Consider the following 108,966-nt stretch of genomic DNA (forward strand, 5'->3'; position numbering starts at 1 on the left):
GCTTCCCCCGCGTGGCCTCAGAGGATGCTTCGCAATTAACCCTGCTGAGATGGGCACGCGCTTATGGCAGAGTCAAGATTCGAACCCATGCCTCGGGCTTCCCGCCCTTGTGCGTGCCGCTACGCCCCTTGGCGTAACCGCTTTCATAGGTTTGGTCTTTTATGTTTTGAACGGCCCTCTGCTTAGTAGCTACCCTTCTGCAGAGCAGTGACGCCAGAAAGTGGTCCTAGACCCGCCGCATAAACATCACTTGGGAACTTGCTAGAAACTCAAATTCTAGGGCCTCGCCCCAGCGCTACTGGGTGGAAAACTCTGGGGTGGGGCCCAGAGACAGGTATTTTAACAAGCCTTCCGGGGGACTCTGATGCACGATCAGGCTTGGGAACCACTGTGCTGGATCATTCCAGGGATTTCTTTAGCCAGCCTGTCCTGGGTTTCAATTTCAGCTTTGTCCTTGTCCCTTGACAGATGGCCTTGGACACACCAGTCCTGAGACTCGGTTCCCTAGTCCACAAAGTGGACATAATAATGGAACCCACCTCATGGGGTTATGTGGGTTAAGTGTGCAAAGGCATAGGAAGACAAGGGATGCTTAGCACATGCCTGCCGCTTAACAAAGGCTCAAAACATAGTTCTTACTGTGATAGGGCTCTGACATCTGCCTAATTTTTACACTTCTGTGTATATCATTTATCATGTTCATTGCTCAGATAAGGACATTAAGACCCGGAGAAGCTCTAAGAGCCGCCCACAGCCACAGTAAGGGACCCAGGCAGGATTTGAACTTACTGCTCTAAAAGGTTCTAGGTTTGGGGCGCCTGGGTGGCTCAGTGAAGGGTCCGACTTCCAGTCAGGTCAGGATCTCACCGCTCTGTGCTGACAACTTCAGAGCCTGGAGCCTGCTCCGGATTCTGTATCTCCCTCTCTCTCTCTGCCCCTTCCCCACTCACACTCTGTTTCTCCGTCTCTTAAAAATAAGTAAACATTAAAAAAAAAAAAGTTCTAGGTTTACTGGCTGTTTTCCACATTGCGTATCTCCTTCCAGGAACCCCCGCTTGGTCTTCAGGAAATCTAAATCCCGTTCAACAAACCTATAGCACTTGGCCAATGTGCCCAGTGCAAAGACATTGCAGGACCCCTAAAGACCCCAGGGGAGGTCCCAGCTACCCACCCCTCCCCCAGCAGAGCTAGCCATCCTGCCCGAGAAGTGAGACTCACGTGGACCATCTAGAAAACAGGCAAGATGGGGTGTGGTCACACCACTGCCCAGAGTATTGTCATCGCCAGGTCTAGGACTTTCCCCCGGATCAACAGACCACAAACAAAATGGAAGACCGTTTTTGTTTTGTGTTTTTTGTTTTTTTAAGTATTCTCAAGCCACCTGTTTCGTAATCTGCTGTCAAAATCTCAGCCTATCATTTCCAATATCCATTTGGATAAGAAGTCAAGGCACTTTGCCTGCTCCTAGATTTTCAACACTTCTCCTTTTCCCTGGGCCTTCTTCAAGATGAGCAATAATGAGCCCGTGATCCAATTTCCGAGTCTCTTTCGTCGTAGAGATATCCTTTCAAGGAGAGCATTGTGAGAAAGGACGGGGGTGGGGGGGAGGGGGATAGGCAAAGGAAGTAATCCTGAGAAGCTACTGGGGGCTCCCTGTGAGGAGACCACGTCTAACTCCGGTGGATTCAGGGCAAGCCATAAACTGAGTAAGGAGGGGCCAGACCCCACCCCGTCCAGCAGTCACCAAAACCACCCTGAACCTGCCTGGCTGTCCTCTGCCCCAGTTCTCTAACACGGCACATTTCTTTATCGTGGGTGGCCCAAACCAGCTCTCCTGGGGGTTCATTTGGTCCTTTGCCCTCTTTTTGTCCATCTCGTGAGTGCCTCTGTGGTGAGCAGAAACCCTCATTTTCCCAGGGAGGGTTAGAAACCCACGCTTGCCTTCTTCAACCTGCAAGCTCGGGTCACTCTTAACCCCCTCCTTTGGGATTCACCACTGGTTGGATAGCTAGGTCCCGCATCCTTCCTGTCCCCCCGTCGATGTACCCCGGACTCTCACCTTAATCCTGTGGGGAGACCCAGGACGCAGCAGAGCACAGCCCAGGATGGCACATGTCATTCTTGCGTTGTCTTGCCAGGAATTCCAGTCTTCCAAGTGACATTTACAAAGCTAACGTGGGCCCCAAGAGCCCGTGAGCAGATAGGAACACCAGATGGAACCCCGAAGAGAAGGGTCAGTGTTCTCTCTCCTGCCTCTCTTGAAAATGGCCTGAGCCTCTTCTGATGGAGTGGTGGTTGCCTTGGCAACGGGAGGAGGCGCCCTGGTACATCTCAGGAGATCCACTTGAGAATAAACTTTGCTCCTTAAACCTGGACCAGGGAGCCCACCTGTTCCCACGAGGACGTGTGCGAGCAGCATAGTCTTCTGCTCAGGACACCGCCAGGGCCCAAGATTCCCAGGGGAATTCTGACGTTGGTAATGCGGCCAGGAGAGGGGACTAGGGTTTCTCTTTATCCCTAAACGAGGGTGGCCCTGGAGGCCGGGGTTCCATTTGCACCTGGGTGCCCTGGGTACAACAGAGCGCTCATGCACCCGACCGTGCCTTTTTTCTTTTTTTTTTTGAGATGAACTTCACATAATATAAAACTAACCACTTTATTTTTTTTCTTGTAAATATTTTTTCCATCTTATTTTTTTTCATCGTGGTAAGTGTACGCTTTAATCCCCTCCCCCCACCCACCCTCTGGGAACTATCAGTTTGTCCTCTATAGTTAAGGGTCTGCTTCTTTTTTAATTTATTTTTTGTTGATTTTAGTTTTGAGAGAGAGCGAGAGAGAGAGAGTGCACCAGAGTGGGGGAGGGGCAAGAGAGAGGGGGGACAGAGGATCCAAAGCGGGCTCTGTGCTGACAGCAGAGAGCCTGATGCGGGGCCCAAACCCACGAACGGCGAGATCATGACCTGATCCAAAGTCAGACTCTTAACCGACTGAGCCACACAGGCGCCCGAGAGTCTGTTTCTTGGTTTGTCTCTATCCCTTTTCCTTCATCTTTTTGATTTGCTGGTTTTACGTCTTAAATTCCACATGAGCGGGATCGTATGGTATTTGTCTTTCTCTGACGGGCTTGTTTCGCTTCGCACTATACTCTCTAGCTCCATCCACGTGGTTGCAAATGGCAAGATTTCATTCTTTGTTGTGGCTCAGCAACATTCCATTGTATATACCACTACTTTATCCGCCCCTCCTTTGGCTATTGTAGATAGTGCTGCAATAAACCTAGGGGTGCCTGCCTCCCTTTGAATTGGAGTTTTTGTGTTTGGGGGGTAAATATCCCACAGTGCGATTGCTGGACAGCAGGGTAGTTCTTGTTTGGGGAACGTCCATACTGTTTTCCACAGAGGCTGTGGCCATTTGCATTCCCACCAGCAGTGCGAGACTATTCTTTTTTCTCTGCAGCCTCACCAACACACCTGTTGTTTCTTGTGTGTCTGCTTTTTAGCCTTTCTGACAGGTGTGAGGCGGTATCTCATCGTGGTTCTGATTTGTATTTCCCTGACGATGAGGGATGTTGAGCACCGTTTCGTGTGACTGTTGGCCAGCTGGATGTCTTCTTTCGAGAGATGTCTGTTCATGTCTTCTGCCCATGTTTAATCAGATTATTTGGGCTTGGGGGCATTGAGTTGTATCAGTTCTTTGTATACTCTGGTTACTCACCCTTTATCAGATAACGTCATTTGCAAATATCCTCTCCCACTCAGTAAGTTGCCTTTTAGTTTTGTTGACAGTTTCCTTTGCTGTGCAGAAGCTTAGAACACTCACAATGTGCAACCACCACCTCGATCCAGTTCCAAAACATTTCTTCACCCTAAAATACCCCACCCCCACTGAGTAGTTTACTATGCATCCTCCCTCCTCCCCACCCACTGGCAACCACAAATCTGCTTTCTGTCTCTATGGGTTTACCTATTCTGGTTATTTTTTTTAAGTGTATGTATGTATGTATGTATGTATTTTTGAGAGAGAGAGAGAAAGAGAACATGAGCAGGGGAGGGGCAAAGAGAGAGGGAGAGAATCCCAAGGACGCTCGGAGCTGTCAGCGCAGACCTGACCCCGGGGCTCAATCTCACCAACCATGACATCCTGTCCTGAGCCAAAACCAAGAGCCAGACGCTTAACCAGTGAGCCACCCAGGCGCCCCCTATTCTGGTTATTTGATATAAATGGAATCCTACAACATGTGATCTTTGAGGTCCAGCTTATCCCGCTCAGCATAATGCTTTTGGGGTCTATCCGTGCTGTAGTACGCACCAGTATTTCATCCCTTTTCATGGCTGAATACTATTCCGTCGTGTGAACGTAGCACAGTTCGCTGCCCACTCATCCAGTTTGCACGGCTTCCGTCTTTCACAAGTGTGAACAGTGCCGCTGCGAACATGCACGTGCAAGGGTTGTTGGAGTCTCGCATCCCAATTTCGGGGGGAATACACCCCTCTGTGCCTCATTCCTTTTCACACTGTCCCCATGCACGTAGTCAGGGGCGTCCAAAGTTCATCACAAGGTGGGCTTCTTTACCTTGTTAAGCTAGTCACACAAACCCTCCACCTCCACCGCCAGCACCAGCGCCCCCTTCCTGCCTGGCCACACCTGCCGTACCTCCTGAGGAACGGCTTTGGGGAAAGATTCAGTCTGCCCTCGAGCCATGTTGTTAACCAAGACTGCGGGCATCCATCATGGCGTCAGGGGAGCTCCTCTCTGACAGCCGCTCCCTGAGCAAGCAACTCCCTGTCCCACCCAGATAGAAAATTCCGTTTTGACTCGTCAAGGCAGCCATTCTCAGCTGGGGTGAGGGGGGTGCTCCGTGAATTCAGGGGGAGGCTTTTTGTGGCAGAGGAGAGCTGCGTTTGGGTATGTGGCTTTCACGTTCAAAAAGAACGTGCCTTTCACAAAGTCCCCACAGCCACAACATTCTCCTGCCTGCCCCCCTTGGAATCACCTTCAGATGCAATGAACTTGACCCTTTGCCTACTTTCTCGACACTGGTCCAGGTGCTTTATCCACATGGCCCCCTAATACCCTCTGAGGGAGTGTTGATATCGTGTCCATCTGATGAGGAAAGGGAGGCTCAGAGCAGGGAAGTGACTTACCCAAGGTCAGCCGGCTAGAAAGGGGGGAGGCTGAGATCCAAACCCACCACTGTCTGACTCCAAAAACAGCACTCAGAATCTCTAAAATCCCATGTGCATTCACACGCATCCCATCCTTCCCCGGGAGGGATCGTGCCCTCCCCACAGCCAGCTGAACAATGGCCCTGCCACCTTGCTGGGGTAGCCCTGGGGTCCCTTCACCTGCCCTGGCATGCACAGCAGCGGTTAATCTGTCCCTCGGTCCCAGAGAGACATCACTGGTTCAGGGTCGTTGCCATAGAAGACTAGAGTTTCGTGTTCTTCAGGGTCTTAACCTCTGTCCTGCCCCCCGAGGCTACCTTAATGTGTCCCCACTGGATGAGGCATGGACGGGTGTACTAGCCTGGGCTATCCAAGACCCTGAGACAGGGATTCAAGTGCAAGTAATTTATTTGGGAGCTTATCCAAGGAAGCATCAGTTAGGGACAGCGAAAGGAAGAAAGTCGGAACAGGTGCATCGATGAGCGTCTTAGTGTTGCGGCTGCGATGACGAAGTACCAGAGACGAAGTGGCTTACAAACAAGATTTCCTCTTCTCACCGTCTGGAGGCTGGAAGTGCAAGATCAAGGTGCTGTCAGGATTGCTTTCTCCTGAGGCCTCTCTCGGTGGCTGTCTTCCTGCTGAAGCCTCACGTGGTCTTTTCTCTGTGCACGGGAACCCCGTCTCTTCCTCTTCTTTTTTTTTTTAAATATAATTTATTGTCAAATTGGTTTCCACACCACATCCAGTGCTCCTCCCAGCAGGTGCCCTCCTCAATGCCCATCACCCCCCCTCCCCTCCCTCCCATCCCCCATCAACCCTCAGTTTGTTCTCAGTATTTAAGAGTCTCTTATGGTTTGTCTCCCTCCCTCTCTAACCTCTTTTGTTTTCTTCCCCTCCCCCATGGTCTTCTGTTAAGTTTCTCAGGATCCACCTAAGAATAAAAACATATGGTATCTGTCTTTCTCTGGATAACTTATTTCACTTAGCATCACACTCTCCAGTTCCATCCATGTTGCTACAAAAGGTCATATTTCATCCTTTCTCATTGCCAAGTAGTATTCCATTGTGTATCTAAACCACAATTTCTTTATCCACTCATCAGTTGATGGACATTTAGGCTCTTTCCATAATTTGGCTATTGTTGAGAGTGCTGCTATAAACATTGGGGTACAAGTGCCCCTATGCATCAGCCCTCCTGTATCCCTTGGGTAAATTCCTAGCAGTGCTGTTGCTGGGTCATAGGGTAGATCGATTTTTCATTTTTTGAGGAACCTCCACGCTGTTTTCCAGAGCGGCTGCACCAGTTTGCATTCCCACCAACAGTGCAAGAGGGTTCCTGTTTCTCCACATCCTCGCCAGCATCCATAGTCTCCTGACTGGTTCATTTTAGCCACTCTGACCAGCGTGAGGTCCTTCCTCTTCTTATAAGGACCTCAGTCCTATTGATTACGGCCCCACTCTTCTGATCACATTTAATCTTAATGACCTCCGTAAAGGCCTCATCTCCAAGTACAGTCACGTTGAGGATTCGGGCTTCAACATACGAATTTGGGAGGGGATGAAATTCAGCCCATAACAATGAGCTGGCTGTTATGGGCAACTGGGACTCCATCCTGCTGAGGTTCTCTGGGAGCCAGAGTAGGATACACCTGAAGCATCCCGCTTGAGGTCAAGGACACCTGGGTAACCAACCACCAACTCTTTCCTGTCATGGTTGAAGGGCGCTCCTTGCGCATCAACCCCTCGCCACCTCCAGGCGGCCATGGCAGCAGACCAAACGTGTGCCCTTGGCCAGAGAAAGTCATCAGCAGGGAGTCACTGGGGGCCGCAGTACAAAGCCACCGACCGCTATGCCTGGGCCTGGCAGGTATCCAGGGGACATCCACCACAGGGGACAGTGGGCCATTCATTCTCCCGTTACCCACTCACCGCACAACCCCACCCAGCAGAGCCCACACTGAGCCCCACAAACCTCCCCAGTGTGAGAAGCTTCTACCCACTATGTGCCAGCCTGGCCTAGTCTGGGGCAGAGACAAGCCACTTTGCAAAGAGACGTCATGATGACCAATGCCATAATGAAGGAAGGTCAAGGGGCTAATGGGAGTATGTATAAGTGACCCAACTAGCCTTTGAGATCGAGAAAAGGCCGATCAAGTGTCAGACACTGTCCCCGGTAATGAGAAGTGAAAATCCCAATAAGAAATTTACAAGAAGGGGCGCCTGGATGGCTCAGTCAATTGAGCGTCCGACTTCGGCTCAGGTCATGATCTCATGGTTCATGAGTTTAAGCGCCTTGTCAGGCCCTGTGCTGACAGCTCGGAGCCTGGAGCCTGCTTCGGATTCTGTGTCTCCCTCTGTCTCCGCCCCTCCCCTCTCATGCTCTGTCTCTGTCTCTCAAAAATAAATAAATGTTAAAAAAAATTTTTTTTTTAAAGAAAATCACAAGAATAACTAACAATCACTATTATCTTCAGGATCTTTTCAGTTTCAAGTAGCAGAAACAAAGCTATGCCAGACTGGTTTCAGGCACGGCTGTATCCGGGTGTCCAAACACTACCACCAGGCATCTGTCTTTCTCCAGCTGTCTGCAGAGGTAAGGAAGAGGCCACCAGGGACTTCCAGACCCTCTGCCAACTGACTGTCTTGCTGCCTTTCTCTGCCTTCCCCTCAGCCAAGACATGGACGTTCAGGTAGACCTGAGTTCGAATTTCATCTCCGCTCTTACTTGCCACATGACTTTGGGCAAGGAACTTCACCCCTCTGGGCCTCAGTTTTCACTTCTGTAAAATGGGGATAAAATCACCTCTTCCACGGGGCTGTGGGGAGAATTCAGTGACCTCAGCCTGGAAAACGCATAGCCTAGTCATGGGCTCAGTAAATTCTGGCTCTCTCTTTCTCTCTCTCTGTTGGAAGGGCCATTAGAGACTCTCCAAGGCCTGGAGTGTCTTATTCCTGCGAAGTCATTAGAAGGGGGTCTCAGGAACTCAACAGACACCAATGCTATCTGCAGAGCATGGAAATAACAAGTCCAGTCGACAGATGCCCTTGGCTTTTTTCATGTGTGCAAACATGCCATTGAATTGACTAAATCCAGGCGAGTATCAACCCCACAGCACATTCAGACGCGATCAGGCGCGTTCCGAGTGGTATGACCGTAGGCTCCCCCACACCACATTCAGAGCTACTTTCTTTCTCATCCTCGGGACCTGAAAGCGTACCCTTGACTTTGTGCAGCCCACGGTCTATTTTCCTTTAAGAAAGAGTCCGATGGGGCTGGCAAAGTTTGGGGCCCACTCGTATCCCCCAACCTCTTCCTACACGGTCCCCAGAGCAAGACTTGGAACCAAGGAGGCTTTGGCCAAGGTCAAGGGAGACTTCCCTGCTTCTGCACCCCGAGCTCTGAGTTCTGCCTGTGCCTGCTCAGCCTCTGCCTCTGCCCGGGGGCCTCTCCTTTGTCTCCAGCATGTGTGTGCCCCGTGGGCACGCCTGTGTGCGCAGTGTCCTGCCTCCCCAAAGCTTCTTTGTCTTGGCTTCTTTGTCTTGTCTTGTCCAGACAACAGAGAAGGGGGGCAGAGGGTGTGTTGCTTCCATCCACCCCTTCTCATTATCCATCTGCAAACAGACCCCCTCCAGACACCCCGCACCTGCTCCCCAGCCCTCCCGGCCGGCCGCCCCAGCAGGTGCTGCAGCCGGCCAGCCCACGGCTGCTGCCAGAGAAAGGCACAGACCTCAGCCAGCCGCCTCCCCGCCCTCCTCTCCCTCCCCTCCCTTCCCTCCCGCCCATCTCTTTCCCTTTAAGGGCAGATGCCGGCAGAGCCAGACAAGCCCCGTGGAAGACTTACAAAGGACCCCCCCATACACCTAAGGGGAGCCATGTCCCCTCACCCCCAGATCCAGTGCACCCCCAGCCCCATCAGTATATCCTCCTGAACATTCCACTACGTCATGCTCACTCCACCCAACGCCACGGTGGTCTCAGCCCCCATCATCCCCTCCTGGGACATCCAGCTTCCATGGCAGGCTCCTCCAACCTGTCCCCCCTCGCCCCAGCCAGAAGACTCTTGAAATGCAAAGCTGCCCTCACCACGCCCCTGCCCCACCGGTCCCAGGATGGGAAGCAAGATCTCCAGCTTTACCCGCAAGGCTGGCCCCTGCTGCTGCCCGCATTCCGCCCTCCCCAAGCTCCTCCTCCAGCCGCCCACCTCCCGACCCAGCCCTGCCCAGCCTCAGTGGTGACAGGAAGCCTTCCCTGACCTCCGGGCGAAAGTCAAGTCCATTAGCTACACACACTCCCTGACTGACCCCAGTTTGGGATTCTATACCTTCATTTGCTTGTCTGTTGTACACACACACACACACACACACACACACACACACTGCCCAACCAGCCTGTGAGATTGGCGTCACCAGGGCTTGGCATAGGGTCTGACACACAGGACGCCCCCCATGCATGCCTGTCCAAAGAGGAACTAAACCTTAAAGCTTAAAACACTGTGGTTCTGGCCACTCATTTCATAGACATCGAGGCAAGGAAAATGACTCACCCGGGGCTCTGTTCCCAGTGTGGCCAAGCTGAGGGTGTAACCGCAGTGTCTCCACAGCCCCCCTCCGCCCCCTTCTTCTGCCTTCCAAAGGTCACCTTCTCTTTCAGAAGCCAATGAAGCATTTCAAGTGCCCACCCTGACATGGCCGCAGAAACGCAGTCCCCTTTTGGGGTCTCGTCCCCCTCTCATGAGCGGTGATTGTGTCTTCACCTCTCGCACCTGTCACTTGGGGCACCTCTACCTGTTTCCTCCCCTTTCCCGTGGGCTGTGGCCCTCTCCCCAGACACAGATGCAGTCCTCACCCCACTCTGCTTGCTCCCCATAGCGGAAGCCACACAGAGGTCTTGGGGAAGACGCTAAGGAAGCTTGGAGCAAATAATAACACTTACTAAGCATCACAGGCTTCCAGGTTCTGGCCTGATGCTAGCCAGGGATTGATGCCATTGCCAGGTTACAGACAAGGAAACTGAGGCTAAAGAAACACAGCTAGAGGGCGTCTGAACCAAGATGCAGTCCCAACAGTCTACATCCAGATCCCAGCCTCCTAAAGCCCCCTCCCCACCCCGGTCCCATTACACCTTCCCAGGCTCTCGCCGTCCCCTTCCTGACCGGCAGCCCCTGTCCGATCCTCCCTGCCTCCTGTGGCTCCTGTCTGTTCCAGACTTTCCCACCCCCGCGTGGCCATGCCGCAGCCAGTCTGCAGAACAGTACATTCTTTATTTATGAGATGCATCTTGGCTCTCTGCAAATCAGCTGGGAATGCCACGGGTGCCTGCAGACAGGAGGTGGGGAGTTCTGGAGGCCAGGAAGTCCTCCAGGAGGCAGGCAGGGGCTGGATCCCAGGCACCAGGCTCTGAAAGGGCCACCCAGTTGGCCTGCAGAGCACAGAGGGGGACTGGTGACCAAGTGACCTGTACTTTGGATCCCTGATGCATCCTGGCCTGCTATAGGCAAGCAGGGAAGAGCCCTCGGGTTGGGATGGGGGTGGAAAGGTGGGAAATAGGGTAGGCACTAATATTAACTGAGTGAGTGGTTCCTCAAACCCACATGAAACCCTACAAGGCAGAAATTCTTGTGTTCACTTTACAGGGGAGGAAACAGAAGCTTGCCCGAGGTAAGCAAGCTCTTCCTGAATGTGTAACTTTGTTTTGTCCCCCTCCCCCATCCTCCCCCCAAAAGAGGGAGCTAAGGTGGCTTAGAAAGCTCAGCATAGCCAGAAAAGTATATGTAAAATAAGATCGAAAAATGAGTCCCAGAGAAAAGAATATGGAATCAGGGATTAAGTTCCTCTTCCAAATACCTGACACACGATTCTATCCAGTGGCTAATCATCCAAGGGACTCTACGTGGGTTCTGAGCACCCTGGCAGGCTATGCAAAAAAAAAAGAATGCAATTCGTTTTGTGAGTGTCCACGTTCTGCAGACCTGGTCGTGCCTGGTATCGAAAACAGAAACGGAACGTCAGGATCCCTGATCTAATATCAGATCCTCAATTTCCCAGAAACTGTCCCTTGCGCCCCGTCTCCATTCCCTGCTCCAGGGCCGAAAGCCGCGGTCTTTGGACAGCGACTTGGAGGGTGTGTTTCCCGCACGCTGCCACCAGGTGGCAGTGCGGCGCAGACCTTAGGAGGAGGGTTCTCGAAATGCGAGAACAGGTTCGCTCCCCCAGCAGCTTGGAGGACGGGAGGGGCCTGAGAAGGCAGCCTGGTGGGGGCAGGGCTTTTTGGTTGAACCTCAAGGAAGAAATCAGGCTGCACTGCTTCTCCATGGGGGGGGGGGGGGGGGGGGGCGGGGAGAGAAGGAAAAGCCCCGGACCTTGAGGCTGGAGTCCTGGGTTGGAATCCCAGCTCTGCTCAAACCTGAGCACTGCACCTCTCTTTGCCTCAGTCTTCTCATCTGAGCAAGGGGGTGAAAAATGCGTGCTGGGGGGGGGGGGGGAGGGTGGCGGGGAAGGGGAGAGGAGCCTGAAACGGGGATCAAGAAAGATGGGTGTCACTAAAGCCTGGAATAGCCAGAGGGACCAAGAGCTTCTGAGCTACAGGGGGTGGGGGGGAAAAGGACCCACTTTTCCAGAAAGCCCACCAAGGCCCCCCAGCTGGGGATGAACGGGGGGGGGGGGGGAGGCGGGGAGGTCCTCGGGGGAGGGGGGTTTGGAGAAGTCAAAACGTTCAGGATTTTTTCGAGTGTCGATGACAGAAACCCATCCTCGAATGTCTTAAACCAAAAAAAAAGAACAAAAACAAGAAAAGGCAGGGGGAGAGTGTGTTTTAGTCCGTGTGGTAAAAGGCACATGGGATGCCTGCATAATAGGACAGACGGTTGGACTCATTCTCTCCATTTCTGACCCCCGCTGTCCCCCACACTGGCTTTGTTGTCAGTGTGGCTTTGCTGGCAAGTCCCAAGTTTACCTCCCAGAACTTACCAAGCCCGGCACAAAGGGAGCTTCCCTTTCCAGATGCTTCCAACAAAGTTCCAGAGCTGGCTCTTCCTGGCTCCAACTGGCTCAGGTGCCCACCCCTGGCCCAGTCCTGGTGACCACTGCTGACCGGACCTGGGTCACGTTCTGGCCTCTGCGATCCGAGTGGCCCGAGCCCATTCGATGCGTAAAGGAGAAGCAGTAATTCTCTAAACTGAACCCGGGGCTCCTCCCAGAAGCTTCTGAAGGCTCCTGAAGCGTGAAAGGCCGGTTGCCATCCCTGGGGGGAAGCTGTCCCCACACACGGGCCTGCCTCCCCTAGCTCTGTTGCCCGAAGATTCACGGGCGCGCAACCCGGAGAGGAAGGGCCTTCCCACCTCAGGATATCTCGCCTCCGTTAATCTTGTAATTATGGTCCCTGTAAACAGAGGCCCAGGAAGCAGGGCTGGCCACGTGCGCCACCCCGCAGGCAGGTATAGGGCTCCGCCCCCCCCCCCCCCCCCCCCCCCCCCGGGGACCAGGTGGGGGGTCAGCCCACCCCTGGCGCCGGAAGCTCCGCCCCGATGGATGCGTGAGGGCCTGGCTCTGCGCCCAGATGCTTTTCTTTCTCCTTTCCACAAAGGGCTGCGGCGCGGGCTGGGTCACTGTCACGGGCACTGCTTTGGTCCCTGTTAGTGACGAACAGGTGTTCCCTTCTCACAGGTGCGCAGGAACAAGCCTCTGTCTCCCCCCCTCCTCTCCCTTCTCCGCTCCTTTGTTCCCTCCGGGAAACGTGTGTGTGTGTGTGTGTGTGTGTGTGTGTGTGTGTGATCTTCAGCTTCTCACCCTAACCCCCCTCTAGGCCATCTCTTTCCTCTCTGGCTGACAGCTTCCACCCGAAGGGTTGTCGCAGCGTCTCTACTCCCCGGGACGTGACTCCGTGAAAGGAGCGTGCAGACCAGAGAAAGCGCTGGACGGATGGAGCAGAGGGGGCAGAGAGGGCACGAGTGATGGGTGCAAAGGACCTTGTGCCAGGTGCCCCCCCCCCCAACCCTAGCGACGGCTCTCCCCTCTCCGCGGAGAGGCAAAGAGGCCTCCCGGAAGGTCACCTTGGCTGACAAACTCCAGGATGCGGACCCGGGCGTGTGCGACTCCACGCGTATTGTCACCCTCTGCCCCACGCTCGCTTCCGGGTGACGAAGCAAGAGGGAGCAGCGACGTGGGTGGTGTTTGCTGTGTGGCTCTGGACCAGCCCCCTCCCCTCCTCTCTGCGCCCAGAGGGCGCCCGTTTGTATTCCGCTGTTCCGGACTCTGCGGTCGGTCCTGCTGGCTGACTGCGCTGCTCTGGACCATGGGTATTCTGCACCTACCACCACCTCTGGCCAAATCGTGTCAATAATTCAAGTTCCCTTTGCCTCTATAACCTAAGAAAATTGGTCTCCTGGCAAGAGATGAAAAATAATTTCATGCTCTCTTTCCTCCCCTCCCAAGCTCACCCCTGACAAATTGTCTCATTAGTGCCTGTCACTCCAGCCGTCATCTCACATCTGGGGTACCATTTTTTTGGGTTACCAGCCCCACTCTGGGCTTGGACTCCAGCTGGTTCTTCACAGGCCTGCCATCGAATTCTAATGAGCCTCCCCTATCCATTCATTCTTTCATTCATTCAGCAAATATGGTCTGCTTTGTCCCCCGGGAACCTAAGACGTTCCTATGATAGATTAGAAAGCTCCCAGTTATTCATACTAAAGTGTTAGGGGCTATACTTTCTCAACTCTATTAAGAGAGGACAGGAGCATTGCGACTTACTACTTACAAATGCCATCAGCTCTTAATCTTTCCCCCAAACCTTACACAGTCCACGGTAAGCTCAATGCTGGTACAGGCTGGTTGGCTTTGGGGAAGTTGCTTGACCTCTCTGAGCCTATGGCCCTCAAGATTCTGATGGGTTTTAAAGGAATAATAACGATGTCAAGGAGTTGCTGTGAGATTTCAATTTTATGACACGTGAATTGAACCAACATAGTATGTATCATCGATATTATCTTTATCATCATTATGAGGAAGGCGTGCCCAAGGCAGGGGACGAGGGTGGTGATGGGAGGTGTCAAAGGAAAAGGACAGAGAGGTAGAATAATGCCAATAGTTTCCAACTGTCACAGTGTCACCTACCATACCTCGTACATGTTCTGGGGATAGGCACGTGTCATACATCATTTCACTTCTCACAAGCAAAGAGGTGGGTCTTGTGTGTTCCCAGTTAACAGAGGAGGAAACTGAGGCCACAACCTGGTAAGCCCAAGATGCAAACCCAGGGCTGTGACGGCCGCTTCCCCAGAGGCTGGTAGTCAACCCACACCTGTCAGGGTCAGACAGCTGCCCCTCTATGGCGGACACTGCTGTAGGGGTACAGAACCCTGCATCCAGTGCCTCGCAGGGTCTCGGGGGCTCTGGGCGAGGACATATCTGGTTGGAAGATGGCGGCCAGGCCCAGCCCCCATCCCAGGCCTTAGCAAAGCCTCAGAATCTGAGACTGACTTCATTACCCTCTCTAAAATTTCCCCCTTCCTATGTCTTCCTAATGCCTATTCCCTAGGACTGACCATGAGGCCACTTCCCGGACAGCACCCCTGCATCAACAGCAGCACCCAGTTCTTCCGCAGTCCATTTCCTAAAGCCCTGCTGAATGGCAGGACCCAAACCTGCCAACTAACTTATACTAGGTTGTGATTGACTATCGTGGCTAAGTTGAGCATTTCCCACCTGTGTTACTCAAGTCGCTCATCATGCAAGATGCTCTGCCAAAATAATAATAATAATAATAATAATAATAATAATAGCTGTGTGGTGGGGTGCCTGGGTGGTTCAGTCAGTTAAGCGTTCAACCCTTGATTTCTGCTTCAGTCATGATCTCACTGTTCGTGAGTTCGAGCCCTGTGCTGGGCTTGGCGCTGACAGCATGGAGCCTGCTTGGGACGCTCTCTCTCACCTCTCCCTCTGTCCCTCCCCACCTGCTCTCTCTGTCTCTCAAAAATAAATAAATAAACATTTAAAATAATAATAATAATAATAATAATAATAATAATAATTGTTGTGTGGTCAAATTAGTTTGGGAAAGTCTGACTACTCCATTCTCCCTTCCAGAGAGTCACAACACACGATAAACTATCGCAGGCTTGGCGAAGGGCTGCAAAACAGACACCAGTGAAGCCCATGCCTTTTGGACGTCATTGTTTTCTTTTTTCAAGGAACAATGTAACAGCGTCTGCCAAATGGTCTTTGACGACTCTTAACTGGAGGACTGTGGAGGTATGGGGAGAACATCTGTGTCCCCCCCAACTCAAATTGATATCCCTTAAAAGAAGGGAATTTTGTCTGTTTCCTTCCCTGTTTGATCCTTAGAACCTATAGTAGAGTTTGGTACATTGTAGATATTTGATACATGTTTGTTGAATGAATGAATGAATGAATGAGTGATATTGGCAGTTGGACAATATCAGCAAGTCTGTGTTCTAATCCCGGCTTTGCCTCTCACGCACTGTATGTCTTTGAGCAAGTCCCTATCCCTCCCGAAGTTTCCATTTCCCTGCAGGTAAAGAAAGGATGAGACGATGTGAGAAAGTGGTCCGGGTTCATTCTTCTGCGTGACCCTGTCCAGTTTTCCCAGCACCATTTGCTGAAGAGACTGTCCTTTTTCCATCGGATACTCTTTCCTGCTGTGTCAAAGATTAGCTGACCATACATCAGTGGGTCCATTTCTGGGTTCTCTATTCTGTTCATTGATCTATGTGTCTGTTTTTGTGCCCATACCATACTGTCTTGATGATTACAGCTTTGTAGTATAGCTTAAAGCCCGGAATTGTGATGTCTCCAGCTTTGGTCTTTTTCCTTTCTTTTTTTTTTTAAATTTTTTAAATGTCTATTTTTTTTTTGAGAAAGAGACAGAGTGTGAGCAGGGAGGGGCAGAGAGAAAGGGAGACACAGAATCCAAAGCAGGCTCCAGGTTCTGAGCCGTCAGCACAGAGCCCGATGCGGGGCTTGAACCCACAGACTGAGAAATCATGACCTGAGCCGAAGTCGGACGCATAACTGACTGAATCACCCAGGCGCCCCTTCGGTTTTCTTTTTCAAAATTATTTTGGCTATTTGGGGTCTTTTCTGGTCCTATACAAATTTTAGGATTGTTTGTTTTAGGTCTGTGAGAAATGCTGGTGAGGGATTATACATTCTCACGGGGGCAGTGACACCCCCAGGAAGGAGGTGAAAATGGTTCTTTGGGAGCAAACAAACAAAAACAACCTTAATTCTTTTTATATATAAAGCACAGATATGCATATAGGACATACACAGATACACATTATATTAAAATTCTGATATAGCTTTGTATTAAACTGTAATATAACTTGTGCTACAAATTTGTATTAAGTTGTAATATAAAATTGGATTAAAATTTCACGGTGGGGTGACAATCAGGAAAAGAATGTCTAAGAAAGACTTTTGGAGTGGGGGTAGGACAATAATGAAGAAAATGTTGTGAAACACTAGATTTGATATAGAAGGTTCCTTCCAGGTCTGACAGTTTATGAACCTTTGACTCTAGGTGAAGGGGGGGGGGGGTTGGCGGGAAATATCTAAGGGAACAGGAAACAACAAGAACCCAAAGAACCTCAACTTGTGGGGAATAAACCTGGTATTGTGGACTGAAATGCTTCTCCCCAGAATTCATACGTTCGAGTCCCAACCCCAGGACCTCAGAAGTAACCAAATTCGGAGAAAAGGTCTTTAAAGAGGTGATTAAGTTGGGCCATTGAGGTGGAGCCCTAACCCAATAGGACTGGGTCCTTCCAAAAAAAGGAAGGGACACCGGGGCGCACGCACAGAGGAAAGGTGGGGACAGACAGGAGGCAGCCACCTGCGAGCCAAGGAAAGGGGCCTCACCAGAAACCACCTCTGATTGCACCTTGATCTTGGACATCAACCTCCAGTACAGCGAGAAATACTTATCCGTTGCTGAAGCTGCCAATTTGCAGGGCTCTGTTCTGGCAAACAGCAAGCAAGATGCCCTTGGCATGTTCGAGGAAGACTCACTGGAGGGACAGGCGGTGAGACGGGCCATGGGAGAGGCAGGTGACGGCCAGCCGGTTAACTAGAAAGATGCTGTTGTGCTGTGTTGTGTTGTGTTGTGTTTTGTGTTGTTTTGTGGGGAGGAGGAGAGGAGGGTTTTGAGCAAAGGAGTGACAAGGTCCATTTTCCTTCCATTTTCTTTTTTAATTTTTTTATCTTTATTTTTTAGAGAGAGAGAGACAGAGAGAATGCAAGTTGGAAAGGGGCAGAGAGAGAGGGAGACACAGAATCTGAAACAGACTCCAGGCTCTGGGCTGTCAGCACAGAGCCCGAGGCAGGGCTCGAACTCCAGAACTGCGAGATCATGACCTGAGCCAAAGTCGGCCGCTTAACCGACTGAGCCCCCCAGGTGCCCCCCTCACCTCCCACTCTTAGCCACCTGGCATCACTCTCCGGGCCACATACTGGCGCCTCAGACCTGATGGCGGGTGTGAACGCTCTGGTTTTGACCTGGGATGTGAAACTACATGGGGTGGGTGGCAGGGGAGGGGGGTGGCTTGGACCCAGTGGGGATGGTAAGAAGTGATTGGATTCTGGTACAGTTTGCAAGGACAGCCTGCAGGATTTGCAATGGATTGGATTGGGGAGTGAGAAAGAGACATGTTATGGATTCCAGCTGGAACCGCGTAGCTTCTGTTTTGATGAGCTGTTTGCAATGCGCGTTTGGACGTCCACGCGGAGGTGCCCGGGAGGCAGTTGGACATTCAGGGATCAAGTTCAGACAAGAGGCGATCGTAGAGATAAGCACCCAGGAGAGTCTTCGCCCCCCCACCCATCTCCTATCACCCAGAGTTGTTCCTACCCATCCCAGCCCGGCAGCCCACAGGCTCCCCACACTCTCCCAGGACGTTGTAACCCATGGTGGGTTCATCTGAGAGTAAGGACTTCACGTGCCTTGTTTACCACTCCCCGGGGGGCCTGGCGCGCAGAGGGACCCCGACAAATGCTGGTCTGAATGAACGGGACGACCCAACGAGGGGTTAAGAATTACCCAAGAACAAATGTTCCCAAACACATCCCTCCCCTTCCGGAGCCGGATAATGTTATCTTTTCCAGCAGGCGGCTCGGACCCCACCCTGTCCGGTCTCTGTCCGACTGACTTACAGCAAAGGAAGACACTCCGGAAAAAAGAGCCAGAGGGCTTATGACTGTTAAGGCAATCTACATAATAAAGAAACCAGGGTGGGGAGAGAGCCGGAGAGAGCGCGGAAAGGGAGTTTATTTCTTTGTTTCAGAGACCTCCCTTAGGGGGTAGAGGACTTTAGGGTAGTATGTGAGAAGGAACAGGGTAAAGACAAAAGGGATATGAGAAATGTCGCTAGGGGAGAGAACTGGCCCCCTTCACACGTGGCTTTAAAAAACACAAACTAAGGGGGCGCCTGGGTGGCTCAGTCACGTGATTTCAGCTCAGGTCGGGCTCTGCACTCGCTGGGCACGGAGCCTGCTTTGGATCCTCTGTCCCTCTGTTTGGCCCTCCCCCACTGGCTGGCCGTCCCGCTCGCTCACGCTCTCTCTCTCTCTCTCAAAAATAAGTTAACATTAAAAACATAAAAAATAAAACACTTGTGTACTAAGAACAATTTAGCAGGAAGATAGCAATCATCAATGTAAGTTCACCTACGGGTGCCTGGCTGGCTCTGTCGGTACAGCGTGTGACTCTTTGTCTCAGGGTTGTGAGTTCAAGCCCCACGTTGGACTAACAGATTAGTTTTAAGAAAACACACACACGCACACAGACACACACGCACACACACCTAATAACAGAGTATCAACATTCTGGAAAAAAGAAAAAAAAAAATCAGGAAACAAAAATGGATAAAACTGAAGGGAGAAACAGATAAATCCAGGTTATTAGTAGGAGATATTAACAACCCTCTCTCAGTGATTGATAAAAATCTGAGTTAAAAAAATCAACAAAGTGGCACCTGGGTGGCTCAGTCAGGTAAGTGTCTGACTCGGGCTCAGGTCACGATCTCGAGGTTTGTGAGTTCGAGCCCCGCATCGGGCTCTGTGCTGACAGCTCAGAGCCTGGAGCCTGCTTCAGATTCTGTGTCTCGCTCTCTTGCTGTCCTTCCCCTGCTCGTGCTCTGCCCCTCTCTCTCTCTCTCTCTCTCAAAAATAAGCATTACATTTTTTTAAAAAAATAAAATAAAATCAGCAAAAATGTACAAAAATCTAAACCGCATTTGCCAAAAACACTAACCAACCTCAGCTTGACCTAATTGACACTGACAGAATGCTATACCCAACAACTGCAAAATTTAAACAATTTTCAAGTATACATCCAAGTTTATCAAAAACAGACCATTTGCTGGACGATAAAATAAGTCTGGATTCATTTTAGAGTCTTGCAATCTTACATTGTTCCAATTTTAGTATGTGTACTGCCAAAGCGAGCATGAGTGTTGAAATCTTATACACTGTATTCTCTGACCACAGGGACTTGATAACAGAGCAATAACAATAAACTATCTAGAAAATCCCAAGGGGATAACATGCCTTTATTAAAGGCAAGTTCTTTATTAAAGAGCCCATGGGTCAAAGAAGAAATCACAAAGGAAAACAGAAAATACCAGACTGAATGATAATGGAGACACGTCCAGTTCAAATCTGAGGGGAGCATCCAAAGCTGTGCTCATAGGGAAATTGATAGCCCTAAATGAATATATGGCGGGGGGGGGGGGGCGGGGAACAGGGCCCAACATTAATGACTCAAGAGACTACCCTTAAAAGCCACAGATGTGGGGCCACCTGGGTGGCTCCGTCAGTTGAGCGTCTGACTTCGGCTAAGGTCATGATCTCGCTGTTCCCGAGTTCAAGCCCCGCGTTGGGCTCTGCGCTGACAGCTCAGAGCCTGGAGCCTGCTTTGGCTTCTGTGTCATCCTCTCTGTTTCTGCCCTTCCCCTGCTCACACTCTGTGTCTCTCTCAAAAATAAATAGACATTTAAAAAAAAAAAAGAAGAAGCTACAGATGTGGAGAATAAAGTAAACCCAAAGTAAATAGAAGCAAGGAAATACTGAAGAGAAGAGTAAAGCTGAATGAAGGAAGACGCAGGCAAATGATCAAGGGCACCAACCAAGCAAAAGACCGGTTCTTTGAAAGGATTAATAACGTCGGAAAGCACAAGCTAACACTAGACCTTCTTTTTTATTACTTTTTGTTTTTTCGTGCTGACTGTGCATGAACTGGCTCACATGGGTGCTGGGCTCACACGGGGCACAGGGGGAGGCAGAGGAGAGGGCACGGAAAGACCGCCACAGCCCCTCCGTCCAGACAAGCACGCGTTGGCTCTTCAGCGCCGGTCCCCCCCTGCTCACTGCTGGATCCTGCGGACGCTTTGCACCAGGAAGGTCTGGGCGTGCGAGCCCCACTCTCGGAAATGCTTGTAGTCGCCCGAGTGGTGATCACACTCCAGCACATACTGAAAGCCTCGGTAGCCGGGAAACTGGGAGCAAACCCAGCTGGGAAAGGGAAGAGGCAGACGGTTACCCTAGAGAGGCATCAGCGAGGTGAGCACACGGGGGACGAAGGGACTCGCTACAGACACATTTCAGCCATCCTGGCCTCCCTTCAGTGCCCGGAATGTGCCCTGCTCCCCCCACTACTGGGCCTTTGATCATGCTGTTCCCTCTGCCAAGAACACCATTCCAGCCACTCTTTGCCTGGCCCCCCGCCAAGTTGTATTTATCCTCTGGGTCTCAGCTTGTTCTGAGGACTTGCTTTCCAAATCAGGCCACAGTCCGTTATGGGTCCTGGGTAGTTCTTGTATAATTAGACAATTATCAGATTATTTGTAAAATGTCAGCCTCCTCCACCAGCAGGTGAGCTCCTAGGTGTAGGGGTGTGTGTGCCTCGTTCATTGGGATTTCTGATTCCTAGTGCAATGCCCAGCACAGAGGAGGGGCTAATAACTATGGAGGGAGGGAGGAAGGGAGGGAAGGAAGGAAGGAAGGAAGGAAGGAAGGAAGGAAGGAAGGAGAAAAGGAGGGAATCCTATTCCTTTCCCTCCTTCCTTAGCCAGAAGCCCTTCCAAGGAAACGGGCTATGTTGTTTCAATTCATCGACCCCTACATTGTTCAGGACCAGTCAAGACTCGGTGTCTCACTTTCTGAGCTTCTCTTTCTTCTTTGGCAAGAGAGAAGTGGACCCAAGAACCACAAGAGGTTCATCCCACTCACAACAAGATCCTCTGACGCTTCCTGAGAAAACTTAAAACCAAAAACCAAAACCAAACAAACAAAAGCCCTCCCACCTTCATCCCTGCCAAGAGCCAAAGGGCGCCTAGAAGGGGGCGGTATCGTCCTCCCCAAGTGAAGACCTCACATGTCAGGCCTCACCTGCCAGCCCCTGCGGGAAAGGGTGGGAAGGGTCAGTCCGTCCTGGGCTAGATTTGGTCACCCAGCTGCTGCTGACGTGGAACACGGTGCTTGAGCCACACCTTTTTCTTTATGGCTGGACATCCCTTCTCTCCTTTCTGGGGAGAGACCTCTGCCACCCTATGCTACCTCCCAGTCAACGTGGGAAAATGCTCATTTGGTGAAGAGCATGTGACCCTTCCTAGCCAGTTAGACCACCCACTTCCTGCAGCATGACGATTGGTTCAGAGTCGAGCACATGACCCAAATCAGCCCAATGAGAGCCTTTCTGAGAACGTTGGGTGGAATCACTGAGAAAGAGGCGCCCTTCCTGGGGCGGGCTGGGGTAAGAAGCTTCACTGTTGTCTTTGCATGGGGAGAGCTTGCCTGAGATTATAGCCCCAGTGAGACAGACAGAACAGGAAAGAGAGAGCCCTGCTGTAGCACCTGGATCCAGCCATGCCTGAAGCTAGTTACAAGGGTCAATAAATATCCTTTGGGAATAATGTCAGGTTGATACGGGAATCTACCACTTGCAACCCCACAAATTCCGCCTGATACCTCCCTGTGCCTGAGTGTCCTCCTCCGGATTGTGAGCGTCAGAGCCCCAAAGTCCCCAGCACACAGTTTTCACAAGAGGTGTCCCTGTCCCACCCAACAGCCTCTCCTTCCCCGCCAGGCAGAGCCTTGGATTCACTTACGCCCCCGAGTGGACATGGAAGGAGCCCACTTCATTGCCATCCCAGCCCATGGCCTGGAGGGAGGGGTAGTCATCACTCAGCTCGCCTTTCCTGCCCAGAAAGTTCTCTTGCTCGAAGATGGTCAGCCTCGAGTCACGATGGTTCTGTAGGCAAGGGAAACTGTCAGGCCACCAGACACCCAGCTGAGAACCAAGGAGCCCCTGCTAAGCCCCTGCCCTTGATCCCCACCCCCATCAGCCTTCCTTGCAAACCTTTTGGAAGGGCAGTAAGGCAGCAAGCACCAGAAACCTTACAAGCGTATAGCATTTGCCTTTCCAGAAATGTACACAAAGAAAAAGAAAGGAAGGAAAGGAACAGAAAGAAGGAAAGAAAGAGAAAGAAAGAAAGAAAGAAAGAAAGAAAGAAAGAAAGAAAAGAAAGGAAGGAAGGAAGGAAGGAAGGAAGAGATGGAGGGAGGAAAGGAAAAGAAAGAAAGAAAGAAAGAAAGAAAGGGAGGAGGAAAGGAAAAGAAAAGAAAGAAAGAAAGAGAAAGAAATGGAGGGAGGAAGGAAAGGAAAGGAAAGAAAGAAAGAAAGAAAGAAAGAAAGAAAGAAAGATGGAGGAAGGAAAGGAAAGAAAGAAAAAAACGAAAGAAAGAGATAGAGGAAGGAAAGGAAAGGAAAGGGAAGGGAAGGAAAGGAAAGGAAAAGAAAAGAAAAGAGAAAAAGAAGGATCAACCTGAATATCCCACTAGGGGATCCGGTGGTAGACGGAGGTAAGAAGAGGACTGTTGAGATCTGGGTTCAAATCCTGACTCTCCATGTACCAGCTTGGACATGTCACACAGTTTCTCCCCTTTTGCCATACCCCTAAAATGAAGCTAATCACCTTTCCTTGTCAGGTTCGTTTGGAGGGCAAAATGAAATCGGAAGCTGTAAACTGTGTGAAATCAGGGATAGCATCTGTCACAGTCCACCATGGGTCCCTATATCGGCACAGCGCCTGGGCCATTGTGGAATAAATACATGAGCAAATGAGTTTACTCACACCCTGAGACACTAGGGAGCCATGAACAGCGATGCTGTCAAAGAGATTTCATCACCCAGGAGGATGACTGTGATGTATTTGCCCAGGGAGAAAAGCTGGCTTCCAAGCCTGTCATTCGTTGTGTTTCCATCTTTATAACAAAGTTACGAGTGGGCCTAGATACAGAGATATAGACGATATAGGTGTATAGATACAGACACAGATGTCAGTATCGATTGGGACAGGCAGAATCTGTGGGTAACAAACAAGACCAAAGGAAGTCTCCAGCACCTTTACGACCGGGCTTCTGTCTCAGAGGTGTGGAGATGAGAGACTTTTCTTACTCTGCCATATCAGGTGTTTTCCTGAACTCTGGACGATCAATGATTTTTAAATTAATAAAAGCTGCCTTTGGAGAAAAACAATACACCTTTTCGAGCTTCGGCTGTTTGGTCTGTAAGATGGGGATAACAGTGCCCACCTCCACCCCCGACTCCATAAACAGTAGCTAAAGCATACAATCAGGAACACTGGTAAGGAATCAGGAGCAAGAAATAGAACCTTCCTCACCATCTTATCTGCCAGTATCCCCGAGTCATGAAAAGAGGGGCACCAAACACGCAGGGGCTCAAATCTTAACCAAAGTCGCCAAGGGCACAACATTTGCACCTGTCTCTGTCCAGATGTTACCCATTCTTCTTCCCCACGAAGTGGCCCCACTTCCAGATGAAGAAACTGAGGCTCAGAGAAGGGAGGGAAGCCTTGTCACACGTAAGTGACAGGAAGATGGGGGTGCCTGGGTGGCTCAGTGGGTTAAGCGTCCAATTTTGGCTCAGGTCATGATCTCACAGTCAGTGAGTTTGAGCCCCGTGTTGGGTTCTGTGCTGACAGCTCGGAGCCTGGAGCCTGCTTCGGATTCAGTGTCTCCCTCTCTCTCTGCCCCTCTCCCACTTATGCGCGCTCTCTCTCTCTCTCTCTCTCTCTCTCTCAAAAATAAATAAACGTTAAAAAAAATTTTTTTAAGTGACAAGAGGATGTGAACTCTGGCATATTCTGTTCCCAAGTCCCCACTGGGACGAGGTGGTGGCGGGACTCACAGCGCAGGTCACCGGTCGGAAGGAGGTGAGCCTGTCGGCTGGGTAGGCAGTGTTGCCGCTCCAGGCATCCCAGGACGGGTACTCGCCCCGCTCCAGCACGTACTGCTGCCCTTGGAAGCCAGCGTGCTCGTAGCCTACCCACCTGCAGGCAGAGGGTAGAGAGAGCAGGAGGTAAGAGACCATTCGTCCCAATGCAAGATCAGTGGTTATCATTTAGGAGCATCGAACAACGTCTAGAGGCATTTTTAGTTGTCACGCTGGGAGGAGGGAGGAGAGGGTGTCTGCAGGGAGAGGCTGGACATGCTGCGACACATCCCGAACGCAGAGGACAGCCCCCATAACACAAGTATCTGGCTCCGGACATCCACTGTGCTCAGGTGAAGAAACCTAGTCCAGACCCTGTAGTCCACTGCCTTGCTGTGTGTCCCTCGGGTGGGGGAACTGCTCTGTGCCGGTGCCTGGCCATCTTGCATGCGGTCCTCTGGGCCGTGGAGACACGGCTTGATCACAGGCTGACCTAAGCCTTGGTGGGATTCCTTGTGATCCTCCAGGAACGCGGGGAGACAGGCAGTCTTGTGAGGAGCGGCCAAGGACCATTCCCACCCACCTCCCTTTCTTGAGAAGGCTTCCATGAGACGATTACTCTCGGGGTCCCTTGAGACATGGGACTGTCCACCGCCCTCCACCCTGCAGGGTCTAGCAGCAAGCCCCAGCCGAAGCGTGGAGCGGCTCCCCAACAGCGGGGCGCCCACCACACTTGCTGTCACCCGGCCCCTTCTGGCATCATCCTGTGGGACCTGAGACGCGGCTGCCACCATGATGCCCTTGCTTTCGCTGTCTGCATAAGAAACAAGCTGTCGCATGTAAGTAATGAACCTGAGGTTATTGTCTCCCCCCCGGCAAAGCCTAGCAGTTTGCTGGACACAGCCCTGGACAGGTCGCTGCTCCCATCTGACCCTCAGTTCCCCATCTGTACAAAGCAGAAGCTAGAAGAGTGTTTCCCCGGGTGTGAGGTGCATAAATACCCCAGATAACCTCCGTGGCACTCACGGGCATAGTCTAAAGTGACTCCGAATCACTTAGAACCTTGTTCTCCTTTCAAGCTACTTCCCAAACTTTTAGAAACTTCCATCTACTCTCGTAGCCACTAGCCCCAAGTAGCTAATTAAATTCACACTTCTATTAAGTTAAATTAAAATTTTGGTTTTGGGGACACCTGGGTGGCTCAGTCGGTTAAGTGTCTGACTTCAGCTCAGGTCACGATCTCACGGTCCATGAGTTTGAGCTCCGCGTCAGGCTCTGTGCTGACAGCTCAGAGCCCGGAGCCTGCTTCAGATTCTGTGTCTCCCTCTCTCTCTGCCCCTCCCCCGTCGCACCCTGTCTCTCAAAAATGAATAAATGTTAAAAAATTTTTTTCAGTCCTTTAGTCGCACTGGCTCCAAATAAGTTCCCAATGGCCATATGTGGCTTTCAATTTACACAAAAGAGGGACATTTCAGACCCAACACTTGGTTCGAAAGATCTGCCCCTACAGGGCTGCCTCATCCAGTGGGCAGGCTCTGAATGAACGTTGCCTTCTGCATTTGGGCAGTGCACAACCTGCTTAACCTTATACCACTCCCCAGCACTTCAAACCCAAGGAAGGCACACCGGTACCGTTAGAGTCTGGGAAGTTAGGGCCTAGAACATTCCTTTCTAGATCCCTTCCTGTCCGCCCCCATCCCAACTCAGATCCGCGCCCTCCCCCCCCCCACCCCCAGCCCAGACTCACGCTCCGCTCAGCACTTTCAAAGATCGCACAGTCTCAAAGCCAAGCTCCAGCACACTGGGGCACTCTGCCGTAAACTCATGCCTCCGGCCCTGGAAGCCCTCTTCATCCCACACCACGATCTATGACAGAGGGAAAAGGTGAAGACCAGCCTCAATCAGAGTCCGGTGGGGGGTGAGGGATTAGGACCTCACCCCAGGACTAGGGGGCGGGGGCGGGGGCGGGGCAGGGATCGCAAACTCAGATGTCTCCGGGAGCCAGGTGGGTGAAGAGGGCGAGGGCCGCACCCTGGAAAGCACAGACCCCGCCAAGGGGTGGTCTCAGCTCAGTGCCACCTGTTTTTTGCCACCTGGAGATGCCGGCCAGATTTTCCAGTGTCTCAAGACCATCACTGTATCTGGACTCTTCTGTGGACCCTCTAGGTTTTTAAAGGCTGATGATAAATTTGGAAACAAACGCATTTTAACACAGAGGAGGCCGAAGAAACCGTGCCCAGAGACTGTGTGCAGTCACCTGTTTGCCACTGTGTAACGGTTAAATCTGGGGCCAGAAGACCCAAGTGCGAATCGAGACCCCTGTGTGTAACCTTGGGCCAGCCCGTTCCCCTCTTTGGGCCTTGATTGCATGCTCTACAAAATGGGCTCTCATAACATGCCCCCAGCGTGAGGTGGGGATTCAGGGGAGGAGGACCGAGGGGGTCGCCCATCTCTGCGGCCCCACCCCCACTCCTCAGACAGCACCCCGTGGGTCTGCCTACCTTCCAATGTCCTGTGGTTTTGGTGCACTGCAGGGTCATGTTGCCAGCTTCCTGGGCAAGAGAAGAACATGATAAGCTTCTGGCCCGCCCCTCCGCTGTCCCTCTGGATGCTAAAGTCCCGTTTGGGCAGGGTCGGAGCCAGATGGCGTCCAGATGCGACGGGGCCCTCTCCTCTTCCCATCTGTGACTAACATCATCTCCCTTACTTCCATTCTACACACCATCTCACAACTCACCGTTCCGGGTCCCATTGCCTCTGAGCCCTGCTCGGTATTAATTTATCCGCTCACTATGGGAAATTCTCCGCGGCTGCCAGTGGGATGCATCACTCCAGCAAATGCCAGCGTGCTAAGTTTGAGAGCCCCCTCCCCGCAAGAGGACACCTGACCCAAAGAGGCGACTCTCACGGTGGCCACTGAGGCAACGGGACTGTAGGAATAATTCTGCTTTTAAATGAAGGTAGTAGGTATTGGCCGTGATGTCTGGGGCCTGACCTTGGTTAAGGTGAGGATGACCTTCAGCATGGCACAGTGACATCCCCAGGATGGGAGACCTGGCCTCCCCACCTCCCACAGTGCTCGCTCGGAACGTGGATCCCACCCTTTCTCCAAGCCTGGGACTTACCAAGACGGACCCAGAGAATATGCCAGAACATGCGGGGACCAGCCGAGGTCAGGCTCTTATAGGCAGGGAGGGGAGAGGGCCCCTGGGAGACAAAGCTCGGACTCAGCATGTGAGCCACCGAAACAAAAGCCAGTCCTGGCTGAAGTCCCAACTGAGAGGTGTCAGCAGCGTTGGCTGTAGCTGGAAGGGAGAGGGTCAGGTGGCCTCCCTCAGGGATCAGCCATGAAGAAGAGAAGGGGAAGTTCTACCTTAATCAGCTCCATGAGACTCCTGATTGGAGCAGGAGAATGAGCACTGGACAAGGAGTCCAAAACCCTCACCCTTCCTAGCCGTGTGACCTGGGGCGGGTCATTTCGCCTCCATTTCTGCCTATAAAACGGGACAAGAATAAACTATATCACGGGGTTGTTGTGAGGTTATGTAACATGCCTACCACAGGGAAAACGTTCATCAAATGTCTGTACATTTCCTCCTCCCCCACCCCCTCCTCTTCCAGTAGGGGTAATCAGGGAAGGCTTCATGTCAGAGGTGGCATTTAGCAAGACTCTGAAGGCAGGCGCGAGACTCTGAAGGGTGAGGAGGATGTATACAAAGTGAGCTTCAGGGAATGCTTTTTCTAAGCAAAAGTGTAGAGGTGGGAACTTGGGAGCATATGTGCGAGGAAGAGCCAGTAGCCCAATTGAGCTGGAGTTCCAGGACCCTGAAAGAGGGAGCCCGGCACGAAGGCAGGCAGGGGCCAAGATCTCCAGGACCCACAGAGTTCAAAGAGGAGTCCAGATGGTTCCGTAGGCAGAATAAAGGAGATGGTGGGTGTGAACGCTGCTGTGCAAATAAACCTGTCAGATATCCGGGGGGGGGGGAGGGGGTAAGATTTGCTTTGGGTAACCCGTCCCCACACTCCCACCCTCTGAGGGCTGACCCAAGAGGGGCCACTGACAGCGGAGAACGAGTGTGGCTGGAAACCAGATGGCTCTGGGTGAAATCCAGCCCTGCCTCTTAACATCTGGGTGACCTGGAGGATGTCTGATCTCAAGTTCATGGCCTACAAAATGGCAACATTAGCTCCCTCCAGGGCTGGTTAGAGGCAGCCTTGTCAAATGCGTGACTCTGATGAAGGGCTATCATGAAAGATAAAAGGCCAGGGACGCAACCTCTGCGACCAAGCAGCCTGGGTCCGCACCTCCCTTTACGGGCTGGAAAACTTGAGCGTGTGGCTTAATCTCTCTGAGCCTCAGTTTCCCCGTGTACAAAATGGGTATGAAGAATAAATTGGGCTCAGCCTAAGAGATAGGGGTAATGTGCAGATAAGTGTGATTACCCACGAACAACACTTGCCACTCCTGAACTGAAACACAGAAAGCGTTATGTACCTCCTCACTGTCATTATCATTGCTAATTATAAAGGTGATTACTATGAAGATACCCGTACCCCCGTGTTTATTGCAGTGTTATTCACAACAGCCAACACGTGGGGGAAACCCAAGTGTCCACCAACGGATGAACGGATCAAGATGTGGCATATAAACATGGGTATGACTTAGCCATGAGCAAGAAGAAAGTTCTGCCATTTGCAATAGACAGAGAAAGACAAATACCGTATGATATCACTTATATAACATGAGATCTGCCAAAAAAAACCCTCATAGAAACAGAGAGTAAAGTGGTGTTCCAGGGCTTGGCCGGTGGGGGACACAGGGAGATGTTGTTCAAAGGGGGCAACCCCCCTTGTAAGATTAAGAAGTCTGGGGACCTAGCATGGTGATTGTACCTAATGATATTCCATCACGTACTTGGACGTTGCTAAGAGAGTAGATCCTACCTGTTCTCAAGCACAAACAAAACAAAACAAAGCAGCAACACACGCCCGTGCATCAAATCAATACACTGTGCACCTTATACTTACACAAAGTTATGTGCCAATTACAGCTCAATAAAGGTGCAAAAATGACTTCCTATTAAATAATTCTTCATGGGGGGGGGGGCGCCTGGGCGGCTCAGTGGGTTAGACGCCCAACTCTTGATTTCAGCTCAGGTCATGCACGATATTAAGGTTCGTAAGTTCAAGCCCCAAGTCAGGCTCTGCCCTGACAAGGCAGAACCTGCTTGGGATTCTTTCTCCCTTCCTCTCTCTCTGCTCCTCCCCTGCTCATGCGCTCTGTCTCAAAATAAATAAATAAACTTTGACACACACACACACACACACACACATATATATATATATATATATATCACTATATACATGAACATATATATATATATATATATATATATATATATATGAAGAATTCTTCATGGAAAAGCAGGAGTACATTGCTTTCAAGAGCCTGGGTTGAAGAATTAAAAAGAAGTAACTCCCAATTCCATTTCATGGATGAGCTCCCAGGCTGAGAACGGAGAAAAGGATTTGCCTTGGTTTCCTCATCTGTAAACAGGATGCATCCCAGAGACAGCCCCTCATAGTGAGGCTTGCGGGACCCAAGTCAGTGAAAAGGCTCAGGGTGTAGCCACCCAGCATGGGGGGCCATCCCCTACCTCTACCCCCACTCTTTGGCAGGGGGCCCATTGCCACGAGGGAGCATGGAACTCTCCCAGACAGCCTGGCCTTGAAGCCCAGACCTGTGGGTGGTTCCCCCCGCCCCCCGCCCCAGCCGCAGGCATCTTGGCCCCTGTTCCAGTGGCTGCCCCATCTTGTGGTTCCTGCCCCCCCTCCTAGGCCTTGGCCGAGGATGAAAGGCTGAGAGAGAGGCCGGGAAGTGAGGGGACGTTGGGTGGGGGGGTGGAGGGGCAGCCGGCAGAGCTGGCCCCAGGCCAGCGTGATTTCCAGGCAGAGCTGAGTTCCGTGGGGCCTGGGTCCCTGGACCCCCCACACAGGGGGCAGGAACCCATGCTGTCACCACTACCTGGGGCCAGGGGGCCAGGCTGCAGGCTGACCCAGCTCAGCAGTCCCCCCCCCAGCAGTACATGTGTTCACCCTCCGTGACCTTGGGGAAGTCACCCGTTCCGGCTGGGCCTCAGTCTCCCCGTTTGCAAAAGGAAGGAATTGGAAGATGTGACTTCTGGTGTCTGTTCCGTTTTTCTGAGTTTTTCTTGCTCTCTTTTGCCTTCTGTCTCTTCCCCTGCACCGTCCGTCTCCCCCACTGCTGCTCTGCATTTCTGTCTCCGTCTCTCTCTGTGCCTCTCCACGTCTCCCAGCCAGTCACCCTGGTTCTCTCCCTCACCCTGGTTCCCCCATTTCCCCCTGTGCCCCAGCTTGCATCATGAGCCATTGGTGGGACCATTTAGTCCCCCCCAAATTGACTGGGGGTGCCTCTGTGCCAGTGCTGGGGTCCAGCAGAGGACAAGAAGGGAGTGGGGTTCGGGGCTTCCCCAAGGAAGCTTCCAGATGGCAGTCGTGTTCCTGGCCACCAGCTCTGTCCCCAGGGTCAGCTTAGGGCAGGGGGGGCAGCGGGGGGACTTCTACAGGCAGGTCACGGAAGAGTGGAGGAAGAATCTGGGCTCAATGTGGATAGAGGAACAGGACTCAGGCTTTGAACCTTCAACAGGCCTGAGCACAGCCTGACGTCTATACTGAGGGCAGAAAGTCAGGCCAGAGCCGAGATCAGATGTCAGGAGAATGAAGCACACAGGCCCCCGGGGCAGCCGGTTTGGGCCGGTTCCTGCCTCCGACCTCTCTTTCAGAGAGCTGAGCTCATCTGTGAAATGGGCATTGAAAGTACCAGATAAGATGGGCTGCCCTGGGGCTTGACCAAGATGGCAGGAGTCGTGCTTTTGGCGGTGCGCTTAGGACACTGCAAACACTCAGTAGGCGGGGCTCTTGGGATCACACCCACATCTGCCTTTACAAAGCATTTTCGCACCTGCTATGCCCCCTGTCACCCAAGTATCCCACCACCACCCCCCTCCCGGGGCTCCTCTTTTCCCTGTCCCAGGACTGGCAGCCAGCGGGGACCCCATGGGCCCAGCACAGCTGGGTTTTTGGAGAAAGGCCTCCCGGTAGGGGCCAGGCACGGGGGCGAGGCAAAGTGGCAGCTGGCCAGGGTTTCTGCTGTGCGAGCTGGGCTCACAATGGAAACTGCTGCTCTCCACAGTAACCTAGGCGAGGTCGGGGCCCCAGGGGCCACCCCCAGCCCAGAGCCTGCTGAGCCAGCTCCAGCTTTGTGTCATAGGGCATGGGCCCTGGTGTCTGCCAGACTATAAAATGGGGGGTCGGCCCCCAGTCACCCACTGCACCAGTCCGCCCGCCCGTCTGCCTGCCTGTCCTTTAGCAGGAAGTAGCAGGTCCCCAGGTAAGAGGGGACCCGGCAGCTGCCGAGAGCCCAAGGGGAGGGGAGGGGAGAGGAGAGGAGAGGAGAGGAGAGGAGAGGAGAGGAGAGGAGGGGAGAGACAGAGGGAGGCAAAGAGAGCTGTAGCAGAAGAGAGAGAAAGGCAGAGTGAGAGAGAGAGGAGATAAAAATAAACAGAGAAGGACAGAGAGAAGGAGAGAGAGAGAGGGAGAGAGAGAGGGAGAGGGAGAGGGAGAGGGAGAGAGAGAGGGAGAGGGAGAGGGAGAGGGAGAGGGAGAGGGAGAGGGAGAGGGAGAGGGAGAGGGAGAGGGAGAGGGAGAGGGAGAGGGAGAGGGAGAGAGAACAGGAACATCTCCAGGAAGGAAGGACCCTGACTGCCAGCTCAGGGGAATGTTGATTCCCAGAGTGACATGGGGGTTGTGAGGGATGTAAGCAAGAGCCTGGAAGTCACAGATGTGGCCCAGATGTCTGGCCTGCCCAGAGTGGGCAGAGCACGGCAGAGAAACGACAACCCTCCTGGGGGAAGTAGAGGGGAGGGTCTACTTGTCCCAATTAGCTCTTTCTTACCCAAAGCCTTCAGGAACCAGCCAGGGACCGGAGGGCCTTAATCTGTACTGGCAGGGGGTCCTCAGATCCCCAGAAATTGTCTCCAAAATGAAAGGGGGGCAATCACAGGGCGTTCTTCAAACACTCAAAGGCGCCCATGACCCCAAAGCACTGAGGAGCCACAGGCATTGACCAAAGCCCTCTCCAGCCAGCGCCTACGCAGCCGGAGAGGGCTTCGTCTCAGAAGCCCCTACGTACACTCGACCCACTCTCTCGGCTCCCTCCATTATGCCCCAGTCCCGGGCCCGTGTCTGCACCCACACACCCTTGGCGGCCAATGCCAGAGGCAGCAGGTCAACCCGGGAAGAGGTCAAGAATCCGCAGGCATTCATTCCCGGAACAGGTGTTGGTTGAGAATCTACGGCCGATGCCGCTGGGGACGGTGGGGTGGGCTCATCAGAATAAGGAAAGAGCAGAGCAGGTAATAACCCGGCGGCTGGGTCCATCTGCTTGAGGTGAGATTTGAGCCCTACCTCTTAGCAGCCGTGTGTGCTGGGGCGGGTCACTCCCCTCTCTGAGCTCAGAGGGGATGCCATGGCCCCCACTGAACCCACCGCACTGGCTCAGCATTCAGGATCACAAATGCTGGTGACGTGCGCGGGGTACCCCAAGGACCCCCAGATGGGACATCTTGTTATGAATCTGGGGAGGCGATCTGAATGGAACCAGCAGAGAAGCCTGATGAGCGGCGTGCCAGGTGGTGGGGGGGCGGGGGGGCGGCAGGTGGCAGGAGGCCTGGGGGAAGGCACACCAAGAAAAAGCGGTCCCCAGGCAGGGGACTTAGAATGAGAGAGAGAGAGCGCACAAATGAGTTCAGAGAGGGCTGCGAACATCTTGGGGCCAGTTGGGGGGGAGGGGAATGCGAGGCTGGGACACAGCTTAAGGGCGCCATCCCTGAGTGACCCAGGCCAAAGGTTCCTTTGCAGAGGTTTGCAGGTGGGGACCATGTCTCAGGCTGTGAAGTCCTCAGCTACAGCGGCAGCGAACACAGGGCCTGATGGGAAGGGGAAAGGGGCCCCAGCTGCAGGACCGGCCCCCAGCCCCGGCCCCGCCCTGGCCCCCGCATCCGTGCCAACGACAAAAGCGGGGGACCTGCCTCTAGGCAACTACAAGGTAAGCACTCCGGGGAGCAGTGGCTGGGCTCCACCCCTGCATTTCCTCTCCCTCCTCCCCTCTCCCCTCCTCTTTCCCTCCCCCTCCCTCCTCCCTCCTCCCCCCCCCCCCCTCGGAGTTTTGAGAAAGGAAGGGGGGGCAGAGGTGGGCTGGCTTAGCAGCAGGAACCACCCGCCCCCTGGGAGGTACTCTAGGAGCTGCAGGTGGCCTCAGCCCCTCCGGAAAATTCTTCGAGGCACTGAGGTCTGAAAGGGCTTCCGTAGAGCTCAACATCTAGCCTCTCCGGTTGGGGTGGGTTTAGGTTTCAAACTGGGGTGCACAGAACTGGGTTCACTACGTGCTCTCTCATGTGGTCCGCATGTGGCTGGCTTTTGTCATGCAGTTCGTTCTTTTTGATATTATTTTTTTAACGTTTTTATTCATCTTTGAGAGGAGAGAGAGACAGGGTGTGAAGGGGGGAGGGACAGAGAGAGGGAGACACAGAATCCAGAGCAGGCTCCAGGCTCTGAGCTGTCAGCACAGAACCCGATGCGGGGCTCGAACTCACGAGCTGTGACATCATGACCTGAGCCGAAGTCAGACTCCTAACCGACTGAGCCACCCAGGTACCCCTGCCTCCCTGCATTTTTATGCATTATGCCATTAAAAGAAATTCCTGTGTTTGTATTTTACGTGGTGTTAACTTCTAGAATGATGCTGTATGCAATCATTTGGGTTTTTCCCTTTTCTTTCCACCCACTCCCACGAGATCCAGAATAGTCAGCCACATTGCTGTGTGTTTCTATGGGTCACTCATTTGGGCTGCTGATGTGTCACAGTGGGACCGTCACTCCTGAAGACCATATTTGGGTGGCTGCTGGCTTTTCTCTGGCGAAAAGTGTGGCCGGGTCGTTCTTGTCCGTGTCTCCTGAGGCCCACGTGCCAGAGTTCCTCTGGGGAGGGCAAGTGGAGGCGTGCACGTGCTGGGTCAAGGGTGTGTGCACCTCCTCCTTGTGTAGCTGGGGAAACTGAGGCTCAGAGAAGGAGGACACTTGCCTCAGGTCAAGTGAACGACGAGGTTTTCCCAGCTCAGGACAACAAAATGCTGGAGGCCCAGTGAAGGGAGGGATTAGCCCAAGTTCAGCACAGAGGCCCCTACGCTGAGGCAGGTGAACTGGCAAGTGCTTTCTGAGCGTTAGCTCCATGACAGGCGCTGAGGCTGAGGCTGCGGGTGCACAACAAGATCAACCCCACACCCTGCCCTGGAGGAGACTTTGGTCTTTGGAGGTTGAATAAAGGGGAGGGGGTGCGCAGAGAGAAGCCAGGAAGCAAAGCAGCAGGGACCGTGTTGGTTGTGCTGATAATGGGTTAAGCACAGTGCAGGGTCACTCAACCAAGCCCGCATGGGGCAAGTGTATCAGGGAAGGCTTCCTGGAGGAGGTGACATCTGAGCCTAGAGCAGGACAGGGACCATGGATGAGCTCCAGGATGGGGACGTATATTGCAGAGGGCATTCCAGGCAGAAGGAACAGCACCGAGGCGGGAAGGAAGAGCCATCAATTCCTAAAGATGGTGCAGAGATGCTCAGTCCAGAAGTGTAAGGAAGGGAGGACAGGATAGTTGCACAGAATTTGCCTCGTGGCCCACTCTCCTATGATCCGTGTGGGTCTGCTCTTACTTATATAGATACTTAATGAAGTTTTGACCTGGGGGGTGTACCTCCCCCCTCACTCCGTACCCTTTTCCGCCCCCCCGCCCCGGGGACGGGGGTTCCCTCCTGCAGCTGGTGGTCTTTGAGCAGGAGAACTTCCAGGGCCGGCGTGTGGAATTCTCTGGGGAGTGCTTGAACCTGGGAGACCGTGGCTTCGACCGAGTGCGCAGCCTCATTGTCACCTCGGGACCGTGAGTGTTGGCGGGGGGGAGGGCACTCCCAGGGCCACAGTAGAATAATAATAATGAAACACAGTAGCTGCCATTTCCTGGGCACCTGCTCCATGTTAGTGGAGACCCGTGTAATATTTCCAGTCCTTGTTTCAAACGCGAGGGGGCGGTATTATCCCCCTTCCCATTCTACAGATGAAGAAACTGAGGTTCAGAGAGATGATTTGATTAGCGTAAGGTCACACTCACAGTAAGTCACGATTCTGGGGGAGAAACGCTTTTTCTCTATAGAAGGAACGAACCCTGCTTCTCCCACTGCCTCCCTCCTGGGCCTCAGGCAGCCTTACGAGAAACAGTCAGCATCCACTGAGCACACACTAGGTGCTGGACACCGACTGAGGGCTTTACCTAGATGATTGCTACATGAGGCATGGGCTGCTCTTTTTTTTTTTTTTTTTTTAATGTTTTATTTATTTTTGTGAGAGAGAAAGACAGCGCGAGTGGGGGAGGGGCAGAGAGAGAGGGAGACACAGAATCCGAGGCAGGCTCCGGGCTCCGAGCTGTCAGCACGGAGCCCGACGCGGGGGGCTCAGACTCAGGAACCGAGAGATCATGCATGACCTGAGCCAAAGTCGGACGCTTAACCGACTGAGCACCCAGGCGCCCCAAGGCAGGCGCTTTTCTCAGAGGCTCAGAGGGGTTAGGTCCCTTGGCCAAAGTCAAGCAGCGGTAAATGGCAGCTCCTGGTTTCAACTCAGGTCAGTTTCATCCAGTGTTTTCATCACTTACTCCACTGCCTGCCCCTGGCTCTCCGGGCCTCTCTGGGCCTTAGTGACCCCCATGGAAAGCCTGGTGGATGCAGTGGCTATACCGGCTCCAAGCCCTGCTGAGGTCAGAGTGCAGGACAGGACCCACGTGGCTGCTTTGCCTCTTGTCCCACCAGCCCCCCATCCCCCAAGGGGTGGGGTCAGCCTGTATACCCAGCATCGTGGGACTGCAGTACAAAAGGGCAGAGATGGGCTTTGAGGTCAGTCAGGCCTGAGTTGAAGTCCCACCTCCCCCATTCACCTGTACCGTCTCCGAACCTCAGTTTTCTCATCTCTGAAATGGAGAGAGTAATGGTCCCCACTCCCCTCCATCGAATTATGCTGAAGCCTAAAAGAGCTAAGGCAGCCTGGCACTTCGTGCCTGCCCAAACATAGCGGGTGACAGTGACGACTGCTTCCCCTCCCCATTGCCCTGTGAGTGTAGCGAAATTCAGCGAAGGAGGTGCACTTCTACCTCCTGCCCCACCCCCACCCCTGGTGTGGTCAACACGGCCTCAGCCCCACCCTCAGACCCAAAGCCCAGCTGGGAACAGAAGCTACGGATGTGGCCAATTTGGGTTTTCGGGCTTTTTTTGGTGACAGTGACTCAAACCCAGAGTATTTCTCCTCCAACAAGGATGCAGCTGGTCTTCGGCTGTGCCCGACGGGGAGAGGAGAGGGGCTGTGGTCCAGCGTCCCGAGTCTGTGTCAGGACCGGCAGGGCGGTGGGAAAGGCGGTGGTAGAGGGTGAGGCGGGCGGGGGAAGGAGAGGAGGGGTGTGCCCTCAGCACAGGGGTGGGGAGAGAGGGGCATGCCTGCCTGAAACCTAGGAGCCTTCACCCTGACACCTGACACCATGCCGGGACCTTAGACGGTGACTGGGCCCCTCTGAGCCTCAGTTTCCATATCTGTAACTTAATATCCCTGCCCTACTTCTCTCCTTTCTCGTAGGGCTCCAGTGAGCCACAGGAGACGAGAAAAGATTGAAACAAATATATACGAGTCCTCATTCTTATAACGGGTCCTCACTGGGTATTATGACTCCCAGAGCGGTGACAGGGAGAGTTTGCGGGCACAAAGTCTTTCCTGATCTCAGAGAATCCCTGAGGTCCAAGGCCTGAGGTACAGGCGGGCAGGGTGGCAAGTTACATCAGAATCTTTCCATCAGCTCAGACCTCCTGCAGCTTTGTTCTTTCTTTAGTCATAAAAGATAGTATTTGTGGAGATTTCTCTGGGCTGGACTTGGTCCATGCATTCGTTTTTCGACCCTCACAGGTAGATGCGATCTCTCCTCTCCGCTACTGGGGCTTAATGAGTTTGAGTGATTTGCCTGAAGTCACGCAGCAGATAAATGATAAATTGGGATTAGAACTTAGGTCAGTTTCCAGAGTCTAGGCTCTTAATTACTACATGGCACCATCTTCCAAGGCTTCCTCCCCATCCACCCAACCATCCATTCATCATCCATCTATCTATCCATTTATCCATCCATCTGTAGATCAGCCCATCCATCCATCCATCCATCCATCCATCCATCCATCCATCCATTTTCCACTTATTCAGCCATCTGCTCCCTCTATCCATCCATCCATCAATACATCTATCTATCCACCCAGCCATCTACCCTTGTATCCATCTACTTACCTATCCAGCCACCTATCCATCCATCCATCCATCCATCCATCCATCCATCCATCCACCCTTTTCTCATCTCCTCTAGATCAAGCAGGCTGAGGCAGATTCCTCTCCGTTCTAGGACCATAACTGCATCTTTAATTCTGTCACTCCAGGGGGCATTGGCTCATTCCCCAGACAAGGACCTGAGGCTCCAGGGGCTCATAGTGTTTCAGTCCATGGTGGTAGCCCATCCCCTACATGCCTCCCTGTCTCCTTCTGAGGAAGATCCCAGAGAGGTGATACCGATGTCAGTGTCCCCTCTTATTCCCTGAGACTCCCTGAACACATACAGAGCAAAGGCCAAGGGATCCCTTAGCCTCAACTTTCCCATCTATGAAATGGGTCCCTTAGCCTCAACTTTTTCATCAACCTCCCCCAGAACCAGGGGATCCCTTCAACACAAGCGGACTTCCCATCCTTAATCAGGAGACACTGGCAAAGCCAATAAAAGCCCTGTGTGACTTCGGGCTTGTAATCCTTTCTTGGAGAGGACTGAAAATCTTCCAATGCACTGTCACACTGAATTGTCAGAGGGGTCTGAGAAGGCGATGCTCCTACCACTGCCCCCATACCAATTACTGGGTGTCTTCCATATTCCAGACCAGTCCTCATCCAGCGTGTGATCTGGGCCCCTGTATCAGCGTGCCCCTTGCCCCTGTGCTACCAAGACTTTGATTTGTTTAGTATATTTCATTTCAAACGACCCTTTCGAACACAATTAAATATCTGTCTAAAGAACCTTGACATCCGTTTCACACATGGAAAGCTAGTATCACTCGCTGTAAGTAAAAGGTGAAGAGTCAATATGATGGACGTAAAGAAGGGCTGTTACACCGTTTGCTTGCTCAAGGCTCTGGGTGGATGGCTGTTCTTTCCTTATCAGAGAGAGAGAGAGAGAGAGAGAGAGAGAGAGACTAGTGAGTGTCAAAGGTTCGTCAGCACCCAACAGAGACTTTCCCCTAGCTGTAATCAGGTTTCAAGGGAAATGTCTTCTTATGTCTTATTTTACTCCAGGGTCTTGTAGTGCTTAAGTTGTGTGTGAATCCCACAACTGGGGAAACATTTTGCTCACATAATGACACACACTGTCTCATTGAATCCTCCACCAGCCTCCAGAAAATAGGCATGGTAGAGGAAGAAACCAAGGCTCAGAGAGGTAAAGCCACTTGCCCATGGTCACACAGCCTGTAAGTGACATAGCCTAGGCTCAAACCCAAGAGCTTCTGCTAACGGTCTCTCTCCTTCTTGCCTTTGCCCCTCCCGGCCCTCGTCATTCTGTCCATCCCTCCCACATCCAGCTGGGTCGCCTTTGAGCAGTCCAACTTCCGGGGGGAGATGTTCGTCCTGGAGAAGGGCGAGTACCCACGCTGGGACACGTGGTCGAGCAGCTACCGCAGCGACAGGCTCATGTCCTTCCGGCCTGTCAAGATGGTGAGTGGCTCCTGAGCCCGTCCTGGGGGGGTCAGTGGGGAGGCAGGAGCAAAGGTCAAGTCTGATTGCAAACAAGGCAATGGGGGACGAGCAAGGGAAAGAAGGAGGAAAGGCAGGCAGGGAGGGACGATGACCAAGGGCACTGGGCCCTGACGCTCATCGATTTATAAGGTGTTCCTGGTGTGCCCAGCCCCCGCTAGGAGCCCTGGACCAATGAGACATACGAAATATGGTTTTTCCTTCCCTGCCACTTTAGAGAGGAGACTCACTACCTTAGTTGTTGGAACGAGAGACTTCAGTGTCTCCCTTGCTTCTCTTTGTGGACTGTTTCTCATCCCTGACTCCACGTTAGACCCTCCTAAGAAGTTCTGACAATCCCAGTGCCTGTTCAAAACCTCCAAGGGGTAGGTTCAAGCCTGTGTGGTAGCTGAGAAGAGGGATGTCGTAGAAGGACACCTTGAACTTCACGATGATAGGACAACATACTGAAGTAGCTCCTTTATACTATTTAGCTGAGCTAAATAGTATCACTTAAGGAAGACTCAAAGCCAAGATCGCTGGTGCGATCCCCAAGAAAGGCAGTTTTTCCAGAGTAGTGTTGGTTGCGATGCTGGAACCAGCTGTGTGTTCCGTCACCAGTGTCGATCTCCAAGGGTAACCAGCTTCTGCCTCCATGATGGGAGTTTTCCCGAAGAACTTCTATGACTCTCCGTGATCCCAGCTGTTTTGGCATTGCCCCAACATATTTCTCAGAATTGGGAGCTGACTTATCAGGCTGTAATGGGCCCCTGGTAAGAATTCATAGATGTATCTCTCAATCAACGGTCCTTAAAAGGCAATCTATGTCAACAAAGCTTGTTTGGAGGGTTGACCGGCCAGGGCGTTTCTCGTAGCCTCTAGAGCTTTGCTGCCCAATACCTTAAGGAGTAGCCACATGTGGCTGTTGAGTGCTTAACTCTTGACTAGTCTGAATGGAGGTGTGCTCTCAGTGTAACATACACAAACCAGGGTTTGACCACGTAGTACAAAGATAAAAATAAGAATATCACGATCTCATTACTATTGCTACACTGTTTGCATGTCGAAATTCTAATAGGTTGGACGTATTTGCTTAACTATATAGTCTATTACTAGGGGGGACAAATCCCAGTGCCTGCACCCCACCCCAGATCTATTGCATCCGAATCTCTGCGGCCGGGTCACGGGCACTGGTATCTTTCTCATGCCCACCAGGTAGGAGGTGTTGCCGGGGCTGAGAATACCAGACCCCTCTCCCCTCTCTATCTCGGCCACTGTCCTCGTGCGGGCCACCATGGTCTCTTCCTTGGGCAGCTCCCGCTCCCTCCCCGCCCGGTTCCCTGGCTCCTTCCCAGCCCACACTCCTGGGACATTAGATGGGTGTCCAACCTGACCTACCTCCCACTTACCATCATGCATTCAACCACTATCGGTTGACCTCTGTCTGCCAGGCTCCGTTGCAGGCTCCGGGTGCACAACTCTTCACGGGACAGGCCAGGCCCCTGCCCTCACAAGAGGCCGCTACTGAAAACCCAGTCACAGAAATCAGTCTATAATCACAAAGCACGTGGCACGCACCCCGGGCTAGGAGAGCAGGAGAGGTTAGTGGGGCTCTGCTGTGGGCGGTGGCAGCCGGCCAGGGGTGGTCGAGGAAGCCAGCTCCCTGGAGGCTGAGGACCCAGTCAGCCACAAGAGGCCTGACGGGCTTTTCCGCTGCAAAGGGGGTGCCGAATTCCCTGAAGCAAGGATGAACTGGGAGCCCAGGAACTACAAAAGAGCTGGTGTGGCGGGACGGAGGGGAGAAGGGCGCAGGCTGGGTTGGGAGGAATGAATTGCGTCTCTGAGAGCCTCTGCCTCTCGCTGGCTGGGTGACGCCGATCAAGAGTCTTGACCTCTCTGAGCCTCTGCATCCCCGGCTGTAACGATAACTGTGACGGATACAGGGTTTGGTAAGCACTGAATCGTATGCTAGGCGCGGTGTGGAGAGTGCTGTGTGAATTACTACGTGTAGCCCGCATGACAGTGCCATGAAACACAGGCCGTTATAGCTTCTTTTCACAGCTGAGGAGGGCCCTCCCAGGCCGGACAGTGGCAGCCCCAGGCAAGGCCCATGGCAGCCCGAGCAGACTCAGCTGTCTCTCTGTCCACACCCAGGGGGCCCCTCTATGTTACTTCTCTTCGCCCCGTTCACACTTCACATGCCTGACCCGGTCTCTCCTTCCCTAGGACTCCCAGGAGCACAAGATCTGCCTGTTTGAAGGTGCCAACTTCAAGGGCAACACCATGGAGATCCAGGAGGACGATGTGCCCAGTCTCTGGGTCTATGGCTTCTGTGACCGCGTGGGCAGCGTGAGGGTCTCCAGTGGAACGTAAGCATCTCTCCTGCCAGGCCCGTGGCTTCTGCCTTAAGCTCGGAGCTCAAAGGCGGTCCCCCTTCTAGAATATAACATCGGGTGCGTAGGAAGGCCACACGGCCCCTCCCTGGTGCTGGGGCCTGGGATTGCACCCACAGAGCATTATTCCCCTGGAGAGTGGACTCATACTCTGATGAATTACATGTCAGTGTGAACAAACCTGGCAATTGCTTGGTTAGCTGTGAATCCCACAGCTAACAGGTAGCGGTGCTGGGATCTGAACGAAAGTATTGCTGATATCAGACTGTGCGTTCGCAACCACTACATGTAAATTCACTTACATACCTAGGAAACCACTATTTGAAAGGAGGCTCCTCTTTCTTCTGTGCCTCATTGCTAACCAGTCCCCAAAACCTAGTCTCATCCTTTCGATTCTGTTGTGTGAGCCCCACGTCACCACCATCGGTGGGATGTGCACTGATCTCCCTGCCACCCAAGCACATGAAGTACTTTAGGTACATTTTTCCACGTGGCCCCCTAATAACTTTCCAGAAGGGGAAACTGAGGTCTTTTAGAGAGGTGGTGTTACTGGCCAAAGCCAATAGGAAGCCCCAAGAAGGGCAAAGCCAGGACAGAGGAGCCGCGCCCGCTTCCTGTGACCAAAGCCCATGAGGGATGGAGAACAGATTGCAGGGATGGGGGGAGCTGGTCCCGGCAGGGATCTGGGTGCCAGGCAGTGAGGCTGACCGTCTCCACCCTGTGCTCCTTACTTCCCTTCCAGCTGGGTCGGCTATCAATATCCCGGCTACCGCGGGTACCAGTACCTCCTGGAACCAGGCGAATTCCAGCACTGGAACGAGTGGGGGGCCTTCCAGCCGCAGATGCAGGCCGTGCGTCGCCTGCGTGACAGGCAGTGGCATCGTGAGGGCTGCTTCCCGGTCCTCGCCGCCGAGCCCTCCAAGTGAAGCCATCCACACTCTGCTCTTCTCCCTTGCCCCACCCCTCCCCCAGACCCGGTTTGCCCATCTTTCCCGTGCAAATAAAAGTTCCTAAAGCCAAATTGTCTCCTGGGTCTGTGCATAAATGTGAGCTTTGGGGTCCCCCATCATTGCCGGCATGTGACTTCCTCTGTCTTGATAATTACGTATATTCGTAATAAACACAACAGGCAAAAGTTCATGACACACGTTCTCTTCATATCTCTTTTGGACTACTCTAAGTGGCTGGGAGCATAATTATTCCCATTTGACAGGTGAGGAAACTGAGGCTCAGAGAGGGAAAAATGACTTGCCCAAGGTCACACAGCCAAAAATTTGAACCCAGGCCCTCTGACTGCTGAGCTCTTAACAAATCTGTGCTTTCCAACTCTGCTCCTTCGTGCACGCTGCTCATTTCTTGCCTTCTCTGCTCGACACCTGTCTTGTTATTTACTTAATATTTTGATTTAAACAGACTTCCTATTTTGCGCTCAGAGGCATTGATTTGTAAATGAAGCTTTATTGCACCACGGGAAGTGGCGAATCAGCATCATATGCCATAGATAGAAAGCAATCGTGTAAATGTACTTTTTAAGAAGGCCAAGTATCAGACAGACACCTGCCCGCTGAAGGCTCTAAGCCTGTAGCCCCGCGCGGGCTTTGATAAAATGGGTGATTACCAAGGGTTGCGGAGAGAGATGGGAGACACACGCCACACAGAGTTTTTTCTCCCTGATATAATCAAAGAAGATTGAAAAGAGCCTTATTTTCTTGTATCCGGTGCAGGGTTACTTAATCCCCGGTCCAAGTTCCACTGAGAATCATCCCTCCTACTACAAATGGCACATGCCTTTTGCTCTTTGAAAACCCGCGCCAGGCCATATTGACCCCCATATCCACAGTTATTATTGATTGATGTTATTAACCTTTAATCCATGCAGGAGGGTGGGCGGGGGGGGGTGTGTTGCCATGGCGGAGGGGATGTTTGAGGGGACCTTGAGGGGTGGGACAGGAGCCCGCTTTGGTGGGGAAGAAGAACGATGACATTCCAGGCAGAGCAAACAGCGAGGCCTTACTACCATCCCACATGGCACCTTTGTACAAATGATAAAATGATACCTCTCTTCCTCAAGACATCTGACTGCCCTCTGCCAGAATTTCTTGGCCTACGTCTGCGACGCCTGAAGTGTGAATGCGATACCTTTGCACTGTGCCCAACTTACACAGCTGTACTTGGCAGGCCTGGGGCACCATGGGAAAGGCACAGAGGTTGAGAGAGCTTGCGGTGGGCCCAAGCAAAGCTTATTGATGTGAGAGCACTAGCTTGGCGGCTGTGTGGGCAGAAGCGGGGAGGGAGAGGGGGGTGGGTGGGTGGAAAGAAGTTGCTGAATGTGGCAGGAGATGAAGCTGGAAAGAAGAAGGGTGGGGCCTCCTGAAACCCCACTCTGTGGTTTTGCTGAGCTTCAAAGTTGAGGCACCACCTGACTCCGAAGGTCTTTGCCCTCTGAGGCGTGCCCTCCCACTCCCTCCCATCCTCAGTCTCCCCGCCTCCACCCTCTAATGTGACCAGCATCTTCTATTAGAAGACAGGTTCTCTTGTCTTGGACTAGAAGATTCCGGGGCAGGAATCTGTAGATGCAGGTGTTTGCCCTGTCTCACTGCTAGAAGCTGCAGTGTTGGGCAAAATGCTTCCATTCCCCGGGACTCATTCTGCCCGTCCCTACGAGGGCAGCTCGACTGTCCGAACAGGCCCAAGACTCTGACGCTGGCATTCCATGGTTCCCAACTCCCACGATTCTCCAAGATTCTGTAGTTTATCTCCGAACAGCCGTGACTCTCTGATTCCCAAGCCAAGCCACACAGATTGCCGTCCTCGGTTCCTAAGGTCCGTGGGTGAAGCTCTGACACTCCACTCGGTGGAGTCACAAGAGCCGACTGTGAGACCTCGCGGACAGCAAGACGCGCGATTCGGCGAGAAAGAGAAAGAAAGAGGAACACGCTCCCCATTCAGATATGACCCAAGCTGCTCTCTGATCACTCAGAACTTGTATTTCACGCTTCTTGAGAGAACTATTTTGGGCGTAACAGGTGTTTTGTTTTGTTTTCCGTGTGCCAATCCTGTGAGTCCTACAAAAGGTGAACATAACAGAAATCCACTGGTTTAAGGAGTGACAAAGCTGACGCGTGTTCGTAATCTAGATTTTCCAGGCTGCTGTAACTCAGAGGTGTCGAAGCCCTGATTTTCTCACAGGTGTTCTACGAAAACAGGGTGCGTGGTAGCCGTGCGGTGACGCGAGCTGACGCTCGGCAAAACCGAGCAAATCGGCAAAAACGAGGCAGGCAGCGCCCCAGTAATTTATTCTATGCCTGACTTGCCGCTGTGTCCGTATATTATTTAGCTTTCGTTAACAAGCTCCTGAATCCACACACCACGTGATAAAAAGCCGGAACAAACGCAAAGGATGAGTGAGCCCAAGACAAGGCCACGTAAAAAGGTGGAAAGGGAGGATGACATTTAAGACTGACCGACCTGTTGTTTCTGCCGTGGGTCCTACTTCCAACGAAACGTGAGCTTTTCACCACCTGAAACAGAATTTCAGAGCTGAAAGAGAAGTCACTGTTTTTTTGTTTTTTTGGGTTTTTTTTTGCCTCGAAATGGAAACTTAGAGCGTTCGACTTTTTCAGGTGCTCACCAGAAGCACTGATGATGGGCACCATGCTGGAGGCCACCAGTGGAGCCGGACCTGGTCATGTGGCTGTCGTGCCCACAGCTTTTTTGGGGGGCTTCCCGGGGCCGGTTTGGACTCTGTGGGAGTTTGGCCCTAAATGCTGGCTTCCAAACGCAGTGCACGCTGGGATGTCATCCTGTTTCACTATTAGATCCCAGCTCATGAATCTCTGAGTCACAGGCCTTTGGGAAGACAAAGCACCTTGGTTATGGAACGCTATCTCCCGTCCACAGCAACAGGAGGCAAACCACCATCTTTGGGGCATCAGGGCACAATCAGCAGTGTGTGTGGGCGTGAGGGGCGGGGTGAGGGGGTGGAAGGGCCACCCGGGGCTGTGATCCCTTGCGTGCCGGCACCCGATGCTGATGGACGCACAGCAACCGAGTTTTGGGAAAGGTTCATTGTGCCAGGGTGTCCCAAGAAGCTTCCAGAGAGGTGAGCATCTCTTTAGAGCCTCGTTGCCATGACAGCCAGTCGCCTGGATCCGATCCCTAAGGTCAGAGTGTTTTATGAAGCTTGGGTACCGAGCTAGGAGTGCTACGCATCCTTCCAGCAGGAGGAGAAAGCCTAGCTCCCTATCCACTGTGGGGCACCTCCTGCCACCACCGTCCTGAGCCTGCATCTCAGCTCTGACATTTACAAGCCGTGGCCTGCGGTCAAGACAAATGACCTGGTAGAGCCTCTGATTCTTCATCTGTAAAATGGGAGTGATGAGGTTGTTTGTTAGGAGGAGTAAAGGATCAACTTGAATAGGATACATACAAGGAGCTTAAAGCACAGCATTTCCCCTAATCATCATCAGTATCACCTTCTCAGATGTTGGAGCTGGAAAGAGTTTGAGAATCAACATTTTTTTTAAGTTTATTTAGAGGGGGGAGGGGCAGAGAGAGAGAGAGAGAGAGGGAGAATCCTAAGCAAGATGTGCACCGTCAGCCCAAGAACCATGAGATCGTGACCTGAGCCAAAGTGGGCTGCTTAACCGACAGAGCCACCCAGGCGCCCCTGGAATCAATGTGTTTTATGCCACATTTATTCTTCCTGCTTCTGACAAGTATTGGCTGAGGGCCTCCTAAGTGCCAGGCTTCATCTAGGTGCTGGGGAAACAGGTGGGGCCTCAGCCACCACCTGGAGGAGCAGACGGGAGGAGAGCTGTCATTTGGTTTCAAAGCCACATCAAATTCCTGGGCTGCATGGTCCAGTGTCCGTCTCATCAGGATCTCCTGGGGGTCAGGTAGGCTTCCTCAAGGAGGGGCAGCTAGCTTGAGATTTGAAGGGGTTCACCAAGTTGGAGGACCAAGAGGAGAAGGTCCAACCTAGAAACCAGAAGATCATCTGGTCCCCTTCTTCAGCCCCACGACTGAGATCTGCCAATCCTGTCTTCCAGATATCTCTGGAACCCGAACATCCCCTCCCTGTCTCTGGTCCCACCCTGGGTTGGCCACCTCCCCTGGAGTATTTCAACAGCCTTCAACCTGCCTTCCCTGCCTGTCATCCTCCACAGAGCAGTCAGAGGACCTCTGCAGAAAGCAAAATCAACCATGTCCTTCCCCTGCGGAACACCTTCCTGTCTTTCCATTGCTGCCGGGTGAGGTCCTGACTCCTTCCCACATTCAGCAAAGCCCTGCAGCATCCAGCCCCTGCAGACCCCTCTGATCTCCTGTCTCCCCGCCTCTCCCCACATCTGGTCCACCGCATTTCACGCAAGCCTGCATCTGGAAAGTGCTTCCTGCTGGACCTTTGTACCTGCTGGTCTCTGTGGTTGGCACACTCTTCCGTAGACCTTTACCATGTTTCAGGCCTCAGTGTAAACACTCCTGGTCTTCCCTGCCGGGGCCAGGTTAATCCCCTCTGTCCTTCCCAATTAGAGGTGCCCACTGTATCGTGACTGCATATTGAAGGGTCTGGTTTCCCAAGTGGATGCAGGGTCCTTGTCCTCCTGTTAACTGCTGAATCCCAGTGCCCGAAACAGGGCGCTCAGGAGATGCTGTTGCTGGCCAGAATGTTATTAAACAGATGGTCCCCATTCAGATCTCTTCCCTTGATCTCCAGTTCTCTGCCCACAAAGGGGGCGTTATAAAACACCCAGCAGAGTTACTATGCAGCTAATCACACAAATCCTCTAATATGTGCACAAGAAACACTATATGATATCGTTCTTAAATAACAGTCAGCTTCACGGAGACAGGGGATTTCATATCGTCAGTCCCAATACTTTCTACATGGTAGGCACTATTTATTGGACACGTGAATGAATTAATGAAGAGCTATGAATGAACGCATGGGCAAATTACCTCTTTTCTGTAGGCCTTGGTGCTGTTATCTGTAAAATGGGGGTGACAATACACCTATCACAGGATACTAAGCATCAGCACAGGGCCGGACACAGGGCTCAAACCCGTGAGCTGTGAGATCATGACCTGAGCTGAAGTGGGATTGCTTAACCAGCTGAGCCACGCCGGCGCCCCAACAGAAATTCATTTTAAATAGGCCCTATATACAGATGGTTAAAAACAACAACAACAAAGAACAAAGGTCCACGATGAATGGTAAGCCGCATCCCTTCCTTCCCTTTCCTTCAGTGAGTATGCATATAATGCAGAGATAGATCTGTTACACACCCATTTTACAGATGAAGAAACAGGCACAGAGAGGTTATATATCTTAGATGGAGCTGAGTCCCACCAGCCTAGAGTTTTATTTTACTCATCTACGCCAGCGTTTCTCAAGCTCAGCACAGCTGACATCTTAGGCTGGGGGTGGGTGGGTTGGGGACGGGGCTGTCCCGTGTTATTGCAGAATGTTTAGCAGCGCCTCAGGCCTCTACCCACCAGACACCAGTACGACACCCCCATCCCCCAGTTGTGACAACCAAAAATGTCTTCAGATATTGTCAAATGTCCTTGCGGTGGGGGCAGGGCAAAGTCGCCCCCTTCTTGAGAACCCCTGACGCCTATGAATACGTATGATAGCCCCTCTCTCTTTTTCCCTTGTGTCACACACACCGGAGCATAAGTGCCCTCTGTTCAGGGCGTAGTCTTCTCTCACACCACTTCTCCGCGACCATTCCACCCTGCTGCTTACAGACAGAAGGGTACGCCTCTGAAACAGAGCTGTCCTGGCAGGAAGAGTGGTGAGCTGCCCGTCCTGGGGGTAAGCCAGCACGCAGACGAGGACTTCCGGGGCGGGGTCGGCTCCCGGGGCCGCCCCGCCCCACCGCGCGGTCCGGAGGCGGACCGCAGGGGCGGCGAGCGGCCGTGGGCGGGGCCGCGCCCCGTCCCCGCCTCCACGCAACGTCACGGCGCCGCGGCCCCGCCCCCGCGCGCGGGTGCCTCCCCCTCCCCCGGCCGGGGTGGCTGGCCAGCCCAGAGTCGCTGGGCGCGCGGGGTCGCCTCGCAGCGCCTCGGCACGGTAGGTGGCCCTGGGGCGGCGCGTGGGGCCCCGGGCCGCAGCCGCCGGCAGGGGGCCGCCTGCGGGTCGGCCTCGGGCTCCGGGGAGCCCTCGGCCCGGGCGGCTTCTTCCCGGGCCCGGCGCGGCTGCTGGGGCTCCGGGGCTGGGAGCTGGGCGGGAGGCGGCGCGCGCGGCCGGTTCGAGGATCCGCAGGCGCCGGGCGTCCGGAGCGATGTCCGCGGGGTGCGGCAGAGCCTCGGCCCCCGGCCCGCGCTTCCCGCCTCGGACCCAGCGCCCGGGCGGCGCTCGGCGTCCGTGTGTGTGTGTGTGTGTGTGTGTGTGTGTGTGTGTGTGTTGGGGGTGGGGGGAAAGCGGCGTGTGACCGCCGTCGGGGTCCCCGACCCCTCCTCGCCTTGCGGGGACCCCCGGGAGGGCGCGTGGAAGTTAACTTGCAACGCCGTGCAGTTGCGAGGTGTGTCCAGAGTGGAGGCGTCGGGGGGCGGAAATCGTTGGTTGGGGAGGGCGCCGCCGAGAGCTTGGGGTCCGCGAAGCCCTCGTGAACTTGAGGGTCCCCCGCGAAATTCGGCCAGAACACCCCACCGCCCGGCAGCCTCCCCCTCGCAGTGTGAGCTGGAGGCGAGGTGCCAGATAAAGCTGGGACTGGGAGTGGCCGCGAGGGAAGAGGGGTTTGGTCACTGAGGCTGGACCTGGCAGAGTCGTTATTATTAAATGTGGGACAGAGGTCAGGTCTGGCTTTCCCACTCAAACGCACATCCCCTCGGGAGGAAGGGTGGGAGCCATCCGATGGAGTGCAGTTGTTACAAGGCACTGTGCTTATCACTTGGGGAAACTGAGGCTCAGAAAGGCATGTGCCCACGGCCCCAGTAACCTACTAGGGCCCCCGGGTAGGACGTGGCAGAGCTGAAACCTACCCTCAGGCCTCCTGACTTCATGTGTCATGTCGGGATGTTGGGGAGGGGAGCTGGCAAACTCCTACTCATCCTTCAGAAGCTTCAGGCAGCACCCTATCCTGGGGTGCCTAGCAGTCCCCAGGCATTGTGGGGGGTTCCTGTTTTGAAATCCACTGAGGTAACTTGCTCTTTCTTTCACTTACCAACCTCCTTGTAGGTCTGTGTCCCGTACTGGGCTGTGCACACCTCTCCCTACACCCCATCTCCTATCTTTTCCTTCAGCTAGGTGGCCTGATGGTTAGGCCAGGCCTCTGGAGTTAGGCAGATCTCAGTGTGACTCATCCTGGCTTAGTAGTGAGGTAGCCTGCTCGAGTCATTCTTCCTTATCCAGCCTCAGTTTCCATGACTGTGAAATTGGGTTTTTTGAGTCATTCATGAACCATTTTTACCTTACTGAATCCTAATTGTATTATTGTATTATTTACCCAGCGTATGTGCTTATATCACTGTTCTTCCAAATCGCATATGATCTCTTTACAGCAGCTTTACTGAGATACAATTCAGATTTTAAAGCATTCAGTTCACTGGTTTTTAGGATATTCGCAGAGATGTGCAACCACGACTACTACCTAATTCTAGAACATTTTCATCACCCAAAAAGAAACCTTGGACCCATCGGCAATCACCGCTCAATCCCTCCTTCCCCAGCCCCTGGCAACCACTCATCTGTTTTCCCTCTCTGGATTTCCCTGTGCTGGACATTTTATGCAAATTTTATGTAAATGGAGTCACGCACAACGTGGCCTTTTGTGACTGGTGCTTTTCACTTAGAATGAGCCCGAGTTTTGTCCATGTGGTAGCATGTAGGGGTTCTGTGTTCCTTTTTTTTTTTTTTTTTTTTTTAATTTTTTTGCTATTTCATGACTTTCTGTTTTTAGGTTTTTAATTCCAATATAGTTAACGTGCAGTGTCTTATTAGTTTCAGGTGTAGTATTTGATCACCTTTTAAGGGCTGAATACTATTCCACTGTGGATATACTCTATGTTTCCACTTGGCAGCTAATGGACGTTTGCTTTCTGTCCACTTTTTGGGTGTCGTGAATAATGCTGCTGTGAACATTTGTGTACAAGTCTGTGCAGGCACATGATGTTTTCAGTGCTCTCGGGTATATCCCGAGGAGTGGAATTGCTGGGTTGCACGGTAATTCTAAACCTTTTGAAGAAGGGCCAGTTTTGCAAAGCAGCTGCCCCATTTTACAATCCCACAGGCAGCCGATGAAGGTGTGGATAATCTGGACTAAATACAGTCTCCGAAGCCATCCTAATCTTTGAAATCACTGGCTTTGATGTGCTCATTATAAATTATATTCCAATACTCGTGGAATTAAATGCCTCATTAGCAGAATGAGGAGTGTTCTGTGGGTCACGAGGAACAGCTCCGGGACCATCAGGAAACTGGTGACGAAGCCCAGCCAGCGCTTAGCCGAGGTATGTGTGCGTTTACATCGCTTCGGTAATAGTGACATAACTTGCTGAAGGCATCCTGCTGGGCCCTGTGTGGGACCGGGGGCAGTGGGGAGCCCGGGAGCTCATGGTACCCACCCCAGACCTGGGGCTGCCTATTAGGAACCTGCACACAGTGGAAAGAACTGCTCAGACCTTCCCACCCCAGGCCAACAGGACATCCCATCACAGCAAAGACCCACAGAGGCCGGGGGAAGGCTTGTCCCTCAATTGAGAAAGGGAGTCTGGTCCTGCCCGTGCTCCCCCCCCCGGCCCCCCATAATCATTCTGAAGGTGCCCTCCCCTGGTGGCCATGTGAGGTGGGCCATCTGAGTGGCCTCAGTGAGCCACTCCTTACTTTTAAGAGATGCTCCCTGCCAGGCCTGCAACCGGCAGTCCTGAGTAGGGCAGTCGCCCTACTCGTGCCCCTCGGGACGCACAGACATCCCGTCCCTCCTCTTGGCATTGCCCCTGTGCCTGGGACCCCCACCTCTTCCCTCACGCTCTCTGGCTTCTGTGAGGTGAAGCTGCCCAGGTCAGAGCATGACGTTTTCATGGAGGAACCAAGTTTCTCGACGGTGATCGGGTCTTCCTGATGTTCTTAAACCTGTCGTCTGCTGGCTCTGGAACTTAAGCCAGCATTCATCTGTGCGTTCTGGGCTCCCAACAAGCAGCCTTGTCCTACCCGGGCATCTGCCGTTTGGGAGGGCCATTGCGATGGGCCTCTGGCCGCTGTATCCAGCCCCAGCCCCAGCCCCTCCTGCCTTTATTCATTTGTGCATACTTCCCTCTCCTCGCCCTTTTAAAATCAAGCATTCCTGCATAGCCTGGGGAAACATGGGCCTAGGCATGCATGGGCCTCAGTGTATCCTGCTGGGCAGTGGGTGTAGACCCAGCCACAACTTAGATGTAGTGCCACCTTGGGACTGGTAAAGCCATCCAAGTGTGTTATCGACATGACTTTGTGAATCGATTTGCAGTAAGAGAGGTGGGTCAGAAGTGGCTGGTGTGAGTGATCTGAAAGCCCGGGTATGGCCCAGCTGGCTCTGGTTTGCCACGCGGCACTGCAGAAACCTGTCTGGGTAACAGCAGCTCCTGGCCTCCCCACCTGCCACCTGTTCCTGCCATCTGCAAGGTCCCCTTGCCCTCTGCAGCCACATGTTCACCCTGTCTGGGGCCGCTCAGGAGACAGTTTTGAGATCCTGCCCCCTCCCATGCCCCTTCTCTGGTCTCCTCCACCCCGGGTTGTGGCCTGAGGAGGATTCGTGGGAATGATTCCTTGAGAACAGCCCACGAGCTGGGCCAAGCCCTCGAAATCCTAGGGGAAGCGCCTATATGCCCAGGGGAGCGTCTGGGGCTGCTGCCTAGGGAGGAGTTTCATGTAATCCTGTGTGCTCAGCTGGTGGGAGGCAAGGCAGGGCAGCAGTCCCGTCTGCCAAGTGCATTCTTGCATCAACCAGACTTTCGACCAGGTTCCGGTGGCCAGCAGGCAGGCCGAGTGGTAGCATGCATGATGGAGGGCTCGGGCTTGCGTTAGAATCTGGTTATTCCACTTCGTGGCTGCATGTCTGGGTTTACTGGCTGCCTTCCCCATGCTTCAGTTTCCTTGTCTGCAGAATAGAGGTGCAGCGAGGACCCACCTCCTGGTTTGGACCAGAGGAGACCGGTGGGGGGGTGGGGCATAAAGTGCATACCTTGGTACAAGGCAAAATGTGAGGGCTCAGGGTCAGACAGGCTGGAGTCTGGAGCATGTCCCTTTGGACGCCTCAGCTTCCCCATCTGTCAAAAAGCAATAATTATAACTGATATCAGTAGAGCTCACCAGGCACGAGGCACTTTATGTGCATCAATCAGATTTGATTCTCCCACTGGCTATATGAAATGGACAAGCCAAGGGGCGCCTAGGTGGCTCAGTCGGTTGAGCATCTGACTCTTGATTTTGGCTCAGGTCACGATCCAGGGTCATGAGATCAAGCCCCATGCCCCTGTGCACATGCCTATGTGTGTGCTCTCTCTCTCTCTCTCAAGTAAAAAAAAAAAAAAAAAAAAAAAAAAAAAAAAATTGAAATTAAAAAAATAAAAGGACAAGCTGAGGCACAGAGAGGTGAACCAATTTGGATAAGATCCCTCAGCTAGGAAGTGGGAGAGACAGGATTTTAATCCTGAGTCTGTACTCTTAATTATCATCTCCACTTAAAAAAAAATTTTTTTGTAATGTTTATTTAGTTTTGAGACAGAGAGAGACAGAGCATGAGTGTGTGAGGGGTAGAGAGAGAGAGGGAGACACAGAATCCAAAGCAGGCTCCAGGCTCCGAGCTGTCAGCACAGAGCCCGACACGGGGCTTGAACCCACAGACCATAAGATCCCGACCTGAGCCAAAGTCGGACGCTTAACCAACTGAGCCACCCAGGTGTCCCTCATCTTCACTTTCAATTACCATCTTACCCACTCCTCATACCCTATCTTAATGCCCAACAGATAGAAAACACTAAGAAGATATCAGTTATTATTACTGCATTATATATATTGTTACAAATTACTATGTATTATTATTTAAGTTTTTAAATTTATTTTTGAGAGAGCACGTGCTCCCATAAGAGTAGGGGAGGGCTAGAGAGAATCCCCAGCAGGCTCTGCACTGTCATCACAGAGCCCCATGTGGGGCTTGAACTCACAAACTGTGAGATCATGACCTGAGCCAAAATCAAGAGTCAGACACTTAACCGACCGAGACACCCAGGTGCCCCTACAAATTATTAGGTGTTACTAATACGTATTCATCCCTTTTCCTGCCCATTTGTCCACGCTCCGTCCTGGATGGCAGAACACACAGGGCTCTTGGCTTGTGTAGCCCAGATTCCTACCCCCCAACCCTCACCCCCCACCCCCACTCCCTCCCATTCCCCACGGTCTCTGGAGCAGTTGGGGCTGGGTAGAGGCCTGGAGGCATCTGAGCCCCAGCTTTGCTTCCCAGGTCACTCTGTGACATCGAGTAAGGTGTTTCCCCCCTCCGAGACTCCGTTTCCCCAGCTGTGAAATGGGCAGATTGGGCTGTAACATGCTGGCAGTCGATGCCTGTGACCCACAGGATGGTTTTTGTGTGGCTCCCATGGTGATTCATTTTACATGGAGCCAACATTCAAATATTTTTAGAGAATAATCCAATCTCCCCACTTCTTTTGGGACCTCAGGAGCTTGGGCGAAACCGGAGTGGCCTGAAGCTCCCCCTTAAATGTCCTGGGCTCTCCTGGTCGTCATGGTGCCCACCATTCTCCATCATCACACGCGTGACCTGTCTGGCCCCAAGGGCCCTCTGGCCCGGTGTGGGTCTTTGAAGACACCACGGGCTTGCCTGGGTGTCACTTGAACAGGCAGTTCCCATTGCTTTACAAGCAAAAATGTTCAACCGCTGTGCCCGTGTTTTTCAAGAGTCCTTCCAGCCCTGTTTTTCTAGCACATTGGAGGTTATCCGAGGCCTCCTGTTCTGCCACTGTCGGCCTCAAGGCTCTTAACACGTGGGAGCGTGTCCTCATTCCCCACCCCCTGCGGTGGGGGGGGGCGGGGCGGGAAAGCCCCTGTCTCTGGGCCCCAGGGTCCCACCTTACTGGTTGGGGTTCTCACAGAACCCACGGTGAGATATTTGAGGCCAGCTGAGGTCCCTGTGCTGTGAGCACTGGCGAGCCTATTTCTGCCTGTGTCCCAGCACGTCTACACCACCTGAGTGGCTCGGGGAACACCGTCCCCTACCCTTTCTCCGTCCTCACAGGGTGTCAGGGAAGCATTTGTTATTGATGATTCCATTTCCTGGAAACCGAGGCTCAGGATAGTCGAGTCACTTTCCCGAGGTCACACAGGCCTGATGGGACAGCATCGGGGTTTGAACCCAGACCTGCCCAACTCCAGAGGCCGCCCATGGGGGTCTTTCATCCATCCCATCACTGCACAGATTTCCGCTGAGTGACGCCCCCCCCCCCCCCCCCCCCAACGCATCTGCAGTCACTGCGTCCCTAGCAACTGGCACTGAGCCTGGGTCATTAGAAGCACTCAGTAACTTCCTGGGAAATAGGGACGCGTGGCAGTTTCTCAGCTAGATGCTGGGGTGCAGGATTTAAGAAGCCCCTGGGTGCCCGGAGTTTACCCTCTAGTGGAGGCATCAGACGAGACAAAAAGTAAATCACACCTCCCACCTGAGGTGCCTACCTAGAAAGTTGGCAAATGACAGCCCCTGGGCCCAGTCCAGCCCCCGGCGTGTTTTTGTAAAGTTTTGTTGGAATACAACCACACTCATTTACTTACATTTCCTCTATGGCTGCCTCAGTGCTACCAGGGCGGAGTTTGGTGGTTCCGACAGAGACCCATGTGGTCCACAAAATTGAAAATATTTATTATCAGGCCCTTTGCAGAAAGTCTGGCAAGCCCTGAGCTACTCATCTCTTGGGTCCCTGTAAGTTGTGATATTTTGTAGTTTGGTGGCTGTAAAGTGATAGCAAAAATAATGATTGCCGTTAATATTTGAGTGCCTACTGAGTACTTAGCTCTTTACATGTATGTTTCTTAGCTCAACTCTTACCATAAGGGACTCCAGTACCTTCATTTTATAGGAGAGGAAATTGAGGCTTATAGGAAATTGACGCTCGGTCACTGGCCCCGGAATGTGTGGTCCAGGGAGTAGGTAAGGCCCATTGGAGCCAGGTCGCCTCATTTTTGTTTTGCAGGAGCTCCTGCCTGAAACTCACAGACCTCAGAGGAGGTTTCATTTTGATTTTGACTGTCCGTGGCTATTAGGGTACCTCCACGTCTTGTCCATTCTCCCGTTTAGTCGACAAATAGGGGGCCACCAGGACGGTGGGGGGGGGGGTGGAAATGGCCAACCTGTGAATTCCAGAGGAGGAGGCAGCAGGCCAGAGAGGCCACAAAGGCAGCTAAGTACTTTGGGGGATGGGAGGCAGCCAGGGAAGGCTTCCTGGAGGAGGGGGGGGGGTACAAATTGTGCCAGTAGGAGTTAGCTGGGTAGAGGAGGGCAGGAAATGTGTTTCGGCGGGGAGAGAACCACAGGTGCAAAAATTCAGAGATGTGAGACCCTGTGGCCTGACAGAGTTCGTGGTCCAGCCCTTCCGGATGTTCGTAGGTGCCTTTTGGGGTGGAGTGGGGGTTACCACTGGAGTTCTGCAGGGGTAGAGCCACCACACAACTGTGGCTCCTGGCTCGCACGGTTGGTGGTTAAATGATCTCAGCTCAGGTCATGATCTCACAGTTTGGGGGTTTGAGCCCCCGCATCGATCTTCTGCACTGACGGTGTAGAGCCTGCTTGGATTCTCTCTCCCTCTCTCCCCCGTGCCCTCGCGTGCGCTCGCGCCTCACTCAATAAAAAAAAAAAAAAAAAAAAAAAGAGTGGAGTTACACGAGCAGCCAGTGGCACCCTGGAGAACCTGGGTTCCCCCCTGGAGAATGAGAGTTTTCCTCTCCACGTCTCCCTCTGTCTGCCCTTTGCTGACTTCCAGAAAGAGTCTCCGCGGGGTGCTAACTTCGTTTCTCTCCAGGCTCCTGTTGTTTAACGCTGAGCACACCCCCTGCTGGCCTCCCCAGGCTGGCCTCCCTGGGCGGCAGCCTCCAAGCTAGGAGGCGGAACGATTATTGCTCGCTGTGCATTTATTTTGGCAGCTTCTTTTTAATTAGGGCATGTTTTTCGTTGAAGCCGGTGGGTTCTAGTTCCCTTTGAAAATGTTCTAACAGCATTGAGCTCATTGAACAAAAATATGAAACAGGTGAGAGTAATGTGGAGGGTGGTCCCCAGCAGGTTGGAATTGGGGCAGCCCGACGGGGGGGGGGGGGGGGGGGGGGAGGAGGGGGCGCTAGGCTAGCAAGTGACCTTGCCCTTAAAGTTCTCCGTGAAGCCCCCGGAGCCTTGACTGAGGGGTGGGGAAGGACTCCATTAGTTAACGGGGGTGGGGGGGGCACGCTCTAGGAGCTGAGGTTCCGGTTCCAGCCTGTTACCGCCCCCCCCCCCCCCATCTCGCTCCTTCTCTCTGCGCGTCTGTCTGGGTCTCTATTTTTGTCTCTCCCTGTCTCCTTCCCATCCCTGTTCTCCCTCTGTTCAGATCTCCCCCTGACTGTGTCTCCCCCTTCGCGGTCTCTCTCTATCTCTGGCCGGCTGGCTCTTTCCCATCTGTCTGTCTTCTCCCTCCCCCACCGGCACTACTTCCCCCTCCACACGCGCACCCCCCTCCCCCAGCCCTTCCTTTTTCTCGTTAGAAACTCTCTGCCCCACTTCCTTTGGCTGTGAGTGACATCCTGCCCCAGAACCTTCGGAACCGAACCATCCCGGAGTCCGGGGGACTCAGCGACCACCCGTCTGGAGGCGTGGGAGGTGGTGGTGGTGTGCCACTTCCCCGCAGGGGTGTGGACAGGTGTGGAGGCCCAGGGAGGTCAGGAACCCTGCAGAGGCAGCGGCAGAGGGATTCTGAGCCCGCCCCCTACAGCAGCCCCGCCTCTGGGGCACCTAGTGCAGTGGGGGCGGGGTGGGGGGGGCGGTGCTGGGCAGGCCCTGAGACTGTGGGGTAGGGAGAGGAAGAGGAAGCCCGAGTTGGCAGCGAGGGGGTGGAGTGCGGCTCTGGGTTTGCTTTGGTGTGGGGGCTTAGCAGAGCACTGTCCCCTGCCTCTGGGGACCCCCTGAGCCGGCATACGGCAGGTGGGCAGGTGCGTGGCCCTGCAGGTCATTGCCTTCACCTTTCCTTCTGTCTCAGTGGGTGCGAACTGCCCGCGCAGGCCCCACATTGTGTTCACTCCCCAACCGGGGCACACAGTAAGCCAGCAGTGCACTTTTGTTGCCTAAGAGTTTTGGGCGGGGCAGGGGGTGGGAATAGGTATATAAGAAAATGGGCCCAGCCTCGTCCTTTCCCAGAGGCGGAGAGTGGAGGTTATTTGCTAAGGTCATGGAAACAGATCTGGAGTACAGAACAGGTCTGGGTCCCCAAGGCGGATGCACTGCGGGGAGAGCGTTTAGCTGGTGGGTGCTCAGCTGGCCCTCCGGGGGCGTCATGTGGAAACTCCCTCCTAGGAGGTGGGACACTGGAATTTGAGGCTGGCTCGCCCTCACCCATCTGCTGGGCATCTCTGCTGCCCTCCTCTCCTGCCTCCCTCCCCTCTTGAGCAGGTTTATAGCAGCGTGGCACCTTGAAGCAAGCAGCGGCTTCCCCTGGAAGCCTTGCTCCACACAGCTGGCTGCACCCCATGCCCAGAATCCCCCCATTCAGCAGGTCTGGAAGGGGCCCCAGCGTTTGCATTTCTAATGGGTTCCCAGGTGCTGCCAGTGCCGCTGGTCTGGGAACCCATTTTGGGAACCCCGGTGGTAGAGGGTAAGCATACTCTAAAAACCAAACTGGTGCAAGACCCTACTCCACCACCTACCCTGTGAGCTCATAGGCAAAGACTTTGACCTTCCGGTGCCTCAGTTTCCTCATCTGTACGATGGGGCCGTAACGGCACCATCCTCATAGATTGGTTGTGAGGACCAAATGAGCTAATACATGTAAAGTGCCTAGAACAGCGTCTGGGCACGAAGTAAGCAGTATTTGCGTGTTTGCTACTATGACTGTTCTTGCTATTGTAATTTTTATTACCGTTATCATTTACCCCCCACCTTGACCTTGAGACCGCTGTGTTTTCAGTGACTCCTTGCCATTCCCGGTCCCCAGTGCACTGGTACGCTTCTGGGCCTCCCCTCCCCCTGGGGCCCTTCCCCTACTCTCTACATCTGTTCGGATGCTAGGAATCCTTCTCTGAACTCCTGCCTGACCCTCACCACCTGCTGCCGCATGCTTCCAGAATCCACAGTCCCTTCCTCTTGACCTCCCTGGTCACATGACTTATTTATTCCCCCGATCAAGCTTTTATTTCATTCTGCCCATTATCCGGTTACTGGAGCATCAGTTTCCTGGGCTGACCCCCAAACTCCTCCAAGATGAGACTTCTCGGGGGCTTTGATGGTGCAGAGGAAGTCCCCTGGGAATGTTATTCCCAAAGTACAGCCTTGATGTGTTTCACGCAGGCCGGCCCCGTGGCAGCAGAGGTCAGAGAAGGCTCCCAGGGCTGCGGGGTGGAACACACATCTGGGGTGTGGGATTTCCCTAATGAATAAGAACACGTGGGATTTCCCTAATTAATAATAATCGGCATCTGAAAGTCTCAAGTTCAAATCTAGCTTTACCCATTTAGTGCTATGTGGCCTTTGGTAATTTTCTTAACTATTTGTGTCGTTGGCGGCTTCATTTTAAAACGGTAACCATCGTCCCACTGGTGGGTTTTTGTGAGGATTCAGCCGGGCCTCATTTATGCAGCAAGTACTGAGCACCTTCTGTATGCCAGCCTCTGTGCCAGGTACGAGGGATCCGGCAGCAGGCAAGACAGACTGTCCCTGCCCTTGGGGAGCTGCCAGCTTAGGGGAAAAGCTGAAGAGGAAGGGAAATATGTCAGAGCTCTCCAGAGAATCAGAACCCATAGGACGGGAGAGGAGATTTATCAGAGGAATTGGTTCACCCGGTGAAGGGGGCTGAGACTTCTGCAAGGAAGCTGGAGAGCAGGAAAGCTGGTAGTGAAATCCAGTCTGAGTCTGATGGCCTCAGAACCAGCAGCACAAATGTCCGGGGACAGGACAGGACGGATGGATGGCCCACCTCCGGCAAAAAAAAAAAAAAAAAAGAAAGAAAGAAAATTTGCGTTTCTTCCAGGTCTTTGCTCTATACAAACCCTCAACAGCTTAGGTGAGGCCCACCCGCCTTTGATGATGGCGTCTTCTTTACTGGGCCTACCAATTCAAATGCTAATCCCTTTGGGAAACTACCCTCAAAGACACACTCAGAAATAATGTTTTACCAGCTGTCGGGGCAGTCCTTAGCCCAGTCTGGTTGACACACGAAATTAACCATCACCGAAGAAGTACGTGCATAATACTGTCCTTGTGAGGCCATGCTGGGTAGGAGGTGGCCCATGAGAAGCGCTCTGTGCACCGAAGAGGCCCTAGGTACTTGGTAGGGCCTTTGATTATGTAATTATTATGTAATTGATTGATTATGTAATTATTAGGAGGAGGAGGTGAAAAAGGACAGGAGACGTGGCAGGGAAAAGGAAAAGTGTCAGTAACAATGTGGGGACGGGAAGGTATTTGGTGTCAAAACCATGATATTCGCGGTCGGTGCTTACTGATGCCCTAGTGTGTGCCAGGTAGTTTGCGGAGGGCCTCCCGGGTACAAACTCATCTTGACCTCCAGGGAGGTGCTCTTGTCCCCATTTGACAGAGGAAGGATGTGGGGCATGGCAGTTGGGGAAGTGGAGAAACTGGTCTGGGGAAGTGGAGAAGTGGCGATTTGAAACGGGGTTCTTAGCCCTCCTTCTGGAGGTGAGACTGGTAGGGCTGGAGCCAGATGGGGAGGGCTCAAGTGTTGCCTTGAAGCTGCTGGAGTCCCTGGGGTGGACAGGGTGGGGAGGTCTGCAGCCCATCTCACCTTCCAGTCTGAGCAAGCCAGTGCGGTATGAAGCCGCACAGAAATGGGTGGGAAGCGGGGGGCCCCTCTCTGGCCTCCTTCCGGTGGGGTTGGCCGGTGGGTGGCAGCTTCCTAGTGGGGCTGGGAGTGATGGGCATGGCCAGATGCGTGGTTGGGAGCCCATGTCCTCGAGGGCAAGGACGCCCAGGCGTGTGCCCCTTCATCGAAAGGTGATGATTTATTGCCACCTTTTCCCAGCTCTGCTCTTTGGGGACCTGCTCCACTTGGGACTGGGGACAGAGAGAGCTGAGATGAAGCGGGTAATGAGGACACCAGGGAACTGCATCTGCCTCCAGCCGTTCAGTTCTCAAATCCCTGAATACCTATTGTGAGAAGTAAGCCCACTGACCCCATCGAACGAGGGACGCGGAGGCTTGGAGCACAGTGAAGGAGGCTTTAATCAACGTTCTTGCAAGAGCGGGCGTCTGAGGGACAGGCCCACTGGGGGCAGTTAAAGCAGGCAATTTATCTCCTAGCCTGCAAGTCCCTCCCCTGATCCCTCATTGGCTGAGAACTACAGAGGGTACAGCCTTACGTCGCCATCCCCCATGCCCATAGGCTGATTGGAACAGTCTGATTGCAACAAATGTTGGCGCATGCTCATTGCAAAGCCCGCAAAAATAAGCTGGTGAAACGGAGAGGGGAAGAAGCAGCAGAAGTGAGGTGTCTGAGGGTTTGGGACTCCACCCTAGGGGGTGGGAGGGGTTCGTACACTTTGCAGCAGGTTGTAAACCTCTTGTTAATTAGGCAGCACAGCTTTTATTTGTTTTTTCTGAAAATGAATCCTCTCCCTTACGAATCGCACTTGTGACTTGCCGGTTCCTGAGCAAACAGGTGCACATTTATCTTTTTGTGTGTGGTGTCCTTGAAAGCTCACAGTGATGTGACGCTGGCATCCAGAGCATATGATGATATGATATGGTGGGGAAATGGGGCCTTTTGAGTAAGACGCTTTTGAATTAGAATGCCACCTGCCCGGAACTCAAACTGTGAGACCCTGGGCCAGCCACTTCCCCTCTCTGGGCCTCAGTTTTCTTACCTGTAAAATGGGGATCATAATAATGACCATCTCTTGGGGTGCCAGGAAGATTATAGATAAGGTTGTCTAGTGCCCACTGCACAGAAGTGCTCGGCAATTCGTGGCAATAAGGATTATATTGTTCACCCATTTAACAGATGAAGAAACTGAGGCTCAGAGAAGTTCAAGGAGTCTCCTCACACCTGGTCCTGTGTCTGGCCATGTCCAGGCAAGTCTGCAGATGGAAATACTTTCCAACAGGGTCCAAGGCCTCCTCTAGGGCCCAAACCATTTTTGTGTAGGAAAAGGCTGTTCACTCACTCCGAATCTGGAGTGGCCCTCCCAGGAGGACAGTGAGCTGTGAGGAGGTGCTCCTTCCTCACGGGTTTCAATCTGTTAAGTGTTCTTGTTCTGAACAGCTCTTGGGGCCTTTGAGACCTTTGCTGTTCTGTCTCCTTCATGAGCAGGTGAGGGACGAAACTCTCCTGGTCCTGGGCTGTGTTTGTCCAAGAGGGAAATAGAGGGGCAGGGAAACTAGATGCCCAGGTTGGCGTGGCCACAGAACCAAGCCCGCAAATTGTGTTCTTAAAAACCCCCGCCCACTCCTGGGTGGCTCAGTCGGTTGAGCGTCCGACTCTTGATTTCGGCTCAGGTCGTGATCTCACGGTTGGTGAGTTCGAGCCCCACATCGGGCTCTGTGCTGACAGCACAGATTCTCTCTCTCCCTCTCTCCCCACCCCTCCCCTGCTTGTGCTCTCTCTTTCTCTTTCAAAATAAATAAACTTTAAAAAAAAAAAAAACAAACACCCAAATCCTACTTCTGTCCAGACTCACATGCCCACCGTATCACCAGGATGAAAGTCAAATGCCTCTTGGATGAACCATAAAAAAAAAAAAAGGTGTGGACCTTCTTATCTGGGGACATGACCTTTTGACTGCAGCCCTTGCAAAACCTCCACAGTGAAGAAGTGGAAGGTAATGCAATCAGGAAAAGCCATGAATCACAACCGGGGGGCAGCCAAAGACCTTCTAAGCAAAATATATGGGAACAGCCTGACTTTTGTGTAAAGCAAAATAGACAGGAACAACCTGACTTTTTTGTAAGAGTTGGCTTCCTGTGTGGGAAAACTCTCCATGTGGAAAACTTCTACCTACACCCTTGGGGCAGAAGTTCGAGTGGTTAGCTGGCTCCTGAGTCTCTATGTAAGACTTTGGAAATCAGTTTTGCCTAGGCTTGTCAAAACATTAAAAAAAAAAAATCATTCTGGGGCCTGGGAGAAGACCACTAAGTGGGAAGCACGTAGAGGTCAAAAGAAACGATTAGGTAGGTGTATTTATTGGGTCAGGTAAGGCACATCACCTTCAGGTATGGCTGGATCCAGGTGCTCCACTGTATTAGGACGTGTCTCTTAGATAGACTTTCTTTTGGGGTGGCTTCATTCTCAGGCATGCTGTCCCCAGGAACACTCCCGGGCATACATACCAGTCTTGGCTGTAAGAGAGCCATTTCTCTAGTAATTCTTGAAAATCCTGGGATTGACTCCTCTTCACCTTCCTGCCCATGCCCATCTGTAAATTTCTGTACCCTCGTCGGTCAGCCCTCCATCACTGATCCTGGGCATGGGATCAGCGCCATCCTGGTCCCAAAGACCGATCCCAGGGGGTCAGAGAATGCACGTTTGGTAGGCAGCGGGACAGATAATCCACACCAGTAATGGAGCAGAAAGAAGAGAGAGGCAGAATTTTGGCCCTGGAGGAGAAGGTGAGGGTAGGCACTGCCATCCTTTGGAGCTAGCTGCCGTTTGCCTTTCGCGGATAAGAAAATGAAGCTCAGAGAGGGAGTCATGGCTCCATCTTCTTGCCTAGGCTTCTCAGGCAGGCTCTGCAGGTGGTGACCAGAGATGTCCCCGTACTTCCGGCCCCGCACCCTATTTGCTTAGCTTCCCCAGAAGATCCTGTTGAGGCTCTAGCTGACTTTCACGGACCTGGACTGAGTTACGTACCCGTCCCTGAACTGACACTGTGTCCTGGGACACATGCTCACACCTTGGAGTCGCAGGTAGACTAAGAAGGTGGATAGGAAAATCAGGGGTGCGTGGCGTCTATCAGGTCGATAGACAATCCGTTTGGCTGGCGTGCAGGGTGGTGATCGTGAGGCCCCCACAAGCCATGAGAAGAATTGCATCCTGAGGATATCTGGGAGCCTTGACATGCACACTGTTGGCGAGCAGGGGGGCTGGAGGTGGGGGCCAGGTAGGAGGGGGAGGTATTCACATTGTTGCTGACGGATGCGAGGTGCTTTCTCGTGGCGGTTTTGACTTGCATTTCCCTAATGGTCAGTGACGTTGAGCAGCTTTCCATGTGCTTTTTGGCCATCTGTAGATCTTTGGAGAAATGTCTGCTGAGCTCTCTTGCCCAGTTTCGAATCAGGTGGCTCGGTGCGTGTTGTTAAGTGCTACACGTTCCTCGTATGTTCTGGTTATCGTGACTTGCAAATATTGTCTCCTCTTCTGTGGGTTGGCGTTTTGCTCTTCGGATATCTTTTGATGCACAAAATGTTTTACTCTCCGCGAAGTTCCGGTCGCCTGTTATTTTTTTCTTCTGCTACCTGTGCCTCTGGCGTCACAGCCAAGAAATCGTTGCATGGCTCTGTCTTGAAGGTGAGGTCGGCAGGATTTGCTGCTGGGTCGGGTTGGGGTTGGGAGAGAGAGGGGGGAGTCTTGCTTTGGGCTGCCTTCAAGCCTTTCGGCCTGCGCATAATACGCTGCCACCAAGTGAGGGTAGCGTGCATTTGGGGGGATAACCAGGTGATCAGCTTGGGGCGCCAGCTCAACGCCCAAGTGGCAGTGACAAGGAGACAGTGGTTGCCCGAGTCTGGTGTTGGGGAGGGATTTCTGGATTGGAGGTGATAATCCAGGGGTTGTCAGCCTGGAGGAGCAGAGTAGGAATCTCCTGCTACCTGTGCCCGAACATTGGGGTTTGGCCCGGGGTCCGGAAGGAAGACGCCTGAAAATGTTCTCACTCCGAGGAGTGGCAGAGAAAGAGGAAGACAAGTAGACATCACCTCCTTGGCCTCTCCTCAAAAGCTCCCCCAGCCTGGCTGCTCCTTTCTTGGGTGTGGGTTTGGGGACGTGTGTACCAGGAACTGGGTTGTGGGTGCCGGGATCGGAGGCCTCGGCCCTGTTGACTTTTATGTTCGCAGTGCCCGGCACCGAGCCTGGCCCTGGGAGGGCGCCTGCCAGTGGGTGTTGGTTGAGGGAATGAATGGAGTCCTGTGTGCTCCGCTGTACCAGAAACAGGAAGGTGTGTGGGGTGGGGGTGGGGTGCCCAGGCAGCACCACTGTTCCTCAGCCTCTGACCGAGTGTGGCTCTTTAAGACTACTTTTACGAAAGGCTCTCATCCGTACAGAAAGCTGCGTACATCATGGGTGGACAGCTCGATGAATTTGCAGGTGAACGTGCCCGTGTGACGGCACCAGATCGAGAAAAAAAGCACGTGCCTCGGGGCGCCTGGGGGGCTCAGTTGGTTAAGCATCCGACTCTTGATTTCTGCTCAGGATCCCCGGGTCGTGGATCGAGCCCTGCGTCCAGCTCTGCCTGACAGCGTGGAGCCTGCTTGGGATTGTGCCCCCCCCCCCCCCGCCCCCCAACCTCTCTCCGCCCTTCCCCTGCTCGACTGCTCTCTCTCTCTTTCTCAAAATACATAAGTAAACTTAAAAAAAAACTTTTTTAAAGCACATGCCTTGTACCCCCTCCAACAAGATGTCCATACCCCTCCTCCAGTCAGGTCTCCCCAAAGGGTGACCACCATCCTTAAATCTCCTATTAGAGATTAATTTTGCCTGCCTTTGTACTTTATAGACCTATCAAGTATAAAATACTTCACATACGTCAAAACGCAGATGCTCTCTTTTGTATTGGCTTTTTCTTCCCCCGCTCAACATAAGTCTATGAGATTCGTCCTGAGTTTTGTCTGAAGTGTTGGCTTGTTCATCTGCCTGGCTGTTGGGTGTATATTTATTTATTCGTATTTACATGTGAAGTCTCTTGGTTATGGGCGTTTGGGTAGTTTCTAGTTGGGGGCTTTTGCGGATGGTGCTATTGGGAACGTTTGGTGCTATTGGGGCCTTTGGTGACGAGTTAGATGCATTTCTGATGGCATCACATCCTTGCTAACACCTGGTATTATTATTATTATTATTTTTTGAAGCGATTCAGCTATATAGCAGTCTTCTATTGTACTTTTAATTTGCATTTATTTCCCTGATGGGTGAACGTTTGAAAAACGTTTTGAACCTCACAATCCTTGATTTGAAGACAGGGCAAGCCCTCTATGTGTCTAAGCCTCAGTTTCCCTCTCTGAACCCTGCAGAGTCTTTATATTTAGCCCAGTGCTTAGCGTGTAGATGGAGCTGTGACTGTTTTAGAACCTTTGCTGGGATGAAAGAACCCTGACCTAAAACAGGCGACACTCACCCTGTGGAGCTTTCTCAACCTAAATCCTCTCTGTTTCTCAGGTCAGTTCTATAAATATCTATTAAGCACCTACTGTATACCAATCTCCAGGTTGGGCATTCAAAGTATAGCAATGAACTAGACCCAGTTCCTACCTTTGGAGGCTGTGGCTCTGGAGGTGAGTGCAGGGGGCTGCGGGAACCCAGAGGAAGCGCTAACTGGGCTACAGCATCACGGAAGGCTTCTTGGAGGAGGCAAGCCTCACGGGGTTGAGTAAAGTTGAGTACGGCTCTTGCGTTCAGGCACACGCTTGGGCGCCTTCTGTGCGCCAGGCACTGGCTCCCACCCCGAGGTGATTGCGTGACGCTGTTGGTCGGTGCACCTTGGGGAGGGGAGGCTACTGTCGTCTGGTGCGTAGAGGGTGCGACGTTAACAGTCAGGGGCATGAGCAGAGGGACTAGGAGCGTCACCCTCTCCAGAGGATGTCAGAGGAGCCGTTGCAGAAGGAGGCATCTGGAGCTGAATTTTGAAGGAATCAGTGGGAAGAGGCAGGAAGCGGGGGCCGCCGAGGCAGTGCCGGTGAATCTCCGAGATGGACCCCTGTGTGCTCAGGGGCTTTCACTCCAAGCTCCAGCCTGGAGATGAGGCAGGAGAGGACCGCGGGGACCAGGCACACACAGTTGAGGACTTGATCAGCCTGTGTCCCCCACAACCCCCACCGCACCCTCCGGGATCCCTAAGCCCCGTGTGGCTGCCGAGCCCTTGCGATGTGGCTGGTGTGCCTAAGGAACTGAGTGTTTTATTTTCAAGATCATTTAAATTTAGATTGCAACACAGATACTTGATTCCGTTCTTGGAAAACTTGGAAGCATGTGTGGGACTATTTCGGGACGCGAATGTACTTTTTCAACCGTAAATTCTGTGAGCTCCAAATACAGATCAGAGAGGCCCGGTGAAAAGTCGAATATACACCCCAGATTTAAAAGACATAGTGCTAAAGCAGGGGTGGGGGGGGGGGAGAGGGAAAATGTCTCATTAATTTTAATTTTGGTACTGATTTTAAATCATACATGTGCTTTATGTTGGCTTTATTTACAGTTTTATATTGCGTAACGATGATATTTTGGATATGTGGAGTTAAATAAAAGTCTAGAATCAAATTTCATTTCACCTTTTTCTTTTTCCTTCTTCAATGTGGCTTCTGGACAATTGGATTCCACGCATGGCTCACCGTGGATGTCGCTGTTATAACCCCTGGGGAGGAGCTGGAATGTTCTACTGAGGCTGAGGGCTCGTGGAAGGGGTTAGGCAGGGGAGCCACCTGGTCGGGTTTCCTTGGGAGTTAACACCCTCTGGCCATAGTGGTAAGAGAAGATTCCAGAGGATGGGATGAGTTCGGCCATAGGGAGACAGTGTAGCCTACAAGGCTTGAGCTGTGGCCACAGAGAGAAACCTTGATGCCCAGGCAGGTAGTGGCTGCTGGGGATGTAGGGGCAGGTGACCAGACTGGGCCCCGGAGGGAGGAGGAGCCTGTGGGGAGGGGCGGGCACATCCCAGGACTGCCCCTCCTTCAAAGAGGCCTCACAGCTAAAAGCCAGCAGGAGTGACTTTGGCTACCGTGCCCACAAGTCTGCCTGCTTCTTCTGGTGTCCACTCCAGACCTAATCTGGTCCTTCTCTGCCCTGCTGGCTGCAGCCTGCACCCCACTCAGGTTTGACTCCCCACCTTCTGCTGCCCTGCCCTGCCCTCCACGGCTTTATCAGCTGTGTGGCCTTGAGCAAGTGACTTGCCCTCCCTGGGGGCTGCTGGCTTTGCATGGCCTCACCCAGGTCGCACTTGGGGCATAGGATAGATGCCCACAGACGACAGGTCTTCCTGGGCTGGGTCTTTGGAGGGGTGACAGTGTGGAGCGTCAGGGGACGTTGGGCATGGCAGTCTCCCGTTTGCTGGGTGGCTCCCCATCTCCCATCTCTGGATTATGTCCCCGCTGCCCCCTGCTTTGGAAACTGAGGCTCAGAAACGAGAAGGGGCTTTCCTAAGTCCACACAGCTCAACAGAGGCAGAATTCACACGGGGAACGCAGGCCTTGTCAGTGCAGGGCCACCGCTCCTGTGACCGTGTCTCAGTTTGCGATCAAGGGTAGGGCGCCGAGCCTCGGTATCCTCATCAGTCGGGTGGGGTGGAGAGCAGAGCTGACCACGGCCGGTGGCGGTGGGGACGGGGTAGTCGAGGGGGGCAGTTCAGTGCCAGCTGCAGGGGGGAGATAGGCCTCCAGATAACGCTACTACGTGTGGACCGATTCGCGCGGATCAGTTCCTCACAGCAAGTCTCTGCAGCTACTGGTGTGAGCCCATTTTCAGGGGGAGGAAACTGAGGCGCATATGTGCACCTCATCAGTTGAAGCTGGGGCCCCAACCAGTTCCTTGGCCCCAGGGCCCTCTCTGTCCCCGGCACGGGCCCCGTCCTCACCCTCACCCCAGGGTCCTGACATCACTTCTTGTGCTCGATGAGGGCGGGCTTGCGCTGTCCCCGGGCCTGGCCCTCCGTCCTGGATGACTGGACATGAATGGGTACAGCGCAGCCTCCCCAGTGGCACTCGGAGATGCCCAGCCCACGGAGCTCCTGCCCCACCTCGGGAACTTTCCTTCCTTTGCCAGGAGAGCCGTGACCTTTCCGCCTCCCTGCTCTGAGCCGCTTTCTGCCAGCCAGAGTGGGTGGGCAGGAAGCTGGCAGGGAACATGCCCGGGGGGCCTGGCCAGATCCTGAAAGCCAGAGCTGAGAGGGGTCCTGGTTGTCTGCACACCTTGTTCAGCCTCAGTCTTCGTATCTGGAAAAGGGGAGGAGCTGTCAGCTTCACAAAAACAGCAGCGTCTGGCAGTCCGAAGTCGGTGCAGGAGGACTCACAGACCCCTGGCCTTCTGGAGGCGCTTTGGCAGTTTCTGCCGAGGTGTCGCCAGCCAGCGGACCCTTTTTACGCAGCTGCCTAGATCTGTGCTTCTCAAGTTTTAACACGCATGGGAATCCCTGCGGTCTGTTAAAATGCAGATTGGATCTGGAACCTGCCAGAGGGGACGAGCAAGCTCCCAGGGAACCCTGCTGATGCAGTTAGCAAGGCCCCAGGGTGCCTCTCACACGTGGGTATGAGGAGGCCTGCTCCTTAGCGATGGGGCCGGTTGCATCAGAGATGGGAACAGCCTAAATGTCGCTCAGGAAGGCTTTGGCCACGGATGGTGGGCCATCCCTGCTGGGGAAGGGGGAGGAGGTGCTCTCGCACAATTTAAAGGAGGGGTCTTGTCTTCTGTGAGGATGGACCGCCGTCTGAGCGCTGGGGCTTTGCCTCTGTCATTCGCTCACGTGCCCCCTGGCTAACCGGGGTCTGGCTGGGCTACAGGGAACACGTGGTAGGTTCTCCGGCAATGTTTACTGAGTGGCGAACACGTGTGCAATACCCCTGTGACCTAGCGTGGAGGGAATCAAGCGGGTTTCAGGACATGCGTGATCCAGGGCTTCTCAGCCTCGGCATCACGGACGTTTGGGGCCAGATGATCGTTTGTGGTGTGGGCTGAGCTGGACATTATAGGACGCTTAGCCACACCCCGCCTCTGCTCCTGAGATGACCCCTGGCTGTGACAACCAAAACTGTCTCCAGATATTGCCAGTTGTCCCCCTGAAGGGTAAAATCGGTCCCTGGCGGGAGATGATGGTGTGCGCGTGGAAGGAGGGGAGGAGGGATGCTCGGGAGGGTGGGAGGGAGGCCCTGTGTGATGGCCATTCAGATACATGTCCGACCAGGACCTCATAGAAAGAAGGACAGGTGGCTCCTCCCCAAACTGATCGACCGTGGTTACCTCTTAGAAAAAGGGACCACGGGGCACCTGGGTGGCTCAGCTGGTTAAGCATCTGACTGGATTTCAGCTCAGGTCATGATCTCGAGGTTCCTGAGTTCGAGCCCCGCGTCAGGCTCTGTGCCGACAGCTCGGAGCCTGGAGCCTGCTTCGGATTCTGTGTCTCCCTCTCTCTCTGCCCCTCCCCTGCTCGCGCTCTGTCTCTCTCTCTCAAAAATAAAAATTAATTGGGGCGCCTGGGTGGCTCAGTCAGTTAAGCGTCCGACTTCAGCTCAGGTCATGATCTCACGGTCCGTGAGTTCGAGCCCCGCGTCGGGCTCTGTGCTGGCAGCTCAGAGCCTGGAGCCTGCTTCAGATTCTGTGTCTCCCTCTCTCTCTCTGACCCTCCCCCATTCATGCTCTGTCTCAAAAATAAATAAACATTAAAAAAAATTTTTTTTTAAATAAACATTAACTAACTAACCAAAACAGCATTGGAGATTTTGCTCCAAGGAGACTTAAGCCGTCTCTTAAAACAAAAAAATGAAGATTGTACCTGTGACTTGAATACTTAAATAAATTTTAGAACTAGGAATGATACAAGGACCTCTTCTAGAGTTGTGAGGGTTTAGAAGATGTTTTTTAATGTGTATTTATTTTTGAGAGAGAGAGAGAGCGCAAGTGCGCATGCAAGCGGGGGAGGGGCAGAGACAGAGAGAGGGAGGCAGAGAATCCAGTGCAGGCTCTGCGCTGTCAGCGAAAAGCCCTACGTAGGGGCTCAAACCTACGAACCATGAGATCATGACCTGAGCCGATGTTGCACGCTCACCGAGCTGAGCCACGCAGGCGCCCCTGGAGTTGTGAGGGTTTAACTAAAGTTTGCACCTGAAGGGATCAGCAGAGTGCCTGGCACATACTTGGAACAACCAGAGGAAACCACTGTTGCCTTTATTGTGAGACTTGCAGCAACCCCCCCCCCCCCCCCCCCCCCCCCCCCCGCAGCCCTGAAGCAGAAGGAAGCAGTTAAGACCTTGTTTGCATTTGGGCAGAGGAGCTCAGAGAGAGGGAGGGACTTGTGCAAGGTCACACAGGAAAGTCGAAGGGAGCCACTCTTCATGGCTCTGAGACAGGGGCCATCTCTCCTCTGTCACCCTGGGGCCCCTGCCGGGTGTTTGGAGCTCCTGGTCCCCGCACCTGTGGACTGAGGCCATCTGGGCTGCTTCAGGTCCCCCGGCTTGTTGATCACTTGACATGTACCGGTGCCCAGCTGGCACCCAGAAATCCCACTTGGGGATTGTGCTGGTTTTGCACAGCAGCGCTAGGGGGATGGCCAAGGATGTGACAGAGGACCTTGGCAGAAAGTTTCCCATAGATGGGCACTGGCTGCCAGCCCTATGCAGCTTTGGAGTCCTACTGCACCTCTCCTGCTCAAATACCTGCCATGGCTCCCTAGTACCTAAGTCTCAATTTCCTACCCGTGCCTACTGGGTTAGCATTCCACGCCCTTCAAAGGATCCTGCCTGACATGACTAGATTCCAAATACTAATAATAGTGATAACTATAATAATAGGACGCAGAGCACCTACTGTTTGCCAGGTAGAGTAGTAAGTACTTTACCTGCACTATTTTATTTAATCCGCACAGAAACCATCTGGCACTGCCACAAGGCTGATTGTCATTTTACAGTTAAAGGAAACTGATGCTCGCAAAAGTGGAGTGTCCTGCCCAAGGTCACGTAGCTCCTGGCCCTGCCAAGATCTTCACCCTGACTTCAGAGCCAGACTTTAAGTCAGGAGGTCAACCTACCTCATCTCGTTAGGGGAGTGAGCCAGCATGAGGCCAGCAGAGAGGAGCCCAGGGCTGGGTGTCTGGAAAGCTGGGCCCAGGCCCGGCCTGCTCCGTGACCTTGACCAGACAGACTCTCCTCTCTGGGCTTGCCGTGGGTTGTCTCAGCAGCTGGCTGTGTATTCCAGAGCTTAAGGTCTCCAGGTTAGGCCGCGAACCTGGGAACATCCCCCCCCCCCCGCCCCCGCATTTCATTTTTCCATTCTTTTCTTTTGTATCATGCCGCTGATACATACTCACTATTGGAGAGTTAGAAAACTCGGGGGGTCAGAGGGGTGGTGTGGAAGGAGAAATAAATGAAGCGTTTTAGGGTATACCCTTCTGGAGTATTTTTCCAACCTAAATATGTACCAGCATGGGATCAGCTAACCTCTGTCCCCTAACTTATCCAGGATGCCTTGCGGGGTAATGAATTCTTATAGGGTCACATCTGGGTCTGTTGTGTTTGTACCATGGAATGTTTAATTAGAATAATTAGAGACGATGATGATGCTTTAATAGCCGGCATGTACTGGACTCCTCTCAGCTCCAGCCCTAAGCACGTGCCTCAGTAGGCATCCTGGCAACCCTCTGAGGGAGGCAGCTCAGCCCATTTTACAGAGGAGGAAACTGAGACTTTTGATGTGAACTGCCTCCCACCCCCACCGCTCCCGGTCTCATGGCCCATCCTCGGCAGAGCCAAATGTGGACTCAGCCCCTCCTGAGCCATCCTCCCATGCCCTTAACCCCTGTTGAGCACCCTGCCCCTTGCTTCATCACCCGTGTCCTCTTTGAGGCGGGCAAGTGAGCTGGGTGCTGGCCAAGGAAGGAAGGAAGGAAGGAAGGAAGGAAGACCAATTAGGAGAAGCCACGGCAGTCTGCGGTGGCCTGATCCATCAGTCATGGCCAAAGAGAGGGTGAATGTTCTTGCTCGGAACAGCCCTCCCTCCTAGGCCTGAGAGGCGGTTGTCCTTGGGAATTTGCCAGAACCCTGTGGGGTGAAATCCGGATGGCCTCAGCTGGACGGTTTTCCCAAGACTGGAGAGTACGGGTGGCCCAGGCCTTAAAGAGTTTCTGAGATGCTGGTGCTGGGCCACCTGCCGTGGCCACCCTGAGCAGGGGAGCCCTCGCGAAGCGGGCCTGGAAAGCGATTTCCGATTTCCGTCTTAAGGTTTAGAGAGGTTAAGAGCCTCGCCCAAGTTCACCTTCACAGCCCTTGTCTTGGAGAGCCGGGAGCGTGGGGGCATCCTGGGCTGCATTGGGGGTTCCAGCTGGAGTCAGGGGATTGGTAAGACACTTGGGACGTGCTATCTTGTCCCCTCTCAGCAGCCCCTGGAGGTGGGCACCGCCATTGTCCTCATTCTACAGACAAGGACACTGGCCTCTTTTGTCTTTTTTCAAATGTGAACCCTGAACTCCTTTTGCGGGTGAAATCTTACAGGGTGTGCCACGTGAGGTGTTGAATCAGAGAGGATTCTAGCTGCGGAAGTTGGGTGTGGGGCAGGGAAGGGCGTCTCAGAGCTCCGCCACCCCTCGTGAGTCAGTGGTGGGGAAACTGAGTCCCGGAGAGGGAACAGGCATGTCCTGGTTGCAGGACTGGAAGCACCTTCCCCTCGTCCTGCGTCAGGTCTCTGAGTGAAGGAGTCTGGCCCATGAAAAGGCGAATGAAGCCAGCTCGATGTCTAAGATCCAGTGTTTCCGAGCCAGACCTCAGTGTAAATCCTGGCCCACGCCTACCAGTCTCCCGGTGGTGGCCAAGCTACTTAACTTCCCCGAGGCTTTGATTTCTCGTCTGTAAAGTGGGGTGTCATTGTACCTCCTCTCGGGGTGGCTGGGAGCCTCAGATGGTGCCATGGTCACATGGCCCTCAGCTCTGTGCCCACTGAGTGAGCACACATTCACTTTGATCAAGTGACAACTCCCCGTGGACTCTTGTCTTCTCTCAGCCCCCCGGGAGGAAATCTCCTCGCACACCCCATTTAACAGGTGAGGAAACCGAGGCTCAGAGAGGGTCAGTGTCTTGCCCAGAGCTGGCGAGCCAGGGAGCGGCAGAGATGAACCCAGCTCCTGTCCCCTGGCCTCACTGCCTGCCTTAGTGAGTGTGCCGTGAGTGTCTAAGGAGAACTGAGCTCGGTGTGGGGGGAGATGACACAGAGTGTATACAGCTGGAGCTCAATAAATGCTTACCTCAAAGCCACAGTTGTGGTAGAATTTCTCAACGGGAGTTGAGCAGAGTGGTGCCAGAAGGAGCAGGGCTTTGTGGGGGAAGCTGGTTATACCGCTGTGCGTGGATTTCCTGGAGAGATGCCCAGTGGCCCCTGCCATCCCGGCATTTCTGGGATCCCCAGGCTCCCCAGCTCCTGAGTACAGGTGTGAACAGAGCCACGCATCGATTTGTGGTTTGTAGAAACAAACCCAGGTTTGTCCTGGAGGCTGTGGTGAGCGAGGCACTCGCGTTGGGCACAGAACGTAGGGGGGTGTCCAAAAATTCTGTCATCAAGGTAGATAACATTTTAATGCAAATCAAAAAAAAAAAATCGAAACCAATGAGTGAGCCTTGAAAGCACATCAAATGAAAGAAGCCAGCCAGTAAAGACCATGTGTCGTGCTGTTCTGTTTACAGTTGACCCTTGACCAGTACAGGTTTCAAATACATGGCCCACTTTATACACGGATTTTTAAAAATATATATAAATATAGGACAGTACCGTAAATGTATTTTCTCTTCTTTATGATTTTCTTCATGACACTTTCTTTGCTCCAGCTTATTTTATTGTAAGAATATGGCTTAGAGTACCTGTAACACACAAAATATATGTTGACGGACCGTTGATGTTATGGGTAGGGCTCCTGGTCAACAGCAGGCTATTAAGTTTGGGGCAGGGGTGGTCAAATGTTGTTTGCAGATTTTCAGATGCATGGGGCGTCGGCCCCCCAGCCCCCATGTCGTTCGAGGGTTGACTGTATATGACATGTTCAGAAGAGGCAAATCCATAGAAACCGAGTAGATCCCATGGTTGCCATGGGTGGGGGGGAGATAAGGGATTGGGGTGATAGCTAACAGTTGGGGTCTCTCTTTTTTTTTTTATTTTTTTTTTTATTTTTTTTAATGTTTATTCATTTTTGAGAGGGAGAGACAGAGTGCAAATAGGAGAGGGGCAGAGAGAGAGAGAGGGAGACACAGAATTGGAAGCAGGCCCCGGGCTCTGAGCTGTCAGCACAGAGCCCAATGCGGGGCTCGAACCCACGAACCATGAGATCACGACCTGAGCCAAAGTCGGACGCCCAACTGACTGAGCCACCCTGGTGCCCCTGGGGTCTCTCTTTGAGATGATGAAAACATTCCAAGGTGGACCGTGGGCTTGGTTGCATAACTAACCTTCTCTCCGTGAAGCCTCCGTCTCTGTGAATCCTCACAGCGGTCTTGCTCAGAAGAATTCTTGGGCCCATTTTACAGATGAGGAAACTGAGGCCCAGAGACAGGAGAGGGCACTGCTAGGGGTGTAGAGCCGAGGCAGGTGCACACCTGGGGTCTCTGCACTGCCGGTGGCTGAGACGCAGAGCTCGTTCGGCTTCCCCGCGGGGCCGTGTGTTCCGGGTCTGGGGCCACAGTCACCCCGACTCTGGTCCCCAGTGTCCTCTACTTCAGACTTGAGCCAAGGTCACCTGCTGGCATGTGATGCCCAGCGTGGGCAGAGGCCATGTTTCTTTGTAATAGTTGTATTGCCTCCTACTTTTATTTTTTAAATTTATTTTATTTTATTACTATTTTTTATTTTTTTATGTTTATTTTTGAGAGACAGAGAGAGAGAGGCTGGAGGAGGAGTAGAATGAGGGAGACAGAGGATCTGAAGCAGGCTCTGCGTTGACAGCGGAGAGCCTGACGTGGGGCTCGAACTCACGAACCGCGAGATCATGACCTGAGCTGAAACCAAGAGTCCGTGCTGAACCGACTGAGCCACCCAGCCACCCCTCCTACTTTTATTTTTTTATGTAAAATGAAAACACCCCAGCCGCGCTCGGGACTATGCCATCAAGTCCGAACCCCTCCCGAGGTGGGAGTGCAGCTTTGGAGGGCCCCCTAGGGGCCCGGGAGTCTGGATGGGAACCAATGATATCTTTATTGACTCTGATTTAATATTTGCTCCAGGTGTCCTTGTAGGTGACACATACAGGCAGCTGGGTCGTGGTCACCAATAGGAGCCACACATACCTTTATGTTGTATTTCAGCGGCTACAGGCATCTCTTGTCATCGCTGCGTGCACGTTGTGTTTGCTATAGGGCCTGCCTCTAGATCTCTCTTTTTTCTTTTCTCTTTTCTTTTCTTTTCTTTTCTCTTTTCTTTCTCTTTCTTTCTCTTTCTTTTTTCTTTTCTTTTCTCTTTTCTTTCTCTTTCTTTCTCTTTGTTTTGTTTTTCATTCATGTTTTCATTCGTTCTTCCGTTCTTTCATTTTTTCATTTTTCGTTCTTTCGTTCTTTCGTTCGTTCGTTCTTCATTTGGTTTTAAATGTTTGATTTATTTTTGAGAGAGTGCAAGTGGGGGGGGCAGAGACAGAGAGACAGAGGATCTAAGTGAACTCTGCTAACAGCAGGCAGCCCGATGTGGGGCTTCAGCTTACAGACCAGGAGATCGTGGTCTGAGCCAAAGTCGGACGCTCAACCGACTGAGCCACCCAGGTGCCCCTTACTGTTTTTGATAAATGAGCATAGCGGTCACATTATCAGAGCTTTTGTTTGTTTGTTTTTTGGTAATCGTGTCCTTGGCCAGATTTTACTATAATTGGTGTCCTTGTGATCCTTGTATTTGATTCTATTTAAAACCTGGGCACCTGGGATGCTGTCGGTTGAGCATCTGACTCTTGATTTTGGCTCAGGTCACGATCTCGCAGTTTGTGGGTTCGAGCCCCACGTGGGGCTCTGCGCTGACAGTGCGGAGCCTGCTTGGGATTCTCTCTCCCTCTCTCTCTGCCCCCGCACCCCCAGAATATATGAGTAAACGTTAATAAAAACCCACTCTTCTCTGAAGGGGTCCGTCGATGTCACAGTCGAAGGGGTCTGTGGCACAGAGCAGGTGGAAGGACCAGCGAGTTGCGGGGCTGCATCCTGACGCTGCCTTGCACTGCTGCGTGAGCACCTGGCCTGGGTGGGCACCTTGCATGCGAATCCAGGGCCCTAAGTAGCATTTCCTCCAGCAGCAGAGTCGAGGAGAGAGGCGCTTAGTAAAAGGCAGCTCGCCGAGCCTCGTCATGTAACTTCTGAATCAGAGTGTTTGGGCGCGGGACCCAGGGGTGTGCTGCACAGGGGTTTGAGAACCGAGTTGAGGGGGGAAATCACAGGGATACAGTCATAGGGCCCTGTCCCGAGTGCTTTGTGCCCTTCATTTGTTTAGTCTCACAACTTCATTAGCAGACCCACTTTACAGATGAGGAAACTGAGGCACAAAGAAGTTAGGTAATACCTCCCCCTCCTACCCCCTCAAGGGCTGCATTGATAATAATCAGCAGAACCAGGACTCCTGCTCCAGTGCTCATTTCCTTCCCTCTGGCAGCTTCTTGGCAGAGGAATGGAGGCGGGGCCTCGGGCATGCCTGCATGCGTGTGTGTGTGTGCGTGTGTGTGTACCCACGAATGTGTGGCCAGTGCAAGGTCCCTTGGGCCTCTCCTGTTTGCATTGTTTACCAGGCAGGGCCCCCCTTACCGTGTTTCCCCTGAGCAGGAAGTCTGGAACCAGGGGCCACGCCAGAGGAGTGGGGAAGGCTGGGAAGGACCTGGGTTCCAGTTCAGGCACAGTTACCATCTGTGTGACCTTGGGCTAGGCACCTCACCTCTCTGAGCCTCACCTTACCCCCCTCTGGAAAACGGGGCTGGTAACAGCGTCTACCCCCCACGGTTGTTGGTGGAGGCAGAGTGTCCAGGAAAGCTCCAGACATACACAAAAGCTTCTCCCCCTGAGTCTTTATTTACTTGACGACAGACCAGATGCCAGAGGATTCTGTGCACGTGCTTCTTCATTTTTTTTTTTTAATGGACTATTTGCTCCCCTGAATTTTACGTTTTCCTCTCACCCACCAAAGGCTGGCCACCTGAGGCCTCCCCCGAAGGGGGGGGGGTGGCCAGGACCGGAATATACACCAGCTCCCGCTGGGGCTCACTGCATTCGCGCGTCCTGGGCTCGTCCAAGCCCTGCTGGGCGCGTGTGCTGCCCGTACCGTAACCTTGCCGTGCAGGCCAGGGGGTTGGCACCCTGTGGCCCGCGGGACAAATCTAGCTCAGTGCCTGGTTTTGTACATCGGAGCACAGCCACACGCCTTCCTTGCTGTGTTGTCTGGAGGTGCTCTCGCGAATGGCGTAGCTGCGTCTGAGACCGTCTGACCCACGTGGCCAAGGTCGTTGGCTTCCCGGCCCTTCACAGGGAGATTTGCCGATCCCACCTCGCCGGGCCACTCGTTTTCTCAGATCTTTGTCCACGTGCTGTGAGGACAGTCCTCATAATATTAAACGCGCCTAGTTTTGCATATTGACTCTGTGCCTGGCTTGGTAGAAGTTACGTCCAGTTCCTCAAGACCCTCTTTGGTCTGGGTGTTATTCCCATTTGTCAGGTGGGAACACCGAGGCTCAGAGAGCCACACCGGGGTGACCCAGGACACCCAGCCGCTGAGCGGGGGAGCTGGGGTGTGACCCACAGCCTCCCCAGTTCCCATCCCCGTCTTGTGCCTTAACAGAGGGCTGAACTGGGCCCCATTCGACTCTGGCTGGCTTGTCTCGGGAGTGGGTCTCCGGAGGTCTCTGATCGCCAGGGGCCCTACCCCAGAGATCACCTGTCTCCTGTCTTCCCAGCTTTGCCAGGGAAGGGTTGGGGCTTGGGGTGGTGAGGTCAGCGGGTAGGTAGTAGCCATGGTAATGGAATGTTTGGAAGCTGGTCCCCACCGAGAAAGTTTGCAGGGCCGGTGGCTGAGCCCGGGCACAGGGGTGCCAGGCACCCCTCCAAGGCCACTCTGTAAGTCCGGCGACCTGCCTCCCCGGCCTGGGAAACCTGTTGATCTGCTGAGCTTGGAGGAACCCTGCTGAGTTAGAAAGTTCAAATGACTTCGACCCCAGATTGGTGTGGTCTCCGTGTAAATGTCCCCTCCCTCTGTGACACCATATGGCGTATCTCCCAGTCCCTGCTGTGGGCATTTCCTTCTGAGCATGTGTCACAGGCGTCATGATCCCACACACTGGTCTCCTTGCTCCCCGCCAGGATGTGAGCTCTATGCGGGCAGGGGTCTCTGTCTGCTGCCCTTGATGTGTCCCAGCATCTGATCAGTGCCTGGCGATAGTAGGCGCTCAATAAACATTTGTGGAATGAATGCACGTGGGTTTAAAGGGGTCTGGAAGACTGAACAGCCCTCTCCCTGCCCCTCCCTTCCAACGGTCATTCAGGGAAACCCTTGGGCCAGTGCAGAGAGAGAGCAGAGTCCCTTCTGCCCTCCCCTGCTGCCACTGACCATGTGACATTGATGCCAGGGATCTGGGGACATAACCAGATTTGGAAACTGACTTTTCTTCTTACTAAACTGTGTGGTTTCTGCAAACCACTTCAACTCTCCCGAGTTTCAATCTCCTCAGCCTATCAAATGGGGATAAAAGGCCCCACCTTAGAAGGTTCTCCTGCAGCTGAAATGAGAAAGCGAAAGCCAGCCTGTGAATAGCTCCACGTTCTAACTGATTTACAGCTCCCCGCACCCCTACGAGGCGAGATCCTCGTTCACACTGGCTACATTTCAAGTGTCCAGGTGCCCCCCCGGGAGCCTCCTTTCAGGTATTGCTGTCATCCCCATTTTAAAGATGCAGAAACTGAGGTTCAGAGAGGGTGAGTGAGTTGGCAAGGCCACACAGCCAGTAGCTGGTGGAGCCGGGATCTGAGCCCAAGCAGCCTGGCCCCCTACTATACCTGGCATATGATTAAAAACACACTAGTCGCTTTATTTTTTTATTACAGAGAGAGAAAGACTGTGACAGTGTGTCTTGAGGAGAAAACTTATCACCAAGCACCATTCCTGTTTGCATTTTGAGTCGACGTATTTCCTTCTTGTCTTTTTTCTTCTTCTGTGGTTTGCGTTTGCCGTTCGGTTCGGCCGATTTGGCGGTTTTGCTTTTTGGCATAATTATGCACACGCTGCACCCGCGTGGGACTCTGTCATCCCTAAGCTGCAGATCCGGGGTGCCCCCTTGCCACCCCACCCTGCCATTGGGCTGTTGTAAGGACGAATCGAGGTAAAGCACGGAATGCCTTCGGTTTGGTGTCTGATGCACAGTGGTGCTTAATAAATGCTGATGTTCCTCCCAGAAGGAAAAGAGGCCTCAGTGTCCATAGTCTCCACAACCCCCCTCCCGTGTACCTCATTTTTCTTCCAAGTCAGCGCTGTCCGGTCGAACCTTCTGCAAATAAGGGGAATGTTCCAGAGCAAGGGTCCACAAACTTGTTCTATAAGTATCCAAATATTAACCATTTCAGGTTTTGCTGAGTGCGTAAGGTGGGTTTTGCTGCCTCTCCTTTTCCCCGCGGCCCCTCCCCCTCCTCTTTCCCTTAAAAAAAAAAAAAGTACAAGCTATTCTTAAGTCAAGGGCTGGAGGTTGGATTTGGTCCGTGGTTCACTGACCCCATCCTAGATCTGCACTGTCCAGCACGGTAGCCACTGGCCACCACACGGCTGCTGGGCTCTTGAAATACGGCCGGGGCACACAAGGAGCCGAATTTAACATTTTCTTTCGTTTTCCTTAATTTCCTTTTCTGAAATTTATTTATTTTATTCTTTTAATGCTTATTTTTATTTTTGAGAGAGAGAGAGACAGAGCAGGAGCAGGGTTAAGGGGGGGAGAGAGAGAGAGAGAGAGAGAGAATATATGAATAAATGAATCCAAGCAGGCTTCAGGCTCCGAGCCATCAGCACAGAGCCCAACGCGGGGCCCGAACTCACGGACCGCGAGACCATGACCTGAGCCGAAGTCAGACGCTTAACCAACTCAGCCACTGAGGTGCTCCCACCACTTTTTTTTGGTTTTTTAATTTGTTTCATTTTACTTAATTTAAATTGAAATGCCTTCCAAGGGGTCCGTGCCCCACACTGGACTGCAGCTGTAAATAATGGGAGTCTGGGGCAGCTCTCATCCCCGGCAGGCCTCTCCGAGCACTGTGGCATTTCGTGGGCCACCCGAGGGCACCTGGGCCCCAGCCATCTCGACTCTGGAAGAGCTTCAAGTGCCCTGTCCCTAATTGTTTTTATTTCTTCCAAGAGGCAGGTCTCTGTTGTGGGCCACCCATCCCCCAGGAGGCTCGGAGGCAGGGTGTGTGTGTGTGTGTGTGTGTGTGGCTGGTTGCTGTGGTTACATCTGGATACCCTTCTCCAGCTGTGTTTACGAGTCCTCATCAGCCTGCTTTTCCCAGGACAGGCACAAACTACAGAGGCGAGGAGTAAGCGAGGAGAAAGGGAGAGAGGACAGAGAGGCGCAGTTAACAGTCTACACCCAGATAATTTACAACACGACACAGATACAGTAATAGCTAAAGATTTCTGAGCGCTCACCGTAAATAGGCCATCGTGAGCTTTCAGCAGACAACAACCCATTTTGCAGAACAGGAAAACTGAGGCTCCGAGGAACAATGATTTATGGAGTCAGGGAGCCGTCTGGCTTCAGGGCTGTGTTCGTAACCACTCCCGCCTCCTGGAAAGGGACCAGGAGCTCCCCGGACTCCGTGTGTAAGTCTGTGGAATAATTTCCCTCGCGAGCCTCAGTCATCCCACCGGTAACATGGGGGAAGGTGAGAATCAGACTAAAACTCCTCACCTGCCCCCAAATGGTAAGGACACAGCATGACAAGTACACCAGGAGCCCCTTGGTTCCACATCAGCCCGGCTTCCTGCCAGACCCCATCCTATCCATGGCCCCGTTCCTTTACCGCCGTGGTTAAGAGCTGGGCACCCAAGGCTCATGGATCTGGATGGGATCCTGGTTCCCATGGTCCCCTGGGTGAGTTGCTCTTCCTCTTGAGGTCTTTTTCCTTTCTCGAAAATTGGGATTGGGGTTCCAGGGTGGCTCAGTCAGTTAAGCGTCTGACTCTTGATTTCAGCTCAGGGCATGATCTCAAGGTTTGTGAGATCAAGCCCTGTGTTGGGCTCAGTGCTGATGTTGCAGAGCCTGCTTGGGATTCTCTCTCTCTGTCTCTCTCTGCCCCCCCCCCACACTTGCATTCTCTCTCTCTCCAAGGAAATAAATTAAGCATTTAGAAAAATAATAAAAATTAAGAGAAAATTGGGATCATCACACACTCCTCGTAGGGGGACTAAATGATACAAGGTCCTGACATAGTAGGCATTGGGCCAGTATTAGGTGGCAGTGGCAGGATGCTGTCCTACTCTGAGGGCGCCTTATTTATCATAGGCTAGGTATGTGGTGCCCTTTTGGAGTTGGGCAGTGCACAGCCTGTTCAACCATACCAGCAGCTCCAGATGCTGATTAGTGATATAATGGTGGTAGTTGTTGCTTATCCTTAGGTTTACTTTTCCTGAAGTCCAATGTCCTTGGGCCAAGAGGAAGGGAGAACCCTGGTTCGCAGACAGCCGACAGCTCCCTAAGGCAGCAGCACCTGAACCCAGATTCTCAGCTCATACCTCTCTGCCTGAACAGTAAGCCAGTTCATTCCCTGTAGGACCAGGCGAGTTCAGACCCCAGCTGTTACATCTTGGGCTCAGATGGCCTCCCCCTGCACTCCAGCTTGCCCCCCCCAGAAAACTTACCCCAAATCACCGCCGGATGCCCCTGGGGAGCCTGACACCCTCCTCTGCCCCTCTGAGGGGGCCGGGCCCCCTCCACAGCACCCACCCCTAACGCGGCATCTCCTTTGCCTCTGCAGGGGACAGCTGGCGAGCAGTCTCCGTGAGCGGCCACAAGGGCTAGAGCCCAGAGATGACAGTGCCCGGGAGAGGTAAGTGCCTCCAGAAGTCCCCCCGCCCCCGCCCCGCCCGAGCCCTAGAGCTACTCCACTCCCCCGACTTCCATTATGGGGCAGCCAGACTCCCCTGGCCAGTGTTCTCTCTGTTAGAAATGCAGCACTGGGTCCCAGCAGCATGTCGGGGACAGTCCTCTGCTCTTTTTCATGTCTTAGAAAGACGATTCTCCTATAATAGGAGAAGGCCGGATCCCACAGTGGGCAGGGGATTTGGCCGGCATCACTGAGCAGATTCGAGGCACGGCCAGAATCCAAAGCCCTCTGTGTCCCATCTGACTAGTGTTTCTGGTGCGCTTGCTCATCTCAGCACCTCTCACAGAGTCTCCCCGAATCTCAGAATAGCTCCCTGAGGAAGGGTTATTATTACCCTTCCCTTTCTTTGAGGGGAAAGCAGAGGCTCAGAGGGGTGAAGTCCCTTGTCTCGGTCACCAGCTGGCAAGCAGCAGAGGCAGGATTTGAACCCAGGGCTTTAAGAAGCCACGTCTGAGTCTCGTACCCGCCATCCTCACTGCCAGGACGCTGGGACACTGCCCTTGGCGGGGCCCAGCGGGATAGTGGGGGGTAGAAGACTGGCCCGAATCCCCAGGCTGGGCGCTCTGGCCCCTGCAGAGTGGGGTCCTTGACCGTAGATGGCCAGGAAGTTGCTTTTGGTTTTGTGGGTCCCTGGCTGTCCTTTTTACCACATTGCCCTACTTTTTCTTTTCAAGGCACCCCTTAGGCTTTGCTATCTCCTGCTTAGGCCTGACCTGTCTGCTTTGAGCTGTTTTCTTTTGGCGACAGAGAGGGGCCTGTCACTGTGTCCTGTCTGAGGACAGTGAACAGCTTGCCTCAGCCTGGTCAGATGCAGGCCTGTCTCTGGCCACACGGCCCTAGGCCAGTGGCTTCTTCTCTCTGAGCTGCTGAGGGCGAGGCGTCCCTCCCCCAGGGGTGATAGAGGTGATTGCATTAAATGCTGCTAATGCATAGTAAAAGTTTTAGCCGAGCATGTGCGTCATAAATGTAAGAACCCAAAATTCGTGTGATTTGGTTTAAACTGAACAGGAATGACCAATATTAACCAAAACTGGTGTGTTGGTAACATTTTTCTTATTCTGCCTGTCCATTCTTCTAGTCCTTTCCCCTGATATTTAGTATCCAAGTCACTTTCTGACCCCAAATATACACTAGAGAATACACACACACACACACACACACGCACGCACGCACGGGCACAGATACTGTACTTACTCTTTCTGGAAACAGCTTTCCCAAAGCTTACCCCTTTTCTTCCTTTCTGTGCATCTCCCATCACCTTCTGGTCCATTCTCTCGTTGCCCACCAAGTGTCAGGAGGAAAGGGTGATTGCTCTAATTTAAACTAAAGTGTGATGGACTGGTCCCCAGGAGCACAGACACTGACATAATAACAGAATTCTAGTCTCAAGTCGAAGAGGAGAATTTCAGTGAGCACTTGAACAAGTTGATAGGTCCTGGGAGGGATTTCCAAGTGGCTTTCTGTCCTTCCCAGCCTGCCTTCTCCCTGAAAGGAGCCCTGGCATTAGATTTCCCCATCCCCGACCCTGAATTCAGGGCACCAATGAACCCCCGCCATTGTCAGCAGCATATGATAAGCACAGTTTCCTGGGGAGAGCGTCCCCAGCTATTTTCTGATGTCCACGGTGGCCAGTGACCCCAGGCTGAGATTCATCTTTGCTTTCTTAGTTGCTTCTAGAATCCTCTCAGCGTTTGAGGTCAGTGCACCCCACCCCTCTTTGCAGCTGAGGAAACTGTGGTTTAGATGGGGGAAGTGACTCTCCCAAAGCCACACAGCCAGGAAATGCTGAAGCTCTCGACAGCTTGGACCCCGGGGCCGAGATTGTGCATTCCCTCCTTCTGATATTTACGTCCCGCTTGCTACAGCCCGCAGTGGGGATGCAGGCTGGGTCGGTCCTTCGGTGGTTCCGGCTGAAGCTCGCATCCATCAAGGAACCTGCCTGTGGCCTTTGCACTGGGCATTCCCTTTGCCAGAACACCCTCCTCTCTCTTCCCTACCTGGCTGTTTGAAAACCACCTGTGCACTGTTCAGAACTTGGCTCCGGGGCCGCCTCCTACAAGAAGTCTTCCCTCACCTCCTCGGGTAGAAGCTGTCACCCCCTCCTCCCAGGTGTGGGGCCACCCTCTCCCACCTGGGGATCTTTGCATTCTCTGTTCCCTCTGCCTGGATCAGTCCTCCATGCATCTTCACGTGGCCAGCTTCATCCGGGACTCCGCTTGGATGCCACCTTCCCCGAGGGGCCCTCCCTGCCCTCCCTCCTCCTTCCCCTCCTCGATCCCTCTCACAGCAGAAGCCCTTTTCACTGGGTGCCTATAGCTTGTGTGGTATCGCTCCCCCGCCTGGCTGTCTTACCCACTTTCCTGTCCCCAGCACTGCACACAGTGCCCGGCACCTTTTTTGTACTTAATCCCCATTCACCGAATGAAGACCGAGGGAGTGAGTAGTGATTCCAGAAGAAGCCCAGAACAGGACAGCGTATTCCACACCGTCTCCTGAAAAGCATCTCTCACCGAGGCGGTGTGGTCCTTCAGAGCAGGCATCGGAGCTGGCTGGCCTGGGCTAGAATGTTCTACCCCAGCCTGGCTGCTCCCCAGCTGGGCACCTGGGATCAGCCTCTCCATTTCTTGGTTTCCTTCTGTTTTTTCTTATTTTAGGGGGGGGGGGGCGGGGAGCACAAGGGAGCAAGGGGCAGAGAGAGAGAAGGGCGGGGGGGGGGGGAGAGAGAGAATCCCCTGAGGGGCAGAGAGAAAGAGAGAGACAGAGAGAGAAGCAGGGCTCACCCAAAGTGGGGCTCAAGCTTACCCAAAGCGGGCGTCTTCACCCGAAGCAGGGCTCAAGCTTACCTGATGTGGGACTCGAACTCATGAACTGTGAGATCGTGAACTGAGCCGAAGTCAGATGCTAAGGCACCCAGGCGCCCTCGGTTTCCTTCTGTTTCTACGGCCGTCATGTCACAGCACTTGGAACCTTGTCCTGCTCATTCAACCAAGGCCCATCCCCCAAATACATACGAAGCACCTGCTAGGCACCAGGCTCTGTGCTAGACTCTGGAGAGCCCGCCGTGAACAGGACACACAGAAACCTTGTCCTTGCAAAGTGGGCGTGCTGCTGAATTCGGACATCCCAGGGCATTATTATTTTCCATACTTTAATAGTCAATTGAAAAATCATTCCTATGGGGCACCTGGGCAGCTCAGTCGGTTAAGCATCCAGCTTCCGCTCAGGTCATGATCTCACCGTCTGTGAGCTCGAGCCCCGCGTCAGGCTCTGCGCTGAGGGCTCAGAGCCTGGAGCCTGTTTCAGATTCTGTGTCTCCCTCTCTCTCCGCCCCTCCCCCACCCACCCTCTGTCTGTCTGTCTCTCTCTCTCAAAAATAAATGTTAAAAAAAATTTTTTTTTAATAATTGTTATTGTCTGTCTGTCGGGTGAGGAATACGATCGCAGCGTGTTTGGCTAGGGCCGGCAGCCCCCCCAGGCCTGCCTGACTCCTGCCTCCCTCTCTCTCCCCAGATGCGAGTCCCGCCCGCCCTCCGCTGACCTGGCGCTAAGGCCCACCCGCCACCCCAGGCCCAGCATGCGCCTGTCGGTGCGGAGGGCGCTGCTGGCGGCCAGCTGCGCCCTGGCCCTGGTGCTGGCGGTCCAGGTGGGGCAGCAGGTGCTGGAGTGCCGCGCGGTGCTGGGGGGCCCCCGGGGGCCCCGGCGGGCCATGCGGCCGGAGCAGGAGGACCTGGTGATGGTGGGCGCGGACCGCGTGGAGTACCGCTACGGCAAGGCCATGCCGCTCATCTTCGTGGGCGGCGTGCCCCGCAGCGGCACCACGCTGATGCGCGCCATGCTGGACGCCCACCCCGAGGTGCGCTGCGGCGAGGAGACGCGCATCATCCCCCGCGTGCTGGCCATGCGCCAGGCCTGGTCCAAGTCGGGCCGCGAGAAGCTGCGGCTGGACGAGGCGGGCGTGACGGACGAGGTGCTGGACGCCGCCATGCAGGCCTTCATCCTGGAGGTGATCGCCAAGCACGGGGAGCCGGCGCGCGTGCTGTGCAACAAGGACCCCTTCACGCTCAAGTCCTCCGTCTACCTGTCGCGCCTGTTCCCCAACTCCAAGTTCCTGCTGATGGTGCGCGACGGCCGCGCGTCGGTGCACTCCATGATCACGCGCAAGGTCACGATCGCCGGCTTCGACCTCAGCAGCTACCGCGACTGCCTCACCAAGTGGAACAAGGCCATCGAGGTGATGTACGCCCAGTGCATGGAGGTGGGCAAGGACAAGTGCCTGCCCGTGTACTACGAGCAGCTGGTGCTGCACCCCAGGCGCTCCCTCAAGCTCATCCTGGACTTCCTGGGCATTGCCTGGAGCGACGCTGTTTTGCACCACGAGGACCTCATTGGCAAGCCGGGCGGCGTGTCCCTGTCCAAGTGAGTGGAGCCCTCGCCCTGCGCCCACGGCCCCCTGGCCTGAGTCAGAGGCAGTGGGTGGGCAGAGTGCCGCTGTCTGTCTGAGCCTCAGCTTCAGCACCCGCAGAAGCGGGGCGCTCACTCTTGCCCTGTTTCTGAGCCAACCAGCAGATGCGAATGTGCTTTGCAGTAAGTCATAGCGGGCAAAGGTTACATTCAGCACACGGATCTGGAACCAGGTTGTCTGGGTTCCGATCCCGGCTCAGCCACCGCCTGACTGTGTGCCGCTGAATGAGTGACTCAGCCTCTCTGTGCCCCCCATTTCCTTACCTGTAGCGCAGGGATCTAATCGAGCAGCCTTCTAGCTACCTGGGAGTATCAAATAGGTCAAGACACGTTAGGTGCAATTATTCCTATTATTATTGTCACCATGGTAGCATAGAGACCTCTTTTATCGGCCTGCTCATTATCCTCACCCGCATGACCACGTAATGCGTGCCTGAGGTGTAGTAAGCACTGCGTTAAGCCCCCAACACACGTTATTCCTTTAATTCCCAGCCTGAGGACAGGAGAACAGCTGTTATACCCATTTTACAGGCGGAGAAACTGAGTCGCAGCGAGACGTTACCTGAGGCCACACAGCTGGCAAAGGGTAGTGCCAGGATTTGAACCCAGGTCTGCTGGACTCCAGGGTGTGTGCTCGCAAGCTCTCCACACCCCTCTTCCTTCTCCCCTTCTGTCCCTTCCTCTCCGCCTTCCTCCTTTGGGGAGGCCGTCCCTCTCCTGAGACCCAGAGCGCTTGAACAATGCAGGATCAGAGGGTGCCGTCTGTCGGTCTCCATCCCGATCTGGCCCAGGCATCCCTGAGAGAGAGGCCAGTGAGAGAGCAGTCCTTCCCGGGACAGCGCCACCTCCTTTCCCTCATGGCTGGGCCCTGTCAGACCCCATCCCCAAGAGCTCTTGAGCCCCGAGCAGAGCTGGGGACGTACAGCAACTCTCCCGGCAGTGAAGTGCCCACGTGCCCGGTACCCCAGCCAGTCAGTGCTGGGGCTGGGATCTTTGTAAATTAGCCAAAAAATCAGATAACTTAAGGAATATATCTTTACTGTCGGAGATTGAGACGATTCCCCCAGGGTAAGGAACAAGAACCCAAAATCTCACCATCCAGATTTTGATCTGTGACCTACTGGTCCTTTGTCAGGGGCTGTTGGTAAAACCGGAGTCCTCCTGAAACAGGAACATGTTTCCCTGTAACCTTTCTTCGCTTTGTGTATGGGACCACCTGCCCGCCGGGCCCCGGCTTGCCACCGTGACGTCATTTTGGACGGCTGTGTAATATTCCACCCCGCGGAGCACAGCATTCTGTCTCACGCCCCGTATTTTGGAACACATTGGTTCTTTTTTTTTTTAATGTTTATTTATTTTTGAGAGAAAGAGAGCACAAGCAGGGGAGGAGGGGCAGATGGAGACAGGATTTCAAACGGGCTCCATGCCGACAGCAGCGAGCCCGATGCGGGGCTCGAACCCACGAACCGTGAGATCGTGACCTGAGCCGAAGTCGGATGCTTAACCGACCGAACCACTCAGGCGCCCCGGGACACGTTGGTTCTTTACTCAGATCAAGCACGTGTCCCATTCATGTTCTGGGATGCACCTGTGTCGCTTCTGTCTCATAAAATCCTGGAGGTTCAAGGGCGTGGCAGAGGCCACGCATGTAGTTGAACCTTAGACACAGGGGGCCGAGTTGAGATTTCCCTCCTGGTCCGCACACTCCAAACCCTTGCTCGTACCACCCGTCCCCACCCCCCCAGCCTCCCCGCTCTCCTCACTCCTGGTCCCACCTTCCTTTTGCCACATCTTTTTGGGTTTTGGTCTTCTTCCCAATTTCTCTCTTCGTTGGGATGGAAGCACCTGGAGACAGGGCCTGGATCCCGGGAGTGCCCCACCCTCCGCCGTACAAGGCCGTCGGACAGTGACCGGTAGGGTCCTGTGATTCAGACAGTGCGAGAAGCCCGTCCTAGGGGCGAGCGAGGACGCACGTCCCAGGTGGTGGTGGTTCCACGGTGACAGCAGAAGTGACAGCGACCTAAGTGGCCACCTTTAGGGGCTGGAAAAATACGCTCTGGAGGGATGCTACACAGCTGGAGAAATGGAGGAGGTGTCGGGTGCGAAACAAAGTTATCAGCTGATACAGACAGCGTATTATTGCTGTTTTAAAACTGCAGACCAACCATAGGTTTTCCGTGTGTGTGTGTGTGTGTGTGTGTGTGTGATAGAGAGAGAGAGAGAGAGAGAAAGCTGGTGCTTACTGAGACCTTACAGTGTTCCATAGCCTTGTCTGTCATTAACTCATTTACTCCCCAGGACGGCCCAGTGAGGTGGGCACGATCATTATTCCCATCGATAGATGAGGAAACGGAGGCTCAGAGAGGTGAAGTAACCCCCCCAAAGCCACGCAGCCAGTGTCGGTACAGCTGGCGTTTGAACCCAGGCGGCCCGGCCCCCGAGTCTGCCCTTGGCCACTCTCCCATTGAAAGCACAGAAGACGGTGTTGAGCGGGTGGACCCCCAAATGCTAAGATTAGGTTTCAGTAGGGAACTGATAGGCTGGGAGGGGGCAGTCCGTGTTTTATAATTATTTCGCCAGAACGAAATACCCATCTTAGTCACAGAAATAAAACGTTATTTTTAAAAAGTTGGAGACATCAAGGGAGCAGGGTTTTAAGTTCTCACCGCCTTCCACTGTCTTCCAGTTTCCAGTTTCTGGCCACAGAGGCTCTTATCGTACAGAGGAGGGCTGAGGAGGGCAAGTGACTTGCCTGCAGCTTCACAGCCGAGGCGGGCACAGGTCACCCGGGTGCCATCTGGGTCTCCCTGTGCCCCCTGCGGCCTGTTTTTTCTCCCCAGGATCGAGCGATCCACAGACCAGGTCATCAAGCCCGTGAACCTTGAAGCGCTCTCCAAGTGGACCGGCCACATCCCTGGGGACGTGGTGAGGGACATGGCCCAGATCGCCCCCATGCTGGCGCGGCTCGGCTATGACCCCTACGCAAACCCACCCAACTACGGCAACCCCGACCCCATCGTGGTCAACAACACCCACCGGGTGAGTGCGTGTGCTCGCGTGGAGACATGCTCCCGGCCTGGAACGGGGGTGGTTGTATCTGTATGACGGCCGTTTTTGCTTGGGCCACAGGGAAGCTCAAATCCAACTGCTGGCCTTTCTACCGGCAGGTCCATGTGTCCTAATTTCATCCTATTTCTCTGTTCTCTTTTACCCTCTCTCCCCCCATTTCCCTGGCTATTTGTCTGTTTAGAAAGTACTTCAAGTCTTTGTTGAGGCTGAATAGAAATAAACTCTTGGTCACTTTATTGCCCCCTTAAATTTTTTTTTTTAATGTTTTTATTTATTTTTGAGACAGAGAGAGAGCATGAGCAGGGGAGGGGCAGAGAGAGAGGGAGACACCGAATCCGAAGCAGGCTCCAGGCTCTGAGCTGTCAGCACAGAGCCCGACGCGGGGCTCGAACTCACAGACTGTGAGATCATGACCTGAGCTGAAGTCGGACGCTTAACTGACTGAGCCACCCAGGCGCCCCTGCCCCCTTAAATTTTAATGTTGATTTCTCAGACAGATGGGAGCTTGGGGCAGTTGGAATTACTCTTTAAGCTCTCCTTGGTTAAGGTGGTCAAGGGAAATGACTTTACTAGATGTTTCTGAAGCCTTAAAGTCAGGTAATCCTGGGGAAAGGAACAGTTAGCAAGTCTGTCCTTGACTGTCACAGCTTCTAGTTTACTTTGGGTGCTGTATGCTAACTTCCTTGGAGGCACGATGTTAGGGACATTATTTGAGCATGGGGCCCGTGCCTGGGGACACGTGAGCTCCTAGCTCCTACGCCAGTAAGACCTGGAGTCTTTTTAATTTTTTTTTTTTTTAGTGTTTACTAACTTTTGAGAGAGAGCACAAGCGGAGCAGGGGAGGGGCAGAGAGAGAGGGAGACAGAATCCGAAGCAGGCTCCAGCCTCTGAGCCGTTAGCACAGAGCCTGACGCGGGGCTCGAACCCACAAACCGAGAGTTCATGACCCGAGCCGAGGTCAGACGCTCAAGTGACTGAGCCACCCAGGCGCCCCAAGAGTCTTAATTCCAGCTACGCTCAGCATTTCCAAACACGTGCTGAATAGAAACAAAACAAAAAATATCTTTAAGTTTATTTCTTTATTTTGAGAGAGAGAACCAGAGAGGGGGACAGAGGATCTGAGACGGGGCTCTGTGCTGAGAGCAGTGAGCCCGACGCGACGCGGGGCTCGAACTCTCAAACTACAAGGTCATGACCTGAGCCGTAGGCAGACGCTTAACCGACTGAGTCACCCAGGGGCCCCTCACATGCTGATTTTAGGAAGTGAACAGTTCTTGTGTTGAACGGCAAAGGGAGAAAGTCCCATTTCTCCCTCTTCCCCTTTAATTGTTCAGTGACTGGAGGAGAAAGACCCCATTTGGTGCTAACAAGGCTTTCACACCTCTCTGACACATGCAGGCTCTGCCCTCGGGGAAGCGGGGAAGCGGGAAGCGGGAAGGGTAGCGGGTCCCAGCACTTCCTCTCCCCCTTGACACCTATCGATTCTGCAAACATCTCTTTGTGGAAAAATACCCCGAGGTCCTCTTCCATGATGCTCAGACTGCATCTGACAGTGTGACTATTCACAACCTCCATGTGGTCCCTTTTATTTTTCCATTATTTTTATTCTAAGCCTTTGCTATTTATTATTCTTATGCTTTCATAAAGTACTCTTTAAGCTGTACTTAATGTGTTTCATACACTTTTCTGTACCTGGGCTATCTTATTGTATAATGTATTGCATATATTTTCATATGATGAGAAAACAATTAGATTAAACAGAAGAAACGGCAGCTGGGAGCATGATCTTGAACTCCAGCACCCAGGGTGCTTCTCAGGGGCAGTAGCTGGACCAGGATGAGGGCCTCATTGACAGAGGGCTCTCCCGACTCTGTGTTCTTAGCCAGGGGCCCCATGGAAACTTCTCTGAAGCCTCTTTAAAGGGTGAAGGCCCCTGGGACGCCTGGGTGGCTCAGTCAGTTAAGCATCTGACTTAGACTGGCGGTTGTGATCTCGCGGTTTGTGGGTTCAGGCCCGGAGTCGGGTTCTGTTCTGACAGCTCGGAGCCTGGAGCCTGCTTCAGATTCCGTGTCTCCCTCTCTCTCTGCCCCTCCCCTCCCACCTCTCTCTCTCTCAAAAATAAGCAAACGTCAAAAAAAAAAAAAAATTAAAAGGCGAAGGCCCCTGATTTGTTCCAGAATGCAGGTCGGAAGCTCCCAGAATAAGGCCTGACCTTGTGTATCTTCGAAAAAATTCTGATGAGGAAGACCAACTCTTTGAAGCTCTGTTGTTTGTTTGTTTAAAACGGAAGCTGCTCCTGGTTTTCTTCCAAAGAGGTTTCTTCCCAGGGTTGCCAGACGCTTGTTTAGTCTTCCTGGTAGTTTTGCTGTCACTGCAAAGATACGTTCCCTCACTGAAAACTGTGTGGTGTGTGTGTGTGTGTGTGTGTGTGTGTGTGTGTGTGTTTCTATGCAGACACTGTGTGTTCCTGTAACAGATCCTGGGGTGCAGGACACTTGGGCACTGGAAGGACCCCAGTGCTAATGAAATTGTCTCTGCCTGCACTGTCCATTACAGCCTCTAGCCGTTAACCTTGTGTGGCCACTGAAATGTGCCTAGTGAAATCTGACTGGTCCAAATTGAGGGTTGCTGTTAAGTGTTAAACACGTATCTGATTTTGAAGTCCAGGTACGGAGAACAGTATGTGAAGTTTGTCATTAATCATTTTTATATTAATTACTTGTCGAAGAGTGAATATTTTAGATATATCAGGTTAAATAAAAGATCTAACGAAAATTAGTTCACTTGATTTACTTTTTTTTTTGGTCACTTTGTTTTTTTAATATATATTTTTTTAAGGTTTACTTATTTTTGAGAGAGAGAGAGAGAGACAGAGTGCGAGTATGGGAGGGGCCGAGAGAGAGGGAGACACAGAATCTGAAGCAGGCTCCAGGCTGTGAGCTCTCAGCACAGAGCCCGATGTGGGGCTTGAACTCATAGGCCACAAGATCATGACCTGAGCCTAAATTGGCCGCTAACTGACTGAGCCACCCAGACACCCCTTGGTCACTTTGTTTTTAATGTGACTACTAAAAAATTAGAAGTATATAGTTGGTTCATCCTATATTCTAGTGGACGATACTGGTCTATATGATGGCTTATCTATGGAGCAGTTATGGAAAGGCCTAGAACTTTCTTTGCCCTGTGTGCTGTGCCTGGAACGCTTTTCCTTCAGAGCTCGGCTTGGCTGGTTTTCTTTGTCATTGAGGGCTCAGCTTAAAGGTCGCTTGTTCTGAGAAGTCCTTTGTGACCATCTGCTCAAAAGAAGCCCCTTGGTCACTCCTGATCACATCCCTTTGTCTTATTTTTTTTTACTGTACTTCTCATGGTTTGATATGTTCTTGTTTATTTGTGTATTACTTATGGATCATCTAGCTCCTCCTCTAGAATAGTGGCTGCAGGAGAAAAGGAATTTTAATTGTCTGGTTAATTTTGTACCTCCAGAGCTTAGAATGATGCTTAGAAATAAGAGGAGGTCAATAAATGTTTGTTGGATGGATGGATGGATGGATGGATGGGATGGGTGGATGGGTGGGTGGATGGATGAATGGATGGATGATGAATGGGTAGATGAGTGGCTTGATGGGTGGATGGATAGGAGAGTGGATGGATGGGTAGATGGGTGGGTACAAGGGTAGGTGGATGGGAGGGTGGATGGGTGGATGGATGGATGGATGCATGGATGGATGGATGGATGAAAAGATAGGTGGATGGATGGGAGAGTGGATGGATGGATGGGTAGTTGAATGGGTGGATGGATGGATAGATGGATGGGAAGGAGGATGGATAGGTGGATAAGTGGATGGGTGGGTGGATGGATGGATGGATGGATGATGAATGGGTAGATGAGTGGCTTGATGGGTGGATGGATAGGAGAGTGGGTGGATGGGTAGATGGGTGGGTGGATGGGTGGATGGATGGATGGATGGATGGATGAATGGATGATGAATGGGTAGATGAGTGGTTGGATGGGTGGATGGATAGGAGAGTAGGTGGATGGATGGGAGAGTGGATGGATGGTTAGATGGATGGATGGATGAAAAGATAGGTGGATGGATGGGAGAATGGATGGATGGGTGGATGGGTAGGTGAATGGGTGGATGGGTGGGTGGATAGGTAGATGGATGAGTGGATAGATGGGTGGGTAGGAGGATGAATGCATATGGATGGATGTGTAGATGGATAAATAGGTGGGTGGATAAATGAGTAGATGGGAAGGTGGTGGTAACAGACTGAATTTTATTTTTGATAATTTCTATGATAGTGATACTTTGTTTCTCTTTCCTAGGTCTTGAAAGGGGACTATAAAACACCAGCCAATCTGAAAGGATATTTTCAGGTTAGAAACCCCAAGGGGAATTCTGGAAATCGGTTTATTGGGCTGTCCCACCAGCTTGCGGATGCCCTCGGACACTTTGCTTCTCTATATGCTGATCATTTCCTCGTCAGAAAATTTGGGGTGGGGAGCCGGGCCAGGGGCCCTCCAAGTGTCTGATCCAGCTAGGGTCAAATCTCAACAGCTCTTCTGCGCGAGCCCCTGGTGGGGACTTTCTGTCCAGCCCTCTGTCTCTAGCCTTAAATTCAGTTTTATTTAAAGTGGCAGTTCCCACATGTGACCCAGCCCAGAATTTTCATCAGTCAGCCAAAAAAAGAGACCCGTAAGGCTTACGTGGTGTGGGCGTCCCCGCGAATGTAGACGTACAGACATCCCTGCGTCCTCAGGCACATCTCCATGGCCCTGCCTCCCACACATCCTGGGCACGTCCGAGGGGCACAGTCCATGGATCATGTCGGGAAGGACCGCCCCCTTCACGGACGCGATAGCTCCCATTTAAATGAAGTGGTGATACCAAGCTTAGTACTCTTAGTCTGTGTGTGTTTAATTTGGGAGAGAGAGAGCGGGCCACCCCGTGCCAATCCCCAGTTTGATAATCAAAATCACAGATGCTCCTTGTCCGGGGTCCCCGGCTTTTGCACACATCTCAGTTCTTCGGGGAGGGCTCCACGCTCCCTTTCTGGGAGTCAGAGACCCCATCGTCTTGCCGCCGTGAACAAATATTGTCAAGATTAGTCAGCAGTGATTTAGCGCTTGGTTTAACCAAAAAGATGATGTAACGAGCAGCAAACACAAGCCGGGGTGAGGGGAATTAGTCACCGTCCGGAACGCCCTTCAGTTTTGTGGATTATCCTTTCTCGGCCCACCTGAGTATTTACCTTCTATTCCGTGCAGTTCCATTGCATGGGGTGCTTGGTTTCGCGTTCTTCGTGTTTTCCCATCTTTTGGATTTTCCGTCTACTACCCTTCCCGATGGTTACATAGTATTCTCTGGAACGCATTATGGGCCACCAATTAACTGTTGCCCTAAGGTCCTGTCCAGTTTTCGCAGAAATGGTAGCACGTGCCCATCATCCTGATTTTGCCTCCCTCCTGCTGGAGGGGGGGCTCTCTTGGGCCATTCCCTTAGAATCCATTGTCACGGAATGTCATAGGTGGGTGCAAGGGTCCAGTTCTTTGAAAGACTCTGGAAGCATAAGGCCAAATTGTTTCACAAAAACGTCGGACCGTACCCGAACGTGTGGCCATACTCAAGACGTCTAGCTGGCTGGCCTGGGACTGTTTTCGTGCTCGCTTAGGAGCAAAATGTGAAAGCGCGGCATGTGCCCTGTCATCGTGAACCTTGCCACCCGGGAGAGCTGCCCTGCAGACCGCATCCGACCCCTGCTTCCCTCCTGCCATCTCCCTCCCTGGCCTCTAGAGTGCACATGACTTCATTCAGGGCATCGCATAAGTTGGATTCAGTCTTAATGGCAACCGTTAGGTAAATGGTGGCACAAGAAAAAGTCTTCCGGGTCCTCTACAGCCCTCTAAAATGATGATCCTGAACCCCAAAAGATGGAAGAATAGTAAGCAAGCAAACCAAAGCAGCTCGCGCATTGCCATTGCTGCGAATACAAAAAGGGATATTCACTCGCCAGGCACCCAACGTCCTCCCTGTTTGTTCCTGGCTGTTCCCTCTGCCAGGGATTGCTGTTCCAGCCAGATCTTTGTGTGCCTGGCCTCACTTACATCTTCTAGATCTCGGCTTAGGGGGCGTTTTCCAACCCCAACAACCAGTGTCTGATTCTCCAGACAGACACCAAAGTGGGTGTTAAATTCAGTTCGGTTTGCACAGTGACACCCCCACAGTTAGTGGCAGACCCCGCAGGTTCAGGGCTCGGTCCCAGAAGACCGCGCCCACTTCAGACGCCAGCCACGGCAGGGTTCCCAGGCTACCCACGTTTCTGCGCAGCCACCTACCATTTGGGGGTCCCTATGACCCCCTCCTCAGATTTGGGAATTTGCTAGAACAACTCACAGGGCTGAGGAAAGCACTTTACTTCCTAGATTACTGGTTTATTATAAAGGATGCGACTCAGGAACAACCACGGAAGAGCTACCCTGGGCAGGGTGCGGGGTAAGAGGTATAGCACTGCCACGCCCTCTTTGGGCTGTGTTCAGCAATCTGGAAGCTTCCTGAAGCTGTTATTTAGGGGTTTTATGGAGCTTTCATGAAGCAGGGATGATTGATTAAATCACTGGTTATTAACTCACCCTCCAGCCCCTCTCCCCTCCCCAGAGTCATGCCTCCGTCCTTCTAGCCACCAGCCTGCATCCTGAGGCCAGAGGCCAGTCACGTCATTAGCATACAAGACAGGCTTGTTCTCACTAGGGAGAGTCTAGGGTTTTCTGAGCTGTGTGCCAGGAACCCAGGATACAGAGCACATATTTGTTTTTCAAACAGCTTTGTAGTGGCCTTTCCTGACACCCTATGGGAAGTAGCTCCAAAGTCACTCGTATAGGCCCACGAGTGGGTGGACGCAACGTTATCTTGCAGATGTATTTGTTAAGCCTCTCCCTGTAGAAGAGTGGGACCAGGTCGGTCATGTTCACGGCATCCCCAGCACCTGGCCCGTCTTAAGTAGGTGTGCAGTAAATCCCCGATGAGGGAGAGTGTGCCTGCCTCAGTGAGGCTGAGGGCTGAACCTCAGGGCAGTGAGACCCTGGCCCCCCAGCCTGGCCATGACCCCTTCCTCTGTGTGTTGTCTTCCTCCAGGTGAACCAGAACAGCACCTCCTCCCACTTAGGAAGTTCATGATTTCCAGGTAGGCCTGCAGACTTCCCCGGGGGAGGGGGCTGGGGAGAAGGGGCTGCCCTTCCCAGCTCGGGAGCCCCTCCCTGAAAAGCTTGTCCTTCCAGAGCCTCCCTTGATGGGGGGGAGTGTCCATCCAGGTGGACTGACCAGGGCCCTTGTGGGGGTTTCCATGGCGACGGGCCGGGGGAGCTATTTATAGAATCACAGACTAGTCACCCAGCTCTGGATCCCGTGGGGGCAGGGACCAGTGCCGAACCAACTAGGAAAAGGTTTGTCTGCCTTTGGGGAGGGGGGGTGCCAGGGACCAATGTGATGGGGGTGGGGTGGGGATTCCAGAACATTTTTGCACAGAACGCTGCCTGCTGATCCTGCTTCTATAAACAGTATCAGGTTGGCCCAGAGCAATTAATGTTCTAATAAAGCTCTAAGCAAGTCTGGTCCAAGAATAACCCCCAGGGCATTGGACAGAGGGCTACTCCTGTGGGACTCATTTAACCCTCAGTATCCCTGGGAAGGCAGCGGACACAGCGGAGGAAACTAGAGCCCAGAGAGGGCTTTGACTTGCCCAAGGCCACAGAGTCACCAAACGGCAGAATCCCTCCCAAGGTCACCTTCTTCCAGAGTTCGCTTTGGGGGACCGATTTGAAGGGCATATCCATCCACCCGTATTTTGCGAAGGGGGGGTAGAGGCGCAGGTTCTGACCTTGGGAAGTCAAAGATTCGGGCACTCACTTCACATTGGACTTCTCACGGCCTCCGCTTCTGACGTCTGGAGAACAGGGGTTCACGCGGGTCCGCCCCGCGAGGGTGGCCGAGAGGTGAAGTGAGCTGGCCCAGGTGGGCGCGTGGGGAATCCAGGAAGACTTGCCCCCTCGCTGTGCTTGTGGGCACTGGCGTTAAGGTTCCAGTAAGTTCACTTCCTCTGCCTCTCGGGTGACCCCACAGAGAGGTCACAACCCACTTGTTCTCCGTTGCTCTAGACTATGAAGACGCTCCCTGCCTGGAGTCTGTGTTTTGGTCTCCCGATCTTATTTTTAATTTTTTAAAGTTTTTAAAATGTATTTATTTATTTTGAGAGAGAGAGAGAGAGAGAGAATGGGGAGGAGCAGGCAGAGAGAAAGGGAGAGAGAGAGTCCCAAGCAGGCTCCACGCTGTCAGCACAGAGCCCGACACGGGGTTCCAGCCCACGAACCGTGAGATCGTGACCTGAGCCCAAATCAAGAGTCGGACCGCGAGGATTCCTTCTCCACGTTTCTCCTCAACCCCATCCCCTCGTGCTCCTTCCGCAAAATTCACTCGTAGAATTTTGAACCTTCCTGTTGACAGAAGCCAGATATATCCTTCCCTTTGCTGTTTCAATGAGATACCACGTACAGGGTGTTTTGGTTTTTTTTTTTAGCTCATCCCTGGTGAACAGTTGGCATTAAATGCTGATCCTTCCCTCACCTCCAAAAATCCCACTGGTGTTTTATCACGTCATTGCCACTGGTCTCTTCATAAGTCAAAAGAGATCTTTGAGGTCAGGTGGACCCAGGCTGAGATGTGGGTAAGAACCCAAGGAAAGCTTTTATTTATTTATTTATTTATTTATTTATTTATTTATTTATTTTTATTTTTGTTTTTGAGAGAGAGAGAGAGAACAAGCAGGTAAGGGGCAGAGGGAGAAGGGGACTTCTAGAAATCCAAAGTGGGCTCCATGCCGACAGCAGCGAGCCCGAGGTGGGGCTCGAACCAGCAAACTGTGAGATCATGACCTCAACCGCTCAACCAGGTGCCCCCCGCCCCCGCCACCCGAGGGACGCTTTTCGATTTAAATTCTCTCTGGCCATGGGGACGTGTAGAGGAAACTGCACCTGTTTGTGTGTGTGTACGTGGCGAGACCATCCCCTCCCCGATCACACGTACAAATACAAAAGGTCCGTCTCCAAATTCTGACTCCGCACCTAATGCCGTTGTATCCTCTGTCCAGATCTCTGCAGATTGTTGCCCAGAGGAGAAGACACCTTGCATTCGAGTGGAAATCGGACCTCTAATCCAAGCATATTGCTTGCTCTTAATCGCCAAAACAGGACTGCTAACGAGGAATGTATTTGCATATGTTTGCAAAAAAGCCGAATCACCGAAAACTTAACCTGGAGACTCTCTACCTGTGGACAGCCCCCCCCCCCCCCCCCCCCCCAGGATGGAGAAGAACGAAGAAGAGTTTGGGAAGTAGGCTGGCTTTTGAAACTTCGGTATTTTTTATCTTGCCCCTCAAGAACTTTTTTTTAAAGAAATGGATTTGCCATTTTTCTTAATTTGCAGGACTGCCTTGGCGGCTTTGTTGGCGGGGACAAGGCCCACACCTGTGCCTCTCTCCTATTGACTTACTTTTGAATTCAAAGAATCTATTTAAGAATTTAATATATGAGGTTTTCTTTGATTCCTCCTCAGTTCTTCTCAGATTTCAGAGGAAAAAAAAAAAATTATTTGAATAAAGTGACCAGGGACTCATTTGTCTGTGCCTTACTTTACAGAGTGAACAGATTTTTTTGTTTTTTGTTTTTTGTTTTTTTTTTCCCATTTCAGATTTTGACAGGTGGATTGATGACCGGCGAACAAGGTTCCCATCTTGGGGGCTCAGCAAGGCACAGCTGAGCTCCTGGGTTGGGTCCCCCGAGGCCACTCAGGATCGGTGATTTGCTAGAGGGACTCCCAGATTAGCTGGGAGACCCACAGTCACAGGGTTTGTTTGTTTTTTTAACATTTTTTTTTTCTCTTAATGTTTGTTTATTTTTGAGAGAGACAGAGACAGAGTGCAAGCAGGGGGAGGGGCAGAGAGAGAGGGAGACACCGAACCTGAAGCAGGCTCCAGGCTCCGAGCTGTCGGCACGGAGCCCGACGCGGCGCTCGAACTCACGAACGGTGAGATCGTGACCTGAGCCGAAGTCGGACGCTTAACCGACTGAGCCACCCAGGCGCCCCAGTCACCGCTGATTACGGCGAAAAGATGCGGATTAAAATCTGCAAAGGAAAAAAGTAGGCAGGACAGGCACAGAGAGACCAGGAGTGAGCTTCTAGTTATCACCCGGTGGAGGCTTACGGACGGGGCTCAACTCTACCAGCCACAGTGTGCACACGGTGTATTAAGTATGGCCGGCCAGGAAAGCTCGCCTGAGCCGTGGTGCTCAGCATTTTCATTGGGCGTCAGCCGTAGGCATGGGGCACCCATCTGACTGACCTTAGTGACCCCGTCTCCAGCCCCTGCGGTCGTCAAATGATACAGCGTGCTCCCAGGCTCCCCCACAGATCCCACTGGGTCGTACCTGCTGTGGCCCAGAGTCCCTGCTAGGGAAAGACAACTTTTATTAGGATATTCCAAGGGCTGAGAGATAACCTCTCAAAAGCTGCTCGAGGGCCAGTCTTTTCTTCGGCACGTACAAGCCCGCTGAGTTAGGCCTTTGCTGCACGGCCCGCAGATGCTGAGGGACCGGCTGGGCCCAGAGCAGTTTCATACCTTATTAAGGGTGAAGGTATTCTATCCACACTCCCTTGCCTTCCAGGATTTGGGCAGGCAATGGCTCACAGTGGTTTGGAGCGTAGATTTTGGGGAGTCAGGCCCCCTTACTGGCCTGATGAGGTTTTGGGGGTGATAGTGGGGTTTGTGGGGTCCGGAGCCGACGGCCAAGAAAGAATTCTTGGAGACGTCTTTGGTGCAAGAAGGTGATTTTTATCGAAGCACGGGGACCGGACCCGTGGGCAGGAAGAGCTGCCCCGGGACCCTGAGGAGAGACTGGTTATATACCATGGAGTTGGGGGGAACTTTCAGGGGAAGTTTCCAGAGAGATTTTCATGTGCACAGGATCCCGGAGGCCTAGCTATTGTCAAACTCAGGTGGTTTTCCCACTAGCGAAGCTTTAGCAGTAAGACAGCAGGGAGCCTCAAATGTGTCAATGGGCTGCAGGTTGTAAGGAAATTTGGTTCTATATGCTGTTGCCTTCTGCCTGTGTCCCCCACATCACTGGCTGTGTGGCTTCGGCCTTCCTTTCTTCGTCTACAAAATGGGGAAGTCAAAACTTCATGGGTTTCTCGGGAGAGGCCGGTGGTGGTTGTAGGCAGCGGTGGGGGAGGGGGGCCGGGTGGTGAGCCCGTAGCGCGAGGCAACTCTTCCCTCTCCCGGTCTTGGAACCGTAGTAGAGGGACAGCCGATGGAGCTTTGAACCGGGGAAGCTCCCGGTCGCCGCTCCCCGGGGCCGCGGGACACACCCAGCCTCGTTCATTGTCCCGGGCACCTGTCGGCCGCAAAACCAGCCGGCCCCACGCTCCGTGACTTACAGCGGCTTATTGTGAAATCTGACGGTCCCGGAAGTCAGCTGCAGTAGAGCTGGCTGCTTCCCGCAGTCGGGGGGCGGAGGGTACCGCTGTCGCCGAAGGCTTCTTCGTTCACGTGTCTGGTGCGGGGCCCCGGGGGGGGGGGGGGGGGGGGGGGGGGGGGGGGGGGCTGGAGCCTGGAGAGGCTTTTAGGGGCTTCTCTATCGTGCAGCCTGTCCACATGTCTGGCCCCGGGCTTCCTCGCGGCATGGTGATCTCAGGACAGCCAGACCTCTCTCTCTCTCTCTTTCTTTCTTTCTTTCTTTCTTTCTTTCTTTCTTTCTTTTTCTTTCTTTCTTTCTTTCTTTTTCTTTCTTTCTTTCTTTCTTTCTTTTCTTTTTCTTTCTTCCTCTCTCTTTCCTTCCTTTCTTTCTCTCTTTCTTTCCTTTCTTTCTTTCTTTCCTTTTTCTTTCCTTCCTTTCTTTCTCTCCTTCCTTTCTTTTCTTTCTTTCTCTCTCTCTTTTCTTTCTTTCTTTCTTTCTTTCTTTTTTCTTTCCTTCCTTCCTTTCCTTTATTTTCTTTCTTTCTCTCTTTCTTTTTCTTTCTTTCTTTCTTTCTTTCTTTCTTTCTTTCCTTTTTCTTTCTTTCCTTCTTTCCTTCCTTCCTTCCTTTCCTTTCTTTCTCTCTCCGCTTCTTTCTTTCCTTCCTTCCTTTCTTTCCTTTCTTTCTCTCTCTTTCCTTCTTTCTTTTCTTTATCTCTTTCCTTCCTTCCTTCCTTCCTTTCTTTCCTTCCTTTCTTTCTCTCCTTCCTTTCCTTTCTTTTCTTTCTCTCTCTCTCTTTTCTTTCTTTCTTTTTCTTTCTTTCTTTCTTTTTTCTTTCCTTCCTTCCTTTCTTTCCTTTATTTTCTTTCTTTCTCTCTCTTTTCTTTTTCTTTCTTTCTTTCTTTCTTTCCTTTTTCTTTCTTTCCTTCTTTCCTTCCTTCCTTCCTTTCCTTTCTTTCTCTCTCCGCTTCTTTCTTTCCTTCCTTCCTTCCTTTCTTTCCTTTCTTTCTCTCTCTTTCCTTCTTTCTTTTCTTTATCTCTTTCCTTCCTTCCTTCCTTCCTTCCTTTCTTTCTTTCTCTCTCTTTCCTTTCTTTTCTTTCTTTCTTTCTTTCTTTCTTTCTTTCTTTCTTTCTCTGTCCTTCCTTCCTTCCTTCCTTCCTTCCCTTCTAGAAACAGCATGATAGGTGGAGGGGCAGAGGGAGAGAGAGAATCCCAAGCAGGGTCTTGCACCATCAGTGCAGAGCCCCACACGGGGCTCCAACTCACAAAACCGTGAGATCGTGACCTGAGCCGAAACCAAGAGTCAGACGCTTCACCGACTGAGCCACCCAGGCGCCCCAGGACAGCCAGGATTCTTACGTGCTGGCTGGCTTCCCCCGTGTAGGTGTTGCAGAAAGAACAGCCAGTCGCTGCAGGGATGTGCTGCCCCAGGGTCACTTCCGCTCCGTTTGTCATAGTCGGAGGGTTGTCCCCCATTCAAAGGAATAGAGAAATCCCTCCTCTTGGTGCTGGAGTGGCAAGGTCACCACATGGCGAGAGATACAATTGTGGCCTCTTGGGAAAATACAGCTGGCCACCGTCCTCATCAAAACCAGTGTATCAGCCTCACCTGCAGGGGCGTCAAAGAACATACGAATTCATCAGATGGTAAAATTTCTCTTTGGTAAAATGTGATGTGGACAGAATGTTCCCTTTCTTCCATTAGGCTGCAGAAGAATGACATATCTTTCCTTTACTGTTTAAATCCCAGTGATTCCAACCCCCCCCCCCCCCAAAAGTCCTCGTCATTAAGAAACCCAGGCTTTCTGGTTTGCCCAGCTTATGCCTTGGGAGCCTGGACGATTCTTCCCACTGATGGAGCTTCTCCACGCCTCCCCGAAACCCAAATCTGGGCCTGGAACCAGGAAGACATCTCTCACCCCCCCGCCCGCATTCTCTCTTCTAAAGGAACTCTTTTCAGGACAGTTAACAAAGAAAGCCCATTCCTTTGGGTGAAAGCCCTCTCAGTCCACCCCCCCTCCCCCCCCAGGGCTGGCTCTTGACCCAGCGCCCTACACCAACTTAAATCCGTCCACAAGTCCGCATTGTTCTGACGTGACCTCGTTTCCGTTGTAACAGCTGGTGTTTTCCACAGGTTGCTGACGGACTGTTTTCTTTTGAAAGAACGATAAACTCTCATGAAGTTGCGAAGGTAAAGACTACCAAGGGTCCTTCGGTGGCTTCTTGGCAGGGTCCCCCCCACCCCGATGTTGACGTCTTGTACTGGTGGGAGGGTACTATCAAAACCAAGAAACGAACAGTCCTATGCAGTGCTGTGAACTAGACTGCAGACCACAGACCTTGTTCCACTTCCACCATTGTGTGTGTGTGTGTGTGTGTGTATTTTCAGAGTTTCATTTCCTTTCAGTGGCAGAACCTTCCATATGCTACCCCCGCTCCACACACACACACACACACACACACGCACAAAATCATATGCAAAAGCTTAATCTAAGAAACGTAAACATGGGGGCGCCTGGGTGGCTCAGTCAGTTGAGCGCCCAACCTCGGCTCAGGTCATGATCTCGCGGTTCGTGAGTTGGAGCCCCACATCGGGCTCTGTGCTGGCATCCTGTCAGCGCAGAGCCCACTTTGGATCCTCTGTCTCCCTCTCCCTGCCCCTCCCTCACTTGCGCTCTCCCCAAAAATAAATAAATATTTTTTAAATATATATTTTTTTAATGTTTATTTATTTTTGAGAGAGACAGAGACAGAATGCGAGTGGGTTGGGACAGAGAGAGAGGGAGACGAATCTGAAACAGGCTCCAGGCTCCGAGCTGTCAGCACAGAGCCCGACGCGGGGCTCGAACTCATGAGCTGCGAGGTCATGACCTGAGCCGAAGTCGGACGCTCAACCGACTGAGCCACCCAGGCGCCCCAATATTTTTAAGTTTTTTTATGTTTAGTTTTTGCGAGAGACAGACATCATGAGTGGTGGAGGGGCAGAGAGAGAGGGAGACACAGAATCTGAAGCAGGCTCCAGGCTCTGAGCTGTCAGCACAGAGCCCGACGCGGGGTTCAAACTCATGGACCTCGAGTTCACGACCTTGAAGTCGGATGCTTAACCGACTGAGCCACCCAGGCGCCCCTAAATAAATATTAAAAAAAAATTTTTTTTAACGTTTATTTATTTTTGAGACAGAGAGAGACAGAGCATGAACGGGGGAGGGGCAGAGAGAGGGAGACACAGAATCTGAAACAGGCTCCAGGCTCTGAGCTGTCAGCCCAGAGCCCGATGCGGGGCTCAAACTCACGGACCGCGAGATCGTGACCTGAGCTGAAGTCGGCCGCTCAACCGACTGAGCCACCCAGGCGCCCCTAAATAAATATTTTTTAAAAAAGAAACATAAAAGTGGCTCTTCTGGTGAGAACATCAGCCCCGTCCCAAGCTCCAACCCTTCCCTCTGAAGCACTTGCTCATAGCAAAGGTTTGCATTGATTGGCCTGGTGGTTTGATTCAAATTGGTCTTACTAGACTGTAGACTGTATGAGTGTAGGAACAAATTTGAATTTCAGGTAAAACAATAAATTTTCAGTATTTTACAGTATTTCATGGGACATACTTATACTAAAAACTTATTTGTTGTTTATGTGAAATCCAAATTCAAAACTGGGAATCCTGTATTTTTTGTTGTTAATTTATTGAGAGAGGGAGAGAGAGAGAGAGAGAGAGAGAGAATCCCAAGCAGACTCCATGCTGACAGCTCGAAATCATGAAACGTGAGTTCATGACCTGAGCCGAAATCGAGTCAGATGCTTAACCCACTGAGCCCCTCGGGGGGCCCCTTGGAATCCTGTATTTTTATTTGCTAAATCTGGCAACCCTAAGTAGGGCTGGACGTGTAACCAGCATTAGGGAAATGGCAGTGGGTGACTTCCAGCTCCGTGATAAAATATGTTGTGGCATCCACCTTGTTCTCAGTCACTCATTCTGGGGGCGTCTGGTCGCTATGTCATGAGGACACTCAGCAGCCACAGGTGGAAGCTCACGTGGCAAGTTCCCCAAGGCCTCCTGCCAGCCGGGTGAGTGGATCCCCCAGCCGTGGTCAAGCCCCGGGACGTCAAGCCAAGCAAGATGTCCCAGCTTGACTGCAACCCCAAGAGAGATCCCAAGTCACTACCAGGCAGCTGGGCTACCCTTGAATTCCTACCCAAAGAAATGGCGTGAGATAATATTCACTGTTGTTCCAAGCCGCTAAGTGTAGAGGGACTTGGGTCACGCCGCAATAGGAAATATGCCGCGATAAGAAATCCCTGGGAGCTTGTGAGATATCTGTGAATGAGTGAACGAGCTAGTGGATGAAGGAATGAATGAATGAATGACTGATGAAGGCTGCGGTTCCTCCCCTTCCCTGCGTGCTTGCGAGGGTGCTCGCTTTATAGAGAGCGCCCAGGCCTGCGTCACCTCACGTCCCAGCTCTCTGTGTGAGAAAAGAGTCTTCACAAACTCTTGAAAGGGAAACAAGGGACCAACCATCTGGGCAAAACCTCTAAAGGGAGCCCAGGTTTGCTAATCACAGCTCATCTGGCTTTCCAATTCTCCCCAGCGCGGGGCATGCTGTATATTTTTGTGACCGAAGTCGAACTAAGAATAAGCCACAGGCAACTGTAGAATGTCACCGTCCTAGAAAAGGAACTTGTGCTAGACTTTAAATACATCAGCCTTGAAATGCTGCTTGCAGATTGTTTCTATGGAACCAACCTATTTAAAGTTGTCGCTGAGGAAGGATTTTTTTTTTTTTTGTCCCCCAAATCTTTCGAAGGCAATGTGGAGAGAGCGCTGTCCAGCATAGGCTGTGTGCAGGGGGCGTGATGGCAAGCGTGGACTCAGGTAACAAACTATCGGGCAGGTTTGGGGAACCCAGGGGATGATGTACGCAGAGCGTCTGTTCTTTGCAGTCACTCTCCACGGATCAGCTCGAGGACGTGGGCAGAAATGGTGTGGGGGGCCCCAGGCAGGGCACAGGGGGGCGCGCACCCATCCAGAAGTCTGGACTCCCGGGTCTCGCGGCTGGTTCTGTCCTTGAACTCGTTGAGCGCCCTGCGCACGCCCCTAGGGGCACGGCCTCTTCCGCGGCTTCCTCTGACGAGTGTCGAGGGCCCCGCCACCCCTTCCAGGATGGCTCCCTTTCTGAGCGCCTCGTGGGGAATGTAGACACGGGCCCGGGCGTCCCTGAGGCCCAAAGCAGGGGTTTTTGTGGGCGGTGGCTGGAGACCGTGATGTACTGGCACGAAATCATAAATCTAAACCTCTGGTTGCCTCTCCCCTGGCTGTTCTGGAGACCGGGCATTGGAACTCAGGAATCCTGAAAAACGGGGGCCTCCCAGGCCCAGCGGTGAGGTTGGGTCTTTCAAATGAAAATAGTCATAACCATTTGCCAAGCTTTTGCTACTCTTACGAAGGCCAGCGGCTTCATGTGCGTTAACTAACCACCCTCCTCTGTTGGTCCTGAAGACAACCCTTTTAGTGCACTACCATCATTGTGCCCATTTTGCGGATGGGAAAACTGAGGTGCAGCGAGGCAAAGCTATCTTCCCCCGTCCCACATCTAGGAAGCAGCAAAGTGATTTGGATCCTTGAAGTTTTACTCCAGTAAAAAGAAACTCTAGGGGTGCCCGGGTGGCTCAGTGGGCTAAGTGTCTGACTCTTGGTTTCGGCTCGGGTCATGATCTCACGGTTCGTGAGTTCGAGCCCCGTGTCGGGCTCTGTGCTGCCAGCACGGAGCCTGCCCGAGATTCTCTCTCTCCTCTCTCTCTGCCCCTCTCCTGTGCTCTCTCTCTCTCTCAAAATAAATAAACTTAAAAAAACAATAATCGTAAAAGAAGTCTTAAAATTTGTTTAAATAAGAAAATTTTAAAAATCCTAAGTATAGAGAGGACTTTCTGTCCCCCTTAATAAGCGAGATGAAGCTCCCTACTTGAATGCCCTATCACTCCCCCAATACTTTAGTCTCTCCAACAAGCAAGGACATTTTCCAGTGTAACCACAGGACAACTGTCAAAATCAGAAAATGAACACCAACACATCACGACCATGGAAACCTCAGACCCCATTCACATTTTGCCAGTTGACCCCGTAACTTCCTTTATGGCAAAACACTGTCCAGTGCAGAGTCTCGGGTTGCATTGAGCTGCCACACCTCTTTAGACCTACCCTTCAGTCTGGAGCAGTGCCAGGGGCTTGCTCTGGTTTTCACGACCCAGGCACTTTGCACGATCACAGGCCAGGTGCTTTGTAGAACGTCTCGTTACTTGGGTTCGTCTTAGGTGTCCCGATTCCATTCCAGTGACGCGTCTTTGGCAGGAACATCACAGATCTTCTCAGGGCATCCTATCAACGCGGTAGGTGATGTCCACTTGTCCCGCTGGGGGGGGGAGTGCGGGGGGGGGGGGGAGGCACACTCTGATCATGTGATCAGAGAGCCTGTACTCTTAGTGGCTCTGCCACAGTCCACGGAAGCCACATGGCAGGGTCCATTTGGTAAAGCCAATCTACGAGCATCACTTCCCTGCGGTCAGAGTGACGGCAGCTCAATAAAGCTGGCTGGATCGCTACAGAGGTAGCTACGGAGAAGCCGGCTCTTCTGAATATAGTAATTCACGACAGCCACTCTTGGTTTCGTGGCAGAAAGCTTGATCAAGTATGGGGGAAAGGGAATATACAGAAATACGCAACTAGAGTAAACACAGAAAGGAGTATAGAGAAGATCAGAGAAGGGTTAATACATCCGATCGGGTATGCACATCATCCAACCTTCTGGCTGGGGAAGCCCCCTCCCCCTTCCCCACCCCTCCATACAGCCAGGTTGGAGTCCCGATGGAGGGCCCCCCGGGGCAGAGTATCCTCCCCTGAGGTGAGGCTTCCAACTATTCCTTCCAGGGCAATATACACAGTACCCACTTGTGATCTACGGTCAGTCATTAAGTTTGCCGAAGGGCAGTCCTGAGCAAGCTGGCTTTTGTTCTGTTTCTCTTATCCATCTCCCAATCTTAGGAGGATGCCATTCTGCATAGTT

General features: G+C 52.8%; 3 protein-coding genes and 2 long non-coding RNA genes across 9 annotated transcripts; 2 read left to right on the forward strand and 3 right to left on the reverse strand.

Moving 5' to 3' along the window:
* Window positions 1-5,563: 5,563 nt before the first annotated feature.
* Window positions 5,564-12,504, reverse strand: LOC122203641. Its single transcript, XR_006195278.1, has 3 exons — window positions 12,132-12,504; window positions 11,010-11,079; window positions 5,564-5,857 (listed from the first exon to the last, which is right to left on the reverse strand). It is a non-coding gene; the product is annotated as an uncharacterized LOC122203641 (long non-coding RNA).
* Window positions 12,505-20,374: 7,870 nt separating this feature from the next.
* Window positions 20,375-27,582, reverse strand: CRYBA4 (crystallin beta A4). The gene is made up of 6 exons (XM_042910643.1): window positions 27,537-27,582; window positions 26,913-26,963; window positions 26,159-26,277; window positions 24,388-24,529; window positions 22,286-22,428; window positions 20,375-20,690 (listed from the first exon to the last, which is right to left on the reverse strand). The coding sequence occupies exons 2-6, from the start codon at window positions 26,949-26,951 to the stop codon at window positions 20,543-20,545; spliced, it is 591 nt and encodes a 196-aa protein (XP_042766577.1). The 5' UTR covers window positions 26,952-26,963; window positions 27,537-27,582; the 3' UTR covers window positions 20,375-20,542.
* Window positions 27,583-31,621: 4,039 nt separating this feature from the next.
* On the forward strand, window positions 31,622-42,735 carry CRYBB1 (crystallin beta B1). Of its 3 annotated transcripts, none has more exons than XM_042910485.1 (6): window positions 31,622-31,822; window positions 33,333-33,538; window positions 35,301-35,419; window positions 39,180-39,312; window positions 41,557-41,699; window positions 42,466-42,735. In XM_042910485.1, the coding sequence occupies exons 1-6, from the start codon at window positions 31,735-31,737 to the stop codon at window positions 42,647-42,649; spliced, it is 873 nt and encodes a 290-aa protein (XP_042766419.1). In that variant the 5' UTR covers window positions 31,622-31,734; the 3' UTR covers window positions 42,650-42,735. The 3 variants fall into 3 exon arrangements, with proteins under 3 accessions (XP_042766419.1, XP_042766420.1, XP_042766422.1); XM_042910486.1 differs by having other exon boundaries at window positions 31,742-31,822; window positions 33,340-33,538; XM_042910488.1 differs by having other exon boundaries at window positions 31,781-31,822; window positions 33,352-33,538.
* Window positions 42,736-44,719: 1,984 nt separating this feature from the next.
* LOC122203018 lies at window positions 44,720-48,574 on the reverse strand. Its single transcript, XR_006195022.1, has 3 exons — window positions 48,393-48,574; window positions 45,192-45,244; window positions 44,720-44,788 (listed from the first exon to the last, which is right to left on the reverse strand). It is a non-coding gene; the product is annotated as an uncharacterized LOC122203018 (long non-coding RNA).
* Window positions 48,575-48,735: 161 nt separating this feature from the next.
* Window positions 48,736-100,071, forward strand: TPST2 (tyrosylprotein sulfotransferase 2). 3 transcript variants are annotated; one of them, XM_042909456.1, is made up of 7 exons: window positions 48,741-48,798; window positions 50,957-51,176; window positions 82,748-82,819; window positions 86,387-87,292; window positions 90,178-90,376; window positions 94,734-94,784; window positions 99,548-100,071. In XM_042909456.1, the coding sequence occupies exons 4-7, from the start codon at window positions 86,451-86,453 to the stop codon at window positions 99,707-99,709; spliced, it is 1,254 nt and encodes a 417-aa protein (XP_042765390.1). In that variant the 5' UTR covers window positions 48,741-48,798; window positions 50,957-51,176; window positions 82,748-82,819; window positions 86,387-86,450; the 3' UTR covers window positions 99,710-100,071. The 3 variants fall into 3 exon arrangements, with proteins under 3 accessions (XP_042765391.1, XP_042765390.1, XP_042765389.1); XM_042909457.1 differs by lacking the exon at window positions 50,957-51,176 and having other exon boundaries at window positions 48,736-48,798; XM_042909455.1 differs by lacking the exons at window positions 48,741-48,798; window positions 50,957-51,176 and adding an exon at window positions 97,540-97,588 and having other exon boundaries at window positions 99,548-99,631.
* Window positions 100,072-108,966: the final 8,895 nt, after the last annotated feature.

This window comes from Panthera leo, chromosome D3 (genome assembly GCF_018350215.1).
Source record: "Panthera leo isolate Ple1 chromosome D3, P.leo_Ple1_pat1.1, whole genome shotgun sequence".
NCBI classification, from domain to species: Eukaryota; Metazoa; Chordata; class Mammalia; order Carnivora; family Felidae; genus Panthera; species Panthera leo.

Coding starts and splice junctions, on each gene's coding strand:
- TPST2 (XM_042909457.1), top strand. CDS start 86,451: ATGCGCCTGTCGGTGCGGAGGGCGCTGCTGGCGGCCAGCTGCGCCCTG. Junction 87,293..90,177: donor GGCGGCGTGTCCCTGTCCAA/GTGAGTGGAGCC, acceptor TTTTCTCCCCAG/GATCGAGCGATCCACAGACC. Junction 94,785..99,547: donor ATCTGAAAGGATATTTTCAG/GTTAGAAACCCC, acceptor TCCTCTGTCCAG/ATCTCTGCAGATTGTTGCCC.
- CRYBB1 (XM_042910485.1), top strand. CDS start 31,735: ATGGGGGGTCGGCCCCCAGTCACCCACTGCACCAGTCCGCCCGCCCGT. Junction 39,313..41,556: donor CCTTCCGGCCTGTCAAGATG/GTGAGTGGCTCC, acceptor CTCCTTCCCTAG/GACTCCCAGGAGCACAAGAT. Junction 41,700..42,465: donor GTGAGGGTCTCCAGTGGAAC/GTAAGCATCTCT, acceptor CTTCCCTTCCAG/CTGGGTCGGCTATCAATATC.
- CRYBA4 (XM_042910643.1), bottom strand. CDS start 26,951: ATGACCCTGCAGTGCACCAAAACCACAGGACATTGGAAG. Junction 22,429..24,387: donor TCCGACCGGTGACCTGCGCT/GTGAGTCCCGCC, acceptor CCTTGCCTACAG/AACCATCGTGACTCGAGGCT. Junction 20,691..22,285: donor TTCCATGTCCACTCGGGGGC/GTAAGTGAATCC, acceptor TCCCTTTCCCAG/CTGGGTTTGCTCCCAGTTTC.